Genomic DNA, 144,179 nt, shown 5'->3' with positions numbered 1-144,179 from the left:
AAGATACAATAATATATCCTTACGATATTAGAGTATAGGTGAAGATGTATTTATTTTATTTATATCGCATACATAATAATCAAGGTTCATTTAACAAGAAAATGGCTGATAAAGGTCAGCACTTTCTCACTGGCTTGGTGCAAAAGGACAGTTCATATTCTACTATCCATTATGAGATCTCCTGCTGAGCATTATCATATGGTATGTTTGCCAGCATGGTGTTTCAGGCAGTGCTGACGTCATAGTTTCGTCGGTTTGTTCCTCAGAGATTGCAGTGTAATTGTGCGGGTGTGCCTGAGCTGACATTGCACCTGATGGGCGGATGGTGATCGTGACGTCTGGGCACTGTGTGAAGTGATGCAGCTTTGGCTAAGTATGTGTGTGGGTGATTCAGCCTGCAGTCTTTCAGAAAAAGGATTTGGAAGAATACAAGAATGTTGTCTGGGCTGTAGTTGTAATGCGGTTCCACAATCTAACAAGTTCGACCTGAGTCCCCCCCAAAACTGAGTCACAGCACGTGAGGTCAAATCGGGTCACAAATCTATGCCTGTTTAAAGGATTGTGTCTGTATTCAGATTTGTCTGTAGATGTGAAGGCTAAATAAAATAAAACAAATCAATATAACAATCAAAAAGTGTCTCAATGCTCACCTTAAATGTAATAATGTGTGTTTGAGTTTAGCATGATATCCTTACTAATACATTTTACCAGAGTTGTGTATTTTAAAAGGACATCTTGGTGAGCATGGTGAGGATTTTAAAGGGCCGCAAACCCCCAAATGTTTTAATGGTTTTCTACCTGAATGTGGGTCGCCAGCATGTGTGCAGAAACACCCTGTTATTTAACAAATCCATCTATTCTTCTTTTTGTAACCTCCTTAAGACCACAACAGTGACACAAAACAGTCTGTAGGGGAATTCCCTAACAATCTGAAGTCACATTGATTTACGACCGTACATGACCGCACACAGACTCCGCCTTATGAACGCCTAGATCCACCATCCGCCAGAGACACGCTGTCCGCCATTTTCAGGCAAGAGCAGATGTTACCGCCACTAACCAGCAACAAAAATGTCTAAGAAAAACAAATATGTACTGTTGTTGGATGAAATTGGAACATAAAAGAAGGTCCGGAGGAGACCGTTCCCAGGTTCGTCCCGTTGGAACCTTGGCGGCCGGAGTTATAAACTAACAAACTATCCGAAACTCTGCGTCCGGAGAATAATGACTTTTTCCGGATGGAAAAACCAACATTCACTGTTCCGTATCTCCGGTCCGGAAAGACTTACAGAAACGAGTCAGGACTCGATGGAAGTCGAGTCGATGCGACCCCGAAGTTTTGCATACGGGGAGGGGAGGAGAGCAGAAGCTCATTTGCATTTAATGAGACACACACAAAAACGGCGCATTTTCCATTGCAGCCACAAATGGTCATGTTCAACATCTTGTGATGAAAGATATGTGGTGTATTTTGAGCTGAAACTTGAAAGACACATGCTTGGGATACCACTGACTATTTTTACATTGCAGAAAACACATGGGATTGCGGTCCTTTAAACTGTTTTGTCATTTTACTCTTAATCCTTGATCATTCCGTTCCTCCATCTGCTCAATATCTCTCTGTATTTTTATATCTTTGTTCAACGAGTAGGACTAGTGGTTTTCATAATGTGCACTTTTATTGTGTATATTGATTACAGTTAGTGTTAAATAACTTTTAGCACTAAACCACTAAGACTACAGAATATGACCGAACAATTATGTCACGACTCTTCATGACATGTCTTTCTTGATCTTGTGGCAGAGTCATGGCAAAGCCTTAGGTTTTATGTGGAGAGAGACATTTTTTTACTTACAGCCTTCTATACTCTCTCCAGTCTCGGTTCCTGCCCTCTCGTTTCAGCGTTTATCTCTCCATCAGTATTTCATCCCAGACACCTGTCCCTTGCTAATTATCCCTTGCTAGTCTCCCTATTCAATGTTCTTTTGTTTGTTGTCCTATGCTGATTCGTTTTTTGATTGATCCGCTTGTATGTCAAGCTCTCGTCCTTGTACCTTGCCTTGTCTATAGACGCTAGCCTGTTGGATTCCGTGCCTAGTTTTAGGTTGAGTGGTTAGATTGTCGTGTCTCCATTATTTAAATAGTAAGTAGAGTTATTCTGTCTTGCTTTTGCCCCCACGTCGGAATTTTCTGTTTTTGTTACCCCTTCACTGATACCTGCATCTGGGTTTTTCTCCTGACATTAGTGACGTAATCATTTCTAGGGTTTCAAACGAAAGAGGAAGTATAAGGACACATGGTTCTGTTCGAACCTTACTATCTTTCTTTTTTGGATGCTGCTTTGCCGCTACATTAAGATTTATAACAGATTGCAAATCCTTAAGTATCATTGTTATGGAGTTGCCTGACCTTCACTGTCTACTCAGAGTAGGCCTAATAAACTGATGTTTCATTAACTTTACACTTCAAACAATGATCACTTTTATTCTATACTGGAATTCTGTTGTTTTTGTGCTGTCCGATTTGGTCAATGTAAAGATTTGCTCTTCAGATTGGCTCTAAAATACATGTTTCTGTATATGTTTCTTATGAATTTTTGTGCAAAATAATCATAACATTATGAGAAAGGTGTTTTAAATGCATCTACATTAAAGCTGTTTTAGAGGCTTTGATTATGATATTGGGGTTTTTGTTAAAAAACGATGGATGTTCATGTTTCTAATTAAAAAAACGCTTTATATTTCACATTTTTCAAGTCTATTGTTCCTTGCTGTCCCATTTCCAACAAAACAACTGGATTTCTTTCGGTCTATATAAAGTCCCTCCTTCGGAAACACTCTGATTGGTAAAGCTGACCAGGTCTTTAGTGATTGGCTTCTGCTTCTCTGGCTGTTGTGATTGGTCCGTGCCCCTCTCACGTGTATTCATAAACTTTGGCTTTTAGCTATAAACAGTAACAATGGTGTCAACTTCACTTTATCAGTTAAGTCGAAGTGTAACAGAGGTCTATTAGTGCATGAGCAAACTTCAATCTCTGTTAGAGATCGCAATCTTTTTCCTACCACGGTGAGGGGAATGACACCAGGTCGAATGGTGTCAAACCAGTTATATTAATTAAGGCTAATAAGAGAAATAGTAATTTAGCTTTTTTATATTGGAATCGAGATGGATAATAAAAAAAGCAGATTGACCAGGAGACATTATCAAGTAGGATTCCAATGGACGTGTGAAATGGTGGTCTAGTGGGTTAAACCACTGAACTGGTAAATCAAAAGGTTGCTGGTTCAATCCCAGCAGCCACCACCAGTTTGTCCTTGAGGGGGATTGTCCCTGTAATAAGTGACAATCGTCTGCCTAATGACTAAATGTAAATGTTTCATAGAATTGTTTAAGAGGTAAGCGCATACACACACAATATCAGTGTATTACACAGAACAGCTTTCACAGCCGATGTTTAAGTCATGGAAGCTGTTATTTGACCGTTGGTCATCTTAGAATGTGTGTAGCGGAATTCTTATTACCAGCTGTAGGACTGTAATGAAAGTGAAAGTAGTTAAGTGCGTAGCTCAGTCCGGGGAACGTTCTCTCAAAAAAATCCTGTGTCACCCACCGTAGTGCTTCGAAAGAAAGAAGTGAAGTGAGCCTTTGGTTACAGTTCGCAAACCCGACCGCTAGATGTCGATACATGTAATTCACTGGACTTTTAAAATTAAAAACGTCTTAATAATTTTCCAAAAATGTATGACTCTATTAGAAATGTATTCAACTATTATAGAGTCAATTAATTAATTAATAAAACTATAAATAAAAACTATTTATTCACATATATCCCCAATCACCCAAGTTGCTTTATTAGGGTTCGAGCCCGAAGGGCTAGAAACCTATTGTATTTGTTAGTTTTATTAGGGTTTCGAGCACGAAGTGCTGAAAACCTATTGTTTTTGTAAGGATTTTTATTCTTATTAGGGTTTCGAGCACGAAGTGCTGAAAACCTATTGTTTTTGTAAGGATTTTTATTAGGGTTTCGAGCACGAAGTGCTGAAAACCTATTGTTTTTGTAAGGATTTTTATTAGGGTTTCGAGCACGAAGTGCTGAAAACCTATTGTTTTTGTAAGGATTTTTATTATTATTATTATTTTTCCGCCATAAAACCGGTCGCCCAGCCCAAACCGTAAGTCGTAGAAACTCGACACTTGGTCATTTGGTTGTATCTGTGCAGGCTACTCAGATACAGTGACCCAGCCAAATCGGCCCATAGGTGGCGCTACAGCGATGAAAAGCGTGTTTGCGCACGTTAACGCTCGTTACTCCTAAACCGTTTGTCGCACACCCAAGTGTTTTATATCATTGTAATCATTGGCTCAAAACCTAAAAAACGTATATCCCCGATTTCATTTCCGGTATGCAAATTTTCCCGCTAATTTGCATTTTAGGAAAAAAAAAAAAAATGAACTAGTCCCTGGATTTTTGCCCGATGGGAACCAAACAAACGCTGATAAATTCTGTGGAGTGTGAATGTAAATATTCATTGAAAAAAAGTTGAAATTTCGATTCAGGGTCGCTAGGGGGCATCAAAACGTCAAACCCGGAAGTAGCCTATTTCATTAAAATGGCTATACCTAGAGAACGGTTTGAGATATCTTCACGGGGCTTAGACCATATGTGTAGACCCTCAGTCTGGGGTCACAATAAAAAAAACTCGGTGTTTGGCCACTAGGTGGCGCTATAATAGCAAAGAACTCGAAAAGGGCTATAACTAAGCAACCGTTTGCCCGATCGACTAATTATTTGGTATGGTGTGTCTTTGTGTCATGAACCTTGACTGTATAAAAGGACTTTGGCGTATCTCAAAAAACAAGTCTGCCATCGGTCAATTAAATGTGAGCACTCATTATACCGGGTAAACGGAGGCCGATCAAAACGACACTCGCTGGGCTTATTCGTCTCACGGTCTTTAAGGTCTGTAAGAAATGTGAACTCATTTGGCCACCGGGGGGCGAAATAGCGCTTTTGGAGTGCATAAACAATTCTGTATCACGTGACATTTGACATATAATGAAACTATTGGTATCATAAGATTGCTCTTCTCATTCTGAACAACTTTGCCTCTGGACATGCTTCTGTCGATCAAACGGTTCGTGAGTTATCGCTGATGATGTCAAAAACCTACTTTCGCGAACTAGTTCCTGGTTTTTCAACCGATCGGAACCAAACCAATGCAGATGACATCTGTGGAGTGTGAATGTAAATAATCATTGAAAAAAAGTTGAAATTTCTTTTCACCGTTGCTTAGGGACGCCAAAACTTAAAATGGGCAGATCCTATCACATTAAAATGGCCATAAATCCAGAAGGGCTTAACATATCATCATGGGGCTCAGTTGATATGTGTAGACCATCACTCCGAGGTCACGTAAAAAAAGGAGGTAGCGTTTGGACACTAGGTGGCGCTAAAACAGTAAAAATGGCAAAATTGACGTGTATCTCATATCTTAAACAATTGTGTATCACATGACATTTGACACTTACACAAACTAATGATATCATTTAATAGTCCTCCTCTTCATTCTGAACAACTTTGCCTCTTGATCCATTGATGTCACACAAACGGTTCACGAGTTATCGGTGATAGTGTTTAAAACTGACTTTTGCTAACTAGTTCTTTGATTTTTTTAAGCAATTTCTAAATTCTCTATTGCAGGTACATTATAATTGATCATAAAGATTATGAAATGACCATGCCAGTAAACATTCATAACATTTAGTTTGATAATTATTCAAGGGAATGTATTCAATTATACAACACATCTCTTAGATGGTGTGTGACTATGTTCCACATTATAAATCTGGTGGCGAAATGGCCAGGCTCTGTTCACGACTCAAGTATCGGAGAGTTATGCACATTATTTGGACGTGGCAAGTCAAATAGTCTTTACAAACTAACTGGATTACTAATTTTGGGCCTAACAGAACTGCATTTTTCCATTATATAGGTGACTATGATGGAATCCTGCTAGGGGATAAAGGCTATGCCTGCAGGCAGTATTTTATGATACCATTACCTGACACCAACCAACTTTGAATTAGTTTATTTTGTTGTTTTATTGAGAGAAAACAGCTAGTCATGAGTGTGTAAGCATGCAACGCTTCTTTGAGCTGATACTGATAATTTCTATAATTTTTCTGTGTTGGTGGGAATTTGATCCGTCGTGGGTTCGTTGGGGTCTGACCCCTTACACTGTTCGTGGATGCACTGCTCCATTGAATGGCATAAATACTCGAAACCCGCTTAAAGGCTGCTTGCAGCTTTAATTAGGGTTCGAGCCCGAAGGGCTAGAAACCTATTGTATTTGTTGGTTTTATTAGGGTTCGAGCCCGAAGGGCTAGAAACCTATTGTATTTGTTGGTTTTATTATTCTTCTTCTTATTATTATTCTGCCATAAAACTGATACTGCAGCCCAAACCGTAAGGCCGACAGAGCTGAGACTTGGTCAGATGGTAGTAGTCCTTGTCGCTACTCAGATACACGGAGCCAGCCATATCGACCCATAGGTGGCGCTATAGCAATACCAAACGCGTTTGCGCTTGTTACTCCGAAACCGTTTGTCGCACACCCAAGTGTCTTATATCAGTGTAATCACTGGCTCAAAACTTAAAAAACGTATATCTCCGATTCCATTTCCGCCATTATAGATTTTTCGCTAATTAGCATTTTATGAAAAAAAAAAAAAATGAACTAGTCCCTGGATTTTTGCCCTATTGGAACCAAACCAACGCTGATGAGTTCTGTGGAGTGTGAATATGAATAATTATTAAAAAAAAGTTCAATTTTCAATTCACGGTCGCTAGGTGGCGCTAAAACATCCAAACCGGAAGTAACATATTTAGCTAAAATGGACATAACTCCTGAACTGTTTGAGATATCTTCATGGGGCTTGGAACACATGTGTAGACCCTCAGTCCGGGGTCACAATAAAAAAACAGTGGCGTTTGGCCACTAGATGGCGCTATAATTTGAATGAGCTAGAAAATGGCTATAACTACGCAACAGTTTTCCCGATTGACTTATTATTTGGTATGGTGTGTCTTTGTCTCATTCTACATAAATATCTAAATGGACATTGGCGTATATCAAAAAACATGGCCGCCATTGGTCGATGAAGTTTGAGCACTCATTACGCTGGGTTAACGGAGGCCGATCAAAACGCCACTCACTGGGCTTATTTGTCTCATGGTCCTGACGGTGTGTAAGAAACATGAACTTATTCGGCCACCGGGGGGCGTAATAGCGCTTTTGGAGTGCATGCACAACTGTGTATCACGTGATATTTGACATTTACCCAAACTATGGTTATAATATGATAGTACTCTTCATTCTGAGCAACTTTGCCTCTGGAACAACTTTTATCGATCAAACGGTTCGTGAGTTATCGCTGATGATGTCAAAAACCTACTTTCGCGAACTAGTTCCTGGTTTTTCAACCGATCGGAACCAAACCAATGCAGATGACTTCTGTGGAGTGTGAATGTAAATAATCATTGAAAAAAAGTTGAAATTTTTCTTTCACCGCTGCTTAGGGACGCCAAAACTTAAAATGGTCTGAGCCTATCACATTAAAATGGCCATAAATCCAGAACGGCTTAACATATCATCATGGGGCTCAGATGATATGTGTAGACCATCACTCCAAGGTCACATACAAAGGAAGGTGGCGTTTGGATACTAGGTGGCGCTAAAACATTAAAAAAGGCAAAATGTACATGTATTTTGGTGGCCTGGACAACTTTGTGTCATGTGACATTTGACTAATACACTAACTATTGATATCAAACGATAGATCTCCTCATTCATAACAACTTAGCCTCTTGAACCATTGATGTCTATCAAATGGTTTGTGAGTTATTGGTGATGATGTATAAAACCTACTTTTGCAAACTTGTTCAAGGATTTTCAAGCAATTACAAAATTTCCACCACAGTACATTTCTCTGGACTCTCTAGGTCAATAATCATCAAAAACATGTTGAGTTTTTTTTTTGTGACCATAACAGGGTCCTTTATTATATTAGCGTGAAACGAGTGTGGTGAAGGTCACCACTCCTTAATAATTAATCCAACTGACTTGCCATTAAGTACTATTATACATATTATGACACAAAACAAGCATGCAACATGTGATTCTTATCGGAAGAGGCATGCCTTCACAACAGTCAAAAAGGTGAAATATCATACATTTAAAATTACTATTTTAAACTTGTCTTTAATAAATACATCATTTGCTAGTCAAATTGCTAATCAGCCAGTCACATAGCATAAACTCAATCCATTTTGGCTTCTAGACGTGGTAAACACACTTGCTGAAGTTCAAACCGAGCATCAAAATGGAGAAACAATTGGATATATGGTATGGGATATATTAGATAACACATACCACCTGAGGATTGTTGCCAACCATGTCCATGTTTTGATGGCTACTTCCAGCAGTAAAAAAAATCGACCATGTCAGAAAGCTCAAATGATCTCAAACTGGTTTCTTGAACATGACAATGAGCTCACTGTACTCCAATGGCCTTCAAGAGTCACCAGACTCAACCAAATAAGCATCACTTAAATGGCAAGGTCTTCTGGAATATTGTTGCAGACCATGAATGTGAATCAATTATCTATTTAAATTGGTCGTATTTTTTTTATCAATTCTTCAGAACACAAAATAAGCTATTTTGAAGAATGTGCATTGTATTAAAAAAAAGACCTATATATGTGCAATAGAATGTTTTAGAGACACAGGAGTTGCTTTGTTTTGCTAATGGCTTCATTCTTTATAGATTGACAGCTGCCAAGCCACGCCCTTAGCAACCAAACAGATTATTTTTTGCAATCGTCTAGCCAGACCTACATCTCTGCAGTAGAATATTATAAAGACACGGGGCTTGGTTCGTTTGACTTGTGGTTTGATGTGTTATTAATTGAAAGGTATTAATTGACACCCATGGCAACCGAACAGGTTAGCTTAGCAATCGTTTAGCAAGATCTATATCTCTGCAACAAATCATCATAGAGACATGAGAATTGGTTTATTGCACTCGTCCCTTAGGTATTATCGGTTTACGCCCGTTTTTGCATACGAGTGTACGCATGCATGGTCTGTATTAAAAGTTACCAACCATTTCTGTCATATTTCTTGGTGTGGAAGAGTGTCATTCATTGTGGATTTGTTACGGTGCCATTCCTGAGCCTAGTTGACAATGGCAAGGCCAATAGAGGCCTTAGACTGCTCGAACCCGCTAAATGCTGCTTGCAGCTTTAATTATTATTATTATACTTCTTCCCTAGAACTGATACTGCAGCCCAAACCGTAAGGCCGACAGGGCTGAGACTTGGTCAGATGGTTGTAGTCCTTGTCGCTACTCAGATACACGGAGCCAGCCAAATCGACCCATAGGTGGCGCTACAGCGATAAAAAACGCGTTTACGCATGTTACTCCTAAACCGTTTGTTGCACACCCAAGTATTTTATATCAGAGTAATCACTGGCTCAAAACTTAAAAAATGTATATCTCCGAATTCATTTCCGGTATGCAAATTTTTTCGCTAATTAGCATTTTATGAAAAAAATAAAAAATGAACTAGTCCCTGGATTTTTGCCCTATTGGAACCAAACCAACGCTGATGAGTTCTGTGGAGTGTGAATATGAATAATTATTAAAAAAAAGTTGAATTTTTCATCCCCCATCGCTAGAGGGCGCAAAAATGTCCAAAACGGAAGTAACATATTGAACTAAAATGGCCATAACTCCTGAACTGTTTGAGATATCTTCATGGGGCTTGGAACATATGTGTAGACCCTCAATCCGGGGTCACAGTAAAAAGAATCCTGCGTTTGGCCACTAGGTGGCGCTATAATTTGGATGAGCTACAAAATGGCCATAACTACGCAACAGTTTGCCCGATTGACTTATTATTTGGTATGGTGTGTCTTTGTCTCATTCTACATGAATATCTAAAAGGACATTGGCGTATCTTAAAAAACATGTCCGCCATTGGCCAATGAAGTTTGAGCACTTATTAGACCGGGTTAACGGAGGCCGAACAAAACAACGCTCGCTGGGCTTATTCGTCTCATGGTCTTTAAGCTCTGTAAGAAATGTGAACTCATTCGGCCACCGGGGGGCGAAATAACGCTTTAGGAGTGCTTAAACAATTGTGTATCACGTGACATTTGACATATACAGAAACTATTGGTATCATAGGATAGTACTCTTCTATCTGAGCAACTTTGCCTCTGGAACAACTTCTGTCAATCGAATAGTTTGTGAGTTATCGCTGATGAGGTCAAAAACCTACCTTCGCAAACTAGTCGTTGGATTTTCGACCGATCGGAACCAAAACAATGCAGATGACTTCTGTGGGAAGTGTTTGTAAATAATTATTGAAAAAAAGTAGAAATTTCCTTTCACGGTCGCTTAGGGGCGCCAAAATAAAAGAATGGGTGGAGCCTATCACATTTAAATGGTCATAAATCCAGAACGGCTTAACATATCATCATATGCCTCGGGAAATATATGTAGATCATCACTCCGAGGTCCCATACAAAATAACATGGCGTTTGGACACTAGGTGGTGCTATAACAGTAAAAATGGCTAAATGTACATGTCTTTTGGTGGCCTAGACAACTCTGTGTCACGTGACATTTGACTAATACAAAAACTATTCATATCAAACGATAGATCTCCTTATTCATAACAACTTTGCCTCTTGAACCATTGATGTCTATCAAATGGTTTGTGAGTTATTGGTGATGATGTAAAAAACCTACTTTTGCTAACTTGTTCAAGGATTTTCAAGCAATTTCAAAATTTCCACCACAGTACATTTCTTTGGACTCTCTAGGTCAATAATCATCAAAAATATGTTGAGTATTTTTTAGTTTTGTGACCATAACAGGGTGCTTTATTATATTAGCGTGAAACGAGTATGTTATAGGTCGCTACTCCTTAAGAAATAATCCAACTGACTTGCCATTTAGTACTATTATACATATTATGACACTTAACAAGGATGCAAAATGTGATGCTCATAGGAAGAGGCATTCCTTCATAAATGATAAAAAGGTGAAATATCATTCATTTCAATGGTTTTCTTATAGAGTCACCAGATCACAATGCATGTAGCTTTGCTTAAGGAACGATAAATGTGTGCAGGATAAAGGTGTGTAGTGTGCATGTGTGTATGTTTATGGGTATCATTTCCCTCTGTATCATAAGAGTGTAAATGCACAGTATAGTTCTGTGTGTCTTGCGTGATCGAGACTGTGCATGTGTGTGGAATGAAATGTGTTTCACAGGAAGACAGTGTTAAAAAATATAATGTATTACACATTAAACGTTGCTGCATATTTACACATCTATAAATATAGCACATGTCTGGCTGCTTTTATGATGCTGTATTGATATATATATATACAACACACCTTTATTAGATAAAACCAGTTTAATTGCATGTAAACCCAAATTGCTACTCAGCCAGTCACATGGCAGCAACCCAATGCATTTAGGCATTTAGACATGGTAAACATGACTTCCTGAAGTTCAAACCAAACATCAAAATTGAGAAGAAATGGGATATATCATGTGAGGCGCGTCTACCAAAGAAACATAATTTAAATGGCACGGCCTTCTAAAATATTATTGCAGACAATGTCAATGTCTTACTGACCACAATGTATTCATGAATATGAATCAATGTATCCATTTAAAATGGTCCTAAATTTTAATTCAATTTTAATTCTTCAAAACACAAAAGAGGCTATTTTGAAAAATATGCATTAAATTAACCAAAAAGACCAATATCTCTGCAATAGAATGTCATAGAGACAAAGAAGTTGCTTTGTTCTACTCATGGAAAAGTGTATTATAATATGAAGGTGACAAGCTATGCCCATAGCCACTAAACAGATTAGCTTAACAATCATTTACACAGACCTATATCTCTGCAGTTGAATATTGTAGAGACACAGGGGTTCGGTTAATTTCACTTGTGACTTAATGTAATATCAATTGGCAGGTGCCATACCACATCCATAGCAACTAAACTGTTAACTTAGCAACCATGAAGCTAGACCTCCATCTCTGCAATAGAGCATCGCGGAAACACTGGAGTTGTTTCGCATGACTTGTGGTTTAATGTGTTATTAATTGGCAGGTGCCATTCCACGCCAATAGCAACCAAACAGATTAGCTTAGCAACCTTTTAGCAAGATCTATATCTCTGCAACTGTATTAAACGTTTCTGACATTTTACTTGGTGCGCTAGAGTGTCGTCCGTCCTTGATCTGTTATGGTGCGATTCTTGAAACTGGTCGGCGATGGCAGACGTACCTTAGATGCCTTAAATCGCTCGAACCCGCTAAATGCTGCTTGCAGCTTTAATTAGGGTTCGAGCCCGAAGGGCTAGAAACCTATTGTATTTGTTGGTTTTATTATTATTCTTATTATTATTCTGCCCTAAAACTGATGCTGCAGCCCAAACCGTAAAGCCGACAGAGCTGAGACTCGGTCAGATGGTAGTAGTCCTTGTCGCTACTCAGATACACGGAGCCAGCCAAATCGGCCCATAGGTGGCGCTACAACGATAAAAAGCGCGTTTGCCCCCGATACTCCTAAACCGTTTGTCGCACACCCAAGTGTCTTATATCAGTGTAATCACTGGGTCAAAACTTAAAAAACGTATATCTCCGATTTCATTTCCGGTATGCAAATTTTTTCGCTAATTTGCATTTTATGCATCAATAAAGAAAATGAACTAGTCCCTGGATTTTTGCCCGATCGAAACCAAACCAACGCTGATGAATTCTGTGGAGTGTGAATGTAAATAGTTATCAAAAAAAAGTTGAATTTTCCACTCACGGCCGCTAGGTGGCGCTAAAACGTCCAAACCGGAAGTGGAATATTTAGCTAAAACGGCCATAACTCGTAAACCATTTGAGATATCTTCATGGGGCTTGGAACACATGTGTAGACCCTCAGTCCGGGGTCACAATAAAAAAACTGCGGCGTTTGGCCACTAGGTGGCGCTATAATTTGAATGAGCTAGAAAATGGCTATAACTACGCAATCCTTTGCCCGAATGACTTGATATTTGGTATGGTGGGTCTTTGTCTCATGCTACATGAATAACTAAAAGGACATTGGCGTATCTCAAAAAACATGTTCGCCATTGGTCGATGAATTTTGAGCACTCATTACACCGGGTTAACGGAGACCGATCAAAACGACACTCGCTGGGCTTATTCGTCTCATGGTCCTTAAGGTCTGTAAGAAACATGAACTTATTCGGCCACCGGGGGGCGTAATAACGCTTTTGGAGTGCATGAACAACTGTGTATCACGTGACATTTGACATATACCCAAACTAATGGTATCATATGATAGCTTTTCTTATTCTGAGCAACTTTGCCTCTGGAACCATTTCTGTCGATCAAACGCTTCGTGAGTTATCGCTGATGATGTCAAAAAACTACTTTCGCGAACTAGTCGTGGGTTTTTCAACCGATCAGACCCAAACCAATGTAGATGACTTGTGTGGAGTGTGAAGGTAAATAGTTATCCAAAAAAAGTTGAAATTTTCTTTCCTGGTTGAATAGGGGCGCCAAAATAAAAAAATGGGCGGAGCCTATCAAATTAGAATGCCTATTAATCCAGAATGGTTTAACATATCATCATGGGCCTCGGAACATATGTGTAGACCATCACTCCGAGGTCAACTACAAAAGAACGTGGCATTTGGACACTAGGTGGCGCTATAACGATAAAAATGGCAAAATTGATGCGTATTTCATTGTTTAAACAATTGTGTATCACGTGACATTTTGTCATTTACACAAACTAATATAATCATATGATAGTTCTCCTCATTCTGAACAACTTTGCCTCTTGATCCATTGATGTCAATCAAACAGTTGGCAAGTTATTGGTGATGATGTTAAAGATGTTAAAGATGTACTTTTATTATATTAACCTCAAAAGTACACCTGAAAGCTCACTCCTCCTTAATGAATAATCCAACTGACTTGTCATTAAGGATTATTATACTTTTATGACACTAAACAAGCATGCAAAATGTGAAGGTCATCGGAAGATGCATGCCTTCATAACACTCAAAAAGACGAAATATCATTCATTTCAATGGCTTTTTTATAGTCAACAGATCACAATGCATATTGTTTCACTGTAGCGGCTTATTGTATATTATATTATGTGTGCATACGTGCGTATGTATTACATGTTATGTGTGTGTATTTATGGATATAATTTCTCTCTGTTTCATAAGAGTGTGAATGTACTTTATACTTCTGTGTGTCGTGTGTGATTGAGACTGTGCATGTGTGTGGAATGAAATCTGTCTCACAATACGACAGTGATAAAAATTAAATGTATTAAACATTAAACATTGGTCCTTATTTATACATTTATAAATATAGCACATGTCTGGCTGGTTGTAAGATGCTGTATTTATGTACATAACAAACGTTTATTACGTACACCAGTTTAATTGCATGTAAACCCAAATTGATACTCAACCAGTCTCATGGCTGTCATTGTTCCGTCATTTTTCTTGGTGTGGGAGACTGACATCCGTCGTGGATTGTAATGGTGCGATTCCCGAGCCTAGTCGACCCCTTAGACGCCTTGGACTGCTCGAACCCGATGATTGCTGCTTGCAGCTATATTGTTATTTATAATTGCTCACAGAGCAGATTTTTCACCCTAAAACTGATCGTGCAGCCCAAACCGTAAGACCTAGAGACTTGATACTTGGTCAGATGGTTGTACTCCTGTTGGCTACTCGGAGACAGAAAGACAGCCAAATCGGCCGTTAGGGGGCGCTACAGCGATGACAAACGCGTTTAGGCTTATAACTCCTAAACCGCTTGTCGTACACCCAAGTGTTTGGTATCATTGGAATTGTTGGCTAAAGCCGAACAAAACGTATATCTCCGTTTTTATTTGCGCCCGGAAAAGTTTTCCGCTAATTAGCATTTTATGCAGCTAACACGTTTTCAAACTAGTCCCTGGTTTTTCGCCCGATTGGAACCAAACCAACGCTGATGAATTCTTTGGAGTGTGAATGTAAATAATTATCGAAAAAAAGTTGAAATTTCGATTCATGGTTGCAAGCAGGCGCAAATATATCAAACCAGGAAGTGGCATTTTTTAATGAAATAGCCATAACTCGAGAACTATTTGAGATATGTTCGTGGGGCTTGGAATATATGTGTAGGACATAACTCCGATATTACGTGTAAAAGAAGGCGGCGTTTGGACACTAGGTGGCGCTATAACACCAAAAATGGCAGTATTGATGCGTTTTTCAGTGCTTAAACAATTGTGAATCACGTGACATTTGACATTTACGCAAACAATTGATATCGTATGATAGCTCTCCTCATTCCAAACAACTTTGTCCCCAGAAACTTTTTTGTCTATAAAAAATATATAAAAAACGGAGTTTTCTCTTTTGGAATGAAACTCTTCATAAATACAATTGTAAATCATTATATTGTCACTAAACACATATGAGCAATAATAGGTGAAAGCTTAATCAATGTTCATGATGGATTTTTAAATAATTTAAAATAACTCAAGTGTGACTTTTATTTTAAAACTGGCGCTTGTTTGACGTCGCTTCACTTCACTGATTTGATATGGAAGTTTACCGCGAGCAGGTGATTTCTTTCAGCAAAGCGGATTAAAAGGCAAATATAATTACCATCCTTGTTTAAAGTGCATTAATGATGTTTTATCTAAAGTTGTAACACTTGTGTAAATGTTATCTGGGTAATTTTATCGTGATGGTTGATGATATTGAAGCGGGTGATGTGTGTTTTGACATTCAGAAATCTGACGTGCTTTATTGATTCCATGTTGAAACTGATGATTTGATGATTAAGTATTATTTCAGGATCAATTTCTTAATCAATTTAAAGCTTTAAGTGTTTATGTTGTGTTCCCGGAGAATTGTCATGTGTATTTTCCCTTGTTTAACTAGTATAGCACGATCTGACTGGCTCTGTTACTTTAGTCATGTGTTACCGGATCACGTGATGTATCCGGAAGTCTTTCACGCAAGCGGCAGTGGTAGCAGCAAACTGCGAGTTCTCTCAGTCTTCCGTTTCTAGAGCGATCTCTTTTTCTTTTCTCCGCTTTGCTAAGCAACGTCTGTGAGTACTTCTTATCATTTAATATTAAGATAGCCCCAACCTTACCGGGAACAAAATAGAGACTAAGTTAGCTTCATGCCTATTACTGCCGATTGTTTATCAGCTCGATTGCATCTAATGACGTAGATTACCCGTGTTGTTTTTGACACTTGTATTTAATATCAATATGTAGAATTAACTCTTCTGTATTGTATTGCAGTTTCACAATAATCTCAGTAAACTTTATGGAAATTAATCATCCGCGTCGTGCAGTTTTTTTGGAGTGTTTAAACTGATTGGAGCACAGTCCATGAAAGTTTACATTGGATAATATACATATACTAGCACCAATTGCTGATCACACTATAAACCCAAACGGAAATGTTAAAATCTGAACGTCATAGTTGCATGGGGGTTGGTTTATCCTTCATTCTGGCATAAAGCATTTGATCATTAATCAATTGAGAACTGCCAGTCCACTCCCAAGCAACTAAATAGCACACATTAGAAACCGTTTCGCAAGCTCCATGTAGATGATCATAACATCATAGAGACTTGGTGTATGTTTTGTTTCACTTATTGGTCGATGAATCATTAATTGGCAGCTACAATCCACTGCCTAGCAACCAAACAGAGTACATTAGCAAACATTTAGGTAGACCTACATCTCTGCTTCAGAACACAAAAGAGACAAAAGGGCTGGTTCGTTTCACTTGTGACTTGCGTATAATACGTTGGAAGTTGCAAAGCCTCTCCCTAGCAACCCAACAAAGCACCTTAGCAACCGTTGACCGAGACATATATCTCTGCTTTAGAACATTGTAGAGACACAGGGGCTTGGTTCGTTTGACTTGTGGCTTAGCGTGTTATCAATTGTCAGGTGTCATGGCACACCCATAGCAACCAAACATATTACCTTAGCAACCGTTTAGACAGACCTGCATCTCTGCATTAGAACATCGTAGAGGCATGTGGCTTAGTTTGTTTCAGTTGTGGCTTAGTGTGCTATCAATTGGCAGGTGCCATGGCACACCCATAGCAACCAAACAGATTATCTTAGCAACGGCCTAGCCATACCTACATCTCTGCAGTAGAATATCGTAGAGACACAGGGGTTGGTTCGTTTAACTCATGGATACGTGTATTATAATATGACACGTGACAAGCCACGCCCATGGCAACCAAACATATTACCTTAGCAACCGTTTAGACAGACCTGCATCTCTGCATTAGAACATCGTAGAGGCACGGGGCTTAGATTGTTTCAGTTGTATCTTAGTGTGCTATCATTTGGTAGGTGCCATGCCGCAACCAAACAGGTTAGCTCAGCAACTGTAAAGCAAGATCTATATCTCTGGAACAGAACATCGTAGAGACATGAGAATTGGTTAATTTCACGCGTCCCTTAGGTATTATCGGTTTACATCTGTTGTTGCATGTGAGTGTAAGCATGCGTGTTCTGTATTAACCGTTGATGACCATTTCTTTCATTTTTCTGGTTATGGGTAAGTGTCATCCGTTGCGGATGTGTTATGGTGCGATTCCTGACTGTAGTCATCGAAAGCAGTCGACCTTAGACCTCTTAGACTGCTCGAACCCGATGATTGCTGCTTGCAGCTATATTTATTATTATTATTTTTCCGCCATAAAACCGGTCGCCCAGCCCAAACCGTAAGTCGTAGAAACTCGACACTTGGTCATTTGGTTGTATCTGTGCAGGCTACTCAGATACAGTGACCCAGCCAAATCGGCCCATAGGTGGCGCTACAGCGATGAAAAGCGTGTTTGCGCACGTTAACGCTCGTTACTCCTAAACCGTTTGTCGCACACCCAAGTGTTTTATATCATTGTAATCATTGGCTCAAAACCTAAAAAACGTATATCCCCGATTTCATTTCCGGTATGCAAATTTTCCCGCTAATTTGCATTTTAGAAAAAAAAAAAAAAATGAACTAGTCCCTGGATTTTTGCCCGATCGGAACCAAACCAACGCTGATAAATTCTGTGGAGTGTGAATGTAAATATTCATTGAAAAAAAGTTGAAATTTCGATTCAGGGTCGCTAGGGGGCATCAAAACGTCAAACCCGGAAGTAGCCTATTTCATTAAAATGGCTATACCTAGAGAACGGTTTGAGATATCTTCACGGGGCATAGACCATATGTGTAGACCCTCAGTCTGGGGTCACAATAAAAAAAACTCGGTGTTTGGCCACTAGGTGGCGCTATAATAGCAAAGAACTCGAAAAGGGCTATAACTAAGCAACCGTTTGCCCGATCGACTAATTATTTGGTATGGTGTGTCTTTGTGTCATGAACCTTGACTGTATAAAAGGACTTCTGCGTATCTCAAAAAACAAGTCTGCCATCGGTCAATTAAATGTGAGCACTCATTATACCGGGTAAACGGAGGCCGATCAAAACGACACTCGCTGGGCTTATTCGTCTCACGGTCTTTAAGGTCTGTAAGAAATGTGAACTCATTTGGCCACCGGGGGGCGAAATAGCGCTTTTGGAGTGCATAAACAATTCTGTATCACGTGACATTTGACATATACAGAAACTATTGGTATCATAAGATTGCTCTTCTCATTCTGAACAACTTTGCCTCTGGACATGCTTCTGTCGATCAAACGGTTCGTGAGTTATCGCTGATGATGTCAAAAACCTACTTTCGCGAACTAGTTCCTGGTTTTTCAACCGATCGGAACCAAACCAATGCAGATGACTTCTGTGGAGTGTGAATGTAAATAATCATTGAAAAAAAGTTGAAATTTCTTTTCACCGTTGCTTAGGGACGCCAAAACTTAAAATGGGCAGATCCTATCACATTAAAATGGCCATAAATCCAGAAGGGCTTAACATATCATCATGGGGCTCAGTTGATATGTGTAGACCATCACTCCGAGGTCACGTAAAAAAAGGAGGTAGCGTTTGGACACTAGGTGGCGCTAAAACAGTAAAAATGGCAAAATTGACGTGTATCTCATATCTTAAACAATTGTGTATCACATGACATTTGACACTTACACAAACTAATGATATCATTTAATAGTCCTCCTCTTCATTCTGAACAACTTTGCCTCTTGATCCATTGATGTCACACAAACGGTTCACGAGTTATCGGTGATGGTGTTTAAAACTGACTTTTGCTAACTAGTTCTTTGATTTTTTTAAGCAATTTCTAAATTCTCTATTGCAGGTACATTATAATTGATCATAAAGATTATGAAATGACCATGCCAGTAAACATTCATAACATTTAGTTTGATAATTATTCAAGGGAATGTATTCAATTATACAACACATCTCTTAGATGGTGTGTGACTATGTTCCACATTATAAATCTGGTGGCGAAATGGCCAGGCTCTGTTCACGACTCAAGTATCGGAGAGTTATGCACATTATTTGGACGTGGCAAGTCAAATAGACTTTACAAACTAACTGGATTACTAATTTTGGGCCTAACAGAACTGCATTTTTCTATTATATAGGTGACTATGATGGAATCCTGCTAGGGGATAAAGGCTATGCCTGCAGGCAGTATTTTATGATACCATTACCTGACACCAACCAACTTTGAATTAGTTTATTTTGTTGTTTGATTGAGAGAAAACAGCTAGTCATGAGTGTGTAAGCATGCAACGCTTCTTTGAGCTGATACTGATAATTTCTATAATTTTTCTGTGTTGGTGGGAGTTTGATCCGTCGTGGGTTCGTTGGGGTCTGACCCCTTACACTGTTCGTGGATGCACTGCTCCATTGACTGGCATAAATACTCGAAACCCGCTTAAAGGCTGCTTGCAGCTTTAATTAGGGTTCGAGCCCGAAGGGCTAGAAACCTATTGTATTTGTTAGTTTTATTAGGGTTTCGAGCACGAAGTGCTGAAAACCTATTGTTTTTGTAAGGATTTTTATTAGGGTTCGAGCCCGAAGGGCTAGAAACCTATTGTATTTGTTGGTTTTATTATTCTTCTTCTTATTATTATTCTGCCATAAAACTGATACTGCAGCCCAAACCGTAAGGCCGACAGAGCTGAGACTTGGTCAGATGGTAGTAGTCCTTGTCGCTACTCAGATACACGGAGCCAGCCAAATCGACCCATAGGTGGCGCTATAGCAATACCAAACGCGTTTGCACTTGTTTCTCCGAAACCGTTTGTCGCACACCCAAGTGTCTTATATCAGTGTAATCACTGGCTCAAAACTTAAAAAACGTATATCTCCGATTTCATTTCCGCCATTATAGATTTTTCGCTAATTAGCATTTTATGAAAAAAAAAAAAAATGAACTAGTCCCTGGATTTTTGCCCTATTGGAACCAAACCAACGCTGATGAGTTCTGTGGAGTGTGAATATGAATAATTATTAAAAAAAAGTTCAATTTTCAATTCACGGTCGCAAGGTGGCGCTAAAACATCCAAACCGGAAGTAACATATTTAGCTGAAATGGCCATAACTCCTGAACTGTTTGAGATATCTTCATGGGGCTTGGAACACATGTGTAGACCCTCAGTCCGGGGTCACAATAAAAAAACAGTGGCGTTTGGCCACTAGATGGCGCTATAATTTGAATGAGCTAGAAAATGGCTATAACTACGCAACAGTTTGCCCGATTGACTTATTATTTGGTATGGTGTGTCTTTGTCTCATTCTACATAAATATCTAAATGGACATTGGCGTATATCAAAAAACATGGCCGCCATTGGTCGATGAAGTTTGAGCACTCATTACGCCGGGTTAACGGAGGCCGATCAAAACGCCACTCACTGGGCTTATTTGTCTCATGGTCCTGACGGTGTGTAGGAAACATGAACTTATTCGGCCACCGGGGGGCGTAATAGCGCTTTTGGAGTGCATGCACAACTGTGTATCACGTGATATTTGACATTTACCCAAACTATGGTTATAATATGATAGTACTCTTCATTCTGAGCAACTTTGCCTCTGGAACAACTTCTATTGATCAAACGGTTCGTGAGTTATCGCTGATGATGTCAAAAACCTACTTTCGCGAACTAGTTCCTGGTATTTCAACCGATCGGAACCAAACCAATGCAGATGACTTCTGTGGAGTGTGAATGTAAATAATCATTGAAAAAAAGTTGAAATTTTTCTTTCACCGCTGCTTAGGGACGCCAAAACTTAAAATGGTCTGAGCCTATCACATTAAAATGGCCATAAATCCAGAACGGCTTAACATATCATCATGGGGCTCAGATGATATGTGTAGACCATCACTCCAAGGTCACATACAAAGGAAGGTGGCGTTTGGATACTATGTGGCGCTAAAACATTAAAAAAGGCAAAATGTACATGTATTTTGGTGGCCTGGACAACTTTGTGTCATGTGACATTTGACTAATACACAAACTATTGATATCAAACGATAGATCTCCTCATTCATAACAACTTTGCCTCTTGAACCATTGATGTCTATCAAATGGTTTGTGAGTTATTGGTGATGATGTATAAAACCTACTTTTGCAAACTTGTTCAAAGATTTTCAAGCAATTACAAAATTTCCACCACAGTACATTTCTCTGGACTCTCTAGGTCAATAATCATCAAAAACATGTTGAGTTTTTTTTTGTTTTGTGACCATAACAGGGTCCTTTATTATATTAGCGTGAAACAAGTGTGGTGAAGGTCACCACTCCTTAATAATTAATCCAACTGACTTGCCATTAAGTACTATTATACATATTATGACACAAAACAAGCATGCAACATGTGATTCTTATCGGAAGAGGCATGCCTTCACAACAGTCAAAAAGGTGAAATATCATACATTTAAAATTACTATTTTAAACTTGTCTTTAATAAATACATCATTTGCTAGTCAAATTGCTAATCAGCCAGTCACATAGCATAAACTCAATCCATTTTGGCTTCTAGACGTGGTAAACACACTTGCTGAAGATCAAACCGAGCATCAAAATGGAGAAACAATTGGATATATGGTATGGGATATATTAGATAACACATACCACCTGAGGATTGTTGCCAACCATGTCCATGTTTTGATGGCTACTTCCAGCAGTAAAAAAAATCGACCATGTCAGAAAGCTCAAATGATCTCAAACTGGTTTCTTGAACATGACAATGAGCTCACTGTACTCCAATGGCCTTCAGAGTCACCAGACTCAACCAAATAAGCATCACTTAAATGGCAAGGTCTTCTGGAATATTGTTGCAGACCATGAATGTGAATCAATTATCTATTTAAATTGGTCGTATTTTTTTTATCAATTCTTCAGAACACAAAATAAGCTATTTTGAAGAATGTGCATTGTATTAAAAAAAAGACCTATATCTGTGCAATAGAATGTTTTAGAGACACAGGAGTTGCTTTGTTTTGCTAATGGCTTCGTTCTTTATCAATTGACAGCTGCCAAGCCACACCCTTAGCAACCAAACAGATTATTTTTTGCAATCGTCTAGCCAGACCTACATCTCTGCAGTAGAATATTATAAAGACACGGGGCTTGGTTCGTTTGACTTGTGGTTTGATGTGTTATTAATTGACAGGTATTAATTGACACCCATGGCAACCGAACAGGTTAGCTTAGCAACCGTTTAGCAAGATCTCTATCTCTGCAACAAATCATCATAGAGACATGAGAAATGGTTTATTGCACTCGTCCCTTAGGTATTATCGGTTTACGCCCGTTTTTGCATACGACTGTACGCATGCATGGTCTGTATTAAAAGTTACCAACCGTTTCTGTCATATTTCTTGGTGTGGAAGAGTGTCATTCGTTGTGGATTTGTTACGGTGCCATTCCTGAGCCTAGTTGACAATGGCAAGGCCAATAGAGGCCTTAGACTGCTCGAACCCGCTAAATGCTGCTTGCAGCTTTAATTATTATTATTATTTTTCCGCCATAAAACCGGTCGCCCAGCCCAAACCGTAAGTCGTAGAAACTCGACACTTGGTCATTTGGTTGTATCTGTGCAGGCTACTCAGATACAGTGACCCAGCCAAATCGGCCCATAGGTGGCGCTACAGCGATGAAAAGCGTGTTTGCGCACGTTAACGCTCGTTACTCCTAAACCGTTTGTCGCACACCCAAGTGTTTTATATCATTGTAATCATTGGCTCAAAACCTAAAAAACGTATATCCCCGATTTCATTTCCGGTATGGAAATTTTCCCGCTAATTTGCATTTTAGGAAAAAAAAAAAAAATGAACTAGTCCCTGGATTTTTGCCCGATCGGAACCAAACCAACGCTGATAAATTCTGTGGAGTGTGAATGTAAATATTCATTGAAAAAAAGTTGAAATTTCGATTCAGGGTCGCTAGGGGGCATCAAAACGTCAAACCCGGAAGTAGCCTATTTCATTAAAATGGCTATACCTAGAGAACGGTTTGAGATATCTTCACGGGGCTTAGACCATATGTGTAGACCCTCAGTTTGGGGTCACAATAAAAAAACTCGGTGTTTGGCCACTAGGTGGCGCTATAATAGCAAAGAACTCGAAAAGGGCTATAACTATCCAACCGTTTGCCCGATCGACATATTATTTGGTATGGTGTGTCTTTGTGTCATGAACCTTGACTGTATAAAAGGACTTTGGCGTATCTCAAAAAACATGTCTGCCATCGGTCAATTAAATGTGAGCACTCATTAGACAGTGTTAACTGAGGCCGATTAAAACGACACTTGCTGGGCTTATTTGCCTCATGGTCCTGAAGGTCTGTAAGAAACATGAACTCATTCGGCCACCGGGGGGCGAAATAATGCTTTTGGAGTGCTTAATCAATTCTGTATCACGTGACATTTGACATATAAAGAAACTATTGGTATCATATGATAGCTCTTCTCATTCTGAACAACTTTGCCTCTGGACACGCGTCTGTCAATCAAACGGTTTGTGAGTTATCGCTGATGATGTCAAAACCTACTTTCGCGAACTAGTCCTTGGTTTTTCAACCAATCGGAACCAAACCAATGCAGATGACTTCTGTGGAGTGTGAATGTAAATAATCATTGAAAAAAAGTTGAAATTTCTTTTCACCGTTGCTTAGGGACGCCAAAACTTAAAATGGGCGGATCCTATCACATTAAAATGGCCATAAATCCAGAAGGGCTTAACATATCATCATGGGGCTCAGTTGATATGTGTAGACCATCACTCCGAGGTCACGTACAAAAGAAGGTAGCGTTTGGACACTAGGTGGCGCTAAAACAGTAAAAATGGCAAAATTGACGTGTATCTCATATCTTTAACAAATGTGTATCACATGACATTTGACACTTACACAAACTAATGATATCATTTAATAGTCCTCCTCTTCATTCTGAACAACTTTGCCTCTTGATCCATTGATGTCACTCAAACGGTTCACGAGTTATCGGTGATGGTGTTTAAAACTGACTTTTGCTAACTAGTTCTTTGATTTTTTTAAGCAATTTCAAAATTCTCTATTGCAGGTACATTATAATTGATCATAAAGATTATGAAATGACCATGCCAGTAAACATTCATAACATTTAGTTTGATAATTATTCAAGGGAATGTATTCATTTATACAACACATCTCTTAGATGGTGTGTGACTATGTTCCACATTATAAATCTGGTGGCGAAATGGCCAGGCTCTGTTCACGACTCAAGTATCTTCAGAGAGTTATGCACATTATTTGGACGTGACAAGTCAAATAGACTTTACAAACTAACTGGATTACTAATTTTGGGCCTTTTTGGGCCTAACAGAACTGCATTTTTCTATTATACAGGTGACTATGATGGAATCCTGCTAGGGGACAAAGGCTACACCTGCAGGCAGTATTTTATGACACCATTACCTGACACCAACCAACTTTGAATAAGTTTATTTTGTTGTTTTTATTAAGGGAAAACAGCTAGTCATGAGTGTGTAATCATGCAAAGCTACTTTGAGGTGATACTGATCATTTCTATAATTTTTCTGTGTGTGGGACTTTGATCCATCGTGGGTTCGTTGGGGTTTGACCCCTTAGCCTGTTCGTGGATGCATAACTGCATTGAATGGCGCAAATTCTCGAAACCCGCTTAAAGGCTGCTTGCAGCTTTAATTAGGGTTCGAGCCCGAAGGGCTAGAAACCTATTGTATTTGTTGGTTTTATTATTATTAGGGTTCGAGCCCGAAGGGCTAGAAACCTATTGTATTTGTTGGTTTTATTATTATTATTATACTTCTTCCCTAGAACTGATACTGCAGCCCAAACCGTAAGGCCGACAGAGCTGAGACTCGGTCAGATGGTAGTAGTCCTTGTCGCTACTCAGATACACGGAGCCAGCCAAATCGACCCATAGGTGGCGCTACAGCGATAAAAAACGCGTTTACGCTTGTTACTCCTAAACCGTTTGTCGCACACCCAAGTGTTTTATATCAGAGTAATCACTGGCTCAAAACTTAAAAAACGTATATCTCCGATTTCATTTCCGGTATGCAAATTTTTTCGCTAATTAGCATTTTATGAAAAAAATTAAAAATGAACTAGTCCCTGGATTTTTGCCCTATCGGAACCAAACCAACGCTGATGAGTTCTGTGGAGTGTGAATATGAATAATTATTAAAAAAAAGTTGAAATTTTCATCCCCCATCGCTAGAGGGCGCAAAAATGTCCAAAACGGAAGTAACATATTGAACTAAAATGGCCATAACTCCTGAACTGTTTGAGATATCTTCATGGGGCTTGGAACATATGTGTAAACCCTCAATCCGGGGTCAAGGTAAAAAAAATGCTGCGTTTGGCCACTAGGTGGCGCTATAATTTGAATGAGCTAGAAAATGGCCATAACTACGCAACAGTTTGTCCGATTGACTTATTATTTGGTATGGTGTGTCTTTGTCTCATTCTACATGAATATCTAAAAGGACATTGGCGTATCTTAAAAAACATGGCCGCCATTGGCCAATGAAGTTTGAGCACTTATTAGACCGGGTTAACGGAGGCCGAACAAAACGTCGCTCGCTGGGCTTATTCGTCTCATGGTCTTTAAGGTCTGTAAGAAATGTGAACTCATTCGGCCACCGGGGGGCGAAATAACGCTTTAGGAGTGCTTAAACAATTGTGTATCACGTGACATTTGACATATACAGAAACTATTGGTATCATATGATAGTACTCTTCATTCTGAGCAACTTTGCCTCTGGAACAACTTCTATCGATCGAACGGTTCGTGAGTTATTGCTGATGATGTCAAAAACCTACTTTCGCGAACTAGTCGTTGGATTTTCGACCGATCGGAACCAAAACAATGCAGATGACTTCTTTGGGAAGTGTTTGTAAATAATTATTGAAAAAAAGTTAAAATTTCCTTTCACGGTCGCTTAGGGGCGCCAAAATAAAAAAATGGTTGGAGCCTATCACATTTAAATGGCCATAAATCCAGAAAAGCTAAACATATCATCATATGCCTCGGGAAATATATGTAGACCATCACTCCGAGGTCACATACAAAATAACGTGGCGTTTGGACACTAGGTGGCGCTATAATAGTAAAAATGGCTAAATGTACATGTCTTTTGGTGGCCTAGACAACGGTGTGTCACGTGACATTTGACTAATACACAAACTATTGATATCAAACGATAGATCTCCTCATTCATAACAACTTTGCCTCTTGAACCATTGATGTCTATCAAATGGTTTGTGAGTTATTGGTGATGATGTAAAAAACCTACTTTTGCAAACTTGTTCAAGGATTTTCAAGCAATTTCAAAATTTCCACCACAGTACATTTCTCTGGACTCTCTAGGTCAATAATCATCAAAAACATGTTGAGTTTTTTTTGTTTTGTGACCATAACAGGGTCCTTTATTATATTAGCGTGAAACGAGTACGGTGAAGGTCGCTACTCCTTAATAATTAATCCAACTGACTTGCCATTAAGTAGTATTATACATATTATGACACAAAACAAGCATGCAACATGTGATCCTTATCGGAAGAGGCATGCCTTCACAACAGTCAAAAAGGTGAAATATCATACATTTAAAATTACTATTTTAAACTTGTCTTTAATAAATACATCATTTGCTAATCAAATTGCTAATCAGCCAGTCACATAGCATAAACTCAATCCATTTTGGCTTCTAGACGTGGTAAACACACTTGCTGAAGTTCAAACCGAGCATCAAAATGGAGAAACAATTGGATATATGGTATGGGATATATTAGATAACACATACCACCTGAGGATTGTTGCCAACCATGTCCATGTTTTGATGGCTACTTCCAGCAGTAAAAAATGGACCATGTCAGAAAGCTCAAATGATCTCAAACTGGTTTCTTAAACATGATAATAAGCTCACTGTACTCCAATGGCCTTCAGAGTCACCAGACTCAACCAAATAAGCATCACTTAAATGGCAAGGTCTTCTGGAATATTGTTGCAGACCATGAATGTGAATCAATTATCTATTTAAATTGGTCGTATTTTTTTTATCAATTCTTCAGAACACAAAATAAGCTATTTTGAAGAATGTGCATTGTATTAAAAAAAAGACCTATATAGTTGCAATAGAATGTTTTAGAGACACAGGAGTTGCTTTGTTTTGCTAATGGCTTCATTCTTTATCAATTGACAGCTGCCAAGCCACGCCCTTAGCAACCAAACAGATTATTTTTTGCAATCGTCTAGCCAGACCTACATCTCTGCAGTAGAATATTATAAAGACACGGGGCTTGGTTCGTTTGGCTTGTGGTTTGATGTGTTATTAATTGACAGGTATTAATTGACACCCATGGCAACCGAACAGGTTAGCTTAGCAACCGTTTAGCAAGATCTCTATCTCTGCAACAAATCATCATAGAGACATGAGAAATGGTTTATTGCACTCGTCCCTTAGGTATTATCGGTTTACGCCCATTTCTGCATACGAGTGTACGCATGCATGGTCTGTATTAAAAGTTACCAACCGTTTCTGTCATATTTCTTGGTGTGGAAGAGTGTCATTCGTTGTGGATTTGTTACGGTGCCATTCCTGAGCCTAGTTGACAATGGCAAGGCCAATAGAGGCCTTAGACTGCTCGAACCCGCTAAATGCTGCTTGCAGCTTTAATTATTATACTTCTTCCCTAGAACTGATCGTGCAGCCCAAACCGTAAGACCGACAGAGCTGAGACTTGGTCAGATGGTAGTAGTCCTTGTCGCTACTCAGATACACGGAACCAGCCAAATCGGCCCATAGGTGGCGCTACAGCGATGCCGAACGCGTTAACGCTTGTTACTCCTAAACCGTTTGTTGCACACCCAAGTGTCTTATATCAGTGTAATCACTGGCTCAAAACTTAAAAAACGTATATCTCTGATTTCATTTCCGGTATGCAAATTTTTTCGCTAATTAGCATTTTATGAAAAAAAATAAAAATGAACTAGTCCCTGGATTTTTGCCCTATTGGAACCAAACCAACGCTGATGAGTTCTGTGGAGTGTGAATATGAATAATTATTAAAAAAAAGTTGAAATTTTCATCCCCCATCGCTAGAGGGCGCAAAAATGTCCAAAACGGAAGTAACATATTGAACTAAAATGGCCATAACTCCTTAACTGTTTGAGATATCTTCATGGGGCTTGGAACATATGTGTAGACCCTCAATCCGGGGTCAAGGTAAAAAAAATGCTGCGTTTGGCCACTAGGTGGCGCTATAATTTGAATGAGCTAGAAAATGGCCATAACTACGCAACAGTTTGCCCGATTGACTTATTATTTGGTATGGTGTGTCTTTGTCTCATTCTACATGAATATCTAAAAGGACATTGGCGTATCTGAAAAAACATGGCCGCCATTGGCCAATGAAGTTTGAGCACTTATTAGACCGGGTTAACGGAGGCCGAACAAAACGACGCTCACTGGGCTTATTCGTCTCATGGTCTTTAAGGTCTGTAAGAAATGTGAACTCATTCGGCCACCGGGGGGCGAAATAACGCTTTAGGAGTGCTTAAACAATTGTGTATCACGTGACATTTGACATATACCCAAACTGTTTATATCATACAATAGCTCACTTCATTCTGAGCAACTTTGCCTCTTAAACCACTTCTGTCGATCGAATGGTTCGTGAGTTATCGCTGATGATGTCAAAAACCTACTTTCGCGAACTAGTTCCTGGTTTTTCAACCGATCGGAACCAAACCAATGCAGATGACTTCTGTGGAGTGTGAATGTAAATAATCATTGAAAAAAAGTTGAAATTTTTCTTTCACCGCTGCTTAGGGACGCCAAAACTTAAAATGGTCTGAGCCTATCACATTAAAATGGCCATAAATCCAGAACGGCTTAACATATCAGCAAGGGGCTCAGAAAATATGTGAAGACCACCACTACGATGTCACATACAAAATAACGTGGCGTTTGGACACTAGTTGGCGCTATAACAGTAAAAAGGGTTAAATGTACATGTCTTTTGGTGGCCTAGACCACTGTGTGTCACGTGACATTTGACTAATACACAAACTATTGATATCAAACGATAGAACTCCTCATTCATAACAACTTTGCCTCTTGAACCATTGACGTCTATCAAATGGTTTGTGAGTTATTGGCATGATGTAAAAAACCTACTTTTGCAAACTTGCTTAAGGATTTTTAAGCAATTTCAAAATTTCCACTACAGTACATTTCTCTGGACTCTCTAGGTCAATAATCATCAAAAACATGTTGAGTTTTTTTTGTTTTGTGACCATAACAGGGTCCTTTATTATATTAGCGTTAACCGAGTACGGTGAAGGTCGCTACTCCTTAATAAATAATCCAACAGAATTGCCATTAAGTACTATTACACATATTATGACACAAAACAAGCACGCAACATGTGATTCTTATCGGAAGAGGCATGCCTTCACAACAGTCAAAAAGGTGAAATATCATACATTTAAATTACTATTTTAAACTTGTCTTTAATAAATACATCATTTGCTAATCAAATTGCTAATCAGCCAGTCACATAGCATAAACTCAATCCATTTTGGCATCCAGACGTGGTAAACACACTTGCTGAAGTTTAAACCGAGCATCAAAATGGAGAAACAATTGCATATATGGTATGGGATATATTAGATAACACATACCACCTGAGAATTGTTGCCAACCATGTCCATGTTTTGATGGCTACTTCCAGCAGTAAAAAATGGACCATGTCAGAAAGCTCAAATGATCTCAAACTGGTTTCTTGAACATGACAATGAGCTCACTGTACTCCAATGGCCTTCAGAGTCACCAGACTCAACGAAATAAGCATCAGTTAAATGGCAAGGTCTTCTGGAATATTGTTGCAGACCATGAATGTGAATCAATTATCTATTTAAATTGGTCTTATTTTTATTAATCAATTTTTCAGAACACAAAATGAGCTATTTTGAAGAATGTGCATTGTATTAACAAAAAAGACCTATATATGTGCATGGAATGTTTTAGAGACACAGGAGTTGCTTTGTTTTGCTAATGGCTTCGTTCTTTATCAATTGACAGCTGCCAAGCCACACCCTTAGCAACCAAACAGATTATTTTTTGCAACCGTCTAGCCAGACCTACATCTCTGCAGTAGAATATTATAGAGACAAGGGGCTTGGTTCGTTTGACTTGTGGTTTGATGTGTTATTAATTGACAGGTGCTATTCCACACCCATGGCAACCGAACAGGTTAGCTTAGCAACCGTTTAGCAAGATCTATATCTCTGCAACAAATCATCGTAGAGACATGAGAATTGGTTCATTGCACTCGTCCCTTAGGTATTATCGGTTTACGCCCGTTTTTGCATACGAGTGTAAGCATGCATGGTCTGTATTAAAAGTTACCGACCGTTTCTGTCATATTTCTTGGTGTGGAAGAGTGTCATTCGTTGTGGATTTGTTACGGTGCCATTCCTGAGCCTAGTTGACAATGGCAAGGCCAATAGAGGCCTTAGACTGCTCGAACCCGCTAAATGCTGCTTGCAGCTTTAATTATTATTATTATTTTTCCGCCATAAAACCGGTCGCCCAGCCCAAACCGTAAGTCGTAGAAACTCGACACTTGGTCATTTGGTTGTATCTGTGCAGGCTACTCAGATACAGTGACCCAGCCAAATCGGCCCATAGGTGGCGCTACAGCGATGAAAAGCGTGTTTGCGCACGTTAACGCTCGTTACTCCTAAACCGTTTGTCGCACACCCAAGTGTTTTATATCATTGTAATCATTGGCTCAAAACCTAAAAAACGTATATCCCCGATTTCATTTCCGGTATGCAAATTTTCCCGCTAATTTGCATTTTAGGAAAAAAAAAAAAAATGAACTAGTCCCTGGATTTTTGCCCGATCGGAACCAAACCAACGCTGATAAATTCTGTGGAGTGTGAATGTAAATATTCATTGAAAAAAAGTTGAAATTTCGATTCAGGGTCGCTAGGGGGCATCAAAACGTCAAACCCGGAAGTAGCCTATTTCATTAAAATGGCTATACCTAGAGAACGGTTTGAGATATCTTCACGGGGCTTAGACCATATGTGTAGACCCTCAGTCTGGGGTCACAATAAAAAAAACTCGGTGTTTGGCCACTAGGTGGCGCTATAATAGCAAAGAACTCGAAAAGGGCTATAACTAAGCAACCGTTTGCCCGATCGACTAATTATTTGGTATGGTGTGTCTTTGTGTCATGAACCTTGACTGTATAAAAGGACTTCTGCGTATCTCAAAAAACAAGTCTGCCATCGGCCAATGAAGTTTGAGCACTCATTAGACCGGGTAAACGGAGGCCGATCAAAATGACACTCGCTGGGCTTATTCGTCTCACGGTCTTTAAGGTCTGTAAGAAACATGAACTCATTCGGCCACCGGGGGGCGAAATAATGCTTTTGGAGTGCATGAACAACTGTGTATCACGTGACATTTGACATATACAGAAACTATTGGTATCATATGATAGCTCTTCTCATTCTGAACAACTTTGCCTCTGGACACGCGTCTGTCAATCAAACGGTTTGTGAGTTATCGCTGATGATGTCAAAACCTACTTTCGCGAACTAGTCCTTGGTTTTTCAACCAATCGGAACCAAACCAATGCAGATGACTTCTGTGGAGTGTGAATGTAAATAATCATTGAAAAAAAGTTGAAATTTCTTTTCACCGTTGCTTAAGGACGCCAAAACTTAAAATGGGCAGATCCTATCACATTAAAATGGCCATAAATCCAGAAGGGCTTAACATATCATCATGGGGCTCAGTTGATATGTGTAGACCATCACTCCGAGGTCACGTACAAAAGAAGGTAGCGTTTGGACACTAGGTGGCGCTAAAACAGTAAAAATGGCAAAATTGACGTGTATCTCATATCTTAAACAATTGTGTATCACATGACATTTGACACTTACACAAACTAATGATATCATTTAATAGTCCTCCTCTTCATTCTGAACAACTTTGCCTCTTGATCCATTGATGTCACACAAACGGTTCACGAGTTATCGGTGATGGTGTTTAAAACTGACTTTTGCTAACTAGTTCATTGATTTTTTTAAGCAATTTCTAAATTCTCTATTGCAGGTACATTATAATTGATCATAAAGATTACGAAATGACCATGCCAGTAAACATTCATAACATTTAGTTTGATAATTATTCAAGGGAATGTATTCAATTATACAACACATCTCTTAGATGGTGTGTGACTATGTTCCACATTATAAATCTGGTGGCGAAATGGCCAGGCTCTGTTCACGACTCAAGTATCGGAGAGTTATGCACATAATTTGGACGTGGCAAGTCAAATAGTCTTTACAAACTAACTGGATTACTAATTTTGGGCCTAACAGAACTGCATTTTTCCATTATATAGGTGACTATGATGGAATCCTGCTAGGGGATAAAGGCTATGCCTGCAGGCAGTATTTTATGATACCATTACCTGACACCAACCAACTTTGAATTAGTTTATTTTGTTGTTTTATTGAGAGAAAACAGCTAGTCATGAGTGTGTAAGCATGCAACGCTTCTTTGAGCTGATACTGATAATTAGGGTTCGAGCCCGAAGGGCTAGAAACCTATTGTATTTGTTGGTTTTATTATTCTTCTTCTTATTATTATTCTGCCATAAAACTGATACTGCAGCCCAAACCGTAAGGCCGACAGAGCTGAGACTTGGTCAGATGGTAGTAGTCCTTGTCGCTACTCAGAAACACGGAGCCAGCCATATCGACCCATAGGTGGCGCTATAGCAATACCAAACGCGTTTGCGCTTGTTTCTCCGAAACCGTTTGTCGCACACCCAAGTGTCTTATATCAGTGTAATCACTGGCTCAAAACTTAAAAAACGTATATCTCCGATTTCATTTCCGCCATTATAGATTTTTCGCTAATTAGCATTTTATGAAAAAAAAAAAAAATGAACTAGTCCCTGGATTTTTGCCCTATTGGAACCAAACCAACGCTGATGCGTTCTGTGGAGTGTGAATATGAATAATTATTAAAAAAAAGTTCAATTTTCAATTCACGGTCGCTAGGTGGCGCTAAAACATCCAAACCGGAAGTAACATATTTAGCTAAAATGGCCATAACTCCTGAACTGTTTGAGATATCTTCATGGGGCTTGGAACACATGTGTAGACCCTCAGTCCGGGGTCACAATAAAAAAACAGTGGCGTTTGGCCACTAGATGGCGCTATAATTTGAATGAGCTAGAAAATGGCTATAACTACGCAACAGTTTGCCCGATTGACTTATTATTTGGTATGGTGTGTCTTTGTCTCATTCTACATAAATATCTAAATGGACATTGGCGTATATCAAAAAAACATGGCCGCCATTGTTCGATGAAGTTTGAGCACTCATTACGCCGGGTTAACGGAGGCCGATCAAAACGCCACTCACTGGGCTTATTTGTCTCATGGTCCTGACGGTGTGTAAGAAACATGAACTTATTCGGCCACCGGGGGGCGTAATAGCGCTTTTGGAGTGCATGCACAACTGTGTATCACGTGATATTTGACATTTACCCAAACTATGGTTATAATATGATAGTACTCTTCATTCTGAGCAACTTTGCCTCTGGAACAACTTCTATCGATCAAACGGTTCGTGAGTTATCGCTGATGATGTCAAAAACCTACTTTCGCGAACTAGTTCCTGGTTTTTCAACCGATCGGAACCAAACCAATGCAGATGACTTCTGTGGAGTGTGAATGTAAATAATCATTGAAAAAAAGTTGAAATTTTTCTTTCACCGCTGCTTAGGGACGCCAAAACTTAAAATGGTCTGAGCCTATCACATTAAAATGGCCATAAATCCAGAACGGCTTAACATATCATCATGGGGCTCAGATGATATGTGTAGACCATCACTCCAAGGTCACATACAAAGGAAGGTGGCGTTTGGATACTAGGTGGCGCTATAATTGTAAAAATGGCTAAATGTACATGTCTTTTGAGGGCCTAGACAACGGTGTGTCACGTGACATTTGACTAATAAACAAACTATTGATATCAAACGATAGATCTCCTCATTCATAACAACTTTGCCTCTTGAACCATTAATTTCTATCAAATGGTTTGTGATTTATTGGTGATGATGTAAAAAACCTACTTTTGCAAACTTGTTCAAGGATTTTCAAGCAATTTCAAAATTTCCACCACAGTGCATTTCTCTGGACTCTCTAGGTCAATAATCATCAAAAACATGTTGAGTTTTTTTTGTTTTGTGACCATAAAAGGGTCCTTTTATTAGCGTGAAACGAGTACGGTGAAGGTCGCTACTCCTTAATAATTAATCCAACTGACTTGCCATTAAGTACTATTATACATATTATGACACAAAACAAGCATGCAACATGTGATTCTTATCGGAAGAGGCATGCCTTCACAACAGTCAAAAAGGTGAAATATCATACATTTAAAATTACTATTTTAAACTTGTCTTTAATAAATACATCATATGCTAATCAAATTGCTAATCAGCCAGTCACATAGCATAAACTCAATCCATTTTGGCATCCAGACGTGGTAAACACACTTGCTGAAGTTCAAACCGAGCATCAAAATGGAGAAACAATTGGATATATGGTATGGGATATATTAGATAACACATACCACCTGAGGATTGTTGCCAACCAAGTCCATGTTTTGATGGCTACTTCCAGCAGTAAAAAATGGACCATATCAGAAAGCTCAAATGATCTCAAACTGGTTTCTTGAACATGACAATAAGCTCACTGTACTCCAGTGGCCTTCAGAGTCACCAGACTCAACCAAATAAGCATCAGTTAAATGGCAAGGTCTTCTGGAATATTGTTGCAGACCATGAATGTGAATCAATTATCAATTTAAATTGGTCGTATTTTTTTTATCAATTCTTCAGAACACAAAATAAGCTATTTTGAAGAATGTGCATTGTATTAAAAAAAAGACCTATATATGTGCAATAGAATGTTTTAGAGACACAGGAGTTGCTTTGTTTTGCTAATGGCTTCATTCTTTATCAATTGACAGCTGCCAAGCCACGCCCTTAGCAACCAAACAGATTATTTTTTGCAATCGTCTAGCCAGACCTACATCTCTGCAGTAGAATATTATAAAGACACGGGGCTTGGTTCGTTTGACCTGTGGTTTAATGTGTTATGAATTGACAGGTATTAAATGACACCCATGGCAACCGAACAGGTTAGCTTAGCAACCGTTTAGCAAGATCTCTATCTCTGCAACAAATCATCATAGAGACATGAGAATTGGTTTATTGCACTCGTCCCTTAGGTATTATCGGTTTACGCCCGTTTTTGCATACGAGTGTACGCATGCATGGTCTGTATTAAAAGTTACCGACCGTTTCTGTCATATTTCTTGGTGTGGAAGAGTGTCATTCGTTGTGGATTTGTTACGGTGCCATTCCTGAGCCTAGTTGACAATGGCAAGGCCAATAGAGGCCTTAGACTGCTCGAACCCGCTAAATGCTGCTTGCAGCTTTAATTTCTATAATTTTTCTGTGTTGGTGGGAGTTTGATCCGTCGTGGGTTCGTTGGGGTCTGACCCCTTACACTGTTCGTGGATGCACTGCTCCATTGAATGGCATAAATACTCGAAACCCGCTTAAAGGCTGCTTGCAGCTTTAATTATTATTATTTTTCCGCCTTAAAACCGGTCGCCCAGCCCAAACCGTAAATCGTAGAAACTTGAGGCTTGGTCAGTTGGTTGTATCTGTGCAGGTTACTCAGATACAGTGACCCAGCCAAATCGGCCCATAGGTGGCGCTACAGCGATGCGTAACGCGTTTGTGCTCGTTACTCCTAAACCGTTTGTCGCACACCCAAGTGTTTTATATCATTGTAATCATTGGCTCAAAACCTAAAAAACGTATATCCCCGATTTCATTTCCGGTATGCAAATTTTCCCGCTAATTTGCATTTTAGAAAAAAAAAAAAAATGAACTAGTCCCTGGATTTTTGCCCGATCGGAACCAAACCAACGCTGATAAATTCTGTGGAGTGTGAATGTAAATATTCATTGAAAAAAAGTTGAAATTTCGATTCAGGGTCGCTAGGGGGCATCAAAACGTCAAACCCGGAAGTAGCCTATTTCATTAAAATGGCTATACCTAGAGAACGGTTTGAGATATCTTCACGGGGCTTAGACCATATGTGTCGACCCTCAGTCCGGGGTCACAATAAAAAAAACTCGGTGTTTGGCCACTAGGTGGCGCTATAATAGCAAAGAACTCGAAAAGGGCTATAACTAACCAACCGTTTGCCCGATCGACTAATTATTTGTTATGGTGTGTCTTTGTGTCATGAACCTTGACTGTATAAAAGGACTTTGGCGTTTCTCAAAAATCATGTCTGCCAACGGTCAACGAAGTTTGAGCACTCATTAGACCGGGTTAACTGAGGCCGATCGAAACGACACTTGCTGGACTTGTTCGACTCATGGTCCTGAAGGTCTATAAGAAACGTGAACTTATTCGGCCACCGGGGGGCGAAATAACGCTTTTGGAGTGCATAAACAACTGTGTATCACGTGACATTTGACATATACAGAAACTATTGGTATCATATGATAGCTCTTCTCATTCTGAACAACTTTGCTTCTTGACACGCTTCTGTCAATCAAACGGTTTTTGAGTTATCGCTGATGATGTCAAAACCTACTTTCGCGAACTAGTCCTTGGTTTTTCAACCAATCGGAACCAAACCAATGCAGATGACATCTGTGGAGTGTGAATGTAAATAATCATTGAAAAAAAGTTGAAATTTCCTTTCACCATTGCTTAGGGATGCCAAAACTTAAAATGGGCGGATCCTATCACATTAAAATGGCCATAAATCCAGAATGGCTTAACATATCATCATGCGGCTCGGAACATATGTGTAGACCATCACTCCAAGGTCACGTACAAAAGAAGGTAGCGTTTGGACACTAGGTGGCGCTAAAACAGTAAAATTGACGTGTATCTCATATCTTAAACAATTGTGTATCACATGACATTTGACACTTACACAAACTAATGATATCATTTAATAGTCCTCCTCTTCATTCTGAACAACTTTGCCTCTTGATTCATTGATGTCACACAAACGGTTCACGAGTTATCGGTGATGGTGTTTAAAACTGACTTTTGCTAACTAGTTCTTTGATTTTTTTTAAGCAATTTCAAAATTCTCTATTGCAGGTACATTATAATTGATCATAAAGATTATGAAATGACCATGCCAGTAAACATTCATAACATTTAGTTTGATAATTATTCAAGGGAATGTATTCAATTATACAACAAATCTCTTAGATGGTGTGTGACTATGTTCCACATTATAAATGTGGTAGCGAAATGGCCAGGCTCTGTGCACGACTCAAGTATCTTCAGAGAGTTATGCACATTATTTGGACGTGACAAGTCAAATAGACTTTACAAACTAACTGGATTACTAATTTTGGGCCTTTTTGGGCCTAACAGAACTGCACTTTTCTATTATACAGGTGACTATGATGGAATCCTGCTAGGGGACAAAGGCTACACCTGCAGGCAGTATTTTATGACACCATTACCTGACACCAACCAACTTTGAATAAGTTTATTTTGTTGTTTTTATTAAGGGAAAACAGCTAGTCATGAGTGTATAATCATGCAACGCTACTTTGAGGTGATACTGATCATTTCTATAATTTTTCTGTGTGTGGGACTTTGATCCATCGTGGGTTCATTGGGGTTTGACCCCTTAGCCTGTTCGTGGATGCATAACTGCATTGAATGGCGCAAATTCTCGAAACCCGCTTAAAGGCTGCTTGCAGCTTTAATTATTATTATTTTTCCGCCTTAAAACCGGTCGCCCAGCCCAAACCGTAAATCGTAGAAACTTGAGGCTTGGTCAGTTGGTTGTATCTGTGCAGGTTACTCAGATACAGTGACCCAGCCAAATCGGCCCATAGGTGGCGCTACAGCGATGCGTAACGCGTTTGTGCTCGTTACTCCTAAACCGTTTGTCGCACACCCAAGTGTTTTATATCATTGTAATCATTGGCTCAAAACCTAAAAAACGTATATCCCCGATTTCATTTCCGGTATGCAAATTTTCCCGCTAATTTGCATTTTAGAAAAAAAAAAAAAAATGAACTAGTCCCTGGATTTTTGCCCGATCGGAACCAAACCAACGCTGATAAATTCTGTGGAGTGTGAATGTAAATATTCATTGAAAAAAAGTCGAAATTTCGATTCAGGGTCACTAGGGGGCATCAAAACGTCAAACCCGGAAGTAGCCTATTTCATTAAAATGGCTATACCTAGAGAACGGTTTGAGATATCTTCACGGGGCTTAGACCATATGTGTAGACCCTCAGTCCGGGGTCACAATAAAAAAATTGCGGCGTTTGGCCACTAGGTGGCGCTATAATAGCAAAGAACTCGAAAAGGGCTATAACTACGCAACCGTTTGCCCGATCGACATATTATTTGGTATGGTGTGTCTTTGTGTCATGAACCTTGACTATGTAAAAGGACTTTGGCGTTTCTCAAAAAACATGTCTGCCATCGGCCAATGAAGTTTGAGCACTCATTAGACCGGGTAAACGGAGGCCGATCAAAATGACACTCGCTGGGCTTATTTGCCTCATGGTCCTGAAGGTCTGTAAGAAACATGAACTCATTCGGCCACCGGGGGGCGAAATAATGCTTTTGGAGTGCATGAACAACTGTGTATCACGTGACATTTGACATATACAGAAACTATTGGTATCATATGATAGCTCTTCTCATTCTGAACAACTTTGCCTCTGGACACTCTTCTGTCGATCAAACGGTTCGTGAGTTATCGCTGATGATGTCAAAAACCTACTTTCGCGAACTAGTTCCTGGTTTTTCAACCGATCGGAACCAAACCAATGCAGATGACTTCTGTGGAGTGTGAATGTAAATAATCATTGAAAAAAAGTTGAAATTTTCTTTCACCGTTGCTTAGGGACGCAAAACTTAAAATGGGCTGAGCCTATCACATTAAAATGGCCATAAATCCAGAACGGCTTAACATATCATCATGGGGCTCAGATGATATGTGTAGACCATCACTCCAAGGTCATCTACAAAAGAAGGTGGCGTTTGGACACTAGGTGGCGCTAAAACAGTATGTTGACATGCATCTCATTTTTAAACAATTGTGTATCATATGACATTTGACATTTACACAAACTAATGATATCATTCGATAGTCCTCCTCTTCATTCTGAACAACTTTGCCTCTTGATGCATTGATGTCAAACAAAAGGTTCACGAGTTATCGGTGATGGGGTTTAAAACTGACTTTTGCTAACTAGTTCTATGATTTTCAAGCAATTTAAAAATTCTCTATTGCAGGCACATTATAATTTATCAATAGAGATTAAAAAATGGCCATGCCAGTTAATATGATGCGATTGTCTCCCGGCTTCCCTAATGTGATTGGTGCCATAGACTGCACACACATTGCCATCAAGGCACCCCCAGGCCACAATGAAGGGGATTTTTTATGGCCCAAAATGGGGTTCACAGTATAAATGTGAAGGTGAGATTCATAACATTTAGTTTGATAATTATTCAAGGGAATGTATTCATTTATACAACACATCTCTTAGATGGTGTGTGACTATGTTCCACATTATAAATCTGGTGGCGAAATGGCCAGGCTCTGTTCACGACTCAAGTATCTTCAGAGAGTTATGCACATTATTTGGACGTGGCAAGTCAAATAGACTTTACAAACTAACTGGATCACTAATTTTGGGCCTAACAGAACTGCATTTTTCTATTATACAGGTGACTATGATGGAATCCTGCTAGGTGAAAAAGGCTATTTTATGACACCATTACCTGACAACAACCTACTTTGAATTAGATTATTTTGTTGTTTTATCGAGAGAAAACAGCTAGTCATGAGTGTGTAAGCATGCAACGCTTCTTTGAGCCGATACTGATCATTTCTATTAATTTTCTGTGTGTGTGTGGGACTTTGATCCGTCGTGGGTTCGTTGGGGTTTGACCCCTTAGCCTGTTCGTGGATGCATGGCTGCATTGAATGGCGCAAATACTCGAAACCCGCTTAAAGGCTGCTTGCAGCTTTAATTAGGGTTCGAGCCCGAAGGGCTAGAAACCTATTGTATTTGTTGGTTTTATTATTATTATTATACTTCTTCCCTAGAACTGATACTGCAGCCCAAACCGTAAGGCCGACAGAGCTGAGACTCGGTCAGATGGTAGTAGTCCTTGTCGCTACTCAGATACACGGAGCCAGCCAAATCGACCCATAGGTGGCGCTACAGCGATAAAAAACGCGTTTACGCTTGTTACTCCTAAACCGTTTGTCGCACACCCAAGTGTTTTATATCAGAGTAATCACTGGCTCAAAACTTAAAAAACGTATATCTCCGATTTCATTTCCGCCATTATAGATTTTTCGCTAATTAGCATTTTATGAAAAAAATAAAAAATGAACTAGTCCCTGGATTTTTGCCCTATCGGAACCAAACCAACGCTGATGAGTTCTGTGGAGTGTGAATATGAATAATTATTAAAAAAAAGTTGAAATTTTCATCCCCCATCGCTAGAGGGCGCAAAAATGTCCAAAACGGAAGTAACATATTGAACTAAAATGGCCATAACTCCTGAACTGTTTGAGATATCTTCATGGGGCTTGGAACATATGTGTAGACCCTCAATCCGGGGTCAAGGTAAAAAAAATGTTGCGTTTGGCCACTAGGTGGCGCTATAATTTGAATGAGCTAGAAAATGGCCATAACTACGCAACAGTTTGCCCGATTGACTTATTATTTGGTATGGTGTGTCTTTGTCTCATTCTACATGAATATCTAAAAGGACATTGGCGTATCTTAAAAAACATGGCCGCCATTGGCCAATGAAGTTTGAGCACTTATTAGACCGGGTTAACGGAGGCCGAACAAAACGACGCTCGCTGGGCTTATTCGTCTCATGGTCTTTAAGGTCTGTAAGAAATGTGAACTCATTCGGCCACCGGGGGGCGAAATAACGCTTTAGGAGTGCTTAAACAATTGTGTATCACGTGACATTTGACATATACAGAAACTATTGGTATCATATGATAGTACTCTTCATTCTGAGCAACTTTGCCTCTGGAACAACTTCTATCGATCGAACGGTTCGTGAGTTATTGCTGATGATGTCAAAAACCTACTTTCGCGAACTAGTCGTTGGATTTTCGACCGATCGGAACCAAAACAATGCAGATGACTTCTTTGGGAAGTGTTTGTAAATAATTATTGAAAAAAAGGTAAAATTTCCTTTCACGGTCGCTTAGGGGCGCCAAAATAAAAAAATGGGTGGAGCCTATCACATTTAAATGGCCATAAATCCAGAACAGCTAAACATATCATCATATGCCTCGGGAAATATATGTAGACCATCACTCCGAGGTCACATACAAAATAACGTGGCGTTTGGACACTAGGTGGCGCTATAATAGTAAAAATGGCTAAATGTACATGTCTTTTGGTGGCCTAGACAACGGTGTGTCACGTGACATTTGACTAATACACAAACTATTGATATCAAACGATAGATCTCCTCATTCATAACAACTTTGCCTCTTGAACCATTGATGTCTATCAAATGGTTTGTGAGTTATTGGTGATGATGTAAAAAACCTACTTTTGCAAACTTGTTCAAGGATTTTCAAGCAATTTCAAAATTTCCACCACAGTACATTTCTCTGGACTCTCTAGGTCAATAATCATCAAAAACATGTTGAGTTTTTTTTGTTTTGTGACCATAACAGGGTCCTTTATTATATTAGCGTGAAACGAGTACGGTGAAGGTCGCTACTCCTTAATAATTAATCCAACTGACTTGCCATTAAGTACTATTATACATATTATGACACAAAACAAGCATGCAACATGTGATCCTTATCGGAAGAGGCATGCCTTCACAACAGTCAAAAAGGTGAAATATCATACATTTAAAATTACTGTTTTAAACTTGTCTTTAATAAGTACATCATTTGCCAATCAAATTGCTAATCAGCCAGTCACATAGCATAAACTCAATCCATTTTGGCTTCTAGACGTGGTAAACACACTTGCTGAAGTTCAAACCGAGCATCAAAATGGAGAAACAATTGGATATATGGTATGGGATATATTAGATAACACATACCACCTGAGGATTGTTGCCAACCATGTCCATGTTTTGATGGCTACTTCCAGCAGTAAAAAATGGACCATGTCAGAAAGCTCAAATGATCTCAAACTGGTTTCTTAAACATGATAATGAGCTCACTGTACTCCAATGGCCTTCAGAGTCACCAGACTCAACCAAATAAGCATCACTTAAATGGCAAGGTCTTCTGGAATATTGTTGCAGACCATGAATGTGAATCAATTATCTATTTAAATTGGTCGTATTTTTTTTATCAATTCTTCAGAACACAAAATAAGCTATTTTGAAGAATGTGCATTGTATTAAAAAAAAGACCTATATATGTGCAATAGAATGTTTTAGAGACACAGGAGTTGCTTTGTTTTGCTAATGGCTTCATTCTTTATCAATTGACAGCTGCCAAGCCACGCCCTTAGCAACCAAACAGATTATTTTTTGCAATCGTCTAGCCAGACCTACATCTCTGCAGTAGAATATTATAAAGACACGGGGCTTGGTTCGTTTGGCTTGTGGTTTGATGTGTTATTAATTGACAGGTATTAATTGACACCCATGGCAACCGAACAGGTTAGCTTAGCAACCGTTTAGCAAGATCTCTATCTCTGCAACAAATCATCATAGAGACATGAGAAATGGTTTATTGCACTCGTCCCTTAGGTATTATCGGTTTACGCCCGTTTTTGCATACGAGTGTACGCATGCATGGTCTGTATTAAAAGTTACCAACCATTTCTGTCATATTTCTTGGTGTGGAAGAGTGTCATTCATTGTGGATTTGTTACGGTGCCATTCCTGAGCCTAGTTGACAATGGCAAGGCCAATAGAGGCCTTAGACTGCTCGAACCCGCTAAATGCTGCTTGCAGCTTTAATTCTTATTATTATTCTGCCCTAAAACTGATGCTGCAGCCCAAACCGTAAGACCGACAGAGCTGAGACTTGGTCAGATGGTAGTAGTCCTTGTCGCTACTCAGATACACGGAGCCAGCCAAATCGGCCCATAGGTGGCGCTACAACGATGAAAAGCGCGTTTGCGCCTTATACTCCTAAACCATTGGTCGCACACCCAAGTGTCTTATATCAGTGTAATCACTGGCTCAAAACTTAAAAAACGTATATCTCCGATTTCATTTCCGGTATGCAAATTTTTTCGCTAATTTGCATTTTATGAAAAAAAAAAAAAATGAACTAGTCCCTGGATTTTTGCCCTATCGAAACCAAACCAACGTTGATGAATTCTGTGGAGTGTGAATGTAAATAGTTATCGAAAAAAAGTTGAATTTTCTGCTCACGGCCGCTAGGTGGCGCTAAAACGTCCAAACCGGAAGTGGCATATTTAGCTAAAATGGCCATAACTCGTGAACTGTTTGAGATATCTTCATGGGGCTTGGAACATATGTGTAGACCCTCAGTCCGGAGTTATAATAAAAAAAATGTGGCGTTTGGCCACTAGGTGGCGCTATAATTTGAATGAGCTAGAAAATGGCTATAACTACGCAACCCTTTGCCCGAATGACTTGATAATTGGTATGGTGGGTCTTTGTCTCATGCTTCATGAATATCTAAAAGGACATTGACGTATGTCAAAAAACATGGCCGCCATTGGCCAATGAATTTTGAGCACTCATTACACCGGGTAAACGGAGGCCGATCAAAACGACACTCGCTGGGCTTATTCATCTCAAGGTCCTTAAGGTCTGTAAGAAATGTGAACTCATTTGGCCACCGGGGGGCGAAATAACGCTTTAGTAGTGCTTAAACATTTGTGTATCATGTGACACTTGACATATAACCAAACTATTTGTATTATATGATAGATCTCCTTATTCTAAACAACTTTGCCTCTAGAACAACTTCTGTCGATCAAATGGTTTGTGAGTTATCGCAGATATTGATAGAAACCTTTCTTCGCAAACTTGTCCCTGAGTTTTTGACCGATCAGACCCAAACCAATGTAGATGACTTGTGTGGAGTGTGAAGGTAAATAATTATCAAAAAAAGTTGAAATTTCCTTTCACGATCGCTTAGGGGCCCCAAAATAAAAAAATGGGCGGAGCCTATCACATTTAAATGGCCTCAAATCAACAACGGTTTAACATTTCAGCAAGGGGCTCAGGAAATATCTGGAGACCATCACTAGGATGTCACATAAAAAAGAACGTGGCGTTTGGACACTAGGTGGCGCTATAATAATAAAAATGGCAAAATGCACATGTCTTTTGGTGGCCTAGACAACTGTTCGTCACGTGACATTTGAGTAATACACAAACTATTGATATCAAACGATAGATCTCCTTATTCATAACAACTTTGCCTCTTGAACCATTGATGTCTATCAAATGGTTTGTGAGTTATTGGTGATGATTTAAAAAACTACTTTTTCAAACTTGTTCAAGGATTTTCAAGCAATTTCAAAATTTCCACCTCAGTTCATTTCTTTGGACTCTCTAGGTCAATAATCATCAAAATCATGTTGAGTTTTTTTTTGTTTTGTGACCATAACAGGGTCCTTTATTATATTAGCGTGAAACGAGTATGTTATATGTCGATACTCCTTAATAAATAATCCAACTGACTTGCCATGTAGTACTATTATACATATTATAACACTTAACAAGCATGCAAAATGTGATGCTCATAGGAAGAGACATTCATTTCGATGGCTTTCTTATAGAGTCACCAGATCACAATGCATGTAGCTTTGCTAAAGGAACGATAAATATGTGCAGGATAAAGGTGTGTAGTGTGCGTGTGTGTTTATGGATATCATTTCCCTCTGTATCATATGAGTTTGAATGCACTGTATAGTTCTGTGTGTCTTGTGTGATCGAGAGTGTGCATGTGTGTGTAATGAAATGTGTCTCACAGGAAGACAGTGTTAGAAATATAATGTATTACACATTAAACGTTGCTCCATATTTACACATCTATAAATATAGCACATGTCTGCTTGCTTTTAAGATGAGTGTTGATATATATATATAACACAGCTTTATTAGATAAAACCAGTTTAATTGCATGTAAACCCAAATTGCTACTCAGCCAGTCACATGGCAGCAGCTCAATAAATTTAGGCATTTAGACATGGTAAACATGACTTCCTGAAGTTCAAAGCAAACATCAAAATGGGGTATATTGTATTATGTGAGGTGTTTGTATAAAATTAAGCATAATTTAAATGCCATGGCATTCTAGAATATTATGAATGTGAATCAATGTATCTATTTAAGATGCTCCTGGCCTTAAGCCTTAAAAAAAATGTATACACGTCTATCATAATGTATGGCAGGTGCCATGCCACATCCATAGCAACTAAACAGGTTAACTTAGCAACCATTAAGCTAGACCTATATCTCTGGAACAGAACATCGTAGAGACATGAGAATTGGTTAATTTCACTCGTCCCTTATCTGTTTAAACCTGCATATGAGTGTAAGCATGCGTGGTCTGTATTAACCGTTGCTGACCATTTCTTTCATTTTTCTGGATATGGGTAAGTGTCATCCGTTGCGGATGTGTTATGGTGCGATTCCTGACCGTAGTCAGCGAAGGCAGTCGACCTTAGTCCCCTTAGACTGCTCGAACCCGATGATTACTGCTTGCAGTTATATTATTATTTTTATTTTTGTGTTCATCCACTTTAAATTACTAAAATTCAGTTTGCAAACTACAGTTTAGAAATAGTTTCCTCTGCTAAAACATTTTTTTGTATAAAACAGTCCCTATAGTCTGAGATGGTGAAATCCGCATAATTAGTGTTCTGACTCAGTATAGTGTTCAGTAACAGTATTAACCCAAAGACAAATCCATTAACCATTAGCTTTAGTGGCAAACCCTGTTAGGGCTCTGTGTACCTCATCATACAGCCACCGGCCTACCAATTAATCTTTCTCTCTCATGCACATTACACACACACACACGCACATACACACACAAGTCACGCAGGACATAGAAACTTGCAGACTTTACAAGCAAAGAGTAGACAAACTTTCCAGACATGATGCAAACAGTTGTGCTTCTAAAAATATTCGTCCGAAAAATGATGATCATGGTTGATATGGCAGTTTGCTTGGCGCTGAATACAGGTAACCCTCTTATTTAAACATTAACGCAAACACACATTCGACTGCACAGACACTCTCCTCTACGTAACAGTATAATAATCCAAATATATCTGTATTTGGGTTATAATATATTTTTACTACTCGATGGTCATGGTCAAAAGAATTCACAATAATGATATCATGAAATATATTGAATAAAATAAAATAATTTAATCACTCAAATTTTCTAAATCATTAATTTTGTTTCTTTTATTTTTTGTCTTATAAATAACAGTAAAATACAAGAGTGCGTATGCAGAGAGCGCTGAATTACTGTATTTACAATGTTATCATATGTGTTATACTAAAATTATCACTTAATGACATCACATTATATAATTATTGTCAATACTGCGACACACCTGATAGTAAGCAACATATTAAAAAACATAACGCAATCGTAAGGGTTCATTGATTCTGTTATTGTCTGTCATGAAACCTCAATTTTGACGCTGAAATTTTAAATGGAAAAAAATCAAAACAATTTTTTAGGAAAATTATTAAATGTACTTACAGGAAGTGATATCACAGCTGCGGTAAACCAACAAAGTTTAACAAACAGGGAAATTGTATTAAGCATTCTCTACAATGCAAAGTGATGAAACTTCAGCAGATGGATGTCTATATGAAGTGATGATATGAGACTACTAGTAACCTAAAATTATTTGAATAATAATTTTGGGTTTTGTGAATCCATCATTTCCATGACAACAGCTGCAGTCCAGTAACATAATCTCTGAAACAAGAAGGTCAAACAATCTTTCTTTAAAGCACAGATGTTGTTTTTCTGGGAAAGGTCATTTTCTGAACACATGACCTTAGAATGACTTAGCCAAAGACTTCATTTGGCCTAAATCTGTTTTTCTTTTTACATGACACAGATTTTTGAATTACAGTGCAGATAGTTAATAACATGTGCACTGTTCCATTTTAAATTATGATCTGCACTTACGTGAATACATTTGGTATTTCCTTAGAATAAATGTGATTTTATGCCCACTGTGTTTGTTCATCTTTACACTCAATCACAGTTTGATGGTTTAACCTTTGTGTCACTTAGCCATTACACTGTCATTTTCTATTTTATCTAATTTTCCACAGCTGCCTCACTTTAATAAAATGTATGTAGGATACTTCAAATAATTATTTTAAGCCCCCAAAACTTTAAATAATGGGTTACTGGAGGAGCCATTGACACTCTTAGAAGTGTTTACAGGAATGAAGACTTTCTCAGAAAGATTCCTTTAGAACATAAACAGAATATTTGAGACTTTAAATAGGTGTTTAGAGGTTCTAGAGGCAGTGTGGCAACCCCTAATGTTGCCCTGAGATAAATATATTTTTTGTATTGACAGTACATTTGGGACCCATGTTTTTTTGTACACTTTAAACACAACTTATTTGAAAGAAGGTAGGTAATCAAAATTGAAAAATCATATTTTTTATGGAATATTTAAGTGTTTATTTTGAAAAAAGTTGGTGACTGATCAGAACCGAACGCTGGCACACGTTCGCTTCTATTGTATGGCCACAAAACCAATGCAAGTGAATGGGTGCTGGTTAACAACATTCTTCAAAACAAAAAGAAGGAGAAAAATAAAGAAAGTCATATAGGTTTGAAATGACAAGAGGGTGATTAAATTTTTTTAAATACACTTTTGGTTGAACCATCCCTTTAATTGTTTAGCTTCACCAGTAGTAAGCTACTTAATCATATACAAGTGTATGATTAAAAATGTGTGAGTATATGTATGTGTGAGAATGTATGAGCTACTTTTTGTTTGTAATACAGCTAAATGGATAAATGGGGTGAGATGCTTCGTTGTGATTGTTAATGTTTCAGGAAAAGAGATTAATGAAGTCCTCTATAGCAGACACTTACCAAACTACTGGAAATCCCCTTTGTGCATTTAAAATATTTATGCAAGTTCATAATGAGTCAAGAGCTCAGAATCCATAGTCTACTCATTCTTGCTTTGAGCAGCATTAAATAGAGTGATGCAGAGCTTCACTGCAGGAAGAGCTGTGAACATTACAATAATTGCCTTTGGTATGCCGTCTGGGAATCTTTAGAATTTTCTGGAAAGGCAAAATAGAAAGGATTCATCTCAGTGCCTATAAAGTTATTTGGGGGACTTTAGGAACACACACACATTGTAGTGCATGAGGTGTTTTTTAAAAGAATTCCTAAAGGAAAAAAATCATCCAAAAATGGCATCATGTTTAAAAGTAGGCGTGCATTTAAATCAGAATTTTAACCCGGGGTTTTTATATATAAGAGGGAATCATATACACGCAAACATCATGTAAGTGTTAGAACTAAAAACGCCCTTGTTACTGAGATAACATGTGTTTTTGACACCAGGCCCATCGAACGCCAGGTTCTGGAATGCACCTTTCTATGACATTGATAGGTTGAACACCGCCTCCATAGAATAATATCGACGACTATTTCTCTAGCCCCGCCCCCTGGTTCGCGCATGACAATGCTGAAATGGCGCAGAACTAGATAGAGCAGGCAAGCAATATACAAACATGCCGTTAAAGATAGCTAAATATTGTGCCAGCCCTGGTTGTGGAAAAATACAGTTGCTGCATAACCATCCTTCGGATTCCGACATTAGTAATGCGTAGTAAATTAGTATTTTCAAATCCCAGTCATGTGGGAAAAACATGTAGCGTTTGTTCATTTCATTTCTCAGAGGATTCCTTTGTGAACAAGGCACAGATCGACATAATTTTTTTAAAGCAGTGCTGTGTCGTTAATATTGGATCCGATAGGAATGGTGCAGCAATCTTATGTGATTAAATTTGTACCATGCGTCACTGTGCTTCGTATATAATTTTTAAAGGTTTATCCTCCGCTTGCGAATAATGGAGGCTGTTTTGAAGTGTTTTGGTATTATATCGGGTGTTGAGTAATATCCATAAGTTACCGGGAGTCTCCCGTTTGTTTTTTTATCATGGAAACTCACTTAACATTTGAGACCCGTGATCGCGGAGATCTTTTGTCAGGCTCGCGATCACGGGTCTCAAATGCAGACAGATACGGTAATAAACCCTCAAACACAGTACAACTATAGGCTATACAAACTGTACGCAAAGCCTTGCCATCACATTCGGGAAATAAGTCAGTAAATTTGAGTAAATTCATGCCGTGCGATTGCGTCACATGAAATACTGATGAGGGGAGGTCATTTATAAATCACAGGAGGTCTCCAGATAATACTGATGCCGTGTGATAACTGTGAATGGTGCTTATGTGTCACGGACGGTGTGAGCAGAACCCAAGTGCAGGCAGGCAGAAGGCAGACACAGAAGGTTGAGGGGTAAACACTGATTTATTAACAAATAACGAGACTATAAAATGACAAAACAAAAACCCACGAGGGGGCAAACAGGACAGGAATATATATGTATAAATAAAGACAAGAACAAAGACTGACTAAACTACAAAAGCAAACACTAGAAACAAACACTAAACTAAACTTACAAGACAAGAGGAACACGAACCAGGAACAAGGAACATCCAAACAGCAAAATGCATACAGAGCAAGGTGAGACACGGGCAAGGTAAACTTATAGCAAATAGACAAGGTACAGTTTACAATGAACGTGCACAGGACAATGAAACAAGAGGACTCTTTATAGGGAGCACACTAAGAGGGAACAGGTGCAGGGGATAAACACTCAAGGGAAGCTAATTAACACAAACTAGGAAACAGGAGGGAAGGAACGATGACGCGACTCGGGGAGAGTATGGAAGCCCAAAAGGTCAAAAAACATCTCTCCCCACAAGAAACAAAGGATTCTGTTTCGGTTCTGCCCCAAGACCAGGACCAGACCGTGACACTAATGTGTAACCTAATGTTACGTCACTAACCATATTCACAGAAGGCCCCAACTACGCAAAGTGTTATCCAATCGTAGCAGTGGGCGTTTACTTATAAAGTCTTCAATGCTGCACACCCATTAAAACTGAGGGTTTGCAGAGCCGGCCTCAAAACCTGTGTAGAAAATAGCCTATTGCTTATTGATTTTGATGTTTTTGAATGTAAAAACCATGCGAATGTCATAAGTATACCTCCTATAACAGTATAAAACAAACAGGCTGCAACGGAGAGCTGAAAAAGAGTGTATAAAAACAAACAGTGTCTTTTCTATTACTTTCAGTTCCAGAGGCTGCGTCTATCTACAGTGAAGACCATAGCACTGCAGTATTCTCTAGTAATATGAACCTGGGAGGACATCAGGCTGTGTAAGTTAACACAGTAAATCGGATAATTGATCAAATCCTAATATTTTAGGTCAGATTACACCGCTGAAAATTTGACTGGTTGTATGTGAAGTTCAAAGCTTGCAGAGAATCTGGATCACTGCAAGTGGTGATATTATACTTCAGACAGGCATCAAATAAACACATGCACACCACATTCAAAAACAGAGTGGTGAAATGTTACCTTGATGTGCATTAAACCATGCTGACAAACAGTCACAAGGACATGTCACTAGCTTAAGTTTGTATTGTATCTGAATATATGATTTAGTTTTAAGGTTTGAGACTATTTTTATGATTATTAATAACTATTTTATTTTAATGACATCTAAGTCCTCCCCTATCCATAATGCAAAACACTGTTTTTGTCATCACAGTAATAGGAAAACATAATGAAAATTGAAAAACACAGTTTTGCATTGTTTTAATGTTTTAACACATGAGAGCCGATCATTTGAGGGAATATGTCATAAAAAAAGGAAAAAGGGAAAAAACAGTTGAATTCAGAATAAATTTCCTTTATGTAAAATGCAATTGCTTATTTTTGACCATGCAGCGCCATACCAAACAAACACTGAGAGACTAATAGATGGTTCTACTGGAGAACAGGACTGTCATTAGACAACACCCTGCAGACTAAAGGACAATTATTATCATGTCTGTCAGAATCTGTCTCACATTGTTATTATATGCCCATTTTGACTGAATGTGTTTCGTGCTATTCTTGAGCCAAAACATGTTTAACTAGTCAACAGAATTTCTGTTTGTATGGAACCTCCGTGCTTTTTAAATCACACTCAGAAATATGAATTAGACCAAACCATTACAAAAACAATATACACAAACATAGACGTGCTTATGTGATTCATAACCTCCTCACACTAACATGTTATGAGTGAAAATCGTGCAGGATGCAATGCTCCTTTTATTTGTACACACAATACACTATCTGGACAACATGCACATTTTTCATGTATTTGAGTACGTAACAAGTGTGTGTCAGAATGTGTATATTTAATATATTATGTTTATATGAAAATATAAAAGTGCAGAAATGTTTGTTGGAGCTAACTTTTACTTAATGTGTGACTAATGAACTACTCTTGGTCCGGTATAAAAGCAGGTTGGTTATGCCTCTTGATGACCGTTATGGACCGGGACCCACTTCGCCCTCTTTGTGAATCACAGCTTTGGTTTCGGCCACTAAGTGTGCCGTTTGCCCGTGATAGACAGTGATTTTTTAGAAAGGACAGGAACCGAAGTGGATGAGAGAGAGGGGGGTGGTGTCAGGAAAGGACCACGTGCCGGGATTCGAACTCGGGTCGCCCGGGACGCACCAGCGCCATATGTAGGAGCTCGAACCACTCGACTATCGGCTCCGACTACTTGCTTCTCTTGATTAAATGTGGTTCTTTTGCTTTTTGTTGCAGAAGCTGAGTATGTCCTAAGGCGAGCTGACTCCTTATTACACCAAGTGGTGCTATCGTATTGAAGGTTGCTGTGTCACTATTACTGTTATATTTGCTGTGCCTTTGAGTGTGATCCTGAGTGGTGTGGTGATTCTCTACACAACTAGGTTGTGTGTTAGCCCGCTCTCTTTACGGAACGCCTCAGCTCCTATTTCATTTATGTTGATTTTGATATGTGGTCTTTTGTAGATTGGCTTTCATGCGAATGTCCATTTATTGTGGTTTTAATTGACTTTTGGCCAAAGTCTGTATTTATTGTAATAAATGAACACTGATTTGTACTAGAACTCGCGCCTCTTGCCTAGTCTCTCGAGTGGGTTGGACGTTTGTTTTCTTTAAGTTATTTCCCCATTCATTTGGAGTGGCGTAATAACTACCAGTTGGCAGCCACCTGGCTACACATAGAATATCCTGATTAATATGTAATCTCAACTATCAGTATAAGAACAGTAAAGATAACAGAACAAACAAAATATCTATCATGGTAGAGGTTAGGGAAATGGGTAGGGTCAAATAATCTTAAACAATAACCCCCACTCTCTCTTTCTCCTTGAGCCGTGTGTATTGGTGTTTTTTTCCATGGAGAAAAACATTAAAAAGAAGCTTCCTGGAAGTTAAAAACCAGGAAAACAGCATAATCAACAAAGACCGGAACATTGAGATATGGCAACAAATAAAGATTTAATTCTGCTGTGCAGTGCTTTTTTCAAGACTCCAAGTGTATGCAATGTTCAGGGTAACTGCAAACAGAAATATTATTACCTTTACTCTGTAAAGCTAGCAAAAGTAGGCATCTGCTGAAGGAAGGGAAATGTTTTACACACATTCATTTTAATATTGGTCAGTATAGTATAAGATAATTACTCCAGATAAGAAACATATCCGTATAAAAAAGTATCAATGGCACCTGTCATGAAGTGACATAATTGAACAGCTGAATGAATTGGTGGAAATACGTTTTAGATTTCCTTTATTTGCATTTGTTTTGTGACATTTATTGTAATGTCAACAACAGAGACAAACTAAATAGTTGTGGAAAAAAGTGAGCCAGACAACATATTAAGGTTATCAACAAATGTTGAGCCAAATAGAGGTTTTCCCATGTGGGCAACCACAGCAAAGACTCAGCAAGGACTGTTCAATGTTTTTCAGACCAAATTGAACTTGCTCATTCTGACCTTATACCTCTGTGAGATATCCATAAAGAATTTTAATGGAACACCAGCTGCAGCCTGGACAAATAAACTGAAGACATGTTAAGGGACTATTCCAAAACACACTGTTCACAAACAAACAAACTGTAAGAGTAATAAATAGACCCATATTTGGCCTTTATTCAAAAGCTTTAACACTCCTTTTGCCCTTTACATGTTCTTTAATTAAATATTTGGTCTACGTAGGTGCTTTCTGCTACCAATGTGGGAGTAATACTGATCACTTTGAAATACAAACGGCCTAATTCATGAAACGTGCGGTGAAGATTTTTTGTGTAAATCGTTCTTTAAGTTGTTAAAATATTTTTTTCTAAATGTCAGTTGGTACGAAAGAAATGTACACTTGCTCCCCATCACATGTAAAACATTCAAACGATATGTATTATATTGATTACACTGCATTACACTATTGAGACAAATTGATTACACTGCATTTTGCTGCACTAAGTATCATAATGATATATTACGAGTTTCTTTACCTTTACTTGTTTTGCTTTTTACTGTTTAACTTTGTGTAAAATGCAGAGCTCGTCACTGTCCATTTTTACACAGCCGTCTAATCACAGTGGAGCAGAGGAGGGAGAAACACTGTATTGACCAATGATACTTGTGCAACACAACAATGGAGAAGTTAATATTATTGGTTACTGCATTTTTATATGCAGTAATATTCTTCAAAAACAAGGTATTAGTAACATTTAACTGCCATGAATATCTGAATCACAACACCCAACGCGTCTATGGAAAAATGCGCAGTGCCTCCAAAGCATTCTCAAGCGCCAGCAGCTGGTCGTTTTCAGAAGAAAACCAGGTATTATTTCAGCTGGCTAAAAATGGTTTTGTAGACACAGTTTAATATATTAATTTATTGTTAGGCATAAAGCCTATTAGTCTCTTATGCATTTATGCAATATAATGTAGCCAAACCTGAGAATGGAATGGCCCAGTCTGTTTAATGCTGCAGGTTTTTCTCAAAATTACGGCAAAATAAATAAGTCATACATTACTTCAACATTGGTAGTGATAACATAAAATCCCCAAATCACACATCATGGAAATGATACACATCAAGATAGCAGAGGCATAGACATGGAGAGGTTAAAATATTTTTCGTGTCAAACTTTTGGTTCATAGAGTTCAGTTTTTCTCTCCACATAATGAATAAAAACAAACTAAGGAGTAGTTACAATAAGCTGTCTGTACAAGCATGGAGTTGGGAATCAAAAATCAAAGTGTTTGACTGACGAATGTGATGATTGATTTCACTGGAACAACAGAAGATAAACTGTTCCTCTGTGTTTGGGAATGTGTGTCTGAATGTCTGTATTATTTCAACAGTAGCTCGAGTACATGGCTGCATGCCAGTCATTGGTTATGTAATACATGTTTTTGAATGTATTTTCATGCATTTGTGTCTGTACTATATTTGACATTTTGCACAAGTGTGTATACTGCAAGAAGTGAAACTACACTGACACTAAAAGACCTTGTTTAAAGGTAACAATTCTGATAAATGCAAAAAAACAGTCGGAAAAACTTTAGGATCCAATTGCAGGTTAATATATTTTATTTATAGTGACAGAGTGTGAAACAAGGCAAAGAACTAGTAGTAGTTCCCCAGCTGGATTATCCTCCGTGACACGAGGACTGCTAGACTCTGGAATAAGTACGCCTATGATAAAATCTCCGGAAGTCAGGTAAGTAATCCGCAACCTCAAGGATATGGGTCAGGCACAGCAAACTGGAACCGTTGGTGTTCTACGAGACACAACCGATGTGAGGCAAGCAACGATCTGACAATACAACACAGTAAATGTGAGTCAGAAATAAACAGCTGTTATTGTGCACCAGGTGCCAAGGTGCCGTCAGGTTGCTGAGGCACCGCTGATGAGACAGACCCGCAGGAATGAACACACAGAAACGACAACCGTGACAGTACCCCTCCCCCTAGGAGCACCTATTGGCGCTTCCAGAGGAACTTACTTGTCGATTTTATTCATGGATAAGTGACTGATCCAATATGTCTTGAGCTGGAACAAAAATCCTATCATCCAAACCGTAACCGTCCCAGTCCACCAGGTACTGAAATCCACGACCCCTCCAGCCTCAAATCAGAATGCGTTTTACCGAATAGGTGACTTCCCCATCTATGAATTGTGACGGTGTGGTAACTGGAGCAAGCAGATTAATGGTAGGAAAAAAACTGGCTTTAATTTAGAAACATGGAAGACGGGATAAATTCTCCTGTATGCTGGCGGAAGTTTGAGGCGGACTGCCACCGGTTCTTGGTGCCAATGAATTTAGGAGCAAGCTTATTACAGATGGAACATAGAGGACTTTTCTTGGAGGAAAGGCACACTTTTGACCAACGACGTAGATGGGAGGGACAAAGGCGTTGGCAGAGGGGACTGCAACTTCGGATTCAGTACTTTGAAAACAGGTGTCTGGTAACCTAAACTAAACTTAAACGTAGACGCCACTGGTAAGGAATTGTAGGCGTACTCCACAAAAGACAGTTGCTGACTCCACGAGGATGGATTCTGAGCACAAGCAGGGAAGCCGCAAGCCCAGATGTCCGTTGGATTGTCCTCCACGTTCTCTTTTTTTTCCTTCTAATTCTGTGCCCAAAGTATGTCGGCGATGGTGTTTTTAAATGCAGGTCCCCTTCGGGCCAATGCCTTGAAAGCGATAACAGTATGCAGAGCTCTAACAGTATGGTCAGTTTGCATCTAATACCTCAACTTAGTTATGGACATAGTATGATGCATGCTATGTTTTTATAACATAGCTCATCACATACGGAAATAAAGAAAGGGGTAGTTACATAAAAAACATTCTAGGCTTTGAGCTGTGAATCATCCCAATTTATGGTCACAACAAACCATAAAACAAAACTTGTTTCAATCATTACTGGTTACATGTAACTTAAGATGGCCAGAGTGACAACACACAACAAGGATATTTACATATATTTATAGAAGGACAATTTCATCACATAAATTCCTATTTGTCAGAGAAGTTTCTCTGGTTAGCCTCAGATGTTAAGTTGGGGATCTTATGTTCCAAATATTGTAAGAGCCTGAGGTGTTACATCTCCGTCACAGGCTTGCAGTGTTCGACCAATCACTACACACTGGTTAACTGGCCAATCATAGCACACCTCGCTTTTCAGAGCGATGATCTTTGTAAAATAGCTGTGCGTTTCAGAGAGGCTGGGCAAAGTAACCTTACATCGTGCATATATATATATATATATATGTATATCGTGTATACATTGCTTTAAATCTAAAACAATTGATAAATTCATTTTGGCCTTGTCCTATGACCCCTTTAAGTGCATTTAATTTATTTTGATTTTACATTTTTCTTTACTTAGTTTAAAGCAATAACAACTCTGATTTATAGAATGTGAATAAACTCAACATATTAATTTAACTGTACTTACAAGTGTGCACAGTTACACAGTTCAACTTGTAGGTGGAGTTTATCTGAATTCTGGTGGAGTGAATGAAAGTTAAAGCTGCAGTATGTAACCTTGGTATTTGACCACAAGAGGGCGCATTTCCAACAATAACAAAGGCGAAGCTTGATGACGCTATGAAGCAGGTGACGATGGGAGATGTCGTTTTAAATGCGTTTTCGATATAGCGATGTATCTAAATTGGATAAACGAATCATGATCATGGATGAGGTGATTTATTTGTTTTTGTATTACCTGTATATCTGATCGTATTATTTTATGTCATCATAATTAATGAACTGCAAGGAACGTGAAATGTTATGCTATATTATACCGTTACAACTTACAGCTATTTGTTAAGTGATTTGTTGGGTTAATGTTGTGCAGTGTTACGTGTTTATGGTTAATGCCGTGTTGTTTAACGTGCTCAAACCAATCGTTCTAAAATAAATAATTGATTTGCTTACCTGTCTATCAATACACTCGCGAGAGCAGAGTCTCTGTCAAGTCCAAGATTGTCGCGCAGCTCTCTCCATCTCGAAAACGTCTGGCCGATATTTATCCTGGTTTTATTCCTCCGTTTGTAACACAGTCTGCGTGTATCCAAATATGGACGCTTCCGTTTTACTGGCACTTCAATACTCGCCAAAGAGTAATCGTGATCCATAACAACCACTTCCGCATTTGACCATGTGATTTTCTGGTCTACACCAGAACAAAGTATAGAGCGGACATTGCGTCACTGAGAGGCGACATTTCTTTTCCGGGACGGCCAGTTATTTAAAATCGGAATTTCTCTGAAATAAAAAATCTTTAGAGACTTTTGAAATATTGTAAGTACACAACTGGAGGAAATATATCACACTGTGCAAGTTATTTTCTGAAATTTTATTACAAAATTATTACATACTGGAGCTTTAAGAAGCACAGGGAGGTATGTTGGTGCTGTTCTAGCATATTTGTTGTAGTGAACTAGGCGGGACGAGATCGTGAGTCGAGGCCGGTGAGGCGGAGGAGATCGGGAGCATAAGAGGACGAGCGACCGGACCGTCAATGAGAGGACCAGGCTTGGCTTTTAGTTGTGCCTTGTGTTATCCGCCGGCAGTCGTCCGTGAGGGGCTGCCGGCTGTCTTTTTACTTTGTTGTTGTTTTATTAAATGTTTAAATGTTTGCCGGTTCCCGTCTCCTTACTTCCTTTTATTGAACCTTATCACATTTGTAATGCTGAATTGCTTAATTTTCATTGTTCAATAACAGAACAATCATGTTAATTGAGTTCGTTAACATTTTATAATAGTACTGTAATATAATTTATCCACTGTGTTGAATTGCGATTAGCAAACTAACAACTCAACTCAACTCAACTTTATTTATATAGCGCTTTTTACAATTTTCATTGTTACAAAGCAGCTGTACATGAGACACATTGAATACATGAAAAACAACTAAAGGCATATACCTGTAAAAACAAGAAACAGGTGAAAACAACAAAAGACAGACATACAAATGCTCCACACACACAATATGCATACATACTTACACACATTGACATAGACGCACACACGCAAACACACTCGAAGACACGCACACACGCACAGTGAAAGCACTTTTAAGCAACTGTTTATTGTTTTGATTATTTTTATGAGTTAATGTTGTTTTATTATATAGACTAGTATGGAGATTAAAACATGAATTGCATTGGTAAGGTTCATTTGTTCTGTTGTAAATGTTTGATTTATGAATAGCATTTAGATTACTCCATACTCTGTAGATCATGTAGACTAATTTTCTCTTTCATTTGCAGAAGTTGGTTTCTGAAACAAGTGGAAGTACATAGTACATATTAAGTATTGTGTGTTGAATACTGGCATGAAACATAACATCTACCAGAACAACTTAAAGTTATGTCAATTTGTTCAATTCAAGTCATAAAATGGATTAAAGGTGTATTTAGAAAAATATCACTCCCAGTCTGTATATCAGCTATTTAGAAATACAGCTCGGCCAATCGTATTCCAAAATCAGAACAAACTTTTATTTATTCTGAAATGCAATGCTGAAAGACTTACGAACACTGGTTTGGGAATTCTTCTTTATATTAAAGAACTCTATATTTTGGTGTATGCTTTATTATACTATTTATTGTTTTCTCTTATAACTTTATGCACAATGTTTCAATTTAAGACCTTTTTTCTCTGTAACTTGTAAAAAAAGGAGATGCTTCTGATTCTTTAAATGACATGCACACTTGTTCATATTTTTAATGTAAGTGTGATTTTTATATGTTTTTTCTTTCTTAAAGAACTGTGATTGTTTACAAACCAATCACCTGTAGGAGAGATTCAGTCAAGTTTGGAGGCTTCTAAAAGTGATTGTTTTAAAAGACATTAATGGATGACCTTGAAAACCCTCTTTAAAAATATATATGCCTGTTACAAATATTTTGTAAAGTTCTTGCATGTGACCAGGACTGTTTTGACTCTCTTTTATTATTTTTTGTATTTAATTTAGAAAAGTTTTTTATTCATTAAGTCTTTTGCTAAATTTCTTGTTTTATACTTCTGTCACTACTTATTGTATGAATATAGCCACTTTTTATATTATTATGTATTTGTAAGGCTGTGAAAGCTTTTAATCATGCTTTAGAAATAAATTTGAACAGAAGAGGATTTACTAAACTTATTTTGTTGGTTTATAGCCTGTGTTTCCTAATATTTTTTTACATTAATATGTTAATGTAATTAATGATTTTGAGTTATCTAAACATGTACAGTTAGAATTATATTACATGTATTTCAAGTACAAAAATAATATCTGAATAGTCTGTTCATAAAAATACTTCAACTAGTAATTTACTAAGAATACACCTTGAAGTTTACATACAAATGTACTACAAGTATGATAGTTAACTATCAGTATATATGCAAGGTTACCTAAAGTAAGCTACAAGCATCCTTTAAATAAATTTACTTTTGTGTACTGGCAAATGTGCTACAAGTACTAAACTAGTAAACTACCAGTACACCTACTAATAAACTACCAGTAAACTTAAAGAAAGCCTACAAGTATAAGTCTAAAAAAAAACTTAACTAATAGTTTACTGGTTGTAAACTTCAAAGTGTACTTTCAGAGACTAAACATATGCTAAAACTATTGAACTAATAAACTATCAGTATACCAACAAGTTTACTTGGAGTATTGTTGTAGTACAAATGAAAACTTGTAAACTTATGTATTTAAAAGTTTACTACTGTTACACTGAAAGTATAGTTAAAAGTATACTTTTATCAACTAAAAAGTGGGTCAATTTAGTCCCTAGAGGTATTCAAAAAAGTACACTTCCAAGCATACTACTAGTCCATTGATATTAGTTTACTAACTACACAAATATACTTGAGTATACTTAATAAAATGAACTTCAAGTATACTTCTTTTTGATGAGTGAATGGCTTGGTCAGCAGAGAACTCATGTGATGTTCATTTTAAGATACAATGTATATGTATGAGTTTGTCTTACTCTGTAAAATGAAAAATATGATTGTTTGAACATATATTATAAATAATAATTCAGTTAGTTTTAAGCTTAAAACATGCCCTGTCTCATAAGTGTTTTAAGGTATTTAGGGATGTTTACAGGTTTTCAAGTAAAAATAAGACATAAATATGATTAAGATTTTTGCACCGCATATAGGTTGTTTAACTCAAATTTCTCAACTTGAGGGAACAATATTAAATTCCATACAAATCAATATTAAATTCCATTGTAAATTACATATTTAAATAATACAAAAACAGGTAAAATCTTTATAAATACTCTACCATGATGTGCTGTTCCGTAACGTGATACTTCACCCAAAAATGAAATACACAGAGAAAGATATTTGGAATAATGCTTATAACCAAACAGATCTCAACCCCCAATGACTCCCATTACTTTATCATTTTTTTGGTTTTGTTAACACAAAAGAAGACATTTTGAAGAATGTAGGACAGCAAACTGTTCTGGGGCCTTTTTCACTAAAATCATATTTTTCCTTCTATGGGAGCAATCTGTTGATATCGGTTTGTTTCTAAAATATTCCAATTATCTTTCTCTGTGTTCATCAGAACAAAGAAATGTTCTTTCACACATTTGGGATGATAACATAACATTTCTAGGTGAAGTATCCCTTTAATGCTAGTTTTGAGTTCAGTGAGTTCCATGCTTTTTTAGCTCAAAACATTTTGTCCCCGTCACGCTTTCCACGTGGTGTTACGAAGACTTTTTAGGAAATGGCGACGACTGGCGGTAAAGTGTAAAATGACAGTTGAATATTAAATTCGACTACAGCGACATCATCAGTTGATTTGTACACCAAGCCATTTAAACGGGCCCCGCAAATAACTGTGCATTTTATTCATATAGTGCTGTAGTCTGATTCTGTAATCACTTTTTTATTTCCAAGCGGTTAAATTTAACGATCAGCACTTTGAGGAGAGGAAAAAACTGCCGAAACCCGGGATCGAACCAGGGACCTTTAGATCTTCAGTCTAACGCTCTCCCAACTGAGCTATTTCGGCTTATATCGTACGAGGGGTTAGTGATAAAATGACGCAATGCTGTAAAATGAATGTTCGTGGTGTTTGTATGACATTCAGCTTAGTACGGACAGATTATACAATATATATTTTATGGAGATCTCTCTGCTTGTATTCTACTGCACAGCGTAACGTTAATCTTTCATATTGATTTCAAAGTTTAGTGCTAGAATGCTCGAAGTCTTGTACAGACGTAACAATACAAAACAGGTTATTTGCAATCAAAATACGAGTTCTGTGAACAGATCATTAAACACATGGGAATTTGGGCTTGATGTCTGGTTCAGTGTCACAACGCTATGAGGATGCTGCTACTTTATTCCACCCACACAATCTCTCCCCTTCATCCAAGGTGACTTTCTCCTTGCGGCAGATGGTTTTTGTTCTTATGCAAGTCTGAAGAAGAGAGGAGTGAGGAAAGAATGAGCAAGGAGAGAAGCTGGCGAAAACTGGTAAAAATGAGATGGTGATAGTGTATGGAATAGATGAGGTTTTAAAAGATGCATGAGTGTGAAAGAGAGAGAGAGAGAGAGAGAGAGAGAGGATGTTAACAAATATATGGGAGTATTTGATGTCGCATTACATTCAATGGGAATGTTGCATAAAGTGATGGGAGAATATTACAAAGCAAACCTCTTTTCTGTTTTTATTTTCAGCCATTCTTATAAATGCAAACAAACAGAAAGCCTCCATATCCTACTAATCAGCATAGTGAATGACGCATACAAAAAGAGAGACTGTTGGTCAAAAGTCTGGTAAAATGGACTATTTAAATATATTACACAAATATTAGAATATTCTCATCAACCTCATGCCATCCCACATGATCCACAGATCAGCACCCCAGTACCTGCGATCTCTCGACCCAACCAGGCTCAGCTGGCTGATGGGGGAAGCAATCAGATACTGTGTTTGGGCAACACTTTTTTAATAATGGAATCCTAGTTAAATGCATGCATAATTTTCATTGTGTGTGATTTAATCAACAGATCATTATTTTAAAGATAATAGAAATAAGTCAAGAAATAAGTCAAGTTAACTCAAGTTCCCCCATCACTAAGACACACCACTAACTCATCCCTCCGGGTTACATCGCTTAAAAAACCTACCATCAACCCTTCCGTTAATGATAACGACAGACTTGTCTCAATACTTCTGTTTATTGCAAAAAACTTGAAAGAGCTGTTTTCATCCAGGCATACATCACTCATATTCTCCATGCAGCATCCTTAGATCTTGTCATGTAGATACATGGTTTCTCTTATCGCTGCTATGTCAATGACAAACACATTTTTTATTTGCATCCAGATGATCCCACAGTAGCAGCACACAATGCACATTGCCTGCCTTGAAGACATATCAGCTTGAAAAATAGAACACTACATTTAACTCAACTTAGTTTAGACAGGTCTTGTCTTATACTGTACTGTATAATACTGTTTATTGTGTGGATAATAGAATGGAGGCAGTATTAGTTGAATTACAGATTTCAAGAATGCACCTAGGAAGTGTATTTGTTGAGACTGCATATACAAAATTTAGTAACTGTTCACCAAGATATCACAGCCAGTTATCAATTAAATGTAATGGACGTAATGTATCATTGCTATACTCATAATAAAGCACAGCCATTAGAACATTACTGCTTAAGTATAGCACTAACAAGAAGTACTATGGTTGGATACTACCATATTTTTACGATTTTCTATTAAAGAATTTAAACATATTTACCAAAGAAATACCATGGTTCATGAATTATTCACTAACATGGTATTGATATCTAAAATAATCATAGTACCACAGTTATGTACCACACAAAATGATCATCAAATACACGTTATAAACCCTTATATCTAAAAAACTGTGTGTGTTGATTTATTGATGAAAATATATAGAGAGGCAGATGACTTTTGACCTCTGAGGTCAGAGTTCCAGAAGGATCCATTTAGAGAGAGCTCAATTTCTTTGTGCAGGAACCTACCTATTATCCTCCATTCAATGAGGTTGCAAACATTAAATGTCAGTATGTGTCATCAAACATTAATAACTGTTAATAACGACTTCACAAGTGCAGTTTTTATCACTGATAATGAGGAATGAGCCTCTTTATATCCTGCACACACAATTTGGACGAACCACCAGCAAGCTTTGAAAGATTAATTACGTTTAAGGTCTCGGGAATCGAGAGACATTTGAAAGGCAACCAGTTCATTGACTTAACAGATACTTATTTGAGTATCCCTTATATGGCATTTGATCTTCTGTGTGAGACTGCAGTCGCTGACAGAGACACAGGGGGTTCTTAATTGCCTGTTTGACTTTTATCAACTAGATTGAAGTCAGTCAACCTTTCTCAGCACACTCTAATTGTATATATTAAACCAGCCTGCACTTCTGAATGACTTCTCTTACTGAGAATATGCTACCAACCCAAATAACAGCTCAGAGAAGGCGACTTAGACTGATTTTAATCAATGTGGGAAGGGCATTTAGAACTGCATAATTAATTCATTAGAAACATACGTATGAGTCCCCAGTGTATTAGAACTGTATCTCATGCATGTGAATGAATGAACTGGATAACGTGTGTGCATAAATGATATGTCAAGGAAGCGAGGGAAAAACATCACATTTTTAAATGTATAGAAAAGGCTTAAAAAAACTTTGGTTTACCATTGACATTTGTTTTGCTGGCTTGTGTATAATATATTGTGATGTTTATCATTTGTAAAGTATCGCTTAAATGACTAAGTGTAAGATATTTCATCAGCAAAAAATTGCTGCTTGAAAGTGTAAGGTTTATTAAATGGAATTGAATAGGTCAGACGTTGTTGGAATGTGTGTACATGAGCAGTACATGAATATTCTTATGCGTTTGTGCATAAATCAAGACATCTGGGTTTTCAAAGAAACAAACCAAACAAGCAAAGAGGCTGAATGTTTTTATTACTGTAATTCAGACTTATTGCTCCTCTATTGTAAAGTAATACAATGACCATCTCAAAACAAAAAAATATACATCACTGAGAAGATATACATTTACAGGACACAAATAAAATATATTAATTTAGACATTGTAAAAGTGGTGTTATCATAAACTGATCGAACCAGTGCGTATGCCCTTGGTTGAGCAGAATTCAAATTGGCTGAAACCACAAGTTATATTTGTGACTATTTACATCCCTGATCATATACATAAACACAATGATAAATCTATTGCCCTCTAGACTACAAATGAGAAGACACTGGAATTCAGTGTATATGTATGTTTAACGATGGACAGACGGCTACATTATCACCACACAATGAATGCCAATAAATTGGTATTAATTTCTATGGAAACATGCGATGCATAACCTGGATTTGAAATTTTATTGCACATGACCTCTTACAAATTCATGCCTGTAGGTGCACTCATTCGTTCCCTAGCACCATGGGAATGTTTGTGCTCTACAGGTTAATTAGACCATGGCCTGTTGATGTCAGTGTGCTTTAGAAACCCTGTGCTGGTTAGTTGCCAGTGATAACCAGTGGACAATGGAGATCTACTGACGTCTTTTAATTTCGTCTATAAATGTGATCACGTCACACATATCATATAACACATCTAACACATTAATGGTTTCCTGTCAGGGCCGTAGAAGTGGTGTTCAATCAGCTTGACTCATGAATATTAATTCAATGATATAATGTTGATCCAGTTATCCTACCTGTCTGCCTGAAAGGTACACTCTCAAAAAGTAAAGGTGCTAGAAAGGGTTGTTTGTAAAAAGATTTCTTCCCAAATAACTTTCTGGTTGATAAAAGAAAAAGTTCTTTCTTACATTTCATATGAACTTTTTTCCAGTTCAAAGAACCTTTTGTTGAACAAAACGGTTATGTGGATGTTAAAGATTTGGATGAAATTATACAGCCATTTCATAGGAACCCTTTTTTAAGGACCCATTATCCATTTTTTTGCATCACAATCAAACAAAAAAAACCCTCTGAAACAGGAGAATTACTTTAAATAAATAAATATGTAAAAAAAAGCAAGAAAGGCGAACTGAAAAGGTTTAGGGGTACATGTTTCACCCAATTCCTGTGTGCACTTTTCCTCACTTTTACCCAGTCATAAGTCTCTGACATACACACCATCATTCTCTAACAGCCTCCGTCAGGCAACGGTCCGTAGCATCGCTGCAATCTGCCCTGTGTTTGCGACGAATCCTGGTATTGGTTCGAATGCGAGTCTGCGCGTTCTGTGGACGAAGTTTGCGCAAGCGTGTGTGCAGAACTTTCCGCAGTTTTTGCCGTGTGAACGCGTACAGCAGTGGATGTAGCACGACCGTCCAATAAGCAAGCACCAGGAAGCAGAGTCTTAGACGTTCCAGCCAATCAGAGGGCCCGATAGCTAGCATAAGGAGGGGCATAATTGAGAGGGGCGCCCAGCACAGAAGAAAAGAGAGGATGATTATGACAGACATACGAAAGACTCGCCTTTGACGTTCCCGCCGGTCTCTGTGGCGGCGAACTGCTCGACGCAGAGCCAAGATGGCTGATACAGAGGCGCCCACACCCAAACTAGGTGGACCATGGGCTGGCGCGGGACTCACCTGTGCGGTTACTGTTGACACAGTGGGCATGGGGCTCAAAGGTGTGGTAACTGATGGTGTGGCAGGAGAGGGGATAAGGGGACTAGTTAGAACAGACACAGAGGCTGTGGGACTCAAAGGTGTGGTTACTATGGAAGCAGTGGGTGTGGGACCTAAAGGTGAGGTTATGACCGATATGGTAGGGGTTGGACTAAGGGGGGTTGCAAGGGAGGGAGTATTCGTCTCAGTGTTGATGGTTACCGTGGTAACTGCATCTGAGGTGATAAGTGGCCCGGTAGAGAGTGGCGGGGGGGACGTGGGTGTGTTTCTCGTCACGTGATCGGGTGACCTTGTTGACCTTTTACGCCGCAACCAAAGGCGATGGACAGGCCTTTTGCTGTCTCGCTTGGGTCTGGGTGTGCGTCCAATACGAATGCGCAGTGCCTGCAGAATCCTTGAGTATGTAAACAGCATCACAGCTAGAGAGCACAGGAACACTGGTACCTGGAGTAACAGATGAGCCTGCAAAGTTCCTCCCCACTCCGAACAAAGCACAGTGCTGTTGGAGTGCACGAACAATCCCTCACCTTGCTCCGACACAAACCCCGACTCCACGAACGGTAAGAGTGGCACGGCCAAAGAAACCACCCACACTACAACCAGCAAAACGGCTGCCCTTCTTGGTGTCAGCAATCGATTAGCAGGCCTCACACTGATGTCATATCGATCTAAGCTGATGAGCAACAGGTTAAGTGCAGTGCCCACGCTGGCGAAGCAGGCTGCCGATTCATGAAGGCAGCAAAGAAGGGCGTGGTGAGGAACCGAAGCTCCGCCCAGTATGAGTATGGTGGCAGTAATCGGCAGGCAGAGAAGACAGAGCAGCAGGTCAAGGGTGTGTAGACTGAGTGTGACTGCATGACTGACAGATTCCAGCAGACTGCAGTGGCCACAGTATAATACCAGCACTGTCAGGTTACCGCCGACTCCAAGGAGGAGCTCCAGCAGCAACACCGCACTCACTGTAGCCCGGAAGCCAAGCCATGCCCCCTCCTGCTGTGTGAGTCCGGCCCCCACGCTATCTTCTGCCTGTAGGAGGGACAGACCATGACCCCCAGTGATGCCGCCATCTGTTTCCATGGACACCATTGCCACGTGCCTTCAGGCATAGTAATGCCAGCCACTCCCACTGGCCATGCTCCGCCTACTCAGGTGTTTTCTTGGGGCTTTGACGAATGATTGGCAGCACTACGACAAAAGACAAAAACAAAATGATGCACATTTAGTCCAAGCACAAGCCAAAAACTTCACATTCAGACATATACAGTTATGGTGTATCGTGATTCACTGTTTTGTTCTACTGAGAAGGCAAGGCAATGAAGGTCGGTGACTTTTGTGTTGGAGTCTGTGGACGATTTTCTTTGCATCTTGACCGCATTCCCACATGCACTAATATTCCTATTACTGTCATATATCCTTTTTGCTACAGCATAATAAAAATAAATAATAAAAATGACATAGTAAATTTTTTATATGAGAATTTTAATATTATTATACTTTCATAAAGTAAAGAGGATTACCTTTTTACCTAGAAAACTCTAATTGAGGGGAAAAATAGGTCTGTAAATGTGCGTGGGAGGGGTGAAATGCAACCTAGACGTGTTCTTGACATCCGTGAAATTTACAGAATCTGAGACTGATGAATTACAGTACAAGGCAATCACTCATACTGTACATGACCAAGGACGCAAGCAATCACAGAACCCTTGATACATTTTGATTTGTACCACAAGGCTTACCAGACATCTTTAAAGTGAGAGACTGCGGGATTGTAAGTAATACAGTACTTGCAATTTCATATGCTAAACAATCTGATATAATTCTAACAAAATTTGATCATACCAATATACTCTTTTGAAATTATAGGGTGTACGATCATGCCAGCTTGTAGTTCCAATAAATGATAAATAAATAAATTAATTTTATTGAGAATGATCCCATTTCATGATGGTTGTTACTATGGCAACTGGTGTACAGTTAAGAGTGGTCAAAATATAAAATTTGAGAATTTCTGCCTTTGTGGCAGTCAGACTCTTTCTTTGCCTCAAGCAAGTCTGTGATACTGACCTTAGGAGAAAAGTTTTTGATGTTTAACAAAAGGAGACTGCAGTAGGAGAGGAGGGTAACGCGGCTGGCATGCAGATACTCCCCATGCCATAGTGGCAATGAAAAGAGGTCAATGCAGTGAAACTTTGAGTGACAGTAGAAGACATAGTTTTGGGGCTCATGAAAAACCTTGTGAAAAAAAACAACAGAAGGCTGACAATCTCACAGACACAGAGGAATAAGGCTGATGAATAGATAAAAAAATGAGACATCATTGCAAAACATGTACAATAATAAGAAATAGAGAGAAAGAGAGAGGAGGAGAAAGATGAGTTGGAGGTTCATGTGCGCACTGTGTTGTCAAATAGCTGGAGGAGTATATTTAAAACTCCTAACCTTCATCCATCACTCTGCTGAGCTTGAGAACCATCCATCTTTCTTTAAACTACATTTTCTCTTCATACTAGCTGTATCAATTTTCTCTGCCATTACTCAGATTCAGTGTCGTCATCTTTGTTTTCCATGCTAATGCTAATTAGGTTTTTCTGTCCTGGTTGTCTGGATGCTAAGAAATAACAGGCATTGCAATTGAGTAAATATAGACTCACCCTCATGTTTTTCAAACCTGTGTATTTATTATTCTTTCTGTGAAACACAAACTATATACATTTTGCAGATTCCACGTGCAGCTCTTTTTGAACATTGGCAATTCATGATGAATACACCTGCAAAGAGTCAAAATTAAGGGTGTGAAGATACACTTATATTATGATTCGATACATACACAATACTGGGTTGATATTTATGATTAATCATAATATATAAAAAAAAAAATCGAAATTCACTGAACATATTTATTTTAAAAACATTAACTATCTTCAATGACGTTTTGTGTTTTTTATTTTTAAGGTTTAATTGAACATTCTGTATGTATTCTGTAAAAAAAATTGTATTGTGATATGTCATACCATAATATATTTTTACACCTGTAGACAAAATGTCTTTAAAGAAGTCTTAAAGGAAATCAATATGGCTTGTGGACCATAGGTTAGTACAAGCAAGGTCATATCCATGTAATAATTGGAGGGAACAAACCATTCATATAAGCTGGGGTTGCATTATTAAAAAATACATTATATCATATATATATTGATTTTTAAAAAACGTTTATAAGAAGCAAAATTTACAAAATGCTAAAGCCAGGGAACCAAGATTATTAAACTCATTCACAATATCCAAATATTAATTCTTAAAAATATGCTTGCCACAGATGCTTGCTTATCATACCTAAAACAGCTCCATTAATTAATTTCTTGCCTTGTCAGATTGACAATAACACATTTATATTTGCATTGCTGTGTTTTACTGTAAAGTCCCAGTGAAATTAATTTCATGAAATAATACAGAGCTTGTTGTAAATAGTTTATCAATGTGGGTCATTCTCTTTTTCAAAATCGTGTGACCTCATAATCTTTAGTTAATGTCTGAAAATGCACTTCCGTCTGGTAATGACTATCCATCTTAGATGGCGTATGTTAGACGGCTTGGGCGGAGCATCCGTTAACTCCTTCCCTTCAGCTCTCAGTCTGCTGACAAAACGTTGCAAAACATTTTTTAAACGGAAACGGTGGTGCGTTGAACACCCTGTTCTGATGGTGCAAGAGTCGCAACTATGGCAGCTGAGAAGGCCATTCTTTGCGTTCTTTTTGAATAATTTTGGGAGCCTGATCTGTCTCTTTAATACTGCGTGGGTTATATACATGTTGCTGATTGGGCTGACATTCTTGACACACCCACCAAACAAGAGAAAACTTATCTCAAACCCTGTTGCACACCAAATGTTTCAAAATTTACATTATTACATTAGCTGACGCCTACACCGGTCCCAACCGTAAACCTAACCTTAAAATAATAAAAAAATATTAATCAACTGTTCAGCATGACAAAAATGATGCAGTATGGAAGTGCCCATGCCCAGTGGAGGTAGCTGTATGCCTTCAAATTCAAACCCCCAGAAACCGTAGCAAAACGTTGGGCACCGGTTGAGCTTGAACGTGCCGACTCCCACCTTCTTTCATTTGATTGGCAATTTCAGTTATATTTGACATTGATGAGCTCAGTTAGACAGCTGAGACAAATCACTCTAAAAATGTTGGCATAACTTGTCATCCTAGCAACATACATAGTGATGAGTAATCTAATGCTGCAAAGCAGAATTAAAATATAAAATATTGAGTGTAACAGACCAAAGTTATTCCCAGAAAATCTCATCCCACTGACTTCTTACCTCATATCCAAACCTCTGTCATGTGACATGCAAAGACAAATGCCTTTTGAAGACAAAGACATCAAACCAAATTTAATGCATTAGTGTGCTATTTTTGAATCTGACACCAACACGGAGGATGTTGCATTGCGGATCATTTGCAGAGCCTAGCTGTGTTTAATGCTTTTGTATCATTAGAGGTAGCAGGAAATCACTGCCAATGTGAATAAGGATTTAGGTTTGAGAGCTGCATATTTTCTAAATCTAGTTCTAAAATAAGAAAACCCTATTTCCAGCATACTTTTAAAAAGCAGGAGTAAACAACAATAGCATTTTTAAGGGGAGGCATTCAAATCCCATTTATGCATTAAACTGCCCATGTGATAATTTACTGTCATATGTCTGTGGACTCAAGGTCTTTCAGTGCAACAAGACAAAATTGATTTATAATGAGATAGAGTAATTGTAACATTAATATGCAAGCACGTACAGTCATTTGTTGACAGAGACACTGGGAATGAAGGAGTGTGGCAGCATGCGAAATAATATTCAGTATGCAGTGAAGAACCAAAATAACTCCACATCTTGAAGGAACTAAAATAGCTGATGATCCAGATTCGTCGTTCCTTTCATACCCATTCTGAACAGAACAGGGCAACCAATACACCTGCTGCTTTTGACTGTTGCTCACAGGAAGATGCAGCCTGTTTTTTCCGTTTTGTATTATTAGACATTTTCACACTCCATCTCAACCACCCTCCTCTCGTTCCCAATTTTTTCTCTTGCCATATTGCTGACCTGATCTGAAGTTAAGTGCATCCGAAAATGGATCATGTTTGCATGTGAATGCATATGGGAGCGAAAAAGATGATAATGGCTGTGATGAATGTCAAATGATTGAACTTTTTCTAATGTAGTCACGTGTCTCTTAGTGTGTGCATGACCAGTTGTATTTGAGAGCATGAACGTGAAGGGTTTGATGTCTTGAGAGACATCAGAATTGAACTGTCAAATCGTATTTCCAACAATGCACGTTTAATCATTGAAGACAATGCACATTTACGCAAAAAATTCAAATAGCCTACAAATAATTCATGTAGTGTAGGCTACCTAAATGGCATCTTGAATTTCTGCCCGGACAGGCAACAGATATAGAGGCACTGCCGACAGCAGATTTCACCCAACACATGGTATTGCTCGGTAAACAAATCGTCCTTAGCGTAACGCTTTTGATTCGCTTCCATATCAACAGTCACGTCTTAGTAAAACGGCAGTTTGCTTCGGTTCGTTTTTTATTCCCAAGCGCGCAATACTTAAAGCGAAAACGATTAAAGAGTGATATCCCAATACCATTCATTATACAGTGGTATCGAATGATAATGAAGTATAAAGCGTAATATTCTCTTGTGTATCATGAAGATGCACCAAGGAGCTTTTTACTCACCTTGCCCCGCGCGCGCCGGGAATCCCCGCTACATTCCACTGCGGTCCGTGCCGAGCGCGCGCTACTCTATCACTCTACTAGAGCGCGAGATTCCTAAGGGCTTCAGGACGGTCCGCTGTCAGTAACGTGCCCGGAATAATTGTCGCACCTTCAGTGGTGCTAAACGGTGATAGAAAACGCCACTGTGTTTCTTTGAGTACCCATGAGTGCCGCTATCCTGTGTACTAGACGTACTGAACCAGCTCCCTGGGCGCGAGCGCGCGTACGCATACGTGTATACACACACATTCACTGCAGGCTTCATAGTGGAACGCACGACATATCGCTGCAGTTTTCAAAAACAAACTTAAAACATAAAAACGAGGTCGAATCAGTTTTTTTTCGTTCACAATGGATATATTATTATTTATTTGTTCATTATTTGTTTACCATGAATTAAGCTTCTTATTACGAAGAGTAGGCGACAGGACCAGCGGATTAGGAATGGTTTGTTAATTTTATATCGGTGTAAGACGCACGTCTTCTTTACAGAGCCTATGAACGTTTATTGAATGGAACTTTGACCTAATAATGAATTAGCAAAGATTTTGCTTTTCAATGTCAAGTTCAATGTCATCCAATCTTTCAAGATGATCTGAACATATGCATTCAAAATAATATTCCCTCAAATAGTAAAAAGGCAATTTAAGAGCAATAGGCAATTGTCTGACATAATGAAGTAAGTAATGCACCTGCAATTGATTGACATCGGTCATGCCACAACAAAACTGACCACTGATTCAGATCACCTCATGTGTTCATTTGCTTTTGAGATAAACCTATTAAAAGGCACAATAATCTAAAGAATGAAATACTATGGAAATACTAACAGAATGGCTGTGGTAAAAATACGACTGACAACTATTTGTTATTAAACAGTCATGAAACTATAAAACAAAATAAAATACCTTAACAGATGGACTGGATAAAATGCAGTCAATGAATAAATATGAGTAGGCTAGATATGAATACGAAAACAGTGTCTGAGTGACAGCCCTGGAAGAGTAGTAATGATTCTATCCTGGTATAGAAACAAGATGGTCTATAATCATTACTGAATCATCAAATGTGTGACTATAGGATCAACAAACAAACTGGAAAAAGAGAAAAAAAAAGCAGGAAAAAGAGGTGGAAATTACCATGTAGATTTGATAGTCAGTAAGCTTTAAGTAATATTTAAGAGAATAACCATTCCGACGTCGATCAATTTGGATAAATGTTAAGGAGCCTTGTCACCTCCCTCCAACTTCATGACTGATTCATTGTTAAAATGAAACGCATATTTTAGTTCAGTCCAAATAAATACAAACATTTATTTTTTCCTTTAAATGTCACTGTTTTTTCCCGGCAAATGTTACACACAAATTGATAAGACAGACGATTGTATACAAAATGAGGTTTATTGTGAATGAACATCATCTTGTTGCGAATGCATATCAAATGTATACCTTTACTGTGATATTAAAATACAGAGTGTCTTGTGCAAAAATATAAACTGTTTTGTGGTCAAATAAACAGCATTTGGTGTACTCTATGTACTATAATGGAACACAAATACTGAAGTGTCAATGTAACAGACATACATCACAGTTAACAAAAAACAAATATCTCAATAGCACCATTTGTTGTTAACATGCAAAATCCGATAATAAAGGAACATTCATTTTGAATTACAAGCTACCAAAAACACAGATCTACATTTACAGTACAATTTTGTACAGCACAGACATGTTCTATGAACCAGTGTAAGAGAAATTCTTGAACAACTGAGTTACCAATTACAATATGTGGAACCATATTTGTGTGGACCAAACATTTCTATACATTAACGAAATGTGCTAATTTTTTGTGCATGAAATAAAACTGATAGATAAAGAAATGAAAGATAATGTGATATTTTCCGTATTTACCGTTTTTGAAAAACAATAATACTCATTATGAGCATCATTCTATATGCCTATTTATTTCTATGGAAAGATTAACGTCTGAGAGCTCCACACACACAATATAAATAAAGACAAAATCTCTAAGAGCCAATCAATGTTTAAAATTTGCAAATGCAGTCAAGGAAAAGATAATGAAATGAAACCATCTTGAAGATTCCTAAAAGATCTGTTCATGATGGCAGTGTCCAACACTGGTTTATGTTTATTGATATTGCAGTTTGAGATTCTCTGTTTACAGTCAACTGTTGTCTTCAAGTTAAAACACAAATCTATAACATAAAATCAAAAAGCACTGTAAGAAAAACACCTCTGCTCTCATTGATACAGTGCAAACATGTTTTGTTGATATTTGATAAGTTAATATTTAGAACGAAAAATGTGATTAATGCTACACCATTATGTCTGTGTATTAGTCAACATGTAAATGTACCTTCTTACTGTGAGAGACAGTGTTGCTCACACTCTTCTTTCTGTAAATAGCGGTTGGCATTTCCTCCACAGCCGCTGTAAATAAAAGGTCTACAGGCGCCCACCTCAGAATTAAAGTACCAGCGCAGAGTATAGCGAGAGCAGCTCCCCTCATCCATCGGCAAGAGGCACGAGTCTAATAAACACACATTAAGAAATTATGTTTAGCATCTGTTGTTTAGCGACCACTGGAGAGTGAAAGATAATTAGCAATTCCCTTTTCGACAGACAACAACATTTTTGACACATTTTATACTTTGTGAAATCCATTAAAAAGCTTAGTATGCTTGTAACATTTCAGAGAAAATCTAAATTTGTGGATCTATTTAGAGCGGTTTCCTGCACAAGTCTTCAATTAATGAAAAATGAGTCATGTTAATTGAACTAGGTGGCAATAGGCTTTATGATGTCTGTATCAATTACTTAAAACATAAAAATGTACACAAGCCAAATATATTTTTAAGCATGTCATTATTTATTGTTTGTTTAGTTCAGAGAACATCTGTACAAATGTTTTGTTCTTGTCTGTGGTGGGCAAGCTGCGTGCAATCTCATGCTAAGCGCTGTCATACAGATGAGTCAGCGAGTTGACAACATTCTGAAGATATACAGACGAACAACAGGAAGAGAGCGCAGCTAAGACTCATGGAGGGCAATTACAGAGTGCAGAATTATGATAGCCTGTCATCATCAAGCGCTATTGTAAGGCATCTGAGAACAGACACATCCGCAAAAGTTTTTACATTCTGTAGAATTTCAGTTTCCAACATATGTTGCAAAAGACACAGGCAAGTTTGCACAATGTGTTCTTAAAATGAATGTACCAGTAATACTGCTTTTAAAGCTCCTTACACACACTCCTGCAGACATGCTCATCATTAATCATAACGATGACTCACAAATGATGACTTACCTTCACTTTTCACTTGTCTTTTTGTCCTTTCAGCTTTTAATGAATCCGCAGAGACTGTTTCGCCTGTCAAAATATCATCTGTCGTTTATACATTAAACTGTGTCCTCAAATGCACCCACATACTTTACGCAAACTGTTAAGACATTTAAAATCTAGCATACCCTGACTTTTATTAAAAGTTGTGTCATAGTCGACAGTGTCCACTATTGGAGCATCATCATCATAGGTCTCTATCGAGTAAATGTGCTCATAGTCTGGGTCGTTTGTGTTCATAACAACACGCAGCTGTTGACCTAAAAAAACATGACACATGATTAAAGGAGGTTGTTGGAAATCTCAATGTCTAGAATACCAGAATCTTTGTTTGCGTACATGTGCAACTGGATAGTGTTAAATACGTATTCAAATATGTATTTAACATATCACATTTTTGTTGACGAAAGAAAACGTTTCTGATAAAAGGGAGAGGTCAGAGTGTTTAGTGCACCCAAAAATGAAAATTCTGTCATCATTTACTCCTTTCTTTTTTCTGTGGAACACAGAAAGCATATAGTGACCAGACACTGACAAGTTCCAAGAAACCACATTAAAATCTTTAACAGCCAAACATTTGTGAAGTACAGACCAACAAATAATGTTGATAAAAAAATTATAACGTAAACTTCAAAGCAGATTATAGAGCTGGGTTGGACATATAAACAAGTGAATCAATTGCAATAAATAACTTATACTTGGCTTCAGGCTATTACAAGGTTGCACAGAAAACACATGGAGTACTTTTATACAGCTTTTTTGGTGTTTTTTTTGCTTGACAGCCCTATTCACTTCAAACTATCCTTTTAAATTCAGCAGAAAAAAAGAAAGTCTGGTTTGGACATGGTTGAGTAAATGTACTTTCATTTTTGGTTGAACTAGGCCTTTCAGGATATAAACACAAAAAAGTAAACGGCGAAGTTAAATATGCTAAGTTTACTCTAAAAGAAATGGATCAACAGACAAACATAAAAGAAAAGATGGAGGATAAGACTCACCCTCCTCGTCCCCACGGACAATTGAGCGCTCAGGGGACGCGGAGGAGCGACTTCTGTAAGTCTGCACTGCCTCAGGGACCTGAACGTCCTGAATACCTGAGAACACGCCTAAAATATATTACACACGCCAGACAGCAAAACCCATCAGTTAACACACACACCCCCCCTCACAAAGGGATCCATGCATTCAAAGATATGTTTAAAGTGCATGCACTACATTGACAAACAAATTAGGACCCACAATCCCCGGGCGTTTAGTCAAGTGGACACTACATAGAAAAGTTTAAGAACATCCACACACAAAAATGGTCTATACTGTCTAAGACCACGCAAGATTTTCACAAACAGGCCTATTGTTAGTTTACTGTGTGCACATGAGTTTGAGACTGATGCAATGATAGGAAAATATACTGGCTATATTGAAGCAGGTTACTTACCTCCACAAGCTTATGAAAGAGGGACAGAGAGAGAAAGAAAGATTTTGATTATGAAAATTCGTAGAGATTTAAAAATGCATCTTATAATCTTCATTTAGTTACAACGAACAGCCACTCACCGCAATGCTGATTCATCTCAGTTCTAACATAAGTCCGAATCGCATCCTCCTTTAAACAAAGAGATGCAACCATTCCTTGTGTCATTGCTAACTGTCAATTGTGACAAACTTAGGCTGAGAAAGCAACAATAAAAATTCCTGATATATCACAATGAATCATAAATATGTGTTTGTTCTTACAGTCATGCCTGGTTCTCCTCTGTCTCCTTTATGTCCATCAGGGCCTGTCTCCCCCTAATAAAGACACGAAGACACATACAGACATCAGGGATGTATGGGAAGAAAATGCGGATGTAGAAAATGAGTGTGTAGACTGACCTGTTCTCCTCTCTCTCCTGGGATCCCGGGAATGCCACGAGGGCCAACCATTGCAGGTCCTGGAGAACCTCTTTCTCCCTACCAGAAATATTATATTCAATACCTCACATATGATGACCTTACTCAGTTTTAAAGAACAAACAGCTGCGAAAGTCTGATACCTTATGCCCCTGCAGTCCCTCTGGACCTTGACCTCCAGCAGGCCCTTGAGGGCCAGTTAAACCAGCGGGTCCATCCACACCTCTCGCACCAGGAGACCCAGGTATACCAGGTGGGCCCTAAAGAAAGCAAAAGAATAACATTTTGACAATACTGTGTTTTGCTGAGATCAGCTGTGTTAAGCACAGAACAGCAGAGGAGATTAAGAGGTTGATATACTCACTCTTTCACCTTTCTCTCCGTGTGTTCCCTTTGGCCCTATTACTCCATCAAAGCCTCTGTCACCCTGGGCAGCGACGAATCATCATTAAAGAGTTTTATAAATGTTTATTCTAAGAAATATATATTTCATAAAAAAAGACAAAAATAATGCTATGCAATTTTACCCCAAAGCACTTGAAATGGTTACTTAAAGGCGTAGTTTTTGATTTACAGCGGCCTTTAGCGTTGTATTATAGACTTGCAACGAATCGATCAGTCCAAACACGATGGTTGCCACCATAGTACAATTTGATTCAGATAAGTATGTGAGCTGCATTGTTTTTTCGGTTTTTTAGAACCAAGATATGTTGTTGTTTTTGTTCTAATATTAGCTGTGTGACGGAGCAGTTTTGAGCGCCATTGGAACCGCTTCAATATTGGACTCGTCCATATACAGGAGAGAGGGAGCATGCTGGCGTTAAAACTGTAAAGAGAGTGCGTTTTACTCTCTTACTCAATGATGAATAAACCTACATTTAATCTGTGGGTAAACCGTATAGTACAATCCGTACGGATCATCCGTAATTCGTTTCACCACCATACCGCAGTGGAGAGGGAGAGGAAAGGGGGTTTCTAGAGATGTTAGTCCGTTTAGGGCTGCTGTACACAACATTATGGCGAATTCAATATATGTAGGGCCTCTCTGTATGTAGCTATAAACAGCTTATTCTAAGGTATTAGAAACATAACGGTTCATTATGTACGGTCTTTATATACCTCTGAAGAAAGTTTTGTATATTATATTGCATTTCTGTCAATAGATTCTCCTCAAAACCCTGTATTGTTCCTTTAATACATCCCAAACAAAAAGGAGGAAACACAACACTCTCTTACCTTTATTTACCTAATTTGTAAATCGATTTGGATAAAAGTGTCTGCTAAATGACTACATGTAAATGCAAATGTACCTTGGCTCCCATGAGTCCCTCCTTCCCCGGACTTCCTGTTGGACCTGCAGGGCCAACTTCACCCTAAAAAACACTTTACACATTATAGCAAAATAATGGTTGGGATGGCATATATCCCCCAACCCCCTAAATAAATGTGTGTGTAAATACCTGTCCTCCTTTCCTCCCTGGCAATCCAGGTCTGCCACCAATCCCAGCATCCCCCTGTCAACAGACACAAATGGATCACTCCCATCCAAACATAGAGACACAAACCTCTCACTCCATTTCTCAATCTTTTTCTATTACTCACCTTGTCGCCCTTTGGTCCGCTCGATCCACATGCCCCCTTGGAACCTCGATCTCCCTGTAAACCATTAAAACTCAGTCAAACTGTCAATCACTCAATGTGACAGGGCTTAATGACACTATAGCCAGCTCCCTGCGATCGAACTATACAGATGGAATAAAGCACCAGTCAGCTGTCAGTCTGATACACACACTTCAATTGTTGTCTCATTAGAAAACAGAGGACTGATAAAAGTTATAATCTGCTATGCGAGTGTTTACACAAGTTGGCTGACGGGCGGATAGAACTGCGTCTGCAGTGGCCTGTGTATTCCTAAGAGGAATGATTCATACGGTGGAGGCTTTCATGTGCCTCACTGCACTCTCTTAAAATCAATTCCTCAGCACACGCAAAGATGGCTCGGGGTACGTATGCAGATGAATGTCAGACGCCGGCACGGGACACAGGCTGTGGCGGAATTACAAGCAGTGCGATCATCTGGTCTGAAGGGCTTTTCAAGGTAACAGACAAAGCTTGCAAGAGTCAGTTTGAGATTTAATCAAACCGACAACCATTAAGATGCACACACCTTGAGGCCTCGCAGACCCACGAGGCCGTTTTCGCCCTTCTCTCCTCTCATGCCGTGCAGGCCATCTTTTCCGGATGATCCCTGTAAAGGACAGACCGAAAAATATGTCGCGGTCATGGGGAAATGTCTGGGCTTGGAGAGGTGACAGGTATCCGATCATAATACGCACCGCTTCTCCTGGGACTCCAGGCTGCCCTGCATCCCCCTGCAAATCATTACGGACTCCGATCAATATCACGTGTATGCAAACAGGCATATGCATAAATACATAATAACCTCCTTCAAACAAATACACACAGATAAACACATGCTCTAGTCTTCTCTTTAACATATGTATGTGTTTATATACTTTTTTTAAGTGAAACATTTTTCACCTTCTGACCACCAGGACCACGAGCTCCTTGGAAGCCATTGGAACCTCGCTCTCCAGGCTCGCCTCTCAGACCCTGTTCATTTTAAAGAGAAGAAAAAAACGAATTAAATCTCCAGACTGCAATCAGATTAAACGGGGGGAAAAATGGTTTCAGTCTTCTGCTTTTTGCTTCCCCCGTTTTTGCCTGATTAAAAGACGTAATCTCCCCTAGAAGAGCTCAAAACTGTGCGGAAAATGAGAGCTATTAAGTCTTCAATTAAGTCTTAACATTTCGATATGGACGCAATAATTTCATACTCGTACTGCCTCTGATGTTAAAGAAAAACTAGATACAATTGATACAGTAGTTGATATCTAACTGAGTCATTAGATGGGGGTCTTCATTCAAAGATAAATACACTCACCTGTTCACCTGGTGGCCCATCCTGTCCTTTTGCACCTTTGTCACCCTGCGCACCTTTGGGTCCTCGGTCTCCCTGTGGTGAACATGCGGTCAATAAACCTGATTACTTCCCCCCATTGCTTCCTCACTGGTTTGCGATCTATAGATCCTTGAGCAGGTCACACATGGATGCTTTATCACCCCTTCTCACAGCCATATGTTCTCAGAAGATAATAGAGCCCACCAGCCATCCAACCTGTATTATCTGCCTTAAATCTTTCCTAGGGTGGCCCAATATCGCAAAAAGTACTTAAATACCTGACACAGCTTAAAGTAAAATTTGACTCACCGTTTCTCCTTTAATTCCCTTATCCCCTGGAGGACCCCCCACCAGCAGAGTTTCTCCCTTGGCGATTCAAAATCAAATACAGCAACATTATAACCCATTACGTATTTTTATGCAATATTAAATACTGTATAGCAGTAATATAAGAATGATGAAATACAAGAACCCTTCTGCCAGTCACAATCTTGCTCTAATGACTGGCTTAACATACATAGTTTTGCTTCTACACACAAAGAAAATAAATTTAACAATGAATTTACATTTAGTCATTTTTTTTCTTCATTTCATTCATTTAAGTTAAAAGCATGCATTTATAATTCAAAATTCATCATCACCTTTTCCCCTCTAATTCCTGGAGGACCTTGATCACCCTGTGAAATTGGGTAAATTAATTCTTAATCATTGCAAATGCATGTATTTCAGGACAGCTGTGTTTTTTTCTGTAGAGTTAGGGACAGCATGAGAGATGCAAAAGCATTTGACAAGTGACACACACCTTATCTCCTCTGTTGCCTTTGGTGCCTAGAGAACCCTGTCAGCGGGACAGACAGATGAAAAGAGGAACAATCAGCTTTGCCTGAATGTTGGTATGCATGTGTGCGTGTGGACGGATGATGTGTGGCACCGCGAGAGGCCCTGACTCATAATGGCTTTGAAATTGAAGTGAGTGGGAGATGAACACATCATAGCCCTGAATATAAAGCATGACGAATACAAGCGCTGCGTCCATACAGCTTGCACTCGCCCTGCATCGACTCTCTGGCATGGGTCAATGTGGATGAGGGCTCAATGTCTCCTATCAACAGACGTTTTTGTGTGACTGAAGTTACCATGTACAGAAAACAGGATGTGGCTGGGTAAAAAATGAGCGTGTTCTGATGAAAGTAGATGAACAGAAAGTAGGAGTATATTTACATTTGGGCCTCTTTCTCCATCTAGTCCAGCCCGTCCTTCTTCTCCCTATGAATATTAGAGATACGCGCAACATCAGACACTCTGATACACATCCATGCAAATTCTAGTACGGTTGGTGGTCGAGGACATTACCCGAGGCCCTGGGTCGCCTCTCTCTCCTCTGGCACCTGGCACTCCTACACCAGTTTCACCCTGAATGTGGCAAGACATGCAAACAGAAGAAGAGAGAAAACTAATTTGTCCTTCAAGCACACATGACTCTATGTCAGGGAAAAGATACATTTAAAAATATCACAATCTTGTACTTTGATCAGAGGTAAAACTCATCAATGCAAGTGTCACAGAATGCTCCAGAAATAAATCTTCCAACATCATTTACAGGTTTAATATGCAATTCTTTTTTACCTTATCACCCTTTAGTCCTGCAAAACCTGGAGTACCCTAACATAAAGATAAAGACACCATTAAATACCAAAAAACTAAATATCTACATGAAAAATGCTTCAAAACACCATGTTCGTAACTTACAGGGGGTCCAGGTGGTCCAGCACCTCCTGGTGTTCCAGGGTTTCCTGCTTTGCCTATAAATCCTTGAAGACCCTTAAATAGAATACAAGGTAACAGGTAAATTGCAACTATCTGGAAAAAGCAAATATACCTGCACAAAAATCAGCTAAACAAACTGTTGATTTTATTTACTTTTAACTCATTCGCTGCCAGCCTCTTTATAAAAAAGTTGCCAGCCTATGCCAGCGTTTTTTAACATTTTCACCCAACTTTAATGGCTCACAGTAAATTTTCTGTAAAGAATATATGGACAAACATGTCAATATGTCAAATGAAAGAACAGAGTCTCAGCTTTCAAACAAAAGAAACCGCATTCTTCTATCTTCATTTGTTCGTTTTTTATCTCTCCGTAGATGTGGGTAGGTTTCTTCAAAAATGCATCACTTTGATTAAACAGCTGAGATAATTAAAGTTTTTTGTCAAAGATTCCGCCCTGATTACACTCAGAACAAAAATTAAAAACCGCTAAAACATATACGTTCTAGGTTCTGGGATTCTGTACTTTTTCCCAAAGGTGTGTAATAGCGCCACCTGCTGTACAACAGTACAAACACTGATTGCCGTAATAACTCGTCTTTGGCGGGGAACCGTTTATTTATAAATGACGAGATAACTCGTCAATGGCGGTGAAAGAGTTAACTATGGATGTATTCTGCATTGCATTTTAACTGTATGTACACCTGCTTTTCATATGTGATGTAACTACGAACCCTTTCTCCTTGCAGTCCAGGGGGTCCTGGCTGACCTGCTTCCCCCCTTTGCCCAGCCAGTCCCGGGGTCCCATTTGAACCGCGTGGCCCTGGAGCACCCGGAGAACCTGGAAGGCCAGGATCACCCTTGAGTAGAATAAACCACAAATATATAAACTGTACATACGACATGTTTACCTTCTCTAGTGTTTGTTCTGCTAACACAAAGTCAATATGTTGGTAAGCAATTACTGTGTCAATTTATTTCAAGTTCATTTATATAGCGCTTTTATAATGTTGCAGTGTTGTAATGCAGCTTTACAAAGAAAACACAAAAGAGGAAAACTAACAAACAGAGAGGACAATATTTATAATAGCAATGTTAATGGAATTTGCAGAAGTAATATTATATCAGCAGTCTCCTGGTGAGCAAGCAAACACTGCAAGGGTGGCTAGAAACCAAAACTCCCATGATGAATAAGTAGAGAAAAGCATTTCGGGAGAAACCAAGCTGAGCCAGGAGGGCCAGATCTCCTCTAACACATTACAGCTGCAGTCAGTGACTTTTGAGTAATAGTTATTGACTAAATGTTTATGATTAACAAGGAGTTTATAAATGCATTTATATTATTAATAGGAAGAGCTTGAATTTACAGAATTTGGTTTTCAGGGAGCTGTGGGTTGTTCTGGGAACTGTGTTGTTTCAGGGAACTGTGGGTTGTTAGATCCATTCACACTGCAGACCTGTGAATGGATCTAACTCCTTCATCAAGTTCGCAGACGATACAACAGTGATTGGTCTCATCAGCAACAACGATGAGACTGCTTACAGGGAGGAAGTACGGCACCTGGCCACATGGTGCTCTAACAACAACCTGCTCCTTAACACCCCCAAGACAAAGGAGATCATAGTGGACTTCAGGAAGGCGAAAGGAGGCACACACGACCCCATCCACATTAACGGGATGGCTGTTGAACGTGTTTCCAGTTTTAAGTTCCTGGGGACCCATATTTCGGAGGACCTGTCCTGGACCACCAACACCTCATGCCTGGTCAAGAAGGCTCACCAGCGTCTCTTCTTTCTGAGGACACTGAAGAAGAACCAACTATCTTCAACTATCCTGGTGAACTTCTATCGCTGCACGATAGAGAGCATCCTGACCAACTGAGCGCAAGGCACTGCAGCGGGTGGTGAAAACAGCCCAGCGCACCACAGGGACTACACTCTCTTCCATTGAGGACATCCAAAAGAAACGCTGTCTGCATCGAGCTCGCAGCATTCTCAAGGACTCCTCTCACCCCGCTCATAGACTGTTTACTCTCCTGCCTTCCGGTAGGCGCTTCAGGTGCCTCCGGACAAGAACCAGCAAACTAGGAAACAGCTTTTTTCCCAGAGCTGTTTCATTATTGAACTCTGCCCCCGCTGATTCCACTACCCCTCATAACTTTAACTTTAATGCTGCTATTACATTGTTTACATTGCACTACAGGGCTGCCATTCATGACTGAACTGTACACACCATTACTTCATGTATCTGCTCTTTCGGACTGTTTATACACACAGCATCATTTGCACTCTATACTGCTCACTTGCACACCAGGAATACTACACTGAATGCTCATTTGCACTAATGGACTACTCTCATAACTAGATTACCTTATCTATTGCACTGTGACTTTCATAACTGCATTACCTCATCTACTGCACTGTAACTTTCATAACTGCATTACCTCATCTACTGCACTGTAACTTTCATAACTGCATTACCTCATCTACTGCACTGTAACTTTCATAACTGCATTACCTCATCTACTGCACTGTAACTTCAATAACTGCACCAACTTCTCTACTGCACTAACTTTAATAGCTAATGTCTGTAACTAATGCACACTCAAATCACTTGCACTATTGTATAGTCTATATTGTTATCTGTTCATAACCACCCGTACATTAATGTTCACAGTATATAGCCTTCTGTCTATATTGTTCATAGTACATACCGACTGTCACATTTTCATAGTACATGGCCATTTTATAGTATTTTCCTAATATTGTATTCTGTATTTATTCACACTGTATATCCTGCACTTGCTAATTGCACTTCTGGTTAGACCTAAACTACATTTCGTTACACTGTACTTGTATATGTGTAATGACAATAAAGTTGAATCATCAATCATCTATTTGATTTTTCTTCGACATACTAGAAACTTTTGTAGACTTAAAAGGCAACTCTATAGTTACTTAAAAATACATGTCAATCACCTTTAATCCAACAGGTCCAGGCTGTCCTGGAGGTCCATCCATCCCCACACCAGCCTCTCCTTTGACTCCTTTAGGCCCTGATGGTCCTCTCGCTCCCTGGAAAAATAGTGCAACAGTGTCTTTCAAAAATAGATGCATTAAAGTAGAGATGAAATAGATGGTCTAATGGTGCCAGTCGTTCTGTGTCTTAAATGAATGCAGGTACTTACATTCTCCCCAGGATCTCCAGGATCACCTGTTGCTCCCTGCAAGCAAATAAACACATTATGATTCCATTTCTACAGGGTTTGTACAGCTGTATGTTTGTGAGTCCTTTATAATATCTTTAATACTTACTCTGTCTCCTTTGATACCTGCCGGACCCTTGTCTCCTTTCGCGCCCTGAAACACAAAATAGGTGTGATTTAAGTAATGACCACACACACAAATTTACACAAGGGTTATAGACACATCTGAAGCAAATGCATTATCAAACATCAAAATGAGTAGATGGATGCATAGAGATCAAAATGGATGACTACAATTTATAAAATTTACCGTTAATCCCGTAAGGCCTCTTTCTCCAATAGTTCCCGGCAATGTCAGACCAGGAGTCCCCTTAAACAATCAGTCAAAATATTAGCTAACAATGCAGTATATTTATGCCAAAATAGTACAGCATTACACCTTCCCCCTATTAACTATAATATAAATCATAGTTATGTGCATCTATTAGCCTCAAGGGAACTGCTATTGTACTGTACTGTACTATACTGAATGGATGGATGCATCAGTTTATGTGTCAAGAACATCATATCTGGGAACATGCTGTATAATTTTTTCCATATATTATTAAGATCCTATCATAAGTGAAAGAGCGGATGGCAGATTAGTTACTGCTGGAAGTGTTCTGCTGAGGACTGAAGGCAGATGATGGATTTTCCCTGTGGCATTTATTGTGCTAACAGGCCACAGTAGTTTACTTCCCTGTCCTGTCACAGATTTACTGATCATTGATGGCGAAATATATATGGAGGATTTAGAGAGCACATAAGTGGTTACATCTCAAGCTAGCACAAAATCGGTAAAATAAGGTACAATTACAGAGGATTTGTGTCACTGCAGAATAACGGTGCACTTCAATTGGTCATTTGTTTACCACCTAAAGCTAATTCTGTTGATGAGAAACAGACATGAAAACATGTTAAGCACTATGGCATGTTGACAAATTAGCACAAACTAAAATGTAGAATAATTAGTTTAGAAAATAACAAAGAAAATTAGTTTACCATAATGCACATATATGGGATATATACAAATATGGGACATGTTTTAAAATCAGCGCTGCTCTATAAGAGCTCAAATTAAACAATTTGTCGCTTTGGAACTAGGTTCTATCTGAAATTTTAATAAGGTATGAGACGTTTTGAGATATTGAGCATAAACATATGAGGAACAAATCTCTTTTATATATGAAAAAGACAGACCTCTTATGTATTACAAATCTACAATATTAACATTTTCAGAAATAAATAAAAAGTTAAGCAAAAAAGGACGGTCTAATAGTTGTTTTATCCACAGAAGGTAGGACAGATCAAATGACTTTTAAAGAGATGAGTATGATGAAAAATCATAATGATGTTAATTGTTGTATTCGAACTCTTGACATTATTGACTTTTTGGCGTTAACTGCATTACGAGAGTCTTTGTAAAGACAGGTATTAGGAAGCTAGCGCTGCTGGCTAGTGATGTGTCTCTAAATATTGAAAAATTAATCTCCTCAACAACAAAAAAATTGTCTTTGAGCTGCTCTCGTTGACAAGAGTATCAATAAAACAGTCAACCTTGAGGTTTCTTTCAACCTTTTTGTTTTCTTTAAAAAGTACCAAAATGCACATGTATAAAAAACATGGCATAATGTTGTCAGAATAAGAATATGTGATAACTCAATTTTGTCCAAAATGTCAGATGGTACCTTATAATTCTAAGGCGACGAATTATATAATATTCACAGTACTATGAAATACATGAATATTAATTATTTATTTCTAAATATTTATTCTATTAATCTATTTTTTTCATTATAAACAAAAATCACCTGAATTTTTGCTTGTGTTTGCAAAGTGTGAGTCAAAATTATTTTCTGCCACAGATGCTCTCCAGCTACAGAGTCTGCTTTAACAAATCCGTTTAAAAAAGGTTTTTAAAATCAAATTACATTTTGCTCCTGCACAGGAGTGGTCTAACTGAAATATAGTGTGTACTCTCTAATAAATGAAGCAAATAACACGTGTCATTTGTTTTAAAGGAACAGACTAATAACAAACAGGTTAAAAAAACACATACCATAAAGAAAGAAAACAAATCAATTCAAACTTAGTATGCATAAACATACCTGAAGATCACCACAGTAGTCAAAGTATTAGAGTAAAATTAAAGAACGCATCTCTGCTTGGGTTTAACAGATTTATCATAGGTTTACTGTAACACATTGTGTTGCTTTCAAGTTGCCACATTGACAACACAGTAGATCTATAGAAGAGCTCACTTAGTATGTACGGAAATATCATTATGTTTGCTTCAAATACAATTATCTGTCATGCAGGTGAGACAGGTTGATCTTAGCTTTGTTTCCTATAAGGTAACCATGGCAACAACTCACCGTCTCACCCTTCTTTCCAGGGGGTCCGACGACAGACTGCAGCACAAAGTGGACATAAAAGAAGAAGAAACAACAGAACAAGATGAGAATTAAAAGCATTGTGCCAATCAAACCCCACTTTACGTGCATATCCACACATGGAGATGCACACATACGCAGACATACACACCGGTCCTGGTGGGCCGCTGTCACCTTGCTCTCCCTTAAGTCCCAAAGGGCCAATGGATCCAGTAATTCCCTGCAAAAAGGAGACAGAGATTATACAATATATAAAAAAGGACAGAGTGGTGAGGTAAGCAACAAACAGGAACAAACAAACAAAGCAGAAGTCTATGAAATGAACACCCGTATTTCTTCATAAATGTCAAGGGCGTCTGAAAGCTCACCTGTTTCCCAGGTAACCCTGGCAGACCATCTTTCCCAGGAGCACCATCTCTCCCTGGGACCCCAGGTTTGCCCCCCTCTCCCTGATAATTTTTAAAGATAACCTTGTTACTCAAATGCAAGTCAAATACATCATGATAATGTTAATGAAAAAAAACTAGAACAATGAGAAAACGCTATGTTTATGTGAAACATTAGAAATACTTAAAAGAGAACATTTGGTTCTCAGTATGGGGGTCGCCAGATGACACCAAGGGGGGACACTTTTATGACATTAAGAAATACTGAATCAATTATAAAGTCTGAGTAAACAAACATCATACAAATAGACCTTATTCAGCCTGTCACCATATCGCTTTCAAAACCAGGCTGAGAGGGATAGAAGTACAGAGCAGTGTATTGCATTGCAGATTTGTACCAGGATGCCATCTATTTGACCATCAAAACGTCATTTAACAAATTTCGAACTGAGGAAAACATCTCAGTTACGAATGTAACCTCTGTTCCCTGATAGAAGGAACGAGACGTTGTGTCGACAGAATGGGGTTCAAACTTGAGAACCTATTTTTTCTAATCATACTTTTAAAAGGCCAATGAACTTGGTGAATGGTATGTGCATTTCAATCTCCACCCCATACATATGGGTATAAAGGAAGATTACAAGCCCAATCAATCAGCTTTGTGCTGAGGAACCTGGACGCTGCAGCGGACAACAAAGCATTGTGGCAAGAGGGACACACCGTCTCGTTCCCTCTATCTGGGACACAATCGTATCCGAGATGTTCCCTTTCTGTCGGTTTCTTGCGATTGGTAAGCCATAAACATGGTGGCCAGTCTCTGTTTGGAGACAGCCCTCCCCTTCTGCTGACCTCCAAAGCAGACAAAGAGCTGGTTGGATCTTCTGAAGCTCTGCGTGCGGTCCAAGTAGATGCATAGCTTTAGTTAGGTTAGGTCATACTTCCCAGGGGTGAGCGCCTGCAGGTTCACCACCTGGTCCCACAAAGAAGTGGTGGGAACTTTGGGCACATAGCCAGGCCTGGGTTACAGGACTACGTGAGAATCACCCTGCCCGAACTCAAGGCACTTGTCAGACACAGAGAGTGCATGCAGATTCCATACAGCGCCCCCAGGAGAGCAGTCTTCACCGTGAACAGGCTTCAACCCAGGGGCTCAATCAGGGCCCTTGTAGGCACTCGAGGACCACTGTGAGGTCCCAAGAGAGTACACAGAGAATGGATTCAGCCTTCTCGCGCCCCTCAGGAACCTGATGACCAGGTCGTGCTGTCCACAGATCTGGTCTCTGATTTCACACCACTCTCGCTGGGGGAAGGTGTACTTTGGTATGTCCCGCAGCTGAAATATACATTGTGTTAATGTGCCACGCTCTCCAGGGAACCTGACTGTAAAGGTGAACAGGACGCCCCGAAACTTGAGCGGGCGTATTGCGGACTGGATCGTGTAGCGGAGACAGATCATCCTCACTAGATAACCTGGTGGGGTGGGTAGCTCTAACAGAAGGGACTAGGGGAGCGATCTGCATCACCATCCCCAAGCAGGGAGGTTCTTTGTCGGGTAGGACGGCCGTCTCGACGGGAACAGGCCCAGGGGAGAGAGGCGGTTCTGGTGACTTACTTGCCTGTAGTTGCCGCTGCATGATGCACAGTCGATTGGAGAGTGCTGAAGGCTGCAAGATTGGCATGAAACACAATCGAGGTGAGAATGCGCCATGCTGAGAGAAACACATTAGTGCTGAATAGAACTTACATGCCTTGGAAGGGAGCCTTGGAAGACCCCTTCAAGTAGAGGTCTGCACGGGACTATGCTATTCGTCCCTTTCTCCCGTATGTTATTCTGTCTCCCACTAAATTTTTTTATCTGCTATCTGCTTAGAATGATTTTCATTTGGCTCGACCGGACAAAGAAGGAAACTCCAGAGAGTCTTCTAGCTCTGATGCCAGCAAATCACCATCCGCTGCCACGGCGGTAACATCAGCCACGTTCTTCCACTATGGGAAGGTCTACCGCTGCGCATTGGAGATGCGTCAGGTGAGTGTAGCGGGGCATGAACAGCCCGCAGGGTCAAAGCCGACTGCTGGACATTAATGGGAGTCCCCTGTAGTAGAGTAGGCGGGTCGAGACCGTGGTTCGAGTCCGGTGAGTAATTGTGAATTAGCGCCAGCTGTGCGCACACTGGCCTCGAATCACGTAGGAGATGGGAGCATATAAAAGGAACGAGCGACCGGACCGTCGAAGAGAGAGGACCGGGCCCGAACTTGTGTTATGTTTGTATTTATATTTATGTTTTGTTCGCCGGCGGTCGTCCGTGAGGGGCCGCCGGCTGTTATATTACTTTATTAAATGTTTGTAAATGTAAAAAAAAAAAAATATTCCCTGACATGCTGCCGCTCGTTCCTCAACCAGCCGGGGTACTCTCCTTCGCGGTGCCTTGCGGTGGCCCTGGGGCTTCGGTGGACGGCTCGACCGTCCGCCCACTGGCGGCCGGCGGTGGCTCCTCCATTATCTGGGAGTCGGGGCGGGTTCCCCGTCCCCTGCTCCTCCCCCTTGGGCGGACGGATGCAGGCTCCGGCCTCTGGCAGGCGGTGGCCGCACTCAGCACTTCCGCCCCCTGCACCTCCCCCTCGGGGGACGGACGCAGGCTACGGCCTCTGGCGGACGGCGGCAACTCCCCCGGTCCCGCTTGGACGAAAGCCACCCCACCTCGACCCAGGGGCGCGACAGCAAAGGTCGCCGATCCACCGAAGCTTTGACGGTGGCCGCACTATGCACTTCCGTTTACCCAGAGCCACCGCGTCAGGCAGCCACTGGCGGACGCCCTTCGTCCGCGCTGCCCGAACTCTCTGGCACCGCGAGGCCCCTCGGCGGCGAGGACTCTCCGACAGCATGTCTCTCCTTCCTCCCGGGTTTCGGCACCAATGTAACAAATCTCCATAAAAGGGAAGGAAGGAGTCGGGAACCGGAAGACATTTTAAACATTTAATAACAGAAATAATAACAGCCGGCGGCCCCTCACGGACGACCGCCGGCGAACAAAACATAAATACAAATCACAAGAACATAAATATAAACTTAACATAAGTTCGGGCCCGGTCCTCTCTCTTCGACGGTCCGGTCGCTCGATCCTTTTATATGCTCCCAATCTCCTACGTGATTCGAGCCCGGTGTGCGCACAGCTTGCGCTAATTCACAATTACTCACAGGACTCGAACCACGGTCTCGCCCCGCCTACTCTACTACATCCCAATATAACCAATGCAGCTCATTGCAGCTGCCATTGGGATGGGGAGCAGACAAAGTTGTAGGCTGCGTCAAGATCGAACACAGACCGCAACACCTTTATCGACATGTTCTTGCAGTGCGGACAAGTCGGATCAACTAACGCTGCCTCAGCATGCTAGTGACCCAAGCATGTTAGGGTTTCATGAACATCAGAGTGGAGGATGAGCCAGTTGCACCCAAGGACAGTGCGGCGCTACATGTCGTGAGACAATACACGCTGTGAGAGAGGAATTTTGCCCCATTTAGGTACCCCGGCCCGCTGCTGAATTTGCCAGGAGAAAGTCGCATGTCGAGGGTGATTAATCTGCTGATTTGTGCCATAAAGTCCAGCAGTAACTTTTCTCTTGATAGAAATGAAGTAGTTGAAGTAGAAAGTTTACATCTAAAATCTAATTTAAATAATCCATGTTTTCCCTCTCTCAGCTGTGGAAATCTGTGAAATTATGTATTTATTTGTGTTTTCATGGCTGAATGGGAATGCCGTGTAATGCAGCACTCTGGACATTTATCCCTGTCAGCCTTGTTTTTTAATCAATATGGCGGCAGGCTGAATAAGGTTTATAAGGCTACTAACCAACAGAGTTTATGTTCTATCACTATATAATTTTTTATGTTTCTAAATTAATGAAAATTCAAAGTTTTGTCGTTAATTTTCTTTGGGATGGATCCTACAAAAGACAGACCTTGTGTTAAAAATATGAGAACCACTGTTTTAGAAATTATATTTACTGTAAATTGTAATATATAAGTATGAGACCTACACTATGCATTACATAAATATACTACATGGGTTATTCTCGGCAAAATGTGGAAGAATACAAATGAAACAATTTCCTGAAAACAACCCAAGCAGGTAGTCATTCAATCTGGATATACAATGCATCACATTGACATATATTATTGTTTCAGTCACCCAGCACAAGAATTCTTCCTGAAAATAATAAGGTGCAATGATACATTGTTAGACATTTGTACACTACACCATTTAGAATTAAACAGGGTCATTTGTTTTGAAAGAGAAATTGAGAAATTGTGAAATACATGTTTGTAATTACATTTCAAGCGGGTTGAAAAAAGAGGTCTGCAAAAATGAATAACAATAGGATTGTGTAACTTGTGGCCCTGTTACGATTAGGGTTAATAGTTTAAGAACCAGAGGCCGGATTCACAAAACATTCTTAAGGAGAAAAGTATTCTTAACTGCAGTGTTTTCTCTTAAATTCTAATTTAAATCTAATTTAATCTAATTAAAAAGGAATATTATGTATTACATAAAACACTTCTTAAGACAGTTTATTAGGACAATTTATTTCTCAAGTTGATTGAGAAGAATCCAAATTCTCAAATTCAGCAAATTCTCGTAAATATCATCGTAAAATTAAGACGGCCTCAGGGTTATCTTAAATCTCGAAAAGGTAAAATCTTTAATGCATGTATTTATTTTTTTCACATGCGACGTGTATTGTATTGAGCCAGAATCATAATTTTGACATTTACTTGCCATTATGGAATATTTATTGTGATTAGTCTAATAATAAGGTCTAGCACCCTTACTTTAGCTTTCATTATTATAGTGGTTTTTACATTATTCTGGGACAACGTAACTCGAAACTGAGAGGGTCACAAGTCTTATGTCGTAGTAACATACAAAAAGTTTATTTTTTATATTTTTTATATTATAATATGTATATTTTTTAAAGCTTGCTAACATATTAGCTAACATGCGATCGTTAATGCCGTTTAACTGATCACATGCTAGTATATATAGGCTACATGAGAATCTGATTTGCATGTTACACACATTAAGTTTATTGTATAGATAAACATATACAGTTACCACACGAGCGAGCCAGTTAAATCCTATTATTTTATTCTTATGACAAAAATGAAGATGTTCTTAAGAAAATATTTGAGAATGTTTTAAGAAATGTTTGAGAATTGCACTTACAAACATTCTCACGAACTTCGTATAATTGATCTTAAGAAAATTCTTATATATATTGTCTTAACAACATTTTCGTGACTCCAACCCAAGCTCTTGAATATGCCCTTGAAAAATCCATATAAATTTACTAATGTGATACAATCTTCCATGGCAGTCCCACAATGTCAGCTCATTGCAGATATAAGTACATTATAGTACAAAAATTACGTGTTAATTTTCGCATTTGAAAAATTGAATACTGCATGTCTTCCCTAAAATATTCAGAAACAAAAGGGCACTCAATCCAGAGAATTATCCAAGTGGCCATGTACTGTAGTTTTTATCCAACTTCTTGGGGTGAGGAGACTTGCTCAAGGGCACAAAAACTTAAAAAAAAAAATCTTCTTATTTCTAGCTGTAAGCTTTTTCACTGCAGGGCACAGCAGGCATGTGGAACGCATGGTGAGCACAGTGTTTGTCTGGTATGTTTACTCACCACTTGTCCTGGAAGCCCAGGAGGTCCTTGTGGTCCCTGCAAATAAAAGAAAAAACACTTTATGACTTCTGCAACAAATAAGAATGGCAAGCTCAAAGAATTACACTAACTATCACAGCAATAATTTCAATTTAAAGCATGTGCATGTGCTATATGTAAAGTTCACATGATTTCAAATCAAAGACAATAAGATCCAAAGATGAAGGAGCCACGTAGTGATAAACAGAGCATGAAGAAGCTTTAAGCCGATCTACAGAGATTGTCAAGAAACTTCCGTGAAATTCCTCTGCTGTTGGGACGATTCCAATATTGTGCTTTAATCTTACTATGGCTCCTGGAGTGCCTGCAGATCCAGGTAACCCTCTGATGCCCTGAGGTCCAGGAGGGCCCTTGAGAAGTGAAAAAAAGAGTACCATTGTTAGACTCTCAAGGGTTAGTTAAATAACTCCAAAACACACTGCTGCAAATTAATCCGCCTTCAGGAAAACGCTGGCTACTCAGTTGAAAAACTTACTTGGACTCCAGTGCCTGGCTCTCCTGAGTCACCCTAAAAGTGACAAACGACAAATATGTATGCATAAATATATGTACACACCTTTAACATTTTATATATACTGTATGTTAGTCCAAAGATGAAAAATAAATGTCAGTTCACACTGATCTGAGGAACAATGACAAGAGTTTGTCGGATAGAGATAAAAAGCAAATGAGGATAAAACAACAGATATTGTGTTAACTGTAACAGCAGAATTCCCGTATCTAGGGACACAACATATTAATGAAAAAAAATATTTTGTAGCTTTAATGCATTGCTAGTCACTCTGGATCAAGGCATTTGTCAAATGCATAAATGGAAATATGTAAAATTCCTGGATCACACTACTATCACACTTTCGCACTAACCTTCACACCAGGTGCCCCTGGGGGTCCATTTCCACCCATAGGACCCTTAAACAACACCAGATGTTAGAAACAGGGTTTTAAATATATGTATTTATACAATAAAGAAACAATAAACCCAATGTACATACAGTCGGTCCTCTTATTCCTGGTTCACCTGGATTCCCCTGTGCAGAAAAACAAGTTTGCTCTGAACAGACTGACATTAATCAAAGCTGGATTCACTTTAGACAGAATACGGTGTCTTTAAATACTGCGTACTTGCATTAGAATTAAAAGCATTTTATACAAGGTACTTCTTAAAGGTACCTCCTTATAACTACATGTGCAATGAATCATATGCTTCAATATGAAAGTACAAAGTAGTTAAACTTTTGGCTTAAATTTTGGCTTTCTTTCTTCACCAGGACACAAAAGAAGATACAGTATTTTAAAGAAAGTTGGTTACCGAACAGCACTGCCCCCCATTTACTTATATTGTATGCACACAAAATTAATGCAAATGAATGGGGGAAAGTTAACAACATTCTACTTCTTTTGTGTTCTGCAGAAAAAATACATACAGGTTTGAAATGACAAGAGGGTTTATTTTTATTTTTGTGTAAACTATCACTTTAAATAAAATCGGACAACATTTATACCATGCACAAAGACACACAAATGCACACATAAACAGCACACAGCTCTAAACGGTCAGACACACTGTATACTTTGACAAGGACAGCACAAAAGACCTTAAAACAACACATGAACATATGAACCTTTATCATACACGCTCACAACACATTACAATACACTCACAGAGACATTTGTGACTTACATTTTAAACAGACACAGTGTTTCCCATTAATTGACGAGACTAGGGCGTCCCGCCATAGACTATTTTGTTCCGCCACAGTCTTAAAACATGCCGAATTGTCTTTCTTATAACAACATCAATTTTCCAACGTTGAATTCTGCACCGTTGTTTCGTACTTGTGCAACTGGTCACAGATAGAAATGCGCTGTTGCTTCAGCACAATGTATACTGTACATATGAACCAACGCACCCTTGCTCACAACTGTTTCAGCTTTGGTGGATAAAACGACCAGGATTTGAGATGTTGCCAAGCCATACTGAATACAACATCGTTTGAGGGAAGTAAAATCTAACTAATGTTTCAGTATTCACTGCAGTTATCCACCAGTACCTCATAGCATCATTATGTTCAGCTTCCATAATATTTCCTGCTAAAATAGCAGTCTGCATATAGGGACATTTGATATGCATCATTTCTGTCATTTAAAATGAGCAGCGCGTCTACACAACAGAGCTGTAGGCATCATGCTCAACCATGACATACATCTAAAATCCTTCCTTATTAAGCCCCAAAAGCACTTTGTTTAAAATAGTTAAAATTGTTTAGAATAAATTAATAGTTAAAAAGTTATATTTCATTTCATTTCTTTATTAAGTAAAAAAAAATAGTATTTTTGTTCGTTGCTCAGGCACAGAACACAGTTTGATTGCCAACCGCGTCAATTTTAATCTTTTGAATGCAAGATGAGTTTGCTTAAATTTTCCGTAATAAAAATAAAATTATACATGGGCACGCCACACGATTACATGCCCTGTGTCACCGTGTCCAAAACTTGTCAACATATTTTACATGAAGTTGCGCTGCTCGGACCGATGGGCGCGTACCATGGGAAAAAGATTGCAGATTGCAGCATTTACCTTTAAAATATGCTACATTTTCTTAAGAGGGAGCATGCTCCAGGAACCCCCTAGAGGAGAATATGTTTAGCCCCATAGTCTCACAAAATTGTGTGGGAAACACTGAGACACACACATTACTATCAAACCATCAAACATACAAGCATGCAAAGATACTGTAAACAACACACGCACAACGCTTTATACACACAGAAATGCCCCCCTCCCTCTTCCATTACAAGCAAAGCAGCAAACAGTTGCAGCCACAGAAAACCTACCGGTCTGCCTAGCACTCCTGGGAACCCAGGCAAGCCCTACAGAGAGAAGGAGGAAAGGACAGAGAGAGAGCAGAGAAATGATGGTCCACAGGATGGAAGAATCAGAACGAGTGGAAAAAAGTGGAATTACAAAAAAGAGAGGAGAAAGAAGAGAGGAGAGATGGTGGTTAGCTGATAGAAGCTTTGCTGCGTTTGTTACTGTTGTGTAGTCTATCTATGGAGCCTCAGGCAAAGAAAGTGCTCACAGCAAGGCCTAGTGCTCACAGCGAATCCCCAGGCTTTCCTACAACGGCAAGCTCAAGAGAGGCTGCCGCTCAGGGTTACTGTTACTCACAGGTAGGCCTGGTGGACCGGTGGGTCCCCTGAAACCCTGCTCCAGAGGAGAATAAATAATAATGTGTGAGTGAGAGAGAGCCAAAACTCTGTGGCTTCCAAACTAAACTACTCTCCAAAAAATATGAAATCACAAATATTTTAATTTAATCACATAAATTCAACGTAAAAGTCAACATTTAAAAGTCAAATCACGACAACATTTTAAAGTTATAAAGTTTATATAAATAGTGTAAATAATTAGAGGAGAATAAATGATAACATTTGAGTGAGCACCAAAACTCTCCTCCTCAAAAACTAAACTATCCAAAAAATATTAAATCCCAGATATTTCATTTTAATTTAATCACGTTCAGTACACATGAATTAATAAAATAAATGTTAACTATAGTTTCATAGAAATAGACTATACGTTATTGTAATATTGTAAATAATTATGTAGATATAAACACTTGAGTTTATATGCTTTTAAGACTGGGGCTGACAGGAAGCACCAGAAAGTTTAATGTATGGGTGTTTTCACAGTATTTACCTTCAGAATAAAGCTACTTTCAGTAATAACGGCATATATAACCTTTGGCTATACATTTCATCCTCATTCCAACATAAAACTTTACTATACCAATGAAAGCAAACTGGTCATATAGCCCTATGCAAATTTACAACACAGGGTTTCCAATGAGATCACAGACTCACCATTCTTTAGTCATCTCAGGGCCTATGGCCTCTTAGAGTTAAAGACTTTTTTTTAAATAATTATGCTTGCCTTAACAAGCACGAAAAATAACAACTCACAATATTTATAAAAAAAAACATTGGAACAACAGCATCAATATTCACCATGAAGCCAATAAAAGCTAATAAAGTCATTACATTAAACATAAATCATATAAACTGGCAACATAGCTCATGTTAAATAGCTATTTACCGGCTTTCCATCCTGCCCTGTTTTTCCTGGCTCACCCGGATTTCCCTAAAACAAGGAAAAAGGGATTAAACATTTTATTGTTTAAAAGGGTGGGGGGGGGTGAATTAAGACCTTAATTTTCACCCAAGCTTTTGTTATATAAGTGGGAATCGTATTCAAGCGAACATCCTGTAAGTGTCAGAACTGAAAACGCCCTTGTTACTGAATTTACATGCCTGGTCCCGGAATGCAACTAACTATGATGTCATAGGTTGAACACTGAATCCACTTAAAAAAATATCAACGACTACTTCTCTAACCCCGCCCACTGGTTCGCAAATGACTTTAGCTACACATACACACTCCCTCATTTGTGATGAGGCAACAATTGCGGCATGTTTTTCGGCGAAAGATTTTTTTTTCCCATCAATTTATTCTATACCGGTCATAAGCATTGTTTTGTGTTTATGCTCGGAAGTCTATGTCAAACAGCACTCTTTTGCCATGTTGTCATTTTTGTTATTAATAAGCGGTTTAATGCTAGTTGTTTGGTATTTGCACTAATTAAATGGTATGTTGCAGATTTTAAGAATTTTTGTTCTTATAAAATACATAAACAATTTGAATTTTTATGTTTGTTTTGCATGTATTTATTTGCTTGTTTTTTCTATGAAGATCTGGCAACCCTGTCACTTTAGCGAAGGGCTCAAGAGCGGCTAGCCCCATGTCATATGTGCAAGGGGACTTCTTTCACTGTTATTTTTTTTTAGAGCGACCAACCAACAAACATGCAACATTGTGCAGCACCTGGTTGTGGAAGAACAAAATCGCTTCCTTCAAATTCTGATATTAAGAAGGCATTGAAGATTATTTTTAGGTACGTTCCTGCTCACATGGGAGAAACATTGAGCATTTGTTCGCTTAATTTCACTGTGGATTCCTTTGAGAACAAGGCGCTGGATTTGCGCAAAGACTAAAATTAAAAAGCAGTTCTGTGCAGTTAATATTGGATCCGACAAGAATGGCGCAGCAATCTTATGTGAGTAGAACATATTTGTACAATGCATCACTATTGTTTTGTTAGAGATCACTTGATATGTCCTGATAATGTGAAACCTAACATTATGTGTCTTCCCAAATTCACAGAAGGCTCAAACTAAGTTTACTATGCAAACTGCTATCCAATCAAAGCAGTTGGCGTTTACTTCCAAGTCTTCAATGCGGCACGCCCATAAAACAGAGCGTTTGTCGAGATGGCTCAAAATCCGGGTAGAAAATAGCCTATTACATATTGATTTTTAATGTAAAAACCACGCGAATGTCTTGAGTAGACCTCAGACAACAGTATAAAATAATAAAAACGGCCAGTTCAGGACCCTTTTAAATAAAAGAGAATACATTTTCAAATAAAACCTGTAAAGATGCTGTTAACTTACTGGGGAGCCGTCTTTACCGGCCTCACCACTGCCTCCTTTTTCTCCTTTCTCCCCACGAGCACCAGTATAGCCCTGAGAGCAAACCAGGACAACTGGTCAAATTACAGCCATGAAGATAGCACATAGCAACTCACCTAGATGCTCTAGTCTAGACACTGGCAGTTATAAATTGTTTAAAAAGTTTACCCGTTCTCCAGTAGGTCCAGAAGGTCCAACTGGACCCTGCTCTCCTCTTACGCCTTGAGGTCCAGGGAGCCCCCTCGGACCAGGCAAACCAGTCTGAGCGGTGGCAGCATCCCCCTGACATAAACAATCACACAAAATCAATACATTTGCACATACACAATTCAAACAAAGAGTTGTCACATAATTGTTTTACCTTTGCTCCTGGAGCCCCCACTAAACCAGGTAATCCAGCCGGACCCTAAAAGAGAGGCAGTGAATTATTTTCCCCTGTGTGATGTTCATGTTTTTGTTACTCAGCCAATCTTTATGTGTCTAATAGATCCACAAAATATTTTTTAAAATCAATAAAGCCATAAAAAAGTATGTAGAAATACAGATTTGATTCGGTAACACTTTATAATATTGTTTCTTACTTAATAGGTAGTTACCCAGGTAATGGTTTGTTCTGCATTAACAATGTAGTCATTACTGATAACTAATAAGGAAGAAAGATTAACTAATCAGTAAGTAAACTGGTTATATGTATCTTGATAATTATTATTAAAAATTCAATTTTAACAAATTTTGTTTACTTAAACTAATCTTAATCGTTTTATATCACCAAACTATTGTCAATAATTGTCCTCATTAGGATTTAATTTTTCATATCAATCATATCAATGAAATAAATCTATTGAATCTCTATTAGTTTTTAATAACATAATGTTACAATACACACACACACCTGAAAAGAGCTGACTTTTTATGGACACAATAGAAATATAATATTAATTATTACCAAAAAACATACAGCGAGGCAAATAAGTATTTGATCCCCTGGTAATTTTTGTACGTTTGCCTGCTTACAAAGAAATGAAGGGTCTATAATTTTTATGGTGGGTTTATTTTAACTGATAGAGACAGAATATAAAATGTTATATAAAGGTTATAAATAGATTTGCATTTCAGTCAGTGAAATAAGAATTTGATCCCCAAGCAAAAAATAACTTTGTACTTGGTGGAGAAACCCTTGTTGGAAAGCACAGAGGTAAAACATTTCTGATAGTTGGTCACCAGGTTTGCACATGTGTCAAGATACATTTAGTCCACTCCTCTGTAAATCTTTAAGGTTTCTTGGCTGTCACTCAGAAAATTGGGAGTTTTAGCCTGCTTCACAGATTTTCTATAGAACTAGGGTCTAAAGACTGGCTAAGACATTTGGTATGTTTCTCCTTAAGCCACTTTTGGGGTGTCTTGGCAATATGTTTTAGGTCCTTGAAATGTTAAAGGCACATTCATGACCCAACTTCAGTCATCTAGTTAAGAGGAGGAGGTTCTCGTCCAAGATTTGACGGTACACTGGCCCGTCCCACAGCCCCTCAATGCGGTGAAGTCATCCTGTACCCGTAGCAGAGAAAAAAAGCCCTAAAGCATAATGTTTCCAACACTGTGCTTCTCTGTAGGGATGTTCTTGGGGTCATAGTCAACTTTCTCTCCCCACAAACACAGGAGTCAATTTGGGTCTCACAGCAGTGCCAGCACTTTCGCCAATGCCTTTTCTGAATCATTTTGATGTTCATTGTCAAACTTCAGACGAGCCAGAAGGGCCTTCTTGGGCAGGAGGACCTTGTGGGTGCTTCAAGATTTCAATCTATTGTGGAATAGTGTGTTACTGATGGTTTGCTTGCTAACTGTGGCCCCAACTGTCTTGAAATCATTAACAGGCTTCATCCGTGTAGTTCTGTGCTGATCTTTAAGCTTTCTCATGATCATCTTTACTCCATTGGGGAAATCTTGCAGGGAGCTCCAGAACAAGAGCAATTGATAGTTATTTTGTATTTCTTCTATTTCCAAATAATCGCACCAACAGTTGTCTCCTTCTCACAAAGCTTCTGTCTGTAGCCTATTTAAGGTTTGTGCAGGTCTACAATCTTGTCCATGACATCCTTTAAAACCTATTTGCTCTTGACCATGGTGGTGGAGAGATTGAAATGAAAGATAAAGATTTTGTTGGCAGGCATCTTTTATATACAAAACAAGCTGATTTAGGAGTACTTTCTTAAAGTGACAGGACTAATCTGTGGTCCATATAGGCATATAACAATCTGGGGAGGCAGAATTATTTCTGGTTGTTAGGGAATCAAATACTTATTTCACTGACTGAAATGCAAATCAATTTATAACCTTTATATTAAAAAAATTTCCCCTTATTTTTTAATACTCTGTCTCTATCAGTTAAAATAAATCTACCATAAATTATAGACCCTCCATTTCTTTGTAAGCAGGCAAACTTACAAATCAGCAGGGGATCAAATACTTATTTCCCTCACTGTAGTTACACAATAGTCACAGTAGTCAATGCAATATATGAAATTGGAGTGTGGTTTTATCGGAGCCATTCTTTTGCTGTTTTTGAGGCTTTAAATATGATTTTGGGGTGTTTAACAATGGATGTTCATGTTTCTAATAAAGAAACGCTTTATATTTCACGTATTTCTCTTTTCTTACAAAACGACTGGATTTCTTCCGGTCTACATAAAGTCCCTCCTTCCGAAAGACTCTGATTGGAAAAGCTGACCAGGTCTGAGCAGCTTTCACAGCGGATGTTAAAGTCATGGAAGCTGTTATTTGACCGTTGGTTATCTAAGAAAATGTATAGCGGAACGCTTATTACCAGCTGTAACAATGTGATGAAAGTGAAAGTAGTTTAGCGCATAGCTCAGTCAAATGTTTACAATCTCTGATAACCAAAACACTACTCCAGCGGCTCTTCCTCTTCTCGAAAAAAAAGACCCCGCCCCTTTTTGGGTGTATTCCTTTGGGCGGAGGTTATTAAAAGCAATTGGAATAGTGACATCTGTACCCGGGTAGTCGGATTCCAACCGTTCTCTGCAGTCCTTGAAAAGTGAATTTTGTTAAAGACAATATCTCGCTTGGCACTGAACTTTGAGCTTTATCGTTTTGCAGGTATTATTTATGCAACATTACACACTAACTAAAGGTTGAAAAATGGGATCGCAGGGAATGGGATCTTTAACATCTGAAAAAAAAAGGTTAACTGTGAATCCAAGTTTCGGTTATTAGGTTTCATTTTTTTCTGTAAATCACAGTGCCTTGTTTGCTTCTCTTTTCTGTAGCTTTAATCTGTCTCTATAAAGACAATGACGATTTCATGTGGAACATATCAATAAAGTAGATTGCAAAACTGGTCTTTCTAATTTTAGATGTGTTTTAGCAACATTCAATCTGAACAAGCTGCTGCAGTGACTTCTGCATACCGTGACGTCATGTCTATGCCCATCCCCTTAAATAAACAGTGCATTATTTGTGGTTAAAAACTGTACTTTTGGTTGAAAAGCACACTAGATTGATTTGTTTTGAATCAATTTAAAAAATAAATCCCAATATGGAGAATTCTATGAAATTTCCTAAATAATTTGTACAAATTAATTCAACTATTCATTTTATTAATCCTAATACCAAACAGGTCTCTTTAATAGGCTGTATATGTCACACTCCCGTTGGTCCCTAGTCTAGTCTTCCCCGTTTTTGCCCAAAGAATGTCATGCTCCCTCACGAGTCGCTCATTGACTTTTGCACCTGCACCCCATCATCTAGTATAGGATATCAATGACCATTAAATAACTAATAAGTAACTAATTGTTACTAACCTTAAACATCAGTATGCTGTAACTTACTGATTAGTTCCTTTATTCTTCCATATTAGTTATCAGTAATGACTACAGTGTTAATGCAGCACTAACCATTGGTTCTGTATTAGGTCCTGCATAACTGCCTATTAAGTATGAAACAGTATTATAAACTGTTACCTTTTATCTTATCCCAATTACAAGCAACGTAGACAGTGTAGTAGTATTTGTTATTTACTTCTCTTCAATCACATTTATTAAGAAAGATGCTGTTCGATTTTTGTAATAAAGTTTTCTTTCCTGTAGCTCAATGATAAGAGCATGGCATTAGACATTCCAAGGTCATGAGTATGATCCCAGGGATTACACATTCTTATAAACAAATGTATAGTATAATGCAATGTTAGTCACTTTTGATATAAGTGTCTCCCAAACGCATAAATGTAAATGTATAGAACGAAACATATTATATGGGTGAAAAACATGTTTTTTCTTGAATTATTATAATTGTGTAAAGTCGAAGGTACAATTAGTTGCATCATTCTTATTAGAAGACAATTAATTGCATAATTTCTCATAAACAGCTAAGCCTTGTGCCAGTTGGTTGACTTTTACAGGAAATCAAATATAATTTATGTTTAAATCCCAATGTAAAAGCAACACTCAGATGCAGTCGAGCTCTGTGACGGATTTATCAGCTGCCCCAAATAAAACTGCTTTTTGTTTGAACATAACCTCTTATATTGTAGTATTGTAGAACTCCATGCATTGTACTCACAGCTAGTCCTCTTTCTCCTTTATCCCCTTTCTCTCCCTGCAACAAAGACAAAGTTTCAGTCTCATTTCTATTCTAAATTTATGGCAATAATCTGTTTTAATTCACAGTTTCCTTTACCTTATCCCCAGGCCTGCCAACTTCTCCAAGTTCACCGGCTCGTCCAGGTACTCCAGGTATTCCTGGCTTTCCAGGTTCACCTGCTTGTCCCGGTGGACCCTCTGGGCCTCTTTCTCCAATTGCCCTGCCTGGGGGACCCTGTGGTCCAGGTGGCCCTTTTTCAGCCTGCTCTCCTTTCAGGCCTCGTTCACCCGGAAGACCCCGTGCACCCTAAAAGTGAATACGAAAAGTAAGATTTACATTTACATTTAGTCATTTGGCAGACGCTTTTATCCAAAGCGACTTACAGTTCATTTATTACAGGGACAATACCCCTGGAGCAACGTGGAGTAAAGTGTCTTACTCAAGGACACACTAGTGGGGGCTGCTGGGATCGAACCAGCAACCTTTTGATTACCAGTTCAGTGGTTTAATCCACTAAACCACCATCTCCACATGATACGAGATAAGTAAAAATGAGGGCTGATGATTGTTCACGTGCTGCTAGGAAACAGTTCAGCACTATGGACAGCACCCAGAGTGACCGGATGATCTCACTTTACACATGAAAATACTTATAACTCACATCAGCTCCAGCAGGGCCTCTAGGTCCAGCATCTCCTTTATCACCTTTTGTTCCGTCCTCTGTCAAGCTTTTGTCATCAAGCAATATTTTCAGATTCCTGATCTACAGTTAAAGAAAGAAAGTGACTTATTTATATCTCCTTCCAAAACTTTGTCTATTTCAAACTTGTTGATAAATCTCTTATACCTCAATGCCAAATTCTGAAAAAGCTTTCTTTACGTCCTGTGACAAAATAATAGAAAACAACATTAGTCATACGGACAGCCATGCACGGTCGGCTCTGCATGTGCAAGCATTTTTCTTACCACTGCAGTCCCCGGTTTACCATCCTCCCCTGGATCCCCCTGTCAGTCAAAAGAGTTCAGGTGTGCTAAGAATTGTCTTTTGTGAGAGTAGTGAACCAGTGAAATATATATGCTTAGAAAGACACTCACCACATCTCCTTTCAAGCCTGGCAGACCTCTTTCTCCCTACAAGAATTTAATATTGACCGCTTGAGTCATGATGTAAAAAATAACACACTCATACACATGTAAATAAACTTACTCTCACTCCAGCAGCTCCTGGAACACCAGGGATCCCCTGATTGACAGAAAAACACGATATATCAATACAGTAGTGAGGTCAAAAACAACAGGTATCAAGAATATGATGCAGGATAATGCTTGGGCTTTATTAAACAAACAATATACTTTTTAAATGGTGCATAAATATGAATTTGAAAGAACGGACAGCTATTTCGAATTTCTTGGATTTTTTAACCTTTTTACTGACAGCAAGGCACAATGATCCGATTAAAGTAACAGCGTTAGGAATGTGATCCTCTCTGTGAAAACCAGACTAGTCTCATAAAATCATAAAATTTAGAGATAACAAGCGTCCAAGCTTGATTTCACTACGATTTCTATCTTTGACATGGCCTTCCTTAGTCAATATTAATGATATCAAGGTTATATTTTCACAATATTTGTTCTTTATTAATGGTCTTTATTAATGTTCTTTATAGTGTAGAAAATAGTGGCTCGGTTTCACAGACAAGGCTTAGCTTAAGACAGGACTTTGCTTCAATGGCACAAGGGCAGTTTTTTAAGACAGCTCAAACATTTTAGTCTGGAACTAGCCTTAAACCTTGTCCGTGAAACTTGCAAGTAAATCACAAAAAATTACTTGATCTGGGTTTTCACGGCCACAGGCAGGGTCACTAATGGTAAAAATACTCCAAAAGGATTTGTTGGTACTTACAGGGGTCCCTGGAGGGCCCTGGGGGCCTGGAATAGCTGGAGCTGGCTGCCCTTTAACATAGACCACCTGGAAAAAAGAAAGGAAGAGAAAAATATTGTACGGCCCATTGCATAAATGTAATTATCCTGTAGCTCACTTGGCATTGTATTAAAAGCTGAAAGGTTGTGGGTTTGATTTCCAGGGGAACACACATATTGATTAAATGTATACTTTACCTTATATGCACTGTAAGTCACTTTAAAAAAAAGGATTTCCCAAATGTATGAAATTAATCAAGAAGTTTATTTAAAAAACATCACTAACTTACCGGCCCTGGTGGTCCGGTACTGCCGGGAACCCCGGAAGGTCCAATGGGACCAGGTGGGCCACTGAGCCCCCCAATGCCCTGATCGCCCTTTATTCCATCTCGACCCTGCGAAACGATGAGAGAAATAACCAGGATACTAATTAATTTCTTAATTAATGGGCATAAATTTGCACATCAAATAAACTCTAATCAGTGAAGAGTTTTTCCCATAAGGCCGCTGACTCATAATTACTATCTGCACTCCGCATCAAGCACAGGAAGCAGAGAGCATCCACGCATTTGGATTTGCGCAAGAGTGTTTCTGTGATTGTATGTGATTGAAAACATCCATTTAAATGTGAGTTGTGCTGATAGGAAAATTAGCTGTGTGCCAAGGCCAAACAAGAAGCAAACAAAAAAGGGCACTGATCGAAAAAGATATGTGATTTACAAAAACAACATTGAGACTGAGAGGCCAGTTCATGCTAGGCCAGGTGGGTCCTAAAACCATATGAAGAAAACAACATGTGCAGAGATGTAATGATGCGAAAAATGTTCAGGTGGCATCTTCAGTGTAAGAACAGGTTTTATAAACCCTTCACACACTTTGCATGAGTGACTTAGACTCTGTGAAATGCTAATATGACCTTTTTCATATCAAAGCTGTCAGACAATTCGCAAGTCGTGAAAAAGCATGTTTAAAAAGTGCTTTGTAGTGCCAAGTATGATAAGCTGTGATGGACTTGTCTTGTGTTGTGAAAGACAGGAAAAGATAAAGTGAGATGTGTAGAAAGATAAAGACAAGAGACTTACATCTCTTCCAGTAGCTCCCGGTTCTCCTTTATCTCCCTGTGAAAGAAGGAAGAGCAGAGTTGATCATAGGCTAATTATCAAACATTCTAACAGAATCAACACGCAAGCTTCCGACAATAGACGTTTTACCTTGCGACCATCTTCTCCTGGCACGCCGTCCTCCCCCTGAAAAAGTTTGATAGTAAATGAGCCACCAAACACAGACATCTGGATGAGCATGAGGCGCTTTTTCATAATTTCTGTCATCAAGGCTTCCTGTAATCAGCGCTTCCTGTTTTGGTTTGAGAACTCTCATAATTTCGTGTGGCTCATTCAAGCAGTAATTTCTCAGCTGAAAGCCTCGTACCGCACTCGGCCCCGTGTTGCAGATATATGACGGGTGCCATCCAGCCTAATATAGCTCCTGCAATTACCACAGCTGGTAAAGCGCTGTGATCAGTCAATCAAAAGAAACTGAAGGATGAGCGGCCTATGTAAACTCAGATCCAGCCGTGTAATCTATCTCAGTCAGGTTAAGCGAACATTAACGCGTGGACGACCGAAACTCCTCGCATATTTCAATTACAAACCATTTATAAGGCTAAGTTGCCTCCCACTGAGAGATCATTAGGGTGATAAGAGAGGTGATTTATAACCGAGAAGATGGTTTTATCGTCTCATTTAGGAAGATTTAACGGTCGTGTTGTGTAAAAGGGCTGTGGTGGGGCCACTGGGCTGGAGCACATGTAGAGCAGTGACGTCTGATTGATGCATTCTGGATTGATCTGAGAAAAAAAAACGTACTGGCAGGGAGACGCATATGACCTCTACTTACTGCTTTTCCTGGCAGTCCTGCTTTTCCATCCTCCCCTGCTTTACCCTGAAATAAAGCAAAATTTGATCTCGATGGCACAATGTTTGCGGGGGTAATTAATGTATAGATGAGCTGATTTCTCTTGCACAGTGACATTACTCACAGGTGTGCCATCGGTTCCTGAAGGTCCTAGTGGACCTGGAGGTCCTTGAGGTCCTCTGAGTCCAACCAAGCCCTAATATTTAAAATATATATATTTTGAGCATTAACATTTCTTCATAAATAAGATTTTGGATTAAGAAATTGATTGCTTTCTAGTGTTTAACAACGGCAACATTATAATACAACATGTTTCAGTACTACGGGCACTTTTGACTAAAAAAACATCAATCCCTGTGAATTTTTATTTTAATCATCAGAGTCTGTAATACATTAAAAAAGTCAACAAAATTGCATGGAGTCATTATATTAATTTACAAATATTAAAATCTTACAGTAAACCTTGAAAATGTTTTTCCCTACATTGCAGCTTATTGGCAGCTAGCAAGGTCTAATACATTAGTTTAGACTCTTAGCATCTAATATACATGAATTAAACAGTACTATACATATATTTTTAAAATGTAGTTCAAAGTACAGAATTACTGAGCTTTATGGTAAGGACACACAATAAATACTTACACAGAAAAGATGATATTCACCTTATATTTTTTGGTTGTTAGGTGGCCTACTCTATTAGCAATGTGCATGTGCTAATTTCTGTTTCTATAGAAACTAGACTTGTTTGTCTTTGATAAAATGTCGTTATTAAAGCCATTTTTAATTGTTGCGGTAAGGACTCAAAAGTGTGGGACAGGCATATTAACTCATGATCAGTAAATAATACAAAAAATGTAAGATGCTGTACATTAATATGTTAATTAAACAATTCCATTAGAAATAATGTCAAATTGTAATTCAATTAGATAATTAAAAATTAAATATATTAAATCCCATTAATCATTATTTATATTTTTTGTCAAGGTGTGTAATGACACTGTGACTTAATCTATAAAGCGTCATATGAAACATTTTGATAAAAATCTAAAATTTCACTGCCGGGACTTAAAAGTGCCAAAAGTGCAGAAACACCCAAGTACAGTATATGTAATGTACAGTCAGGAGAAAAAATAAACGACATACATCTCTGCCAGGATCCCCTTGTTTACCTGGGTCACCCTGCAACAATAAAAAACAAGCATCGGAGTTATTTTTAAATAAGAAAATCTTTTAAAAGAATGTTGATTCAAAGGTGAAGGTGAGATATTTGATCTGACCCGTAATCCAGGAGCTCCAGGCGGCCCAGGTTTCCCATCCTGACCTGATCGTCCATCCAAGCCAGCAGCTCCTCTTTCTCCCTGAACACACATGAAAGAGTCAATATTACTCCAACTCTAGCACCTACGCAACAGTCAACATCACTGTCACAATCAATATCACCAGTATTATGCAGTCGCTAGCTTTCTATGAATATTTACAAGAACAGCTTGACTGAATTCAATCTCTGTCACTAATAGCTTCTTTTTCTTCTTTTTGACACCAGTGCACACGTCACTGCACATAAGCCAAAAGCAGCAGCCATCAGCTTAATTAATGAAAATTATCAATGAGGTTAAGTGTCAAAACCTACAAGATGATAATAAAGAGAACAGAGATCCAAAGGTGAGAACACACGAGAACAGAAATACAAGTTTGTGTCATAGGATCAGATACAAATTAATTGGCTCTTTGGCTCTATGACAGGAAGCAGAAATCTGCAATATTCCTATTATTACATTTCCTCCCCTTGATCTTTATTCTGTTAAAGATCAAACGGTTCTGCAGACATCAGAAAACAAACAATTGTAGAGCAAGCAACACCTGGTATTTAAAACCCCCAGAGGTTAAACTTGACACAATGAAGTGTGTCACAACTACTGCAGTGAGGAGAGATCTATGACTAAGCAGTTCTATTTATACTTTACTCATATTGCTGCAGCCAGTGTCATCATCTCAGCCATTTTTATTGCTGCCATCTACTGTATGACACCTGCTTTGAAAAGAATGTCATTGGGGAGGTCTAAAATAGCCTCAAATTGCAAGCATGGATGTTTAGATTTTTTCAAAAAATATTAAAGGATGCTTCAATTTAAAATGGAGGATGAAGTAACCGGGAGACTGTTACTCAACGCCTGTCTCAGGGTCATAACAGTGATACAGCAGAATTATCAATAACTTTCCACGGGGTCACAAATGCTTGGAAATAAATGTTAGCAGCCTAGATTATAAACCACAAGAATCCCACTATCACATACAGCGTTAATACTGACATAAAGTGCATACTTATACAGCTATCATCTATTAAAGGTATAGTTCACCCAAAAAATGAAAATTCTGTAATAAATGACTCACTCTCTAGTTGTACCAAACCTGTATAAATTTATTTGTTTGGTTGAACACAGAGAAAGATATTTGGACGAACCAAACAGTACTTGGACCCCATTGACTACCATAGTAGGAATAATGACAGTGGTAGTCAAAAGTGCAACAGAACTGTTTGCTGTACTACATTCTTTCACAGAAAAAAAAAAAAAAATGTATATAACACAACTTTTCCTACTATGGTAGTCAAATGCAAGAACTGTTTGGTTATAAGTATTCTTCCAAATACTTTTCTCTGTGTTCATCAAAGCAAGACAATTTATACAGATTTGGAACAACTCGAAGGTGAGTAAATGAATAAAAAAATGTGGGTGAACTATCCCTTTAAAAAAGGTTTTGGATTAAACAATTACTTCTCTTACCTTTTCTCCTGGACTGCCCCTATCGCCTGGGTCACCCTTGGAGCAACAGAAATTGGAATGAGACAAGAAGACAGTTTCTGATTAAAATCGATATGCCATATTTGTCCAAAATTCTTCTTTAAATAACTGCACAGTACGGTAAACTTCAAACATGTCATTCAGATTGTGTTATGCTACATTTGGCTCCAGTTTGTATGCGTCCATAAACTCTGACAAAAACAGACAGAAAAACTGGCCAAATTGGTTAATCAAAAACAAAGAAAAAAGCAGAGGAAGTCTCTTACTCTGGAACCTGGAAGTCCACGCTGTCCCTCGGGACCCTAAAAACAAAACCGGTTTAGACATAAATCATGTTATCCTTATTCTCACAAACAGTGTGCAAGCTCTTTGTCGACTTACACTTGGTCCAACAGTGCCTGCTGATCCTGCTTCACCCTTCTGACCTTTAGCCCCATGCTCCCCTGGGTCACCTGCCTCCCCCTGGTGTTAGGACAGGAGTATCACAATAACAGGGGCAAATTAAAAGAAGTGTGTGTGTGATAGATTTCAAGACTATTTCAAGATTATGGAGATATGGGAATTACGGAAAATGTACCTTTTCCCCTCTGTCACCTTTAAGTTGTTTCTCTCCACTTATCTAGCATAAAGTATACATTTAAAACATTTAAAAAACAAGCATGGATGGAGTTTAGAATATAGATACAAGGATACCGAATTATAGCATACCAAATCTCCAGGGGGCCCAGGGGGTCCTGCTATTCCCTGCAATCACCCATAAAGAAGACTGTTAAAGGCGAATTTCCGTAGATGCATGTATTTTCATGTATGCATGCACTTATGACTTGATATACTGTTTGATGTACATGTATATGATTTTCACCTGTTCTCCCTTTGAGCCTCTTTGTCCAGTTGATCCTGGTGTGCCCTATACAGAACACAACACTCATTACATGACTATACAAAGAACTAAGCCAATAATAAAAACTAATCTTTACAGACAGTGATTCATATTCTTAATGTGTAATATTAAAATAGCTTCACACAATGACTATTAACATGTTCTTAAAAATGCAGTTTCTTTAAATGCTATGATTCGTAAACATGGTAGAAATATTTAAACACATGTTTCTGTGCCGTTCAGTGTGATAAAGTGTGAATAATATTCTAAAACATGGGTGCAGCCACATTTCTTACATTTCGTCCATCTTCCCCTGGATCACCTATGTCCCCCTTTGGCCCAGGCTGACCTGGTTGACCAGGTATTCCCTTTAATGTTAAAGGTCTAATGTTAGTAAGTGGATAGACTTCAAAGTAAAACGATTAGTATAATCACGGAACAAAACGGTCTAAAAGTAAACTCACTCTTAGACCTCGCTCTCCTGGTTTACCCGACAACCCTGGTTCTCCCTAAAAGAAAATGCTTATTAAATAATGGACATTTCACAATACTAATAGTTCAGAATTATTATATATCATATAAAATGTTTTGTACTGCCCGCCCCCCAAAAAAAGTTGATCTGGGGTTGCTGCAGGTGTTCAGGTCTAGGTTTAGCAACGTTATGTGCCCAAAGAATGAGGTCAGCTGACTGAACTACATGACCAGGTTATTCCATCGATGGATTTCTCCTTCCTGATGGCACAGGCATATTCCAAGATGACAACGCCAGGATTCATCGGGCTCAAATTGTGAAAGAGTGGTTCAGGTAGCCTGTGAGAATCCCATTGAGAATCTTTGGGATGTGCTGGAGAAAGTGCAGGGGTCCGACTCTCCCATAATCAATAAAAGATCTTGCAGAAAAATGAATGCAACTCAGCACTGGAATAAATGTTGTGACATTGCAGAAGCTTATCGAAATGATGCCATGGTGAATGGCGGCCGCAATCAAAGCTAAAGGGGTCCAAAAATTATTATTTTGGACGGGCAGTGTATTTTATATGAAAATATGTTTTGTCTATACTATCTGACTTCTCAAATAATTAGTAGCTTTTGCTGCAGTGTAATTGGTAAAATATACTGTATGTAAAATAATGTATGGGTAATGTAACATACTACAAATATACTTCCACATAGAGAAATACAGAAATAACAATCTTACTCCAATCCCATCCTCTCCTTTGTCACCTTTAAGCCCCTAATGGAACAAAACAATAAACAAACAAAAAATTATGGACAAAATCTTACAGATGTTTATAAAGACAAATGTTTGTATATCTTATGCTCCACATATTATAACACCTTAAAGAAGGAACATTCAGCTCCGTGCTGTGAGCACATGCATATATGGGTGAGTGTACTGTATAAACTACAAATGTATAATTTAATAAAGTGTGAAGTACTGTGGCATCTGAAGACAAAAGACACTTTACCTTCACTACTTATTACTTCTGTGAGCCAGACATTAGAAGAAAAAACGTTGATATGTTAAAAACACCGTTAATAAAGCTTTAAAGTTTATTTCAAAGATTAGCATGAGCAGTGAATAGAACCACACACTCAGGTTGCCATATTTACGATTTCCCCTTCAGTGTTTTTTTCTGTGGGGATGAAATGTATCACCCTGCCACCATTGTGACTATTTATATTTTCAGACGGCCCCTATACAATATCTAAAATAAAGCTGTTTTTAAAATCTAAACAAAAAGCTGCAGCGTTATAATGAAAATTTTCACTGTCATGTGACAAAAGTGATGATTCCAGTCCCAGTGCCTTGAATTCAGGCATGGCTTTTCATAGTGTCACCAAGTGCCAATTTCTGAAGTTTATTGATCACTGAACTGAAGTCATGTGCTGTCAAATGTGATGAATTTATGTATACATATTTTTTGCAGTAAACTAAAGCACAACATACTTTTTAAAGGAACAAAATGTGAAATGTGATATAAATGCTTCGCTTTTTAAAACTATTTAATAAAATGTGTGATTTGATTTCACGAAATATTCCTAAATATTCCCCTTCAGATTTTTTCATAAATCACAACCTGTGCGCACAACACCCAATAAAAAGTTTGTTACAGTGAGCCATACAGATAAGCATTAGTTACAGAGGATGATGCTAGAAGCAGTGTTTAGCATTCTGAATGTGTAAGGTGCAGACTCACATCTTTCCCTCGTGGTCCCAGGGGCCCTTGTGAACCGGGACTGCCAGACTCTCCTCTTTCCCCTTGGTCACCTAGACTGCCCTACAGTCGCATGAAAAAGAACGAAAGCGTAATGCGTGATAAACTATTCAGGGACATGCTGGGTAATTTGCATGACCATATGCACTGCTGTCAATGAAGTGATAGACACTTTACTTTTGCTCCGGGTTTTCCAGATAATCCAGGCAGACCCTGTTTGAATACATAAACAGATATTAATGAATTCAGTCAACTTCTTCGCTGTTGTCAAAGTGAACTTAATTTACTGTAGGTATTGCTTCAGCACATTTTTCATCACCATTTGACACAGCATTTTTGCGGCAGTAACAGATATTGATTGGAACAGATATTGATTGGAACAGATTTGTTGGGTAACCTAATATAGAGCCAAGTGATGCTTCGCAGAGCCCGCCCCCTTTCGCTACGTCCGACATCAGCCAAAGCGCTCCCACTGCACTAAAGAATATTTATCGTAAAATAATAATTTCTGGGGAAAAGATTCCATGTTCTCTTAGCCAAAATCAATAAGAACGTCATTTAAAGTCACCATGAAATCAAATAGGAAAAATCTAAGTGTTTTACACAGTGTTGCAGTGATTTTTATTAATTATTTATCCGTGCACACCACTATTTTTTCGAAATGAATTTGCACTTGTCATCTTTAATCAAAAACAATAAGCTCCTCTCCCCCTCTCAACAAAAACTCTTCAACATATGACGTCAGCAACAAAAAAGAGGTAGGACTATACTGACTGTCCAATGGCCAGGAATTTTTCGCCCTCCCCTCCAGGCCCAACTACAACAACAATCCAATCACAAAGGGAAGGGCAAAATAAAGCCCCGCCCTACATTTTTTTTCTAATTTCAGAACCTGTTTCATTCGGATAAACGCCACGATACGGAAAAGAAGTCATTCAAAACATCTGTCTCATTGTGACCTTTAAGTATATATTCAGGATGTGAAAGTGACTCCCAATAAAGTAAACAAAATAAAGATCAATCTCTAGCCTAACAAATGTGCTTGCTGTAACAACATAAAATCTGGATAGTGCCATTGGTTTCTGACATGTTCGGGGAACGGGTGAAACTGTGATTATGGCCATAAACATAAAATTTGACCTCTGATCATACTCTGGCATTGTTCATGAGATGCAGTCTTCCAGCGCGGATCACATGACAGTTCATCTATGAGGTAAAACTACGGGCAAGTCCTCTTGAAGGAGTCTGTTTAAAGAAGTCTTTATTGTTGTACATTATGACAACTTAGATTCCACAGTACATGACTTTCAGCTGGAATCATGTTCGTACAGTGTGACGGCCAGCAGCAACAATAGCGAAGGGCTTTTCAAAACCGCATAATGTGCAGCCGGTTAAACTCTATGCTTTGATTGTCAGACAAAATGGAGAATAGCAACAGTGAGCGCATAATATCGGCGTAATGATTTGTCCGGTCGCCTGTCAATCAAACTCCAAGTGAAGGTATCTTGTTTCAAGAAGACAAACCAACCCGATCCCCCTGGTCTCCTTTAGGTCCTGTTTGTCCAGGCTCACCTGCTCCAGGTACACCCTATGAGACAGATTGTAAGGGGGTTGTCATGTGAAAGTCTACAAACGGCTGTTTAAAAGTCAAAAGCATTCACCATCAACTGTTTATGATATTCTAGTCCAGTGGTTCTCAAACGTTTTCACTGTAAGGACCCCCTTGTGTGGGTTGCATTGATTTGTGGTCCCCCAAATAAAGACTTATGCTCTTTAACTTAGAATTTTAACTAAACCATAGATATATTCAATTATACAATGCTGAAACATAAATTCTTTTAGTTGGTGTATTATTTTTCTGATGTTTGATCGCACAAAATGTTTGATACATTTCTATATTTCATAAAATGCTAAAAAAACTGAGAATCACTGTTCTAGTCCAGGTCCCTAATTTAAAATCTCTCTTTCCACCTGTTTTTAATAGTCTGCCAGCCAAGACATCAGTCGGATCTTTAATTTTTTATCTTTAAATATCTTCCCAACCCTGATAAATCTTCTGGACCTTTTATGATAATTCAAAAAAGATTTACCTATGAGATAGTCATGTCTGTCACCTATAAGTAAATTCACTATCAATTTCCAATTTTCATTCCGGGTTGTGAGAATATAAAGGTTTGACTGACACCCTTCAGTTCTCCTTCATTCTTTCATAAAACTCACCCGTTCCCCCTTATGTCCTGCATCTCCTTTATCACCTTTGGAGCCATCAGCACCTGAAAGGCCTCTTGAACCCTTTATTAAAGAAAGAAAAACTAAGTTTGAAAAGGACTCCTTCCGCAAAGGATTTTGCAGTAATGTACTTACCAATGCAATAAAAGAAGAATTTTAACATAAAAATAAAATAGAAATACTGTTATCAAACACAGACAGAGTCTTCGAATGCTTTTAAAAGTCATACCGGTTCTCCTTTCTTCCCTATTAAACCTGGTCCCTGCTAAAACAACAACAACATAAGTGAACACCTTTCTCCTCTAGAGGAGAATGACAATTAATTAATGAAAGCTTTATATGAATATTAAGTACTTACAATGCTTCCTGGTTCCCCTTTGGTCCCCTCAGCACCCTTATAGTAAACATGAATAAAAATACAAACACAGATTAAATAAATGAATTCACTTCTGTTTGTTAAACTGACAGCTTAATTCACCTTCTCTCCAGGGGGTCCGCTGCTCCCTGGCAAACCCTGAAGGCAGGTAATAAATTATTTACAACGTGCACGTACACACATGAATTTTCACGCACTTAATATGGCTTGTGGAGCCACTCACCCTGAGTCCTTGAGGCCCAGGGGGGGCTTGTGAACCTTTATCGCCCTACCACACAAACAACCACAACAAGAACAGCATAAGCCAAAGATCTCCAATAATATACATATTAATAAATGTAGTCTTTAGCTTGACAAAGGCAAGTGCTCACCTTGTCTCCTATCGGACCAGTCAGGCCTCTGTCTCCCTTAAAACATGATGAAGAATCACAGCAAAGTCAATTGGACTTTTTGTTATGTCCATTTACTTATACATTTACACATTTGGCAGACGCTTTTCCAATTACATTGTATAATACTATACGTTTGTATTTGAGTATGTGCAATCCTGGGATCAAACCAATGACTTTGGCATTGCTAGCGCTGTGCATTAACCACTGAGCTACAGGAAAGCAATAATGATCAATTAAATGTAAAATGCTTTGAGGAAAACACTGAAAGTCTTGCATGTTTCACTTGTTGTCTTTTGGCTTAAAGAGTACATATTACGAGATCATGTGAATGAAATGTCAAGCAGTGAGTGCTGCTGCAGTGTGTGAATGTAAGTATAACGAGTCAAGTTATAACGCCGAAGGTGAAAGAATAACAAAGATTTTGGCTTGGAATGAAAGGAGTCGACTCTGAATCACGCAAACGAGTTGTGCCCTAGTATGATTCATGAACCGCCATATAGTCATATAGTCCCCGCCTAGTAGTAGGTACTTTTGAGTGCATGGGAAAAGAGATTGAACACACAGGGACCTACTAACAGGAAGTGGAAGCCGAGTGTGCATCGTTCTTTGGAATACTATTTTCAACATACTACGATTTGGGACATACTAATTTTACTTTCAAATACTATTAGGACGGATAGTATGCTGATTCGAATGCAGGGTGTAGCTCGTGAGCCTCATTCGCTGTAGACCAATCACAACAGACTACACAATCTGACCAATCAGATAAGAGTAGGCAGGCGGAAAGGAGGGGATTACACAAATGATTGGCCGAACAAATCATTTGAGAGTCAGTCAAGAAGTAATGTAAGTAAAACTGCCTATTATAACAAAATAACACTGTTTTTACACCTTGTATATACGTAAATTTGTTGTTGGAAATACATAAAACAAAGTAGGATCTTAAAAATCAAGGATTTCCTCTTTAAAACATCAATGGAAACACAAGTTGTAGCCGGTGGAGAAGCTATAGTCACTCTTTTTAAGTTATGGAAGGTAATTTAAGCAAAGCAATTTGATAATAGGATTTGGCTCAAACATTTCAGAAAAATCAAACATTAAGGATGCTATGCAGTTACATCTGTTCATCACATGACATGCTGAGGCAAAGTCATGTAGATGTGCATCTGTGAATTTATTTTATAAATGTGTTACAGTCGCAATGTGCATGTAAACAGAGAGGATACGTATTTTATATGCATTGTTTTCAAAATTCACATAAATACACTGATTGAAAACGGAATATATCAAAATAAACAGAGATGCTTTAGATGCATAGCACACACACACTCACCTTGGCTCCATCTAAACCAGGTGCACCAGGCTGTCCTCTGTCACCCTACAGCATTGACAATGACTTTATCAACTGCTTCACAGATTATGCATTCAGTACGTTTACTCATTGTACCTTAAAAACATTCAGAAAAAAAGATGTCAGTTTTTTTACCTTAGTTCCAATTTCACCGGGAGGTCCTCTGGGACCCTGAAACAAAAATGTATGAATATAAGAAGAATGGTGGAACAGAGTAAGAATGTGCAGAGATGTATATGTGAGCTTGTGTCATACCCGATCACCAGGGTCTCCAGTCGGTCCTGGGGGGCCTGTTTTACCCTCAGTACCCTCTCCCTGCAAAACCACACAAACACGGCAGGTTCATATAATGCACCAATAGCCAAGCAGTATCCACAAATAACACATACCTGTTCTCCTTTGGCTCCTTTGGCTCCGGTCAGTGCTCGTGGGCCCTGCGGACCAGATGGACCTGGGGGTCCCTACAAACATACAATGAAAAATATTTTTTTGCATGAACGTATGCTCAAGTACAGACATTTTCAATTTGCAGCAGCAGTCATACAACAAACGCATAGAGCTGCACACACACACACATGCCAAGTTCCATTTAGAGTCCCACTTTATCATGAATAATGGAGACACTTACAGGTTCACCAGCATCTCCCTTAGCTGCTACCCCACTGCCCACTCCGGGAGGACCCTGTTAGTGAAAGAATGCAAGAGAATAATCTAGAACTGTAACCGGCACCCTTTACAAATTGAGATCTGCCATTAGAGATTTCTCACAGTGCATCAGTTTAATGCATTTACTGAATCTTTTATCAATTTTCTGGAATGGCAATCTTCTTTTCCCTTGAAAACCATTGTAAAATGTATTTTATTTAAATCACTTTTTGATAGGATTGAAATAATGAGGAAGCCATGTCCTCAGTCTGAGTTTGACTGTTTTTAAATGACCATTTATCTGACACTCGAGACTACCAACCAACAATAAATACTACTGTATTAATATTATTATTAACCTGAGATCTTTAACTTTTCCGTCGATATGGCTATCTCATTTTGAAATATAAGTACTTTACATGGGTTGAAATCAATTGACAGCTAAAAAATCATAACCTTAAGCTTACCATGCTGAATCGGAGTAAAGTGACAGCATTTTTTACGTTCTTTACAACTTATTTTTGTTTACTTTTGAGCAAAAAAGTGATGTCCTGCAGCTTTAACGGTGTCATATGGCGCGAATACGTGTTTTTCTTTGTACAAAAGATGCATTCTATCTAGAAATGAAAACGACTTATAGCTTGGTTGATATTGTTAATAAATAGATAACTTGTAGTTAATAAATAACTTTTCAAAAATGTAGTCAAGAAATGCTCTGTAATCACCACAGTTGTCAGGTAAGTTGCTGTCACAGAGGATTGCATTTAAAATCACCATGAAGATTTTTGCAGTGTTTATTATAAATGATTTATTCATGTCTCAGGGATGTAAAGTGCTAGTGCCGGAGTAGGTGAGTCGCTTCCACTAGTTTGACCCATTCAAGCCAATCTGTGGGCCGGTTGTGAATACGACAGGTGGATATTATCCATCTGACAGCAAAATCAGGCTGTCATAGTGCTAAGGATGCTCTCTTTTACTTCATCTCTGTTTGGTCTGGACTTCTCAGAACAAAGGGCACATATGAATAATGCCCCCTCTTTTATCTACTTATGTCATTAGTGGACAGTTTTACAATACAGTGTTCTTATACTTTTGTTCTGTCAATTTACATCTCATCCAGTGTTTCTTGAGAAGGCACTGCCTCCTCTAGGAAAACTCTTAATGATCTTAATGACTTACCCTCTCTCCAGAACTGCCTTTGTCTCCCTGCATGTAAGAAAAGAAACATTAACTGACAGGCAAATGACCAGCTTCAATTTTATTTTATTTATATAGCTCTTTTCACAATGTGCATTGTTCCAAAGCCGCTTCACAGAAGAAAATAAGAAAAACAAAAAAAGGGAAAACACGTGCATATAAACGTGTTTATAAAATAGCAAGATCATACTTATCGTAAATAATATCTAATATATGCAGTCTCCCGGTGGTTTATTTAGCTATTATGCATTAAGTGATAGCTTGGCCGAAAAGATTGGGAGAGTGTGTCTGACCCTCGGATAATATCGGGAAGGCTATTCCAGAGTTTAGGTGCTACGTATGAGTAAACTCTACCCCTTTGGTGGATTTAGTTATTCTAGGTGTTATCAAAAGTCTGGAGTTTTGAGATCTTAGAGACTGTGATGGGTTGTAATGTGATAGAAGCTCTTTTATGTAGGTAGGGACTAAACCGTTTAAGGCTTTATAAGTACATAAAATAACTTTGAAGTTGATACGATATTTGATGGGTAGCCAGTGATGATAAATTTGGAGTTATTTGATCGTATTTTCTTGATCTGGTTAGAACTCTGGCAGCTGTGATACAGGACAACCACTGAGTAGAGCATTACAATAGTCTAGTCTTAAGGTCACAAATGCATGAATAAGATTCTCTGCGTCAGCAACACAAAGAATATTTCTTAATCTGGCAAAATTTCTAAGTTGGTAGAAGGCTGTTTATGTGACATTTGAGATGTGATTTCCAAATTACAGGTTGCTGTCTAATATATTGCCTTGGTTTTTAACTGTATTTGTTAAGAGTAACAGTGCAGCCTTCAATTTGCAGGTTATAATCCCAAATATTCTGTTTACATGTTTTTGGGCCGATAAGTAATATTTCTGTTCTATTAGAATTTAAAAGAAGGAAATTACTAGTCATTCATTGTTTTATATCTTCGATGCACTCTGCCAGTTTGGATAGCTTGAAGGAATCCTCTGGTCTTGATGAGATAAATAGCTGAGTATCATCTGCATAACAGTGGAAGCTAATTCCATGTTTTCTAATAATGTTGCCAACAGGAGAATAGCAAGGGTCCTGAAACCTCACAGAGGATATCCATAATTTACTTGCGTTAGATTTGATGATTCCCCAATTAAATGGACAAATTGATATCTGTCTGATAAGCAAGATCTGAACCATTGTGATGCCTGTCACTGAATACCGGTATAATTGTGTAAGCGATCTAAAAGTATATTATGGTCTACTACAGTATCGAACGCAGCACTAAGGTCAAGCAGGATTAGGAGTGAGATATTACCTTTAGCAGATGCTATAAGCAGTTTGTTTGTAATTTAAACAAACGCAGTTTCAGTGCTATGATGTGGTCAAAAGCCTGACTGAATTTTTTTGTGTCTGTCATTATTTTGTAAGAAAGAGCATAACAGAGTGGACACTACTTTTTCTAGTATTTTAGACAAGTAGGGGAGATTTAAAATTGGTCTATAGTGTCCTAGTTCATTGAGGTCTAAGTTTGGTTTCTTTTAATAATTGACTTGGAATGGGGTCTTATAGGATGTTGCAATAAGTTTATTTAAATCTTCCTGTTTTATAGGTGAAAACACTGTAGCTTTTCTTTTGGGGCTATGGTTGGTACTAATTCATTTTGTCTCGTATGTTTTCGATTTTCTCTGTAAAAAATATTCTATGAGGTTTCGAAGGTGCTCAGCATTTGCTGCTTTAAGTGCCTTTTTGTAACTGTTTGCACTCTCTTTCCACGCAATAAAGACCTTAAATTGATTTTATTTCCATTTGCGCTCCAGTTAACGTGTTTCTCTTTTAAGGGCACAAGTGGTGCTATTGTAGCTCTAATTAATCTTTTTTGACTTCATTGGTGCGATAGTTTCTAATGTGTTAGAGAAAATAGTGCCCAAGTTGCTGGTCATGTCATTGAGCGATTCTATACCTATTGGTACCTGTATGGTTATTAAATGAGTCCGATCTGGCAAGCTCTTTGCAAAACTATCTTTAGTGGTCGAGGTAATTGTTCTACCCTGTTGATAACGCCTGTTTCTGCAGTGCGCAGTGTACATGTTATAAGATGGTGAACGGTGACATCGTCACTTTGAGGTAGGATATATTTGTTGGTTAGATCGGCTCCGTGGGGGATAATCAAGTCTAGTGTATGATTAAATCGATGAGTGGGTCTATTTAAAGTCTATTGGGGTCAGCTTAATGCACGTTATAAAAATAACAAAAAAAACGAAGTGAATCTAATGTATCCAGCTAAATCTGCCATTGGCATCGATGCAGAATTTGGAATGAGTTCTGACCTTAACAGCAAGTCCAGGGGTGCCTGGTATGCCAGGCCGACCATCCTGCCCAGGCAAACCTCGTTCACCTGCCTCTCCCTTTCTCCCATCTACACCTGGCCTTCCAGGAGTGCTCTAGGAAGAGAAAGCGACAGCATTGGAAAGGCAATGTTATCTGATACCCATCTGTTACAGACAAAGTCATCTTATCTGTGCTTGTTTTTGTCAGAGTGTGGTTGTTTCATGTGACATTCACCGGGATCCCTGGAATTCCTGGCTCTCCTTTCCGTCCTGGTAAACCTCCTCCACTAGCAGATCCAGATTCCCCCTTTCATAGGAAGAGATGCACATTTGATGAGCACCAAACTATGTAGTCTTTGCTAAGCAAAAGACTAAACGTGTGATTTATGTGATCCCAGTTTATTGTTGCAACTTACAGATAACAATTAATAGACTCTGAGGCAATAAAATGAGGGTCGTGGAGTCATGAAAGAGTAGAGAGGAGAGTAGAGCTGTTAGATTGGTCTTACCCTTTCACCTTTCTCTCCCTTTAAACCCTGAGGGCCTGCGATACCTGGGTCTCCCTGTAAGATAAAGCAAAGATTTTATGTGTGTGTTTGCATGTCTGTGTGTGAACTGGTATTAGTGAGTACTTACCGAGTCCCCTCTAACACCTGGTAACCCCTGACTGCCCTACATCAAAAGAATAACATTAGTGTTATAAAACTAACTAAAAATAGGGTGTCATTCACCCAACAATGACAATTCCATTTCTTCCAGGAAGGAGTGTCTTACTGGAAGTCCAACTGCACCAGGAGTACCAGGGCGACCTGGAACACCTGAACTGCCATCTAATCCCGGGAAACCCTGAGAAATAAAGACAAAGATAACTTGCTTTTTTGGAAATAACTATTTTAATTTCAGTTTTTATATATTTTTGTATATTTTCCTATTCCATCTTTATATATTTTTGCACTACTTATATTACTTTTTCTTATACCCTCAAAAATACTTTGAAGTACTTGAAGCAATACAAATGTTTTTGTCATGCCAATAAAACACGCTTAAAGTAAAAATTTAGATTGACAGGAGGAGACAGTATGTGTGTATGTGTGTGTGTGTGTATTTGTGTGCACACTTATGTATGTGTTTTAGTACTACTTACTCTCTCGCCTTTTCTCTCCTCTCACACCCAGACTGCTGCCTGGTTGACCTGGTGGGCCTTCTGGGCCACTGGTGCCCTCACGACCAGGCAGGCCATCACGACCCTAACAAAAAAAACAAAAACACAATATACACCCATATATAGCCTCCTGAAAAAAAAACTACAATCTTTAATCAATTATTAATCGCGGAGTGAACAGTGTGGAAGCACACACAGAAGATGGTTTGTGTGTGTAGTAGATTAACTCACAGGCTCGCCTTTTCTTCCATCCACTCCATCTCTGCCTCTTTCACCCTACACACACACAGACAGTTTTTATATGTTAAATCAGAACAACAACACACAATGTCAAAGACAAAAAGTGACTTGGAATTTCTTATGAAACCAACACTAAATAAAAGATTCATATATTGAAAGCTTTTGAATTGAACAGAGACAAAACTGGCCGAAAATATAAACCAAACACTACTTGTAAGCTAACAGAAGCTGCAATGGGGGGAAATCAGAGCAGAATTATCTGAATTGAATCATATTTATTGTGGCTGCTGCTGATGACATCTCGGCAGAAAAGCTCACAAGTGTACAAATGATGACACACACATCCGCTCTGGCTGATTAATGGAGAGTGTTTCCTGCACTAAACCAGTATGTGTTCTCACACACAGACACTTGTCATCCTTGTGGTCAATGATATACACATTGAGAGACTAAACCAAATCTCATGGTGTAGGGTGCAGTTTTGCTTGTATTTATTCAAAATTCAGGTCATGTTCTCTGCATCATAATAGTGTGTGTGGAGGCAAGATCTGAGTCTGAAATGCTGCTTGTTCAATGTTAATATTGAACTGACGTGCATAACTCGACTGAATTTAATGACAACTCAGCTGACATATATGATAATATACAATTGGTCACAGCAACTAAAAAATGTATGTTTACCACAAGTGTATAAAACTTTTTTAAACAAATTTTAATAAAATTAATGTTTTTTTACTTTTGGAATTTTATTTTCAGTCACAAAATCACTTTCCCGCTTGTTAATTTGTGAAGTAAGGAATATCATTTCCAGATCCAAGTCTTCATTTATTGCAAGTAAGACTACTATCTTAAAAGCTATTTTTGGGCACTTTTTATTTATATCACATATTCAAGCTAAGCTTTTATAAACTCATCTTGTACACTACAGTCAGAGTGTCCTCAAAACCAATTTATCGCCAGCTTGGAATTATCAAGTTCTATGTGTATTCTGAGCAGTTGAGATACTGAGCTTCAAAGTTTTTGCATTCAATTTCAGTTTGTATAAAGAACATTTTTTGCTCTTTAAAAAAGTCCCAAAATGTACAAAACAAAAAGAAAAACATTACATATGTAAACAGAATAACAATATGTGATAACAATTTTGACAAAAATGTTGGAAAGTATTATACATAAACAATATAATATTATATATATATATATATATAATATAAAATAGATACAGTTTAATTCCATAATGACGGTTTTACTTTAATGATTTATACAAAATGAATTGCTCTTTGGCTATCTGGTATTTTGGTGTGAGTAAAAGGGTCATAATTTTCAGTAGTTTTTCAGCAGTATATATAAGTATCGTTTGTTGGTTGCCTTTGGCATCTGATTGAGCGTTTAGACCCGGAAGCAGTGAAAAGTGACGTAACCCTTAACAAGCGGACAGCTTTGCATGTGTTAATTGCTATGGAAAACGAAACCCTTGCATTTTGGGCAAATTATATATTTTTTTACCTTTCGTCCAGGTTCTCCTTTAGGCCCCTGCATCAAAGATAAAGGTCAAACAAACTCTCTGGTACAAATGTAAACACAAATGAGGCACACAAATGTCTGTCTGTGTAATTTATTTGTATCTGCTTATGTGTGTCTGTTCCATATACTTACACTGGGACACTCTACAGTACAAGGCCCATTCTAAAAAAGACAGACAATTACAGTCATTCTTAACTATATCAAGGTTTTTAATTAATCAACAATAAAATGCACTTTTAAACATCTGATTTGTAAAACTATCAAAACTAGCTATAGAAAACTATGCTCATAAGCTTGAGTGGCCAAGCAAGCAACATTATAAAAAAAGAATTACGTTATGACATTTATGACAGTTAGACAGGTGATTTGATCTAACCGTGACACCGGTGCCTCGTGCAAGGCCACAGAGGAGGTCTGCCAGGTCGGGTTGGAAACTGTAGAGCTGATTTGAGTCCTGCGCATAGAGCAGATTTTGAGTGCTGCCATCAGTCACTGCAAAACGCAGCTCTCCAGGGTCCGCACGTCCAATTCCTACCGCCAACACTGTCACACCTGAGGGACAGCGATATTGCATTGCTAGCATACTGTACCAATATGCACATGGGACAGAGCAGCTGTACTGGTTGACTGCATGTGTGTATGGTAAGGTTTGTATTTTATGGCTCACCATCGGCTCTAATAGCAGCAGAAGGCTGGCTCAGATCATCTGTCGACTTCTCATCAGTGACAATGACGACCACCCCGGGAACGCTAAACCTCCGACCTGCCGGCTCGCTCAGCAGAAACTGACGAGCAAACGTCATTGCTCGGCCTATAAGCAAAACAACCTTAAGTGTCAGGGTATGCATTCACAGACAATGTTTCATTGAAAACTCCATAATTAAATCTTATAAAGCAATTAACAAGTCTTTTTATTTAGACCTCTTTTACAAAACAAATTCTTACAATGAAAAAAATTATTTATAGTATATTTATAGAACATAAATTGAAATTAAAAAGTTCCATTTGATTTTTAGTGAAAATAAACCCATGTATGATACAAAGGTGGCACAAAATGACCTATATTATTTCCTGGTCTGTTGTTGAATGGGATGGACAGAATCTCTTCCACAAGGGCGACGGTGTTGCTATGCTGATTGAGGAGGAAGCCTGCTTTTGCATCTTCACCGTACACCACCACCCCCACCTGGACAAAATATGTATTACAATATGTTTCCTCTCTCACCTCCTCAATTCCTCATTCACACTGTAAGGAACTCTCAAAGAATAAACAAACATCAAGAACAACTGATTCAAATAAAAAATCTGAACATACCCTAAAGAAACATCTGCATCTACAGGTACCAAGGGAAGATGATGTTGATGATGTTGAAGAAACTTACCTGGGAGTCTCCAGGACCAATGAGGGTGAATGATCCAGCAGCACTGGCAAGCATTGACAAAACAGATTCAGCCAGACCAGAGCGATTGCGAGTTGCCGGGACAAGAAAGACCACGTCCAAACGCCCTCCAACACACACTACACAGCAATAAAATGTATGTGAGTAAATGTCAAATATGGATGTCAGACTCTATAATGTCATCATGGAGTAAAGAAAGGGCTTTGAATGCACATGTGTACTATTTGATCAAGCATATTAATGAAAATACATTTAATCAAATACATTTGTCAAAGTCACTTTGAATAACTTGTTTTTAAATAAACAGTTTCTTAGGTTTACTCCATTTGATCTGAACAAAACATTATTTATTATGAAAAGGTCAAGTTGTGAAATTTTGTAAAAGTCAAACTTTCTCAAGACAATTATAGTAACTAGATATCATTATAAGCTCGCCCTGATTTTGCCAAGTGTTTGATGTCCTCAGGACAACATATTTTGTAGAACTATGGACAACATTTGTATAAATAAAACCTAAACCCACACCAAACCCTAAGCATAACATACCCCTAAATGGATCAGAGGGAAATGATAAGTGAAAAACAATGGTCTAGAAGCACCTAATCCTGGTTGCAAGATTAAATTTAAAATAAACTGTAAACTTATTTCTGAATTCTGATTGGTTGATTTAAATGTTGTCCCAGGGTCAACATGATGTTGTCATAAGGATATCAACCACATGGTAAAAACAGGAGAGCCATCGTTATACATTTAGTCACACAAAGAAATTTCTTCAGAAATGTACATGTTAAAAAATGTATTAGAAATTGTGCAGAAATTGCAGTTTGCAATGGATTTTGGATATTTCAGAATAACTTAAAAAAATTAAATTAAGTGTCACGTGACAGGCCTATAAATACTGTAATATACGTAGTAATGAAGTAATCTAAACATACGACATGACTACAAGTATAATATTTAGCAAGCAATTGCTGTGATTGTGAGTAATTTGCTGCAAGGAGAAAGTTGTGTAACCTGTGCGCTCTTCAATACTGCTCTCAGGTCCAATCTGGTTCTGGAAGGTGGGCTGGATAGTGAAGCGGTACCGGCGGCCCAAACGCAGACCGGTCACACGATAAGATGTGCCTGTTCCAATCCGTGTCTCAGATTGATCAGGTCCTGTGTCTGGAGGAGGGAATTTTTTATGAAGCACCATACATTGTTCAGATAAACAAAATGTAAATGTTTTTCGCTGCATTATTAATAATATCATGTTTATTCAGTCTGCATTGTTATTTTATTTATATACTGTTGGTGCTTTGTTGGTAACACAACATCCTGTACAAGCAAAAAGGAGCTCAATAAACTTGATTGCAAAGACAGAGCATGAAAAACGATAAACAGAAGTTAGGGGCTCTAAAACATGAACAATGATAATTTGACAATTTGCGCTATAACCAATTTCAAACTTAAGTTTACTTAATTTTCTTCAATTGACATTAGACATTACATTTTAGTTCCTGAGAAGTCTGTCTGAAACCATTTTCTTTATATTCGCAGTTTCCTCTTACACTGTCCGTTAATTGTGATTTCGGACTGTAATCTCACCTCGCTCCTCTCTCCAGCGTAAAATATAGCCTGTGGCTCCCGTTACAGGTGACCAGCCCAAAAGCACAGAATTCTCAGTGCTGTCCGTCACACTCAAACCTGACACGGGTGGCAAGGGATCTAAAAGAGTGAGATTTGGGAGTAATCATGATTGAGAGATGGAGAAAGCTAAAGGAAAAGAAGCAGACATGTGATGCCTGAATTGAGATTAAGTACGTACCAGTGGATGCTTGGATGGTGGTAGCTTTAGATTCGCCACCTTCCAACAAAGCAGACAATCTTATGATGTAGGACAGACCAGGTTGAAGTCCATCCAAGGTATATGAGGTTGCATCACCACTAATGAGACGACTTGATTCTGTCTCGCCTATGAAAAGCATAATGATAACATTTAAATGTGAATTTCTTTTGCCTGTATGTGTGTGTGTGTGTGCCCGTGTAAGCACCTTGTGAAGATCTCCAATAGATTCGATATGCGTTGGCTCCCCTCACTGGTCTCCAGGTTATTCGCAGCCCCCCAGGGGTTGAATCCAACACACGTAGTCCCTCTACTACTATATTCTGTGGCAACACTCCCCCTGGTACAATATATTGACATGTACAGTATATAAAGTAATGATCGAAATACAACTTAAACTATACTTCCTATTAAAAGTAATATTTACTATAACGTATGGACCTTTGTGTCACATCATTTAAAATCGACACTGTGCAGCATAAAAAGTGTGAGAACGTGAAAATTACAATTGCTTGTTTGTCTAAGAAAACTGGCTTATACTTACACATTATTTCATCTCGCATACTCTTCCATTGTAAAATACATCAATTAGTTTACATAATCATTGTTTTATATTTTAGATGCAAAGCTGAGATAGCACTCACCTGTGGTAATTCTGACGGACACAGGTGGGCCCTCTCTGTTACGGACTACAGCCAGAACCTTCACCTCATACTGCACGCCCTCATCTAACTGCCTCAGATCCACTGATGTCACATTGCCACCGACCAGCTGACTTCTCTCCTCTCCACCTTTCATCACATGTACCAATGCAGCAGTCAACGCTTGTACTGTGATTTCAGGCTAACAACACACAATTTTATAATGATAACACAGAATTTAATTTATAGATATAATAAAGTTCTCAGTAAAGTATCAAGTTTGTTTCAATTTTAACATAGATGCTTAGCCTTAGAAGAATTTATTGTCAAATAAATGTTTTCAGTTGAAATTTGACTTGGAAGGTGGATTTCTGCTGTACAGGAAGACAAAAATGTGTGAGGAAAACTATGTGAATTTTTCTTTCTGTGTTCACCATCAGTCCTCTTCCAGAGTATTCTGTATGATGATGCATTCTGAACTCCAACCCAGCTGACTCGGATGACCTCGCCCTGGGCCTCCAGCACCTGTAAATTGGTGACACTTGCAATAGTGGTCTGATCTGAAAGACAGAATACACAGTCGGGTATTTCAAAATACAAAGACAACATCTAACTATGCAAAGCAATTTTTAGAATTTTAAAACAAAAAAGGATCTGAAAACTATGAAAATCCTCTAGTGCCATTATTTGTTTGAATATGAAATTAGTTCTAAATGAGAACCAGTCTGGTTCCAACAAATTAAAGTAATAAATGCTCAGAAGTCATCAGATGTGCTGTTCTACCTGTTCTAGCGGTCACAGTGGCAGCAGGTCCCTCTCGTGAGTTCACAAGGCCTGAGACGGAAACTTGGTAGGTTGCACCTTCCTGGAGTCTATCAATGGCATAGGAAGTGACATCAGCAGCTACAGTCTCAAAGTCTTCCACTCCTACAATGCAAAAAGAAATAAAATGTGTTCAACACATTAGATCTGTTGCTAAACAGCATCTAAGCATTAAATAACATTTAATGTAATAATGTAATAATGTTGCCTGTACCGCCACTTTGCCGCCAAGTGATTTTGTAGCCTGTTACTCTATTCACAGGAGCCCAAGATAGAAGTATTCTAGAGGATGAGTATTCTATGACTCTGAGCCCTGTAACCGTTCCGATAGAGCCGCTAGTTCTAGCAGTTACAGTGACCGCTTCTCCAACCCTCCCGTCAATCACTGGGGAAACGCCCACAATAACGGAGTCATCAGGCTGCAGTCCGTCGATAGTGTATGAAGTGAAATCGCCACCTAGCACACGAAACTGCTCTGCACCTGAGAGAGAGACAAAAGCAGGGAAAGCTGATTGATTTAAACAAATGCAAATACAATTTTTTTTATAAGTCATAGGCTCCACCTACTGTTGCTTTGTCTCCAAGTAACCCGGTAACCTGTTGCCCCGGAAACACCATTCCATGAAATCCTGACTCGTCGGCTGTTGCTGCTGACCACACGCAAGTTGGTCACTCTCAGTGGTTTTTCTGTTAAACATTGAGTTAGCAAAATTAATTTCATACCAGCTGAATAAACGTACTATACATCCATAACTACATCCAAAGCATCGTCAAAATGTCTTCTGTTTAACACTTTCATTGACATCAATATTTATGAAAAGACCAAAGGAAATTCGATCCCTAATGTCATGACCCCCTGACTGTATTTACAAATTACTATATTATATTCTGCTGGGAGCCATGACTTTCTGACAACTGCCTAATTCTTTATATCAGCAGTACACATACTGTAATATCATAGTGATAAACACAGTCTCACTGGAACATCAGGAAAAGACAAGTATGTTCACACACCTGCTATGATATACACAGTCGCCGGATCTCCTTTAGTGAAACCGACTAGTGCAGTCACACTGACAGTGTATCGCACACCATCTTCAAGGTCCTGGAGGTCCACTGTAGTCTGATTTCCAGAAACTTTTCTGTTCACTTCTTTATTAGCTGTAAAAATAGAAACAGTCTCATACAGTTATCACAGCTACAAGAGGCTACATGGTTAAACGGTAACTAAAGTAACAGCTGCAATGTTAATAGGAAGAGTTTTCTCACATTGTGTATTTAGTATGACAATGTCATATTGTGTTGCTCCAGAGACCCCCGTCCATCCCAAGCGCACAATATTTCCTAATGTCTCCACCACCCTTAGGTTTGTGACACGACCGACTGACTGCTCTACTTAACACAACCCAACAAAGTTCAAAACAAACACTCGTGGTCATTCACACAAACAAAAGCATGCGATCAAGAGAATGAGGTTAAATAAGCATCAAACTGTCACACAATACTGTAAAAACAAAATCTGAGTTTATTCACTTAAGACACCTAATCAAAACAATGCAAAGAGTGTATTAAGAGAGGTATCCCAAAGTAGTTTACCTGCTACTGTACTATTGATTTCAGACTACTGATGAATACTCTGACCTGTAGGTTTAGTAGAAAAGAAGGTGGCCTCCTCTCGCCCATCATAGAGTGTGAATAGAGTTATGATGTACTCTGTGCTCGGTTGTAGATTTCTGAGCTCATAACTGGTGGTGCCTTGTGGAAAATCCTGCTGCTGAACTCTGGCCCCTATGGTCAGCCAATCAAACGTCAATAGATCAAAAAACGGGTATTTTAACCAGAAAACAAATCTACCCTAAATTATGTTTTGCAAGATTCTCTGTGTATGACAGGGCCAAATGAATTAATCCTAATGCTGTCACATAAATTTACACAATTAGCATAAATGTTTTTTGTAAGTGTATGCAGCAGATGAGTTTCTTACTCTCCCCAGCTTTCCATTCCAACCGGTAACCTCTAGCGGCCTGTATGAAATTCCAGTTCAATCTGATGCTTGTGGGTCCAGAAGTCGTCAGCTCTCAGAACCTGTTCCTCTGAGCCTTCTGAAAACCAGATACATTAACACCCATTCAGATTTCTTTCTCCAATATCATATAATTCGCCTATATGTGTTTGAGTTCTTGGTTACATTTATAAAGGTTACTCCCTCCTAGGCATTTTTTCTCTTTAACATGTACTTGCATATACAGAGACTTCACATATCACCTGTTGCCCTGTGTGATTCATATTTTAAAAAAAACTCACAGACAGTGAGTCAATAGCAAAATGAAAAACAACCACCTAACTGTCTGTTGTTAAGCATGAGTGAAACAGACAAAAAATGACCTTCATTTTCTTTTTTAACTCAAGGCCATCTGTATGCTTCTATGAAACACACAACTTTTTACATAAATGGTTGCACACTTACTTAACAATGTAAAAAACACTTTAATAGCATAAACTGTGAATGTTTCAACTTGTCTCTGTATGTTTGTGTACCAATTTTAAAGGGAGCAGTGGCCGGAGGTCCTTCAACTTCTCCATTGTATAAGGCGATGACTGTTACAATGTATTCTGTGTCTGGCTGTAGATTGACCAGAGTGAATTCACTATCATCTCTCAGCTCTACGGTCTCCACATCACTTCCTGAAAGAGAAATGCAGAATGTGTGGACAGCTTCTGATCAATTATTTAAATAAGCAATGAATGAAAGAGGGCCAAATGTTAAACACTTTGTGTAGGTGTTTGTGTTAAATAAACATCCTTATTTTTTGCGGCTCTGGGACTCTTGGAGAGATGGTGAAACTATTGAAACAAAAAGCAAGTAAGGGAATATGAAACGATGATCTCAAGAGTCGATGTTGACCTGTAAAAGGCCCCCAGACGACTCTATATCCTCTGGCCCCTGCTACTCCCGTCCAGCGGACTCGAACGCTGTTGTTGGTGATTGTCTGAACCGAGAGCTGCTGAACACCTTCTAAACGTACTGCAAAACCACACATACAAAGAGTTTTATGTATCATTTATATATATGTAATATGCAATGTTGTAGCATGTCTTTGTATTGTGTTATTTTGAATAAGAAAACGTACATGTGCGGGCAGTCAGTGTAGCTGGTGAAACACTGTTTCTGGGAAACAGGGGGTACAAACTGATGACATATTCCGTGTCTGCTTTAAGATCGCGCAAAGTCAGAGAACTTGACTCCGCCCCCACAGACTGTTCCACCAGCTGTGCAGCTGGCTGACCTGTTTACCAAACAATAAGGCCACACTCACGCATTGATTTATGTCACACTCAAGAAAGGATGATACAAACACACAAACATTATTAATATTTATTGATATGCACTCAAATGGCTCGTGGTTACTTTTTTTCTAATCAGAGGAGCAATCAAAACTTCTTATAAAAAGCATTAAAATCTTCATATGATTCAGTGTGGCTTGTTTATTGTCGAACCCTTTCCTAGACACAAAACCACGTGGCTGTCATAGGAACCCACATCACAAAAACAGTATATGAATCAGATCATGAGAAAGTATAAAAGAATCAAATAGCAGATTTAGCATCCAATAATTTGCAGGCAACATTTTTGTCTAGCGTTAAAAGCTGACATGATTAAATAGTGCCACGCCTCATTTGACAGAACTGTGCTCTGCCAGCTCATACCTGAATAGCAGTCAACAACTCAAACTTCCAAGTCTTTAAAAACAGACACAATGCCTTGGGGAAATTAAAAAAACCTGTCCCGCCTCTAAATTCAACCCTGCCGACACCTAAAATCATTACAACAACAACAAGTTGTGTTAAAATAACACATTTTGTGTTTACTAAAGGACAACACATTATTGTTGTCACATCTCTGTGTTATTTCTTTGGACAACACTTTTTTTGTTACTTTCAACACAACGTGTGTTTTAAATCAACACGATGTATGTTGAAAGTAACACATGATATGATAAATAAATAACACAAAACAAAACGATGTTCAAAAAAATGAACACATCCCTTTTATGTATGTTGTTAGTGTTGATTGCTATGGCAAGCTTAGTTGCTTTGACTATTATTGATACTTAGGAAATAGGGCAAACCATTAACCCTATGCATTAAACTATGCTTTGTAACTAATTCTACATTTTGTGACAGTAAGTGCAGGAAACACTTTGATTTTCTTTAGAAAATATACAAATTTACTCTAAATTACTTTGTTGTCGCTCCAGTTGTACTTTTCTGCCTTTCTGAAAAAGTATTTGTATTTCTGAAAATAATTTGCACTACAATTTAATCTTCCATATTCTTCCTCCGTAATCTCTTGCCCTTATTCACATAACAAGCATTTACTATTTACTTTTAAAGAATTAAAGCATTACAGAGTTATGTAATATGGTTAATGAGAGTGTGTATGCATGTGTGTCTATATCACCTGTAGGTCGATATGTAATTCTGTAGCCCTGAACTGGGTCGGCTGGGGGATCCCAGGCCAATGCGAGAGTAAAATAGCTGGCTTGGCCCAGTCGTAGGGCAGTCACACCCGGGAGTGGCTCTAGTAAAGGGTAGATGTGATTGAGTAAGGAGTTGGGCTAAAAACGGCTCTTGACACAAAATTTCAAGTGTGTGCAGTTCTCACTTGTTCGGGCCTTGGCAGACACCGGCTCTCCCAGGCTGTTGGGGTACTGAGCAATAACGGTGATCTGGTATTCTGTGCCTGAACGCAGCTCTCGTGCAATATAGCTGAGCTGGCTGCTTCCTATTGTTTCCTTCAAGTCAAAATACAAACACAAGGCAAAACTTATGTAGAAACAGTACATCTTCAGTATATCTTAAACCCTTTTGTGTTCTTTGTAGTAAAGGAAAATGGTTTGAGGAGAAGTTTAAAAGAACCAACTCCCTGGATTCACTAAAATGTTTAAATGTGAAAACCACTTTTATCTGAAATCTTCATTATACCTTCTTGCAACATTTACAGTTAACGGAAGCACATATAAAGTCTTCTTGTTGTCAGACAGTGACTGTCTTAACCATGCAGTTGAGCTTAAAATGAGAGGAATCATAGAATGATACTTCAGAAAAGGCTTTATTGTGTTAAAGCAAAACAGGCAAAAACACACACAGTAAACCTGTGTCTTGCCTCCAAGACACCAACAAGTACCTCAGAACAAGTGAAAAGTTAAAATATAATGTGAAAAATTGACAAACCGTTATTTACAAACATTTTTCTCACCTGTCGGAGCTCTGCTTTGATTGGCTGACTCAGGCCAGAAAGGGGTCTGTATTGAACCAGATAGCCACTTACACTCCCTCCTGCAGGTGACCATCGGAATCTCAATGAATCAGTGGTCTCACCAAAAATCTGCAAGTCTGATGGACCACTGTAGGATTCTGAAAAAGAAATACCAATGTGTATTCAGCAGGGTTGTTGAAAATACTTAGCAAGATTAAATATGTTGCATTAAAAATGTAACAAAATTCTAAATAAATATTATTGTATTATGTCTGTGAGTGTGTGTCTGTCTTAGACCTACCATCATTTGAGTAAGAGCCTCCACTCGTTGTACAGACCCGTGGAGACACTAAGGGCAGCAAAGAGCTGAGAGCTTTAAAGTTTCCAATCTGGGAGGTGAACTCACTTTGAGGAGGAGAAGCAATAAGTTTCAGCTCATTTGCATCTGCACTCTTTATACCTGAGACAAACAAATGCCAGGAGAGAGAAAAACAAAAATAACTTAAAATGATCAAAAAAAGGTTAAATTAACAGTGCTCAAGCAGGGTTTTGGGTGCACAGATCAATGGAACAGCAACAGCTGTTTGAGTGCGGATCATTCATTTGAAAGCGTTAACTTCAAATGATTCCAGTTTTTTGTTATATATTTCTTTAGCAAATACATACTCACATTTAATCAACAGTCTGTAATTAAATGGATGTTATAAAGCTTTTCTCTAATAAAGAAACATGCAAAAAACACAGTTACGTTACCTGTTACCTAACCAGTTCTTACCTACTGCAAATATCTTGACTCCTAAACTACGTAGTTTTTGAGCAGGTTCCAGTACATTGTCCTGAGATTTACCATCAGTAATAAGTATAGTTATCTGAAAGAAAGATCACTTGGAGAGTCAGTATTGTTGTCACTAGGTTATACCCTTAAATCATTGCAGAAAAACATCTGACCATAAACTGTAATACGTATTATTACATCGCATATGATTGGAATGACATATAGCGGAATTTAAAATGAGTAGCACAGGTTCAAAGTTTAACACATCAAACAAACAAATAAAAATTAACACAAAAACTAGCCAGCTCACCTTGGGTACATCTCTGATTGAGGCAGTGTTGAAGAAGTTGTCTGCAATGTATTTGAGGCCAGCACCAGTGCGGGTGTTTCCACCTTTATAATTGATATTCTCTACAGCAGTTATAAGCTCAGTGCCATTCAGGTATGCAGTGAATGTAAACTCCACCCTGATTGTGATAAAAAAAAGACCATTAATGATACATGTCTCTAGTTAATAATGAATTTAATAAACCTTTTAATTTATACACGTAGTACTACAGACCGGGCAGTATCACTGTACTGTATGGCTCCGAAGCGGATGCCATCAGAACCCACCGCCCTGGCAAAGGGTCTGACAATCCCTGCCATGAAATTCTTAACCAAGATAAAATTGGTCCGGCCAATACTGGATGATCCATCCACCAGGAACACAATATCTGCTGCACCAACAATATCGCACTGGCCTGTAAACAGAAAACAAGTTGATACACAACCACTGATATATACAGTATATACACAGATTCTCCATTATGTTCTGTAACAGGGATGTATAAATGTTTGTTGTAAAGGTCAATTAGGTCCGGATATGTGAGCTTACATTCAAACAACACAAAGCATTTCCCTGTTGCCAATACTGGTTCAATTTATCCTCTAAGCCTGTTGTGGTCCAAATACCTTTTGTGTCACAGTAGGATAACAGTAATGAATTTTGCCATAAGCGTTAACATCTGTGGCTTATTCTATTCAGGTATTCCAGGCTGCATTAGGGGACACAGGAAGTGACATCTCACCACATAGTCTTCAAAGCCATTTCATGTCAACAAAGCATCTGTGCTCATTTATTTAGCGGCTGGCGCATCATCTCTCCCTGAAAGAGCTAAGAGTCATCCGATACACTGAGTGACTCACAGGCTGCTTTACTTCCTCTAGCAAACTAATTAACAGGCAGTTTCATTTGATCCATTTGCTACATTTAATAGAACATGGATTTTACTGTATAATTCATACTGTATTCTGTGACTTTATCAACTTTATAAGTTCATAGCAAGACGAAAAGCAACTAGTTTAAATATGGTAAATGGTTATTATACGTTAAGTATATATAAGTTAACTTGGATTATGGAAACTAAATAAATGATATTTTCTGTGCACAATCTTTTGGCACTCATTGGGTGATGTCATGTAAAGTTTTACCTTGAGCTGTAGACAATGAGGGGAGACACAGCAAAACAGCAGCCATCAGATTCCATTGCTTCAACCACCCCATTTTCAAATCCTACACATGACACACACGCAGACACATGCACACAGAGAAAAGAGAACAACATGAAACCTAAAATTAATTCAGTTTGCAGCCTGTTCTGTTTTCATCTGCATTCATACAGCTTAAGTAGCAATCTCACATAATGTTCCTCCCGTAATGCGAATGCTCATTCACCATGAACATCTGGCAAAAGTATAAAGAAGAGAAAATAAAATAAGCAAGGTGGGACTTGTAAGCTTTTACCAGACAAATAAAAAAGGTGAGCTGGTTTAAGTTCAAAAGCAGTTTCACAATGCTAACTTTGCAGCAACACAAAGAAAAGTTCCTTTCTAACAGCACCATTAAGCCTATATAGTACAAAACTGATACCGCTATTCTGTTTAGAGACTGCTAAAGCTCATATTAATGTTATTGTTTGATTCAGAATAGAAAAACTGAATTAAAACATGCACATGCTTATAAACTCAAGTAACTGCTAGCACTGTCTGGTAATACAACCAAAAAGTCCTTCTTCATGCAATACTATAAACTAGAAAGGTTCTGTTGTTTGTGTTTGTCTTCATTACGCGCATTCAAATATGGTCTGACAGAAAAGTTACGATGCATGAACTGTAATATTTTTTCAGAAACATGTTTTAAGGGAAATACTTGATATTGTGTGATGCTTCTTTCTATTGTCAGCAGCATATAAAGCAGGAAGTGGGAACACAAACCATGGACCAATTGTCACTATGTGTCTTCAAAGATGGCATAAAATAAATGACCAGCAGAAGGGTCTGTTTTTGATTTAAACAAGGAGGAAATGGTGGTTCATATTTAGAGTCACGATGGTTTGCACTCAACAATAACCTGACACAAAGTTAAAAACTTGCAGACATTGACAGACAAGTAAAACCTCCATATGTGCATTATTAAACCTTCAAAGTCCTGAGTCAGAGAAACACAACTGGATAATTGTGTGTATTGGTTTATTTTACCGGTGTCTTACAGTCTTGTGGAGGAGAACATCTCTCTGGGCCTTACTCATAAAACAAGTACAGAGCTTTTTTTTGTGAAAAGTGCAATGAGCTCAATGTTATGTTGGAGAAAGATTTATTTTAACACAGAATTTATTCAGCTCAACTTTATGTTTTTCTGACTTCCTGTCTTGTTTTAGCTCCTTTATCGTGGCAAAGACTTTTAGTTGGCTGTTAAATTTAGTCAGATATTTTAGGCCTCAAAAAGCCACTGCATAAATATTGTAAACCACTTTAAAAATAACCAGACTCTCACAGTCCTAATTCATCCCAAAAGGCATGTGCGCAACACATGGAAGCAAACACAAACAGGAATAAACACCTGCCACAAACTATTAAACCTCCATCATAAACCCACAACTGATGTCTGATCTCCTTACTTTCCATCCATCCATCCATTTTCTACCGCTTATCCGAACTACCTCGGGTCACGGGGAGCCTGCGCCTATCTCAGGAGTCATCGGGCATCAAGGCAGGATACACCCTGGATGGAGTGCCAACCCATCGCAGGGCACACACACTCACTCCTCCTTACTTTAATTAAATGAAATCACTCAATCAAAAGTTTCCCTTATTATTGTGCCACCATTATTACATAACATGTAAAATCTACGAAACATAAACATGATTTTGACGCTAACTTATGTTTCAGAAAACAATTTGCTCAGGTCTTATTAAATACATTAATCCACAGGTCAGGAACAAGTATACCTTTATACAAAAGCTGATGCTCGCGTGGCCTTTTCCCTTGGTCGCACACTTCAGAATTTAATTATTCTCCCCTCCTTTACTGCCATTTAATGCTCTATATTTAAACGCTTTTTTCCCATTTCAAACAGCCCTCTTTTGACTCGTTGCTATCTATATTAATAAGGACACAGTCATTATGTGGTTTATAAGCAGTTACAAGCAACCTCAAAGGCATGTAAAATATCTGCAGCAGCATCTCCTTCCCTCCCCTCTATACCTCTGCAGTCTGCACATTCCGTCACTCTCTCTCTCATACCTGTGCTTTACCAGAATTCATTCAGGTGTGTCATAGCACACCTGGGGTCAAGAGAGCACAGCTACGGAGACTGCCTTCATTCACTGCAACATTTGTTCAATACAACATAAATAAGTGGAGTTTTTGTACTGTATGTGAACCAAACTACAAAAACAGTCACAACTTTAATTTAACAATAAAAAGGCTATTTGTTATATGGCTTTATATAAAAGAATTTACAGCCACATTCTTGAGCTGTGTAAAGTGGATGCTAGGAGAAACACAACAGCATCAACAATTTGGGGAAAATCTGCAATAGCTACACTAAAAACACAGTACAGTACTTTTGAGTGTAAACTAAAACTGTAAGTTTGCTGAATGTGTTTCAATAAAAAGAAATAATATGTTTGTAAATAAAAAAATAACAATAATGTTACATTGATTTATCAGCAGCACAATGATTTTCACAGCTTTATAATGGACAATTTTTATTGTGTTAAAAAGGTTAAATTTCTCCAAACAAATTGATGACTCTTGTGCATTTCTGAGCCTGAAGTGTTCATATTTCAAACAGAGTAATAAAACAAGGAAATGCTCATGGTCAAAAGATGATGCGCCTCCAGGGACAGGAATGAAATATGAAACATTCCTCCCGTAAATAATTAGATACAATTTGAAACTAGACTAACTGAGAGGTCACACTTCAAGAACACAAAAATCGAGTATTAGACAAGCTGTCTACTTGGTCACAATGCCAACTTTTTTGTTATACTCCCCACACAGGAAAAACAGAGTGGCCAAAATAAATGAATAGGGCTACATGTCAGAGAGAATTAAACTAACACATGCAAACTAAGCAGACCAACTGACAAGCAAACAGACAGACAAAATATTTGTTGGAGCAAGTAATTGAGACAAAGTATCTACATGATTAATAAGACAATAGGTGAGCAATGAAATAATGAGTCTCCATAGAATCATCAGAATTCACATCAGATTTATCCATTATTATTATCAGAGTAGTCAGATTACCCCATCATTTTAAAAATCTATATGTAAAATTCTATAAATGAACATCCATGTCAACCGAGACTACATCAATCACATTTTAGAAATTAAGGTTAGCAAATATTTCACCTCAATAAGATTAAAACTTTGACACATTTGAATCTCTTTCACAAAAAGTCTGCATAATCAGCACAGAAAAGTTGAAAGTAATATCAACATTCTGTGTGTCCCACAATATTTTTTTTTAAAGACGTGACATCCAACAAATGAACCTCTGACAAAAGGAATCTCAACAAATCCACATTTTTAACCATCCAAAATGTATACAACTGCATATTATCATCACATTCTAATACTCTATTGATGAGGTAGAGAAGATGTTGCACAGATGTTATTTTTTATCCTCCTCAAAAATAGATCCGACACATGTGATAAAGAATTCTATGCAACCAAATGCTGTCTTCTGGATACTGCAATATGGGTGACTGCAATAGAGTCTGATTTATAATTATTCTTCTAAGTTCAAGTCTTGGCTGCATCTTAAAAAACAATTGAGCATTCAAGCTGTTCTCAATAATAACATGCCTACTCTCTCATACTATAAAACAACCCCACACACTAACAGTCACAGAACAGCCCTTCAGTCTTGCAAGTGTCCAAAATAACCTATAGACGCTCTGGCCCTTCATCTGAGTGAATGATACACAGGTGGCAAATCAGACAGTTCAGATAAGGTCATGATCCGCCCCCTTTCCCTTTGGAGTTTTGAAAATGTCATTCTGCATGTGGAAAAATGAGAACACACAAACCACACAAAATACATTTTGAAATACCTTAAACACACAGCCCACTCATTCTGGCAATGACCTGACACTGTGTCCAAATTCTAAATTCTTGTAAATGCACATATTCTATGGGTGTTGACAATACGCTTAACATTTTTATTTATATTGACTGCTTTAAAGGTCTTTTACACCACATATATCTTTTTGTTTTAATTGCATTATCAGCACCACTTTAGTCTTCTTCATCAGAAAATAATTCACATCTGAATTGTCTGTACAGTTAGGTTTACTTCTCTCTATAAGGTGTGCTCTTCCATTACTTTCACCTCATTCCTTGATATTGAGACCTTCTTATTCCTCTTTTTTCTGATCCTAAAATATCTAAACATTTAGCTTCATTGTAGCTTTTTGTGTCAATAGTTGCTTTTGAGTAAAGTTATGTCTTCTGTTAAGGAAGTTTATATTATGTGTTTACATGTTTTATATTAAGATTATTTTTATGAATATGGTTAATTGGCTAATCAACAAAGAAAATTTAAAAATGTTATGATTTAAGTTATTTTGTTGTCCATCGTGCTAATACAACTTTATAGAATTAGTAATGCAATTAAGTCGAACTTTTAGGTAATTTAATAAATAACGGCAACTATTACTAAAGGTCAATTACATTTTGTAGAATATACCCAACACTGATATGTGCATATGTTGCATCTCGTGTCTCCCATTTCTACAGTACATAAACGTGAAGCACACTTACTAAAACATGTAGCATTTTATCACAAATTCAGAGCGATCTATTACTTACACAACAGCGTTTCCAGGGCGCTTAGTGTCCCTGGAGCGAATTTGACACATAAGCATGACTCTTACTTACAGCTCAGGACGGGTCACCAGAAGACCAAGGTGCAACAGCAGTGGACGCAGTGTTAGTGAAGCATGACCTGACAGATTCCTTTAAGTGAGCCTGAATTTCCCCAGAAAATAAGTCGAAAGTTTTGATTTAAAATGCCTGCTCTTGAGCGATGCGCCAGCATCTGCCAGCTGTCTTCTAGTGTCAACAGGCCAGCCTTCAAAATCCTCACATTTGACTATGAGCTGAAAAATAAAGTCATGTCTGCCGGTTGTGCTGTTTGCTTCTGTGAAACTCTGTAGTCCAGACTTGTTCAGACGCCTTCAGCTAACTAAATCCATCCCTAGACATTCTGTCTTTTTTTCCTCCACTCTTCTCGGGATCGTCTTTCAGATCTGTGCACGAGCTGCCCGCCTTCTCAATTTACAGCCAATCAAATCGTGAGTCATCTCTGCTCGTGCGCTTTCAGCTCTTGCCTGTACCTGCACAGGTAGATCACACGTTGGTAATTAGGTTTTATTCTCCCCAGGACCCACAATATTACAGTTTTCTTTTTTTGAAATGATCTTTTTATTTAGAAAGGCATATTCCCATCACATACAATAATTGCGGCTTTAGTATTTCAAGTACAAAGGTAGGGATGTATACAGATGAATATTACAGTTTTCGATAGAAAAAAAGGAGGGAACAGAATCAAAACGATCTGCTGCATCTGAAATACAGTACTGTGGGCTAGTGTGGCAAAAAGCACTGCAATTGATTAAGTGTCTTACAACTGATGTTTCCCACAACTCATTGCGAGAGGGAGGAGTTTTGTAGTAATTTGGGAAAAATGTGATGTTCCGAAGAACTTTTGTTTGGATTTATTATTAAGACAGCGAAATGTTTAATTGTGATAGTGTTCATACGTTCACATGGAAATTATAAGGGGAGGAGCATTTGCATGACGTAAAGGAAATTTACCCGTGTGCCCCAACGATGTTATGTATGCATAAATAAAGTTGCTGCGTTGGTTAAATATAGAAGTACAGTTCTACAGTATTATAACGAAATGTTAATTTATGTAAACATCATTTCAAATTTGGTAGAAAAGCACTTGTGTATACCACTGCTGTGTGCTGCAATGTACAGCATCTGCTAAATTTAACTTTTTTCACAATTTTCCATTTCTCTCTGCTTTAAGTCTCTCTAACCGGAAACTGCCGAAGGGTTCTAAACGTGAATCGCGGAAGTCACGCATCGACTATGTCGTCGCCGGCCTGATTGTGTGTGTGAAAGTGTCGTTTACCACAAGTTTACACAAGTAGCTACTCTCAATAAATCACATTTACCAAAGTTGTTTAATAAAAATTGCATTAGTAAAAACTAAGGAAAAACTGTTATACTAAATCAAAAAGAAGTCTGACGTGGTTTGAGCACGGCAGTAGCAATGCCAAGGTCATGGGTTCGATCTGCACATAATCAGAAACAAATGCATAATACAATGCAATGTAGTTCACTTTTAAGTGTCTGCCAAATGCGTAAATGTAAATCTACGTCGTATTTTAATGTGTGAGGTAATCAATTTGTTTTGATGTAATAAATAACTGCAAAAGAGAGCCATTCTTTTAGCAATTCCACCAAATCTGAAATTTTTGTCCTACCAAAAAATACATTGTATTATTAAGAAACATGTTCTGCATTTTAAACTGTTTCGTGATATTGTAGCTATGACAGGGAGTGTTAATCCAAAACTTCATTCTTGTTACATATATCTATTGGAAGTTGTTTATTTATTTAAAAAATGTTTTTGCAAATCACCAGAATATGTATACCTGTATTTTTGACAAGTTACATCCAGCAAATGTTGCCCAGTTGATGGAAAGGCCCACTCAGGTACAGGATCACTTATCAAGGAACA

The 144,179-nt window shown here is 38.5% G+C and overlaps 2 protein-coding genes and 1 non-coding gene across 6 annotated transcripts; all 3 read right to left on the bottom strand.

The window, feature by feature from the left end:
• Nucleotides 1–61,816: 61,816 nt before the first annotated feature.
• trnaf-gaa (transfer RNA phenylalanine (anticodon GAA)) lies at nt 61,817–61,889 on the bottom strand. The gene has a single exon. It is a non-coding gene; the product is annotated as a tRNA-Phe (tRNA).
• Nucleotides 61,890–64,836: 2,947 nt separating this feature from the next.
• On the bottom strand, nt 64,837–72,509 carry LOC130424249 (G-protein coupled receptor 22). 4 transcript variants are annotated; one of them, XM_056749740.1, is made up of 3 exons: nt 68,981–69,153; nt 68,606–68,773; nt 64,837–67,726 (listed from the first exon to the last, which is right to left on the bottom strand). In XM_056749740.1, exon 3 carries the CDS (start codon nt 67,625–67,627, stop codon nt 66,044–66,046), a length of 1,584 nt encoding a protein of 527 aa, XP_056605718.1. In that variant the 5' UTR covers nt 67,628–67,726; nt 68,606–68,773; nt 68,981–69,153; the 3' UTR covers nt 64,837–66,043. The 4 variants fall into 4 exon arrangements, with proteins under 4 accessions (XP_056605718.1, XP_056605716.1, XP_056605719.1 ...); XM_056749738.1 differs by lacking the exons at nt 68,606–68,773; nt 68,981–69,153 and adding an exon at nt 72,295–72,509; XM_056749741.1 differs by lacking the exons at nt 68,606–68,773; nt 68,981–69,153 and adding an exon at nt 69,193–69,336.
• Nucleotides 72,510–73,763: 1,254 nt separating this feature from the next.
• Nucleotides 73,764–142,638, bottom strand: col7a1 (collagen, type VII, alpha 1). The gene is given in 121 exon segments (XM_056751015.1): nt 73,764–74,548; nt 74,710–74,883; nt 75,661–75,738; nt 75,822–75,953; nt 76,692–76,799; nt 77,125–77,137; nt 77,231–77,296; nt 77,428–77,481; nt 77,566–77,643; nt 77,727–77,843; nt 77,948–78,010; nt 78,894–78,956; nt 79,044–79,097; nt 79,186–79,239; nt 79,751–79,831; nt 79,920–79,955; nt 80,125–80,196; nt 80,528–80,599; nt 80,855–80,911; nt 81,187–81,222; nt 81,348–81,383; nt 81,767–81,811; nt 81,899–81,958; nt 82,172–82,207; nt 82,295–82,366; nt 83,044–83,169; nt 85,289–85,384; nt 85,498–85,533; nt 85,625–85,669; nt 85,826–85,885; nt 87,930–87,965; nt 88,099–88,167; nt 88,316–88,396; nt 94,031–94,066; nt 94,357–94,419; nt 94,545–94,577; nt 94,934–94,978; nt 95,062–95,097; nt 97,239–97,274; nt 98,166–98,210; nt 99,581–99,652; nt 99,767–99,880; nt 99,960–100,004; nt 104,174–104,209; nt 104,291–104,500; nt 104,856–104,957; nt 105,042–105,077; nt 105,161–105,199; nt 105,290–105,325; nt 105,402–105,437; nt 106,098–106,163; nt 106,405–106,509; nt 107,197–107,232; nt 107,326–107,361; nt 108,011–108,055; nt 108,153–108,224; nt 109,172–109,207; nt 109,306–109,386; nt 110,812–110,847; nt 111,096–111,131; nt 111,211–111,291; nt 111,407–111,448; nt 111,538–111,573; nt 111,692–111,736; nt 112,006–112,077; nt 112,174–112,218; nt 112,908–112,943; nt 113,911–113,991; nt 114,106–114,141; nt 115,457–115,516; nt 116,149–116,220; nt 116,387–116,422; nt 116,516–116,551; nt 116,636–116,671; nt 116,757–116,801; nt 116,905–116,940; nt 118,259–118,303; nt 118,412–118,447; nt 118,532–118,591; nt 118,666–118,737; nt 118,905–118,958; nt 120,101–120,127; nt 122,447–122,560; nt 122,682–122,753; nt 122,956–123,009; nt 123,083–123,118; nt 123,221–123,334; nt 123,616–123,693; nt 123,840–123,884; nt 125,352–125,378; nt 125,502–125,531; nt 125,746–125,921; nt 126,037–126,180; nt 126,429–126,555; nt 126,752–126,888; nt 127,784–127,933; nt 128,357–128,476; nt 128,577–128,723; nt 128,803–128,934; nt 129,239–129,385; nt 129,670–129,795; nt 130,019–130,162; nt 130,272–130,538; nt 130,625–130,744; nt 131,072–131,218; nt 131,327–131,449; nt 131,699–131,845; nt 132,042–132,129; nt 132,131–132,159; nt 132,596–132,742; nt 132,963–133,082; nt 133,189–133,344; nt 134,520–134,639; nt 134,724–134,853; nt 135,318–135,475; nt 135,619–135,777; nt 136,093–136,186; nt 136,403–136,559; nt 136,655–136,835; nt 137,566–137,647; nt 142,304–142,638. Coding segments are annotated over 119 exon segments (9,396 nt in total). The 5' UTR covers nt 137,639–137,647; nt 142,304–142,638; the 3' UTR covers nt 73,764–74,548; nt 74,710–74,713.
• Between the last annotated feature and the right edge of the window lie 1,541 nt (nt 142,639–144,179).

This window comes from Triplophysa dalaica, chromosome 6 (genome assembly GCF_015846415.1).
Source record: "Triplophysa dalaica isolate WHDGS20190420 chromosome 6, ASM1584641v1, whole genome shotgun sequence".
Taxonomy (NCBI): domain Eukaryota; kingdom Metazoa; phylum Chordata; class Actinopteri; order Cypriniformes; family Nemacheilidae; genus Triplophysa; species Triplophysa dalaica.
Note: the sequence above shows the minus strand (reverse complement) of the source record. Positions and strands in the feature narration are given on the sequence as shown.

What these genes read in the sequence shown, in the direction of transcription:
- LOC130424249 (XM_056749738.1), bottom strand. Translation starts at nt 67,627, where the DNA reads ATGGTGTCCATGGAAACAGATGGCGGCATCACTGGGGGTCATGGTCTG.